This window comes from Syngnathus leptorhynchus, chromosome 2 (genome assembly GCF_054491065.1).
Source record: "Syngnathus leptorhynchus isolate UIUO chromosome 2, UIUO_Slep, whole genome shotgun sequence".
In the NCBI taxonomy this organism is placed as follows: Eukaryota; Metazoa; Chordata; class Actinopteri; order Syngnathiformes; family Syngnathidae; genus Syngnathus; species Syngnathus leptorhynchus.
The window spans coordinates 13306132-13450310 of NC_141196.1; the positions used below are offsets into that span (position 1 = coordinate 13306132).

The 144179-nt window shown below is 40.8% G+C and overlaps 1 protein-coding gene and 1 non-coding gene across 3 annotated transcripts; one reads left to right on the top strand and one right to left on the bottom strand.

The window, feature by feature from the left end:
- Positions 1 to 8322: 8322 nt before the first annotated feature.
- On the bottom strand, positions 8323 to 66846 carry pcdh19 (protocadherin 19). 2 transcript variants are annotated; one of them, XM_085936752.1, is made up of 5 exons: positions 63926 to 66846; positions 61298 to 61625; positions 38208 to 38266; positions 34260 to 34432; positions 8323 to 10863 (listed from the first exon to the last, which is right to left on the bottom strand). In XM_085936752.1, the coding sequence occupies exons 1-5, from the start codon at positions 66055 to 66057 to the stop codon at positions 10298 to 10300; spliced, it is 3258 nt and encodes a 1085-aa protein (XP_085792878.1). In that variant the 5' UTR covers positions 66058 to 66846; the 3' UTR covers positions 8323 to 10297. The 2 variants fall into 2 exon arrangements, with proteins under 2 accessions (XP_085792878.1, XP_085792869.1); XM_085936743.1 differs by having other exon boundaries at positions 61298 to 61643.
- A 23447-nt stretch (positions 66847 to 90293) lies between these two features.
- Positions 90294 to 90375, top strand: trnas-gcu (transfer RNA serine (anticodon GCU)). Its single transcript has one exon. It is a non-coding gene; the product is annotated as a tRNA-Ser (tRNA).
- Positions 90376 to 144179: the final 53804 nt, after the last annotated feature.

Genomic DNA, 144179 nt, shown 5'->3' on the forward strand with positions numbered 1-144179 from the left:
TGGTTACATCACTTCACTCAGGAAAATGCTAACTACATATAATCATTTAAACTCTTAGGTGCCCAATGGACCATTTTTTCTTTTTAATCAAGATTGAGAATACCTTATTGTCCCCTTAGGACAATTCGTTTGCAACCGCAGTTTAAAAAAAAAAAAAAAATCACACATTTACATTTATCAAAGAAATAGCATTTGGAACCATGGACTTTTCTAATCCGTTGGTTCTACACCGTGAGACAATGATTTTTTTATATTTTATTCTTATATTACAAGAGTGTATTTATAGTCAACAATTAAGATACATTTTAATGGGCAAAAAAATGGTTTTAGTATTTTCGTTGACAAATCTCGCACTAATCCTTGGTGGCGGCGCCAATCTGGAACTGCACGAAGCTACTCAGCCCTGATCAACGCCACCAGTGCCCTTGTTACTGGCTGATTAGGGCGTGTATATAAACCCAGCAATTCCATCAGTCCCCTGATTCCCATTTTTCTGATTCGCTGCATAGTGAAATGCCTGACTGTTTGGCCCGTGCCTGACCACGAGCTTGCTATGCCCTAGTCTGCTTCGACAACGCGTGTTCGCTGACCGGCTCGTCAACCAGCCTCGTCCACATGCCCTTCTGGCGTTCTAACCCTACTTTTCCCTTTTTCCCTTGCCGTAAATAGTCTGTGTTGAACATGGTTGTCCTACCCCGTTTGCGACAAATAACTACTGAGGGGATGCTATAATGTTACAGACGTGTACATATGACATTTGCTCTGGAAAAAAAACATCAAAGGTACAATAAAAAAAAAAGCGTCTGTCACAAATAATGCAGCGCTGTTATCCATGTTTTTTTTTGTTGTTGTTTACATTTTATTGAAATCTTGTAAGCTCCAAGTGAGGGATTCATGGCTTTTAAGTAGTCAGCATCAATATCATAAAAGAAACAATTTTTCACAGTTTTTAAATGTTGTCTTACTGTGATCAAATGTGAGGTCTGTGGTGGTTGAAATCCTATTGTGTCTACTTCAGCTGCTCAAATAATGAAGACTAGAAATTAAGGATGTGAAGCAGATATTGGTCTCTCTGAATAACACTTGTCAGGATAAGTCGTGATGCCTACCAAATACACATTGGATATTTTGTTCCCAAAAAGCTCTCATGTTGTGTAACAATGGAACATCACAGGCAAAGTAATAAGCCAACATTCACGACAGTGACATCGTTCTCCCCCCCCCCTTCTTTTTGTTTTACATCCACGCTGTCTTCCTTTCATCTCGCAACTGTCTATATCACTTTTGTTTTCTCTGTCAGACGGAAAATACAAGTTGTCATCTATTAACCACCACTATGTGTTTTTCTACCCGCTATGAGGCAAGCACAAATGGATAAATACGTGGAACAAAAAATGGTGTTTGTCAGTAGCATGACAACAATGATGGAAATAAAAATAAATTTAATAAATGGTATCTATAAAGTATATATTTCTTGTTGTTTTTTAACTTTGTCCTCATTTCTTTTTAAACATTTATCTTTTTTCATTTATGGGAGTTTTTTATTTTATTTTACATGTAAAATACATATTGAGTGCTCAACGTTTTTTTTATTATTTTTTTTACCCAACTCAAGGCATTTCAATGGCAAATATAAATGGATTGATATATTGATTTTGTTTTTCATATGCATTTTTGTTGTTTCTGCACTTTCCTTTTGAATCTTGTACAGTTTGATCAGCAAGGCCCCTGAACTATAAGGATACTCTTGTAAGATTGTGGAAGTGCACTGAATGTTCTGTTCGAGTGCATATCCACCAGTACTCTTTTTCTCTTTGACAAGCAGCAAAATAAGGGCGAAGTGGCTCTGAATGTGTATTCACTTATGTGCTTGGCTGAACAGGCCACTGCACGGCTCTCATTGACTCCCTCTGCGAATAATTCAATTGAACACATTGAATAGGCAAAACGACTGCTGATGATGGTCAGCTATAGCCAACCCTCTCGTCCAAAAAAAGAAAAAAAAAATTGCCTTGTGATGACCTTCAGCTCAGCATCTTTCACTGTATTTGCTGTGTGCCACTGTGTGAAGCTTTAGGTTTCTTTCTTTCTTTCTTTCTTTCTTTCTTTCTTTCTTTCTTTCTTTCTTTCTTTGAGTTACAATACTGAATTGAATAATTTGTACAAGGCTATTCCAATCCAAATTTTCATTCTGATCAAGAGGGTTGGTTTATGTCGATGAACAATCCGATCAGTGCGCATTTCAAATAGAAATGGACCCAGTCGCTGTGGCTTCTTCTACTACTATTTATGGTATATTTGTTCAATTTGCACATGCCAAAGTAACTATTTCAATCGTCTGTGTACTCACCATTATCTTTGAGAGGAAACAAAAGGCTTGCTTCTAGTCTGAGGACTGCTTTTAAGTGTGGTTGACATGCAGAATTTTCTTGTCTTCAAGTTTATGCATGTATTCAGAGGTGTATTATTGATTGACTGATTGTACGTTGAAATGCCAATGGAATTTGCTTTTGCTCTGCGCTAAATATTATTATTTGCGTTCCATTTATCTAATTGCGTAATGCTGATTCAAACCATCACGTGCTGGTTTTTTTACACCACACGCCCCCCACCCCCCACAAAAATTCCACCAGCCACCACTGATGAATACTGCTCCCTAACATACAACAATCTGCTATACTGTGATATTGACATTTTCCTAGTGCAGTGCTTCTGTTTTTCTAGAGTAAAGGGAGCAAGGAGCATGTACCTGCATCCGGATGAAATAAATCAATGGTGGGTCCAATCATCACCATAATATACACCCATGGAGCATTGTGGTAAGATACAGGTCTCCTGTTGACAAAAACAGAGCTTTTCAAAGGCCATACACCCTTATTTCTTATAGCTATCAGTCAAATTATCTTCCTTAGAGTGGAGTGGAGGGTGGGGTGTATGTGTGTGTGCGCGTGAGTGTGCTCATAAGTATATGACATCTGATGTCAGAGCAAGGTGGCTTAATGTCAGGCAGGTGGCCCGAGGGGTCGAAGTAGTCTCACCGGACCCGTTTCAAACAAAGCAGCTTTATGGTGCTGTATTATCAGGGCATCACTAATGGTTATGATATGATCTGTCCAGCATCACGTCTAATTAAAGACTGCTGGAAGAATGTGGCGATGGAGGCTGCTGCTGCTCTCCCATTCTAGCAAGGCCTTGGCGGCTCGGTATGAATGAAGACTATTGTCTGAGTAACTCATTTCACTGGTGATCAAAGATCCTTTGTGGTCGCCACAAAAGGAAGTGGTCAGTGACCGGGAGGGGCAGATATGTAGCTGTGGTTGGGAGATGGAGAGCGTAATCAGTCTTCTTACTGATAGCAATGAGCAGGCCACTTCTCATTGAGACAGAGACTAACCTTTTCAATACAAAACAAAGCTCAGACAAAAGGCAATTCTTCTTGTGTGGAAAGTCCTGCCTGCCGGACAGGAAGAATCCATCCCCAAGAGTCTTCATAATTTCTACCAACTTTCTCCTTCATCGCCTAATAAGTCATCCTTAGTTACCCTTTCCAAGCACACTGACTGGAGCGACGCTGTAGGAGTGACAAAGTGTTGTAATCACTTACTGGTCCAGACTCGACAGAATTTCAGTGTAGAAGCTGTGCAGTTGAAGTGTGAGGTCTCATGCAAGGCCAGGCCGTTTCTCAGGGGTCGCTTTGATTCCCATCCAGAAGGGATGATAATCGCTTTGCTCAAAAGTGTAAGGTAGAAAATAGGATGGCTGAAGAAACCTAAACTCGAGTGTCTCTTGGGCTACTGCTGATATTATTATCCCTAGTACAGCTTAGGTTGCTGGCTATAGTAGTAGATAGTTTGGTTCTCCACTTGAAAATCGGCTTAGGTTGCTGGATAACAAGCATTTAGATGTACAATCCATTGCTTTTTGTCTGAAACTAGATTGTTTACTGCTTCCGTGGTAATTAGACAGTTAAAATGGACAAATGGTAAATGTTCTCATTTAAAAAAAAAAAAAATGTAGCGAGTGGGACAAGAACATTCTTTTTCAGAAAGGCTCTTTAATTCTGAGCCTTTTCATATCGCGCTAAGATAGCAGCGGTATCTCTTTCAAGTCACTGGGCGGACTGTTCTTCGGAGGTGAGTTGGGTTGCCAGCTAATCGTTTAATGTGCAGGGCTGAAGGAGTCTTCAAAGAAATGGCTGATGTGCTTAAAAGTGGAGGAATCTCTCATCCGCTCAGGATTTAGTGCTTGCCAGTAAATCTCCACTAATTAATAGTCTTCGGTATTTTTCTTTGTGATATGGGCTGAAAGAATCAAGAATTGGATGGGTTTTGGGAGGAGAAAATGATTACATTCAAAACTGATTATGGTAAAATGCATAAATTAGTTGTCCTTGATGAACAGTACCAATGGCTTCCTTTGACCAAAAGCCGTGCACCCAGTGTCAAACATGCTGTCACTTAAATCTGCAATGAACGGCCACCGTCATTGAATAGAAGTTGCTGTTTTTGTGAGGAAGGAGCAGCTGCAAGTTCTTTTGAAAGAATGAGGTCACCAAAGAGGCAGAGATCAGTGATTTGAGTAAGAGTGGTTGGTCTCATACTTAGTTAGTTTGGGTTGTGAAAAATGGGGAGATTTTTCTTCATTGGCATGAAAAATAAGGATATTTTTATTTATTGTTTTCGGTGTATCAGCCAACGATTTCTTTGCCTGCGGGGGCGGAGGGGCGGGATGTTATTTATCAACCTGTTTCTTGTATTATATGATACATACTTGCCAACTTTGGGTAGTGAAATATAGAGAGTTTTTTTTATTGGGATTTTGGCTCCTACTACAGCGGGCTGCAACCACTGGACCGAGGCCCGATAACAGTCTGCGAACCAGTCAGTAACAGGCCATAGACACACACATTAAGAGTATAAATACCCCAATTGAATATTATCACCACTGCAAGAATTTAACAGATGGGTCCCGGACAACGAAATATCAGTCTGACCATGAACCATGAAAAAAAAAAGGTTGGCGACCACGGCCGTACTATATCAACTTCCTTACACACCGCTTCACTATTACTAAAATTACTACTTCAGATGATAGTGAATATATAGATGTAGATTTCTTATTATATGTTGAAACAAAATACGCATGAACACTTAGAACACTACAGCAAAAGCTGTTTTTGAGTCACATCAGCAGACCTCAATCGGAATTGTGCGCTCATACAAACTTTGTAGCACCTCGAAGAAAAGTGAAACGAGCATGCCAGATTTAGCCAGATTGATTCAATGTAATCGTAAGTACAATCAGGGCCAGAAATCTCCAAGGGATATACGTACTATATATTTGTTCTATCTCAAATTATGGACAGTTTGGACAGACCAAGCTGACAGAAAAATTGAGTTTGGTATCTACTTTAGTATTTGACAGCAAATGCATTATTCTGCTGAGAAGAGAAAGTGTCATCTTGCAGCATGGAAAATAACAGAACATAACTTATCTGTCTGTGTAAACAAACAGATGAGACGAAACTGTCTCTGCTGATACACAGTTTAATTTTAGGTAGCAATGTGCAGAAAACATGCGACGAACTAGCAGCAGAACCACTCACATCCATCTCCTGGTTCTTTTCCTCATCCTCTTGTTTGTTTTTTTAAAAAAAAAACACCTGCTTGCGCCGCTGGAAGCACACGGGCAGGGAAAGGGAGCAGGTCGCACGGACGGAAACGCAACGGGTGGCTGAGCAGGAAGGAGGAGCTTTGTTGCGTCACATTGCCCAGAACAATGTAAACTATTTACTTCATTGTAAAATCGGGATATTAGTGGGAGAAATGACAGATCAGGGGGTAATTTGGTCGTCTCCCGCCGAAATCGGTGAAGTTGGCACATGGTTGAATTTTTAGTATTTGGGATCTAATTCAAAAGAACCTCCTATCTATTCTGTATTGAAGAAATGCCAGGCTGCAGCAGGCTTCGCTTGTGCTTGTCCCGGTCATAAATAAATCACCCTAATTGTTCTCTGATTCCCCCTCTTAACACATGATAATTGAAACATTAATAGGACCTTAATAGGATGTGTGTCCTGGTAACCTTTGATATAAATCTCGCTGTAATGAGGGGGGGGGGGTATTCTCCATGACCATTGTGAATCAGAAATGATTAAATGTGCTTGAACAAGCACCATTTTGCGGGGTACTTCCATGGATGGTTCGATAAGTTCACCTCAGGCCTTAATCGTGGTGGAAAGGTTGAGAAAAGGTTAGAGAAATGTATACAAAATGAAAATAAATGTAACAAAATTTACAAAGTGTGAAACACTGACCAACTTCTGAACAAACTCAGTGGAAGCTTGTCCCATCAGAAACATAAAGGGGCAAATTCTGTGTGGGTAAAATAATTTTCCAGCCAGTGATGATGAGATTTTTCTTGAATGCACATGTTTCCCTTTAGGAGTCAGTGCTATATATCATTTTTTTCAGTCTACTTGGGAGTCCAACCCCTCCAGGGGTAATCCATCTGTGCGGTCCAACGGTGCCTGCAACTTAGCTGGAAGAAACAAGATCCTCTTTATGGATTTAATGGCCACGTTATGGCAAGAGGGCTTTCAGACCAGCTTTCATGTTGGCTCCACCAGAGGCTATATAGAGGCAATGGCAAATTAATTAGAGAAATAAAGACAGCCTCTTATCAGACAGGGTAGCTGCCTGTTTCCTGTTGCTCATTCTCCTTCCTCCCTCATCCATTTACTAGCCCTGGAATTCTTTTCTTCATATACGATATATCCTTATAAGCTTCCTCGCTCGCTTGCTCCGTGTGTGGGAGAGAGGTGAAACTTGGAGCGTTTATTGAGTGGGAGCATTATAGGAAAGGTAGCAGACTCTACCACCCTTCCACTCAAAGTCAACAAATAAATCAATAGTGTACACGAGTCATTAATGACATCATACTGCTGGCTGAGAAGGAGCATGAGACTCAACGCAACGCTGGCCTTTAAAGTTACTGTGTTGTTTTTGTCACAGAAATGGCACCTTGTGACCCACTCAGAGAAATAAAAAGAACACTTCCCACTAGAAATAGACACATGCAAGCACTCGCTTCACTTGTTGGAATTTTCCCCCAAAGGTCCGTGAAGGAAATAATGGGAAATGGCAAAAGCGAGTGCTGTGAATATTAATGGTGAGTTGTGGAGCCAGCACTGACTCAAGCTGTTAATTTCCATTTTATTATTAAAATAAAGAATGTCCCTATCTTGTTGCTGTTTTCAAAATGGCTCACGTTCACGCCATGTTATACCACATTGTCGATCAATTTTACCAGGATAATGATCAGTTTGAAAATAGGTGCAAGAGCAATATTGGAATTGTTTATATTTCAGAACTTGTTTAGCTGGAACCTTAACATGCAAAATATGAAAAAAATGATGAACAATTACTGCATTACATTCCTTTCTACAAGAATGAAGTGTATGGAGCCCATCACCATATTCTATGTCACTATTGTTTACGCCTTTTTTAATTGACTTTTAACAAAACTACCTACGGCAATTATGTTTTTGTGATTCATTGCCACATTTTTAAATCATTTTTCATAATTTTGGCCTTTCTCCAAATACTTTATTTAATTCTGACTGTTTGTTTCATTTGATCCTGAAGATTATTTCTATTAGCCCTTATGGGGACAGTCATGGATGTGTAAATACGTCTATCCATTAGTTTTCCGTACTCTTTGCACTCGTGTGAATGTGATCCCCTTGTCATGGGTGGAATAGAGCAGGATTTGTAAATGTTTTGCGTTTGTCCTTCGATTTGCCTCTGTATACCCACCTCAGGCATAAGTCTTTGAAAAAAAATCAAGACAGTTTTTCCTTTCACGTGAATTGTATGTAATTCCTTGAAAGAATCTGGGAAAGAAAGTAGATATGATCAAAGCCAACTCTTTTTCTGGTGCAGGGACTAAAAAGCTGTGTTGAAGTTGTCAGATAATTGTTGTTTGGAATATTTGAATGCATTTAGTTGTGAGTAAATTGTAGGTCCATTGTTGTTGAGATGCTTGAATCACGATGCAAAGATACCAGCAGTTTTCATTGTTGTCAAGTGAGCTTTTTGATCAGCCTTTGAGCTTTTACAGAACCCATGCATTGCTCGAGCACACCACCAAATTTGACTGTGAAAATTCTTCCACGATCAACTCGCTTAATGTAAATCAGTGTTGCCAAGCCAAAATACTCACTCAGTTGCTTGACGCTCACACATCATTTCCTAAAGTGGATTTTCTTTTTTTCTAGTTTTTGACTTGTGTGTGCAGGAAAGATTAGTCAACAAGGCAGAGCACATTTAATAGTTTAATTATAAGCTGCTGTATACATTCAGTGATTATTCTGATGTTCATTTTGCCAGAAGCCAAGGGTGAGACCAGCAAAACATTCAGTTACAAGATCTAGATTTTTTTTTTTGTATGCAGTCTGTCCACTTTCATTCACACGATCCACATTGTACAAGTTTACTGCAAAGCAACATAAAACCACATTGCTGACGTGCCTCCTATCTTTGTCATGTCAGACATAAGCCTGCTGCTTGTGGGGGCCAGGGGTCTTGTTTATACCACTCTTATAAAAACTTTGTGTCAGATCAACAGATGCGTGATGAGTCTTGGGTGAGCCCAAGCTCTCAGTGAAATATCTGAAAATATAGATCCCTTTTTTGGCCCAGCATTATGCCAGGTGGAACCCCAGTTTTCAGCCTGAGTGTAAGATTACAGGTCTTATGTTTGCATTGTTGGTTCATTTTATTTTATCTTATTTGGTTTCTTTTGCTATCTCACTCTAATGCTCATTGAACAGACACACTAATGTTGGTGCTGGAATAGCTTTTTTTTTTTTGTATTTTTTTTTTTTTTTTTTTTTACATTTTCTAGTTGTCCACACAGAAACTTGATGGCACAAGAACTGACCAATAAGAAACTCTTTACAACATGGTAGACTGCAAGTCAACAGTTTCCAGGGGCAACACAGTCAAAGAAAAATAATTCACGTTCATTTTGGAAATTAAAAACCAAATAAACAAAAAACATTTCAATATAAAAATCAAAAGACAAGAAAATAAAAAAACAAAAGCAAGTTAATTTTAAGTATAACTTACTCATAGAATAACTACACAGCATTAAATATTCTCATTATACATTTTTAAATTATCTATAAAATATATTTTGGCTTGTTTTTTTCCCCTTTTTTGTGTTTGTGTTACAAACGCTACCGTAGCTTCAGTTGAACACCAATGTTTATGTTTATCTGTCTTTTTTTTTAATCTGTTGAAACAAAACATTAAAGGGATTGTCACAGAACAACAGGTTAATAAAAATGATAATAATAAAACTCTATACAGAGTTCCACATAGCAAGACAAGAGTGACGATCCCTTCTATCCTAGCCCCATAGTCAAAAGTCAGAAAAAGGTACAAGACTCCACGGAGCACAAGATCCTAACTTGTGCTCCATTGGCTACAATCAAGGTTGGGCGTCACAGATGCGGCGTCGTACAACCGGGTGTGAACACTGTCTATTCTGCTTACATTGTTCTTCAGGGGGGGGTATAGCCACAGTTCACTTAGCGCCATCTGAGTATAAATACTGTGAAGAGCTCACAGTCTGGTGACGCCGGTGTGTCCTCGCAGATGGAGAGAAAGCTTCTCGTAGTAGACAGGGTGTGTGCAAACAGGACGGATAGGTCATCATTTTATATCTCCCCCGAATGCACAAATACCTTTTGAGATGAATCCTGTGTGTCTTGTTTATTACACTGACTGATCTCACTATACAAAGGAACCAAGAGCAGAGTTTGGCAGCTTGAAACAAGTTGCGAAAACCAAAGAAGGCAAATGTTGAATTGTGATACAAAAAATTGTCCAAAAGGCATAACTGTACTCGGGTGTCGGCACCTCGGGTGTCCAATGTGTCCCGCTTTGGCTGAGAGCTGGAGTGCTCCGCTGGCCATGTCTGTGCAGTAAACAGTAACCTGCCTGTCCACTCGCTGCTTATAGAAAAAAAAAAAAAAACTAAAAACATCAGAACGCAAATAAGGAGAAAGTACTGCGACTACAACGAAGCCACATCTACTACCTTGGCATGAGCACACAACTAGCTGCAGCACACTCTTGAATATTGCATACCGCAAACGGGTGTGTCTGGTCAAGTCCCACAGCCGAACTCTTCTCGTGTACACACAGCTATTGCAGGATATACTGTATATTTATATATGGTATGTGAATTTCACACCGCATGAGCTGTAAGCGTGTGGCAGAGAAGCTCACTAAAGCACAATGTCCTTCAAGCGCTTGCTGCTGGGGGACTCTTTGTCACGGCCGTCATGCAGAAGCGTGTTAAACTCCCGCACTGACGGCTCGCTGTCTTTGCCTTCCGGTTGCCGGAGCAGACTGTGGTTGGCAATGCGCTCCGCATCGCGGCATTTCAGTGTGTTGTAGGCGGATGAGGGCTTGGACAAAGGGCTCTTCAGGTGCACAGGGGAAGTGATGGGGCTGGCCGCCTCTCGCCCATTGCCTGCTTCGCGCACGGCGCCGCCGTTGGCCTTGGGACTGCACACCTGTGACTCATGAGTCCGTTTCCCCTTTACATCACCTCGCTCCACATCCTCTGGCCCATCCTTGCCGAAGGTGGCAAAAGTCCTCTTGGTGCTGCCGTCCTCATAGTGGGGTACGTCCACAGTGGTGGCCTCAATTGACAAAGCGATGACGTTACGAGCATGCTCAGGCGACTTGACACGTGCCGGCAGGGGGACGCGAGGCATCCAACAGCGGTCAGAGTGTCCAAGGATGCGGCATTCATCTTGGCAGTGGAAGCCTTCAGCTGGCTCGCCAGCTGAAAAAAACACAGGAGAATTGTTTGATTGGATTGTTAACATCTATTGTAAATCACAAAAAAATAAAAAATAAAAGCTGTCATTTAATAAGGAATTATAAAAAACAACAAAATGAGTATTTTGTAAACACGTCCACGTTTGTGATGATCTATACTCCTATTGGACAACAATGACAAGGGCGACACACAAAGCACAGACCCGAAAATGGAGGAAAACGTGCGGTGGCTTATTAAGTCAAAAAATGCGCATCTATCTTGAAGTTGGTTCGGATCTACGCTGTTTGTATTCACACCTGAAGTAAACAGCACCAGAGTCATTTTGGAAGCGAACCGAGACCACTTTAAAAAGTGGGTCTTGGTCCGATTCTTTAATCTGCACCAGGATTCATTTGCGTGTTGGTCCGGACCAGCGGTCAGGTCTGAATACACTCTTGTCAGAAAGAACCTATTCCTACTTTAGGGCTTACTGTCAGAATATGTTGAAGTGGTGCTGCAACTGTTGATTAATTTGATGAATTGTTTATCAAAAGTCTTTTACCACCAATTTTTTGGGGGTGGCAACATTAGATCATCAGAGTTCGTTTGAAGCAGTGCGATCAGATATCTCATCGAGACACCAGACACATTTCGGTGTTGTCACCCTGGTTCCTCCCTTTCTCCGCGCCTGTCATCTGGCACGATTCATAAATATGTAATGATGTTTTACTCTGTAGTGAATATGAGATTTGTCTGCAGTCTTTATAGACGCACTTTCTCATTCTGTTTATCTTAAAAAGGGGGAAGGACTTTTACAACAGCTCTTCAGCACGCAGGTGTCATGCTCTCCTGCCGTCTGCAGACTAAATTACCTCATAGGATTGATTACAAAATGTTGGCCGCAGCACGCCTTTTAAAGATGATTGAGCCCTATAATAGATGACAATTCTCTCTGGTGAGCCATCCTGCTGCACAGACATGCATTGACACAGTTTTGCGCTCCAATCTACTCATTGAGCACGAGCCAACCTCCATTTCAAGAGGCCCAAGGTGACAAGACAGGATCTCAGAGGGGGGGTTGTTTGCAATCGACCCAAATGCATACGCTTACATCTGGCAATCGCAGCCTGACAGATCACCTAATTAAAATCATTAATGATCTGTTTTTCTTGATTCAATCCTTGCACCTCAGCGCAGGCTCTGGGGATCGATAACTGAAGATTAGAGATGTGGCTGTGACGCTTTGCTAGAGGCCTCCTTCTTACATTACTGTCTAATCAAAATGATAACGTAAGAATGTGCATGCAAATCCCATATTAGTAGAAAGGTCCGTTACCTGTAAGACCAGCACCAAGAAAACAGATCACGAGTGACCGTTGTCCAAAGGATTGCATTCTGTACATTCATATTACATTTAGAAATGTAGCAGGGGTTTACCATTTTACTAAGGAGTATAAAATTATCAACATCACCTCAACCTAAAAAAGATTCCACAATGAGAATATTAAACCCATTTTCAAATCTTGCACTCTTGCATTTGCATAGATGCTGATTGGAGCTGCTGCAGTGGTGGCAATCAAGCAGACTAAGGGTACAAAGCTGGGGTTGTTGTTTCGAGCTGAGGGATCCAATCAGAACATAAAATTGTAATCACAGCCAAAAGTCTCTCCAGTCTTACTTGAGCTACAATAGCGGTTGATTCCTGAAACTTGATCACAGTGTCTTTAATTGGCTACCTGACTGAAAAATAGTGGCTGATTCCTTGAAGGGGGGTTTATTGCATGGTTAGGATCTTGTCTACGGGATAGACTAGTCACCCACAAGGGTGGTGTTAGACCAAACCTTGGCACTGTTGTTAGGATATTCAGGCGGCATGTGGAGATGCACTCAGTGAATTGAGACAGTGTCCTGGTTTCAGCATAACCTGAAATGCTGAGTAAAGCCATTTTTCTCCAATTTCTAAAGCCATTTTGGATGTTGCTGCTATGGGGAAAGGGCATCCTAACATTCACATTACTGGTGTCAGCCATTGTTTTTTGACCTTATACAAAACAGGACGGGGGTGTGTTGCATGAATAGGAAATTACATGCACATGACATCCAAATTAGAATGTCACCTGCAAAAGTTATGTGTTCCCACACATATTTGTTGAGTCTTTTTCCAACCCTGTGACATTAACATCACCTGGTTCATTCTTTTGTCCAGTTCAAGGTCTACATTTAATTATAAGAAATGGCTTTAGAAAAATCTCCAGTGACACGGTTGACATAGTAAATCTCTCAACTGATTAAAGATTTGCAAGCGTCTTGGTAATTTAATGCTGCTTCCGCCGACTACTTTGGCTTTTTTCTATCGCCTGAAGCTATTTCAAAAGCATGAAAAGCCTTTGGGGCACATAGAGAAACACACAAGTTGTATGATGCCTCCTTAGCAGCGCACGCATTTCCAGTGAATGTTTTTTTCAACTCTCGCTCTTTCGGTTCCTTTGGGGTCTATGGGAGAGCAACCAGGGTGTAAATGTCATTGTTGTAAAAGCCGAGTGCCATTAACATGCACACATCCTGCCTCTGCGTGGAGCTTTATAAAACGCAGATGTTCCTCTAAAGAGCCGTGACAAATTTTGAAGAGGCAGAGTTTACATCAAAAAAGTGACCTCCAACAAAGCACAATCTTCTCCTATTCTCAACCCAATAATAAGCTTGTCAGTGATTAATTTCAGGATTCATAGAGCAGCGCTCAACTTTCAAAGCCAATGCAGAAACAAAGATGGTGACGGCTCCTCCTGCTAAGAATTTTGTTTTTTAGAAATATGATGGTCAATCAGCTTGAAGGTCAGATTTGTTTGTTATCCGCAACAGAGCATTGGAAACTACAAAAACCTCACAAGGATCTCTGATAGGAGGAGAGAGATTGTTATCGAATTGCTAGTGTTGTTGTTCTCGAGATCGATCTTTGTTCCGAAACCATTTTTAAGAGTCTCGTCCCAAAATCGAAGGCATTTTTCACTCTGTCTTGTCTTGGGCTGGGACAGGATGGACTCGTGATTTTTCTTTATCAAGACCGGTTGAGACCAAGAAATGTGAACAATGTGAAACACAGATGGAGGGTGTTGCACATCCCTCTTGGTGTCACCTGGAGTGCCAATGCCCCTTGCGCACAGAGAGTGAAAGGGAAGACTACTCGAGACGCAGTGCCCGGGAAAAATAAGAAAACATGTTGACAAAGTCGCCAATAATTAGGTTTGGTTTAAAAAAATAATAATTCATTTGCCAAGCAAAACGTAAACGGAAACACTCTCCAACATGCAAATTCTGTGGAGCTGGCACAACGTCCGACTTTTATCTGCACAGTGAGAGGAAGCATAAAGACAGGTAAAGTAACCGTAAAATGGACCACACCGGAAATGTTATCGTAAGAAAAACCCATTCTAAGACAATGAGCAAAAATAAGATCTTTTCTACCTGCAATGCTTAGTCTCGACCTCCAAAAGTCTTGGTCTTGTCTCGGTTTCAAAACTCTGTAATGTCTTTGTCTCAGTATGAGCGGTCTTGACTTACTCAAGTACTCTCAATGCAAGTGTGGGTCGTAGGACAAAGAACTCGATTTAAAGTAAGGCATCAAACTTGGAAACGTAAAGAAAAGTACCCATCTTTCCTATCACATGAATTTCCTTTTGGATGAATGGTAGACTTCACACCGGACTGGTCATTTATCCAGTCAAAGGGCACATTAAGATAGAAGGCCACTCACATTTGCTGACACACTATCACTGACAGGGAACTAAACTTGCACTGTTTGCACCAAACTCAGGTGAATGAACATGAAACCATAATTGACACCATGAGAAATATCTCAATTCCAGTTGTAATTGTAGTTCTGGCCAACGGTTGACGAGTATAACCCAAACATTCTCTATTTCTTCCTCGCACTTTGTCACCGTGCTCATTAAATTCTGTGCCTCCCTCCATCTGATGAAGACATCTTAACTTGCTGGCACAGAGATTTGAGGAATTCCTCAGCCCCGACAAGCTCATCGCTAAATTTGCCATCGCCTTGTGCGCGCACATAATGATCCCCTCTTGTCATACAGCTGGAGGTGATGTTTGTGTGTGGCTAATGGAGGGAAAAGGCGAGAAAAAAGAATCAGCGAAAGACTAAAAATCCCCCCTGACAGGAGCAGGGAGGGTATGCGTTCACTGTCAGGAGGAGCTCGTCAAAGAAACTCCCAGAGCTTTTGCAAGTTAGTTTGTGTCAACGTCGGCAAACACACCGGAAGATCTTGAACAGTGACATCATCCTATGAAACACGTTAAAGAGACTGGTGGTCATTCTGAAGGTCGAGTTGAGATGCTAAAATTGTGTGAGATGCAGGATGACACACTTAAGTCAGGCTGCTATCACAGCTTGACAAACCCCAAAGGGAACCCGAAACAGCACTGCGGTGTGATAAATCACTTTACAGGGAGAATGGCTGCCACTTTGGGCTCTAAACTCCCTTTTTGTATCCTCCACTTTGCGCTGACACTTTTGCTGTCGTCGCGGCGAGCACCCGCATTGTGCTTGTCATATGAAAATACACGCTCTGCAACTGACAGGCAGACATGTTGATGCCACTGTGATGTTGGCGCTATGAAAGGGAATAATTAAGAGCAATTTACACCTTGATAAGTTTTACGTGCGGCTCAAATGAAGCGGCACTTTGCTTTGATGCACCACTTTCCTCTTCTGCCGTCACAGCCTTTGAAATTAAACCCTATCAAATCAAACTGCTTCGACATATCTATCGGAGTGTTTGAAAAGACAATTATTCGACAGGGAGAGCAAAAAGCTACTCTGTCAACAGGTAATGGCAATCGGCTGCATTTCAATGGCACTTTTTGACAACCTCATCGTGGACTGACAATGGTCCGGGCGGCTGGACAGGCTTTCTCGAATCAGGAAACAATGTTGTCATCTTGGATTTGGCTAAATTGATAGTGCTTTCCTGTCTGCAGTCTACTGACTGCAATTCCCAGCTTGCCGTCTTTAAACATTTCAACATTTGCTATGCTAAGCCAAGTTTGATTTGATTCCGTTTTGGTACATGTTCCTGCGCACTCTGCCGCATTCAGCTTTCAAGCCACCCCTCGTAAACTGTCGCCGATGATTGTGTCTATTAGATTTGAATGACAGCTGACACAAGTTGGCCAACACAAGTTAGTGCTCACTTAGATATGAGATAACATTACTGGTGTCAGTTTTCAACTCAGTCTAAAAATGATCTAATACTTCAACTCAAATTGCATCGAACACAAGAAGGCCAAAGCAGTTGAAGTCCAAGGACAAATCAGTCCATGTCCATGGAAGGGTTTATGTCTTAAAAAGTTTGAGTCAGACAGGTTTCAGAGCACCCATATGCTTGCATTCACTATTTGAACTTTTCATTCAATTCATTTCAAAATACATTTTTCTCCCCAATGCAGTGGGACTGACTTCATCCTGTTGATTTGTTATTTGAAACCGTGTAAAATCCCCAAATCTTTTCAAAGAGTGTGTCTTCTGGCGTCCGTGGTTGTGAAGACAACATGGCAGCCGACACTCGCTGCCATGAAAGGGCTCAAATTTGCTGCTCGACGGCATTCTCTCTCTGCTCTCATCACGGCGCTGCATTGTATCTTTGACAGTGAAATGGCTGTTTTGTAATTGCACTCGGTATTAATTTTCCATTCTGGCAGCCACACAGCAAAGATTGATTAAATCCAAATTGCTACTACAGGGCCTTGATGAAGCAGTTGCCACAGAAGGAGTTAGAAGAATCATATGGGAGAACAATTCAGGGGGAAAAATGGCACCAGCAGCGCAGAGGTAGACGAGAGTGCGAACCAGTTTTGCGAGTTCGATCCATGCTCACATGTAGACATCAAGTCAGTTCTAACCACCTCAGTGGAACGAGTGCGTTTGCCAGCTTAGTTTCGGACAAACAGCCTCATTCACCACTCACCCGGGAGAGTCCGAGCTTTGCTGTCATCCCAGCGAGCCAATTCAGCGCGTGCGCCATAAATCAGCCCGCAGGCTCTGCTCCAGCGGGAGCGGCAAGATGGAGTGTGATGGTCTTGTTTTTACAAACAGTAGAGGGGCACCCTTACTGCGCCGGGCAAGCCATCACTCTGCGCGCACCACCACCACCGCAAAAAAAAAAACTAGATTCATCCCTTAAAGCTCCCTTGCCATAGCCCATCATTTATACGTCTCCGCCTCCTGTCCTCCCCTTTCGTTTCATCAGAACTGCTGTCTGACATACATTGCTGTAATTAAATCTATCCCTCATCCAAAATTCTTCACATTTCTGTCTAGAATGACTTTAAGTCTAGCAGTCAAATATTAATTGTGAAAGAAATTGGAATCACTGGGCGGTCTTGTTAGCACCTCGATGCGTGCGGCGAAGTCATGGGTCTCCATTTGCACGTTAGCCCCAGTCAATTTATGAAGAACAGATTTGACGTCAAATCCATCACGCGGCGGAATATCTGACAGCTTGTTACTTGCCGCACGCGTAGCTGTACCCTCCTTGCGGCTATTAAAATATGTCACTTCAGCTTAATTCTCGTACATACTGTATATAAGTACATGCTATAGCTGCATTTGTCCGACTGTTCCAAAAGAAACAGGCCAAACTGCATTCCAGGTTTTGACCTTGGCCGCTGGCGATCCCGAGCCAGCAGGTTCTGATGTGAGGAATGAATTACCTGTGTTAACAAACAATGCACCCGCGTCTAAACTGGTACAAACAGCAGATGTTTAACAGCTGTGTAACAGAGACGGCCAGGTAGAACAAACACAACTATGCTGTTAATACACCATTATATCTTTGTTAGGTTCAAAGGCAGGACCGTTGGCTATTGTATGAAGTATAAATGAGATGGGGGTTTTTTCAATGTTACGTAGTTGAGCGCTTTCTAATGTCCGGGCAATGACAAGATTTTTCCACAATGCCGTATCTAGTGAGGGCCATCTGTAGCGCAGGCCGCTTTTTTTTTTTTTTATCCCTTTTTTTTTTTTTTTGCTCGCAGTGTGTAAGTACAGCTTCAAAATGCAACAGTGTTAAACCAACAAAGAAAATAAAAAGGAAGTCAATATGGGGGGGGGGGGGGGGGGTCAAAAGCACATCAAGAATCTGGACACTCCATACGAGATGACTCCTGATTTGAACTCAGAGCCTCAAAACTGTGAGGCAAACCACTAACCACTAGTTTAAATGTGCTGAAAAGAAATTCTAAATATTTTAGAAAGTTATTTCAAGTCCAAATTAAACTACAATATAATACAAAAATCACAATCTTGACAATAGAATTAAAAAAATAAAAAATGTGTTCTGTTATTATCGTCTCAGCTGCATTTTTTACCTTAATGCTACATTTAGACAAAACTCCATCTGGAAGTTGAACAAATAGATGTGAATGTTTTCTGTGATTCTCAAGAGCAAGTGCATAAAAGACAGAAATCCATCAAGGTTAATAACGGTAGCGACTTTTTATATACTTGAAATACTTTTCAGCTTTTGGATTGCAATATGCAGTGCGGTGTTTATTATAGCAACTATTCAAATGTTACCCTTGCAAATTGTCCGCTTTTTCAAATTGCCCTCCTAAAGGTAAGCCTCACAATTAACCTATGTTCTGGCCTTGCTGGTTCTCCACACAGCGGGTGCCTGGTATGCCAGCTGTGCACATGCCAATGCAGCCATGACAGCTGAGCGATCTTCCCGCCCCCGCATATGTGATTGACTCATTTTAACTCACCACAGCTTTTAGCAGAGGACAAAATGAAAGCTGCTATTCGGTGTTTAAGCCTGACCAACCTCACATAATAATTTGCTCCTAAACCTGAGTCTTAAATGGTCTTTTGAAAAACATTTTCTGCGAAAAGACTACTTGTGTGGTGCATCCACAGCACCACTCCATGGCCAATCGTCAACAAAGGGGCATTGTGCTGTGATCAATGGGCACTTAGTTCCATCCGGAATACCTCACTCCGTCAACAATATATTTTCAGGTCATGGTCGGCGACGACTGTATATTTACGGGCATGCTGAAGGGTCATCCATATGTGCCATCCATATCTCTCGACACCAAAGCAAACATTGTTGAACACATGGGTTCGTGCTATAATCATATGGTGTCATTCAAATCCATTACCCCATGATTCATCACGCATAAGACAACCAAAGAATGGAGTGGAATCAAAGAAACACAAAACCTTGGTGCCACTAAATACGTTTGGACGCTTGGACGGCAGAGCAAGAATCTAAACCATTCCTCTTTCTGTCTCTGTCGCTCTTTTTCTCTCTCTGCTTCCGACTTGCCTCAAAAAAGCAGCCTTACATAATTAATACAATGTGCCTTCTCATTCAGTCACATTCACTTTGTGTCAGGCAGGGCTATGTGTTTAATATTCCATTTTATCTTGTCACTGAGCCCCGGTGAGGTACCCGCTCTCTCATTTCCCTCTCTACCTTCCGCCTTTTCTTTCCTCCCCCTTCCCTTGAAAAGTCTCTTGGAGGTAATTTTAACAACCTCTGTAAGTAGGACATTGTAATACGGTGAGTGGCAGTATGAAGTATGAGGGGCAGCTTAAGCTATGTGAGCAGAAAGGCACACAATGAGGTGGAGTGGTTAGCCATCATGGTTTACTTTGTTGCCTCCAAGAACCTGTGGCAGTCAACTCGTGTTTGGACATTTAATGCCCAGTGTTGCATTGGACCAGATTCTGAAATAAATAACTAAATGCATCCATTACTAAGATATGTTAGACTCACAGATTTCAAGATTTACTTCTAAAATCTGAATGAATGATAGTGATGAGACAGCGAATAAAATCCTTGGGAAATACTGGGAATAGACGTATTATATTCACGGTTTAAACTGTGTAAGCCTTCTTTGTGTTTAGACATTAGTTATACATTTAGTGTCATGTTTTACAATGTCCCTTTTGCCCCTCATGCCGCATCAAAGTCAAAGTCTGCTTTATTGTCAACTTCTTCACAAAGAGATCGAAATTGTGTTTCCAACTTTCCCACGGTGACAAGACATATCACATAATATACACTGCTCAAAAAAATTCAAGGAACACTTTGAAAACACATCAGATTTCAATGGTGAAAAAAAAAGATGGATATCTATACTGATATGGACAGTTTAATGTCTCAGGAACAAAAGGATGCCACATTTTTTGATGGAAATAAAAGTTTTCAGCCTACAGAGGGCTCAGTGTATAGACACCCCAAAAATCAAAGTGAAAAAAATGATGTGGCAGGCTCGTCCATTTTGCCTAAATTCAATTTCTGCAATTCAAAACTCTTTTCAATATCTTGTGTAGCCTCAACATGCTTCTATGCATGCTTGACAACGTTGCGACATGCTCCTAATGAGACGACGGATGGTGTCTTGTGGGATGTCCTCCCAGATCTGTCTAAGGGCATCAGTGAGCTCCTGCAAAGTCAAACGAGCAACCTGGTGGCATCTGATGGACCGAAACATTATGTCCCAAAGGTGTTCTATTGGGTTTAGATCGGGTGATCGTGAGGGCCATTCAATTGTGTCAATTCCTTCATCCTCCAGATACTGTCTACATACTCTTGCCACATGAGGCCGGGTATTTTGTGGATCAGGAGGAACCCAGGACCTACTGCACCAGCGTAGGGTCTGACCATGGGTGCAAGGATTTCGTCCCGATACCTAATGGCAGTCAGACTGCCGTTCTTTAGCCTGTAGAGGTCTGTCCGTCCCTCCATGGAAATGCCTCCCCAGACCATCACTGACCCACCACCGAACCGGTCATGCTGAATGATGTTGCAGGCAGCATAGCGCTCTCCTTGGCTTCTCCAGAACCTTTCACGTCTATCACAGGTGCTCAGGGTAAACCTGCTCTCATCTGTGAAAAGCACAGGGCACCAGTGGCGGACTTGCCAATTCTGGTGTTCTATGGCAAATGCCAATCGAGCTGAGTAGTGAGCATAGGGCACACTACAGGACGTAGTGCCCTGGAGCCACCCTCGTAAAGTCACTTTCTGACTGTTTGGGCAAAAACATTCACACCAGTAGCCTGCTGAAGGTCATTCTGTAGGGCTCGGGCAGTGCTCAACCTGTTCCTCCTTGCACAAAGCAGCGGATATCGGTGCTAAGCTTTCTTCGCCAGTGACGCAGTGTTGCTGGTCCAGGAGAGGTCTTCACTGATGTGCACCCCCAGGAATCTGGTGCTGCTCACTCTCTCCACCACAGCACCGCCGATGGTCAGTGGCAGGTGTTGGGCGTGACTCTTCCGGAAGTCAACAAGTCATGCGTCAGCAGGGTGAAGAACAGCGGACTGAGCACGCAGCCTTGGGGGGCCCCCGTGCTAAGCGTGATGCTGCTTGAGATATTGTCGCCAACACGTACTACTTGAGGCCTCTGACAGAGGAAGTCCAGTCACCAGTTGCAGAGGTAGATACTGAGTCCCAGTTTGTCGAGTTTGCAGATGAGTCGCTGTGGTACAATGGTGTTGAATGCAGAATATAAGTCCACAAACAGCAATCTCAGATACGAGTCTCTTTTTTCCAGGTGGGTTAGGGCTTAGTGGAGGGCAGTGCAGATTGCATCCTCAGAGGACCGTTTAGCTCGGTACGCAAACTGGAAAGGGTCAAGGGTGGGGTGTGGGAGAATGGGTCTGATGTGTGTCATGACAAGCCGCTCAAAGCACTTCATAATGATGGGTGTCAGTGCCACGGGACGGTAGTCATTGAAGCAGGATGGAGCAGTCTTCTTCGGCACAGGTATGATGGTGGCAGCCTTGAAACATGAGGGGACGATGGGTTGCTGCAGGGAAATGTTAAAGATGTCTGTGAAGACACCCTTAAGCTCATCAATTCGTTAAATTTGCGTTTCTACCTGTTCTTGTCAACCTGTTTCTGCTGTCAACCAATCAGTCAACCTCTCTCCTGCCCCTTTTTTTCCCAGGTGTACCTTGTTGTCATGACAGTTTGCTTGTCTATAGCTTGGTTGTTAATGAAACAAGGCTATGCATTATACGCATCCAAGACCCCTGGTGCAGAAGCTCATTTTGGTTGCAACGTGCAATAGTTCCTCATCAAAAAGGCTATTCTTCTCCATTCTGCCTGTCAAACAGCAACAGCCACGCTGATTTCTTTCTGGCTCCACATTATTCACCACAGTGAGAGCCGCTCCACGATACCACTTAATATGAGTCAGAATCAATAGCCTTAGCATTACCACCTGCCATCCAGTGCAGCACTATGCAGTGTCCAAGTCGCAAAAAGATTTGCACATGTGCAGGGGAGGGAAAGACCGTGAGGATACGGGGGAACTAATGGGCACATCTTTTTTAATTTGAGTTACATGCATAAGGACGATGGCAGGGGTCTGACACAGTGGAAGTAATTGGATTTCCCTGCGTGCGCCCACTCATGATAACATGCTGAGCTGTGACACGCAAACATCCTTATGTGTAGCGATGGGTGATGGGTGGGCAAAGAGGAGGGGCGGGGTTGGGTGGAGGTGTGGGTGAAGCAAGGTGCAACAGAGTGGAAGTGGCAGGTGTCAAAGATCCAATTCCCGCCATCCGCTTCCCCGTTTCCTTCTCTCAACAGCGGGAAAGCCGCACAAGAGGCTTTGCGTGGACTTCCAAATGCAACGTGGCTGAACCTATGTTGAGGAATGAAGAGGTCAAGCCTGCTTTATTTATTTCCTGATGCTAATGTGAGCCGAGTAGGTGCACACAACACACAAATGCCCGCAGCTCCTAGACGAGTGTGAGTGTGTGTGTGGGGGGGGAAGGGGGGCAGCGCTGCGGGCCTGTCCTCTTCATGCATTTTGGCCTCGTCTTTAATGAGCGCGGCATGAGAAGAGGCACATCATTAAATAGAGCCCCTCTGAGACTTGCCTGTCTGCCATTAAACTTAACAGCCAACCTCTCCCATTACCTTTTATCCTTCCCTTTAAGAGGCAGGGGACAGAGGGCCTTTGAAAAGTCAAATTTGGCCACCATCGATTGAGTCCCCAGCTTAGTTATATGAAAGAAAGGACAATAAAGCCACTACAGTGCACTTTTTCCCCCTCACTAACACTAAGCCCAAGACTGTAAATAACCAGCAACAGATCTGCCTGATTTTGCATTAATACGATAATTATGCTAATGCCCGAAAGATTTGCCTGAAGGAAATATCCCTTTTTGTACAAAAGGCTCTTTGTGAATAATGTTGTTAATGTTGATTAATTCACTTAATTTGCTTATGCACCACCGCTGGCAACGATACAAACACATCCATGCGCCGCGCTCAGCCGTTGACCTTTTTTCACGCTCAAGTGGGCGAAAAACAAGCGTAAACTAGCATGTAGCACAACACACTTCAGATCGACTACTGGTAGTAATCATCCAGGCAGTATTACAAGCATGCACGCTGCACTTCAGATGTGTATCATTTGCATGCTGTAACACCAACAACAAAAACGCGATATAGGAAGGTCATGTTTCACCGAACTCAAGCAGAATCAAACAAAATGTCTGGTTTCGTCAAAACAGATTTGGTATTTTTGTCGGCCGAAACATTCTGTTTTCAAAATATTGGACGTTTTCTGTCGAAGGGTAACAGAAAAGATCAGGTGGCAGACTAGGCTCTCCACTCAGGCTATTATTTTCCCCTATATGTATTTCTTTAAGAATGTGTTAAAATTATGTAATTTGTAATATAAATATTCCTTTGTAAAATGTTAGCTATAATAGCTTTAGCTATTTTATAACACTGCGTGAGCATGTTCTGGAGTTTCAATGTTTAGTCATACACTTGAGCCAACTGCAATTTGTAGTTCACCTATGACAAGAGCCAAAACGGCCCACTTCTGAGTCTGTCTGTGACGAGTTAACTTTCAAGATTTCCTGAAGAGTCTTGACCAAGAAAAAAGGTCTAGCCTCATCAATAGTTGATATCGCGAGCCACGCGCTAAGCTGCTTGCTGCTGAGACCGAATGTCGAGTTAGAGCACGGCTCGCCGAGGTCACCTGGGGGACAGCGAGAGAGGACCGATGCTGATTGCTGAATGAAAGATAGTCATAGTAGACATGCGTCATATGGCTTGCCTTTAACCTTCCATTTATATCTGCAAGGTTCTGCTAGTAGTTAGGTGATGTATGTCAGTGTTGAAATCAGGTTGCTTAAATTTCAATAAAATAATTACTGAACAAACATGAAGGGAACAAATTACAGGGGTAGTCAGTATACATCTTTTGGAGATTCTGAATGGCAGCCAAAGAATTAGTCAGAATACTGTGTCTGGTATTGTGTCACACACATTTTTACCGTATATAAAATATCTTGTTTGTTTTGTATGTATGTATATTGAAAGTGATTGTCATACAAATATTTACTGTAATTTGTATTGCGTAAGCGTGTTTGAGTGGTGAACTTCAGCACATTCCGACGAGAAGAGCACACCCGCTGTTAAGGTACGACCAGGATCAGTGTTGCCACAGTTACCTACAAAAAGTAGTTCAGCTCCTTTACTAATTACTTGACCTGAAAAGTACGGGTTTTCAAACCTGGTCCTCGGGGTGCGGTGTCCTGCGTGTTTTATATATATTTCTCTGTTGCAACACACCCGATTCAAAAATAAGGGCTAGGATTCAAAACTGCTGCTCTATAGTAACAAAAACACATTCTGTGCATTTGGCGCTCCAAATTGAGGTGTGTAATGCACAGAGGAAAACCTGCTGCTCCTTTTTCCAGTGAAGCTATGCCCCATCATTGTGATGAACAGATGAGATGGAAAAAAGTCAAATGGATTAATGAGTGTCGAGGTGTAGCTTTTTTCCCACGGAAAAGGAAGGGAAGTGAGTGGGGTTAAAATGCCTTAAGTATCTCCCCACCCCCACCCCATCCCGTCACTCCCCTCCTCCACTCTATCCCAGCTGCAGTGAAAAGTGTCTCTTTGTATTCTGGACAGAAAAGCTACAATGTACTTGTCCACGCTTGATTATTCCCACTGATTTCAACAGAGCGTTTAATTTATATTCTTAGGAGATAAAACACATGCCTTTTACGTGCCCGTGAAGAATGCAAGTGTGCATGTGCATCGGCTTCTCGCATGTTAATACTGTCCGCTTCATCTCTACTCCACTAACTCACTATGAGAGCTCCTAAATGTGAGTCAGTGCTACAGGTAATGGAGCTGATTATAGCCAACTGGGCCGAGGGCCAGCTGCCTGGAGGGAACGTGGACCGCCCAGTCGGTGTCTCATATCCTGGGATCCCTGTAATACAAGCCTAGCTTGGCAGTCTCTCGGCGGGTATCCTTCCCACTCGCGGGTCTCCTCTGGACCATGTGTATATGTGTGTGCCTTCATATCAGCTTGTTTACTCTGCCAGTAACAATGATGCCACGAGTCCATTGTGACTCTCTTTACAGCTCAACGTTGGCTCCGGAGTGAACCTAACTGCTATTTTCTGTCGTTGGGGCAGGTGTTTGAGGGTGGGGGGGGGGGGCAGTCCCTTAACTTGTTTTTGCGCCATGGACCAGTTTCACGTGAAGCAAATGACAATAACAGCAGTAGTGTGTTACTTATGTCTTTCCTATTTTTGTTTTGGTTTAACATCATTGTAGAAAATCCAGGAAATTGAAGCAAGGCAAGTGCATTGTCATATTACATAGCATATCATAACATCTCATGCATGAGAACCACGTATAGTGACAAATTTGAATTTTAAGTACTGATATTGTCTCTGCTTTCTTTCTTAACCTATTTAGTATTTAAACCAGCAGTGCCTTTTAGAGGGTTCAAAAAGTGCAACTGGTTCGTGGAGCAAATTTGAAGCTTCAATTTACTCTATCTATTGGTGCACACAAATAGTATGGCTGAAATGACGACTGACCGCAGCTAATCAGTCGCAGAGATCTTTCCCTAACAGAAATAAACTCTCATGTCTCACCTACAAAATGTCAGATTTAAATGTGTGCAGCATTATTGGGATTGGAATTTTAATGTCGGTGTCTCAGCATTACGTCGGCTAAGCGCAGTATTATTCTAAACACTAAACAAGTCAGCTAAGTTGGTTTAACTGAATTGCATGTTTGTCGCATGGGCCCGCCACAATGTCCTAACGAGTAGAAGAGAGTAGTGTGCTCACAGCACCATGTGATAAGTGTGTAGGTGGGAAACCATCTTAATCTCGCTTTATGCTGAATGTGCAACACGCAGATCATGCAAATCGCCACCCAGAAGTGGTGAACATTGCTCTGCTCCTGCAATGACCCAGACTAATGTAATCATACCGTATGTGCACAAGATGCGTCACACAGAGATGGGAAGGTAACTATGAGTATCTCCAAGATGGGGAAATAATGAATGGCAAGGTTATTACTTTATAGCAGGGGTCCCCGGTGTCCTGCATGTTTTATACTATGTATTCGAATGATCGGATAATCAGCAAGGTCTGTAGAAACTGCATAAGGATCCTGAATCAGGTGTGCTGCAGCAAGGAGACATGTAAAACATGCAGGACACCCGATCCTGAGGCCCGGAATTTGGGACCCCGGCTTTGTAGGGTCCACTAAGTAACGATACAGGTTACACACTGTATGTACCAAATTAGTTAAATGAAACATGCAATTAATCAATTACAGGTTGCACAAATCTTATGAATCAATTACAGCTTTAGTTAGATTTTAGACTTGTTTTTTTAATTTAGGTAGACATCCCTCTTTTAAAAGGGCCCTTTTTGTCGCTAGCAAAAGGTTTTAGATGAATGAGGTGTGGAAGAACCAAACCTTACTCTGGTTGCAAAACTGGAAAGTCTCCATGGAAACTTCACAAACATCTTTGGAATGAACAAATATGTTCTAATCAACAATTCCTGTTTTTGTGCACGAACTTGATTTATGTTCATCTTTGCAGGTTAGTATCTCCTGTTTGTTCCTTGGAATACATTAAATAACAAAAATTACCAACTACAATGTTGGGCTTGGTCCTGGTGACATTTTCTCCTTATGATAGATGCACACTCAAGTTGGTGTCAGTTCTTCATATTGTTGAGACTCTTTTTTTCCTACTTTTCCAAATGGGGCTAATGAGAAAATAAAACACATTTTCACCATGACGTAGTACACAAATCAGTGAGTTTTCGAGTGTGTTCCGGCATACAAAAGGTGACTCATTTGCCGCATTGGAAATGCTCCGTCCCCCACTCCTTAACCATTCCTCTATCTCCTCATCTTTCTGTGATTAACCTTTAAAAATGGACTCTCCAACACTCTAGGCAGTGTTTGCCCATGAGCCATTTTAACATTCCGCTCCGGCTCCAAATCCAATCCACTCCTGCCCATCAAACTCCAAGCTGTTACCAGTTTTAATCTGCCTCCCATCCCCCTGATCAAGCCTCGTTTCCCCACCTGCCGTCCACCGGGGGCCGGCTTGAAGAGGTGTTCGACAAACAAGTGTGATTTACTCTCTTTCTGTGTGGATTATTAACACACCTAGCATGCCACAGCATCATGAATAAGCAATGGAGATCCGGTAGCCTATTTTCTCTCTCTCTCTCTCTCTCTCTCTCTCTCTCTCTCTCTCTCTCTCTCTCTCTCTCTCTCTCTCTCTCTCTCACCCCCCCCCTTCACACTCACTCAGCGAGCTGAATACTAGGATTGTGAGGAAAATTAGCTGTCAACGTAGGCCCCCCTATAAGATATATCAGACTCATTGTGAGCCCTAGAAAATAATGAACTATTCCCATTTCTCTCTCTGATATGTTCAATACGCTATCCATGACAAGTGCATGGAGATAAGCAGTTTCTTCTTGAGCTGATTAAAATACACCGGCTTTATTCATGGGAGCTTTGTTCGGATCAGGTGATGCTTCTACCGTGTTACGACGTTCCGTGACCCGAGAGATAATCTAAACTCTTGATTCGTCCCCGTGTGCAAAACCCAGCAGCAAAAGACACTTGGAAAACTTAATGCAGCATCAAAACACATTAAGTTTGTTTGATTCTATCCAAACATCCCTCCCTCGACTTATTCCCGCTTGGAAATAAGTAAAGAACGGAAAAAGGAGAGGTGGGGCAGGGATTTTTTAAGAATTTGTTGATTTACTTAAGCAAGTACAGCAAACAAACACCACTACCAAGAGACTTTGGCTATTTTTAAACATGAAAGCGGTGTACATGCTTGCTTAACATATTCAGATGTGTAAAAACAAAGAAAATGATGGCAGCCTCTTTTCCACAGGGTGCAATAAATGCCAGTCAGCTTTTCTTCTTACGAGTTGGAGAACACAATTTACATGTTGTTGAATCCACACCTCGTCGCAATCAGGCAGAAACCTCTTATGTCCAAATATGGTCAATTTTTTTTTTCACAAATCAATACTCCACCTTGTTTGTAATTTACATGCAATTGTAGCCAATTTAAACCTGTGAACATTGCTTAAACAAATGAACACAATTTATGTCTAAGATTTACAGGGTGGGGGCATTTTTTTCCACGTGATCGCAGACCTAGAAGTACTTATGGAATGTAATCTGTAATAATTAACCTAAGCTTGTCCTGTCTTAACAAAGTAGTAGAACAAAGTGCTAAGTTCCTTTGCACTGATTGACCAACTGTAGAAGATGCAATCAAAGTTGTTCTTTCTACTCAACATCGTAAAACAACCCCTGCTATGATGTGATCAGAGGCCAGGGGTTTCACCCCCATCCTGCCCACTCACACCTCCCACCCTGTTTCTCTCAATAAAAAGGCTCTTGCAAGAGGCCCGAGTCAGACCTCATTCGATCATCGCTGTATGCACAGCGACGAATGACTCTCCACTTGCAAGTGTTTAAAAAGGGCATACTGTCTCCCGTGTGGTTCTTGCAAAATAAGTTAGAGTCAGAACATCTTTAACATTTTCAAGTCACATAAGGCATTATTCGACAACTCCCCTATAATCAGTTAATTTGAAATCTGTTAGGTCAGTCACACAACTGTTCTATGAAACATTAGTGGAGCATGTTGCTTTGCAGTTCACGTTATTTTTAGCATTAGTGTCCAGGTTTCTTCTGATTTTAAGTTTGACTACAGATTTAGATGATCATTATTGCCAAACGCAGGGTCCTCCGATTTAAGCGGAACAGCATAGATACAGATTTACAGTGTGAGCATTTTTTGTCATCTTGACCATTAAATCACACCGTATGGATTCTTAAACATGGCTCTTCAAAAATAATTCCACTAATTATTTCTCCTCGTTTCCTACGACGGAGGAAAGTGGAACACAGGTGGACACAGCTTGAAATTCCAATTTATTCGCCTTCATCTTTTCTCATGTCGGACATGCGCTCTGCGATGCACTCCGTCTTCCTTAACCCGTATTACACCTCCCCACTGTTCTTTGTCACTGTCGGCCATTTTACCTCCATGGCTCCCACATTAGATTAAACAAATCAAAATGGATGGTCCCTGTATGGAGTTTGGATTGTGGATGTGATCATAAAAATATCATCATGCATGATTTGTTGTTGTTGGCACACTTGATTCGATGCTGTTGAAGTTTTATTCACCGAAAAAAAACAAAACAAAATCAGTCTTACCTGTCAGATAGATTGTTTCTTTGTTCGCCCCCCCCCCATTTTCCCTCACTAAGACTGCCTACTCTACTCTCCGCTCATCTCTCTCTGCCTGCCTCACGTTGCCTGCTCCTCCTCCTGCTCTTGCTCTTCCTCCCCCTGCTGTCAGCACAGCCCCGCCAACTCGCACACTCTGACACCTGTCAGCATTTTCCTTAGGAGATCACAGAACTGCAAACTAGAAATGTTCCTGTGTTGAATTTAGGGCAGGTTTTGCAGCAGAAACATATGAGGTGCTTTTACGTTTTTTCCCCCTTCAAATTCAACAGGGAAAGGGAAGTGCTTGAGCGGCACAAAGTTTAAGGGAAGACAGAAAAAAAAGGTTTGCGATCCGAGAGGAAGGGGAGGGATGCTAGATTCAATTAGGAACAGTGAGACCCAGTGGATCCCTCTGATGGAAAATGGGAATATGGAGGAATCTGTGGCCCACGGAGTGAACTTCCATTCCTGGGCTCCTGGCTTCAGGCACACCCCCTCAGGGAACTGGCACATAGATGAGGCAAAATCTCCAGAGATGAAGGGGGAGAGGAATATGTCAAAAATAAAGGAGGCCTGTTCCTTGCTCGAGCTAATTGAACAGTCTTGCTTTCCTCAGTGTGTAAAAGATCCACAAGGGCAGATTCTTTTTTTTTCCTTTTCTTTTTTTCCTTACTCTAATCAATTTGAAATAACCGAAAAACTATAAATCCCAAATACTGTCATACTCCCCACTTTCCTCCTACATGGAGAAATTTGTCAAAACATGGATGTTAATCCGTAAAAACACAGCGGCTCATCCACATCCGCCAGGAATTACTTGAGAGCGCTGACAATCAAAAGAAAGAAGACCACCAAAAAAAAAAGATTTAGCTGTCTGTTAGCTGGCTTCTATAATAACAGTAATGGCTTGGCATTGCTTAAGCTCCATTCAATGAAATCCCTCCAATTTCACTTGAAAAATAAAGAATATATTTAATACGTCACTCGTTCAGAGGTTACGGTTTAAGCCATATCATCCGTTCATGACAGTGTTAAAGATAGCCCTTCCATTATAGATTTGAAAGAGATTTAATGTGATTTATTCTGAAAATACTTCAATAATCTAATCGGCCAGAGTGAGCTTTTCAAAAAGAGCTCCTCTTAAGATTCTTGGCATGGATTCAGCAAACGCTTAAACACTAGAACGTTGATTCTCAGCTGGGGGTGGGATGCTGACAGCAAGTCAAAAATGAATTGAAATAATACAAACAGATTTAATCTGCATCTGACTTTATGTTTGAAAATTATTCAAGTATTTTGGGTTTGTGTTGGGGAAACGTAAATAATAAATACACAAATGAGTTGGTATATTTACAATAGAACGAGATTGAGGAGTATACTATGAGTGAAATGTTCTATTTTGTGACCGTATCTATTTTGATTGAAAACTAATCTTAACTTTAATGCTCAATTCTCAATCACGTGCCTTGAAATGTATTTTTATCAGTAATTATGTATTATTGTTTCAAAAGATGGCATGGCTCCATTAACTTCTAATGTTAATTTTAGTTTCTTTGACTATTTATTTTTATCCATCAGTTGCCATTGTGTCTCCAATACTGTACAACAACAATTGAATTAACATTTAGTGTGTCTCCACTTAGGAACGATTCCGCTTACAAACTGCCTCGTAACCTGTTGTGTTAATATCTTGGGGACCCCCTGTATAGGTATGAATTGTTTACATAGTCTTATCCCTTCCAGTCCAGTATGTTACTTCCCTTCACACTCTTTTGTCTGGTAGTTTGCCTAGATCAGTATCAAACTCATTTTTGTAGCCAGCCGCTTTGCGGTTACAGTTTTCCTCAGAGAGTCGCCATGACGGTAAAACCAAATAACACATCGTATTAACATTATACAAAACAAAATTGATAGATTTCTACTTCTAAAAGAAGAAATCAAGAATAGTAGTTTGTTAAATTATTGCACAAGTTACTTTAAAAAGGTGAAATTCAAAAAATAATTATTTATTGCATATGACAATTTAAAATTTTGGTACAGATTTTAGCAAGGGTCATGGAGGTTGACAGATGATTTGCTTTTGTAAGCCACATACAATGAATTGATGTGGCGAGCCGAATCTGGGTTTGACACCTGTGGCCTAGATCAAAACAGTTTTTGTCCTCAAAAACGGGTCAAAAATGTCCAATAGTAGTGACAAACATTAAATGTGTTGGAGGAAGAAGGATTGTTCATTGTGATTGAGAGCAGTGGGGTTTGACAGAGAACAAAGGGATTCCCTCATGAAAGAAAGCCGGCATGTTTATGATGCTTTGGAGGGTCTTTGTGTTAAGGCAACTCTTGTCTCCTGGGCAAACAGCACCTTTGCATGGCACTGGGAATGGTAAATATTTGCTCTGTTCAATCCTGGGAGTTTAACCTACGCTCCTTCCCACTTGCTTTGTTCATAGCCCATAACAACACAGGAAAACATGACAATAAAAGCATGCACAGAGGAAATGAATTCTCAACGTTGTCTGTCTTTGCGTATTGTGCTGCGGCTGTGTCTCCCAATAGGCGTGCAAGCGTGTTCAGTAAATTGTCTTCTGATAATCCCTCCCTTCATCCAACACAAAGTAAATGCTTCACATGGTCCAATTTCTGTCAATTAAATGGACTCAAAGTGAAGACAAACCTGTCCCCACTATTACAGTAGCTTTTCCAGACCCTTTTTTACCCTGGATGGATGGACAGACGGGGGGGGGCGGGCGGCCGGACTGATGGACGAATAGATGAATGAATGGTTAGGTGGGTACCTGGGATTGAATATGTGGAGTCTGAAAAGACATACAAGTCTTTGGGAGTGAATTTAACAAGCATTTTCATAAATCTCTTGTGGTTCCTACCATTTATTGACAAAGAGTGAAAACACTATCATTTTTGGGGGGAGCAGCTCTGTGGAAAAAAAATCCCTATCAAGATGATTTGATTGTAATTCAAAACAGCTCCTTCACTATCAATTCACTATCAATTTTCTGTTCTACTTAAAAGGATGAATACTATAATAATTAATAATTAATTAAATAATAATAATAATAATAATTAATATTTAACACTCGCGATGTGTATTATCTGTAATTTCGTCCAGTTATTACATGAAATCAGGCTCGATTGGTAGGTTGAGATGTAATGAACAGTCATTTATTTTTTCATTGTTGAATAGCATATGATGCGACTGACAGTAGCTTTGACGTCAGGCGCGTACCTCAGCCAAGTTGTTACAAATGACGGGCGAGCAGCCAGGCAGCGGCGACTGAGTCCATTTACATGGCTGTCATTAAGTGTGTCTCCTAATGTTATTATTCCCCACTTACACAACACATTCAGCTAAAATTGCTCCCAGCTATATCAACTTTAAGTAAGCCTTATTATTCCTTGACATAAAAGGGGATTTTTTTTCTGTCGCACTCATTAAAAATTGATTCTGTACGTGAGCAAGGGGGAGAAGAAAAGTAAGGTGCTTATTATGGTTGGAGTTAAAATAACACCACTGAGGGAAGAGACAGCTATTAATAAACCTTTTTTGCTGAGCTCAAAAAGGGAAACAGGGGTCACCCTAAAGTTTTACCCAAAGCGGACGCCTATGCAACTGTGGTGTTTTCCTGCGAGTCTTAAATGGCTACCAGGTGCACGGCAACATCTGGGCCGGCCACGGACATCTTCATCCTCCCTCTCCAGTGTGAGTGGCAGCAGTTAAGCACCAACACGACCCCTTACACTGACTTCTGCCAGACGACGGGATGTCTTTTTAAACGCTTCAGTCAGATATGAAACATCCGCATTAACTCGCCGGCTAAATGATCCCGCTGAATAATGGATCAGGGCTCGTGGAGATATGTAAAAGTCCACCTTTGTGAGCCTAATTGCTGCCACGCTAGCTCGTGGGGATTCGACGAGCCTTCAAACGCAAACATAGCTGCTGTCAATCAATGTGTGTTGCCTGAGGTTGCATCAGAAGGGTAGCATGTAGGGTTTCTTTTTTCCTTATCCAATTGTCAAAAGTTGGGAGAGTAGATTTGATGATACCAAAATAACTTATGTGAATAAATGAAGTCCTACTACAATATCCAAGACTGTGGACACATTCACAGTGATTTTATGTCCTGCATTATTTGAAGTGACAATTATAGAATTCATTAAGGACAACAACAGCAAACAAAGCAAAGCAAACCTTATACAACCATTTAAACAGTTTATCATTAACATAATTAGATAAAAGTGCTCTCAGAATCACCCCAGGATTACTTGAAGTCAGCCTGAGGAGTATAAAAAAGACAAACCTGCCTGTTCCGTTTTCGCAAACTGCCACACAACCAACGGATGACCATATTTATTTCATATGTTCCATTTTTTTAAATTGAACTATTGATATATTTTCATATTAATACAGTATATGTTCAAACGTATCCATCCCCATTGCCTTTGGCATGACACTCTTGTCATTTTATATAGATGGGAGGTATTTTTGTGCTTCCGCATTGACGCCAAAAAATCGGTTTGACAGTCCACAAAAAAAGCAATGACCAATCATTACTCAGCATGCAAATATCACATAACCAAACTCTCAAAACAGGAGAGCCCTGATTGGTCATTACCTGACTCGTCATTGCTGTTTACTGTTTTGTTCCTCACCTAGTTTAAAGTGATTAAACTGTTATGATATCACATTAGTTTACATCACACCCATTGGTGGAAACACAAACCAGATCCACAAGCCACCATTTTGCACCGGTGAAGATGCTTCGGCTGTTATGTTGTACAACACGGACGTGGTCTTACCTTGGTCTGGCAGCTGGCAAACATTGGGAGGCACGGTCATGTTGAGCATGTCATTGACAGCCGTATCAACATAGTGTCCTCGCTGGACGTCATGTTCGCTATCGGTCTGGTCGCTCTCCTCGTGGCCGCTGTCCTTCAGACTGTTCCCCTCCAGGTCCTTGAATGTCGACGTGCTGCACAAGGGAGGACCGAGAAAGATGTTGATTAACTGTCACATCAGCGTCACTCACATGTTCGCCTTGGAGGTGCCCATCTTTTTCACTCCCAGAGTGCTTTATGTGCCCTTTCCTTGTCTTTTCATGAGGTTATTTTCTACCTCTTCTGAACTTTAAAAAATCATTGCCTTTGAATTTTTTTTTCGCAAAACACTCAATTTGAAATAATCGCGATATAAAGAGCTTGTATTAATCTCCCTGGTGCAACAGGCAAAGAAATGTTGGATGGACACGCTGCCTTCAAGGGCATCTTGAACAAACAGGGAGGCACTCGCTCACTTCAATCAGACAACTACTGCAGTAATCAGGAATTCCGGGAAGGAAGATGGATGTCGGAAACGCTGGAGGCATGCAAACCGAGCATCTGCCTTGCACTGGGGGCTCGCAGTCAATAAAGCAGGATTGGTGGTGGGTGGTGGGGGGGGTTGTAGTAACAATCAACAGCTGCACAGTAACTGTGTGATTTCCCCTCGTTTGAGTACCATCCCACCGGAACAAATTCACATTTATAAACAACACTAAAGAGCAGGGGAATAAATCAACATGTGTTCTTGGAAGAAGTAGCAGGGAGAGAGTGGGAGGTAGGAGTGAAGGACATTCCAAGGTAGCTGTATCCTCAAACACTGGCCGAACGTTCCCCATTGCGAGGCTGAAGCGGCGGATAATGCTGACCTTCTGATGTTATCACTGTAATTGCACCTGTATCAGACCAGGGGGGTTCACTGGGCTCCTGAGGGGCTTGCTTTGTGGGAATCTGCACTTCCATGCTCTTTGTTTACATAAATGCAGGAAATCTTTGGAGGGGAAATTGTCATAATGGGCCTGTAGGGAGGGGGCAAAGCCGGGAGCAAACAAAAGAAAGCCTCCATTGTTGCAAGGCTGCAGGTAACAAAAGGACAATTGTGGAATCAAAAGTAGCCCATTTGCAAAACTATTCCACAGCCGGAGGGAATTATTTTGACCCCCGTGCCCATTTCCTAACCCTGCATTCCCACATAGGTATCCAATTTGGGGGCAGCGCAGTGGACTTGCCGGTAGCACATGTGCCTAACAGCTCAAAGAGGATCGGTGATCAAATCTCTGCTCAAGTCCTTCCTGCGTGGAGACCGCAAGTTGTGCTTGCGCTTGCGTGGGCTTTCTACAGATACTCCAGCTTCCTCCCACATTGATGCATGAAGACTATAGACCAGGGATTGCGAACTGAAATGCTGGAGGGGGCCCCAGTCTTTCATCAGTGTGACGGGGGGCACATACTTCATAACCAGATGTATAAAAAAATGCTGTTTTAAATATGGACAAATAAGCGCTCTATAATATTCACTTTTGATAATACGTATTTCAATGCATGTAAAACCCACTGCCTTAACCCAGCAACAAAAGATTTGAAGTAAACAACAGAAATAACCACATAGTGGTTTATTTGTTCAGTATAAAGAGCTCTCGCACAAAAATGGCCATTTCAGGACAGCACAAAAGTGCTGAACAAGAAACTGACATTAAGTGCAAAATCTTTTTTTTAATAAATTGGAGCTAGGAGTAAAATAAATAAATACATAGTCATCATCATCATCAAGGGCCCCCATCTCTGCAATGTATTATACTTTGGGTGTGAATATGAATAGTTGTTTGTCCCTAAGTGCGTTGCGATTGATTAGTGACATGGTGTACCCCTCCTCTAGCCCAAAGTGACCCCAAGGACAAGTGCTGGGAAAATTAAATGGATGAATCTGTTTTTTGAGTCCACACATGGATGATGGTTTTAAATTATCCACTCTACTTTCACATAAAAACAAACTGACCAGCTGTTATTTAGCCAACCATAAGCCTTGAAAAAAGCATCGTGCCTGGTTGGCATATTCTGACACCTACAAACCGTAGTATCGTGACAGATGATATTTATGTGCACATAAATATTCTAAAACATTTTCAAAGTGTGAATGAAGTCAGTGCCCCTACATTGTCGCCGAAATATGACTCATGTACAACACGGAGGTCGTTGAACATGTTCTGTTGTTAAATGTCTTAAAATAGTTAATAGAAACATGATGTTGAGATTTTGATTTAGATATCAAATGAGAAGCTGTTTTTTACAACATTTAAAATACTCTTCTCATTCTTATCTATCATATCTAATCTTAAAAGCAACTGTACACTTTTTTATGTAACATCTTAATTTTCATTCTGATGGGCCACTGACTTCTGAGAAGCTTCTCTGGGGGTCTTTAATAAATTGGACTCTTCTCATATTCGGTGCAACAGAAGGTCATGATTATGCATAGTGTTCTATGACTTGTGTTATTTTTCACAGCTATAAGGAGAGCAAACACATTAGTTGCTTTTGCTACAAAATAATATGATTTGTGTCACGTTATGTATGAAATTATCAGCTAAATGTAGACTCTAATATGTAGAGTACAATCCCTTTCATTGCCTTAGCAATACTGAATCTCATTTTCTCTGCGGTGTTTATTTTGGCTGACCTACTTGGACAATTCTCATGTTGTGTTAGCGCAAGCACGAGTACTACCTTGCTCAATCATCCTATGATGATGTTGATTTCAAGAAACTGCATTGTAGCTTGCTCTATGCCTTTAGATTTACAAAGCTGCTAGCAGAAGCCTAAGAAGGAAATACGCTGACATATGGCTAAAAAAAAATAGGATTTTCATTTATGATGCTTCAGTGGGATATTAAAGATGATTAATATAGCCTCAATTCAAACTGTAATAACGAGAACAGAGAATATTTAATTGCCACAGAAACAATATATTTCCTTTTCTGTAGGTCTTATGATGGACCTGCCTGGGTGCCTAACATGGACTTCACAATTACAGGATGAATGAAAATATGACTTAACTTCTATTTTAAAGAATTTGATTTATATCTCTCAAGGGTTATAGGACATATAATTGACGAAGATAAAAGTAGATTGTAAGGATAACAGGATGTCTTTCATTGCAATTGCAACCCCACTTCTACTTTAGTTGGTCTTTAGTTTAGTGGCCCTGCCTGGACACCTTCTATGTCACTTTAGCGCTTAAATTCATATAAACTGGCTTAAAAGATTGTGATATGATGATGTTCATAATTTTATGTTAAACTCCTGATGTCTTTTTTAGTCTGATTGTCTATAGGGAGAGCGCATGAAGAACATTTTACTTCACTTTTTTATAATAGTATAACTTAATAGTATTTAAGTATAACACAGTTTAATGACATACAGTAGATTAAAGTGAATACAACATTTGCATCGCCATGGCAACCCTGAATCGCCTACACGTTGGTTGCTGTTTGAAAGGGTGGAACAGCGACACCTCGCATGTTAAGTTAGCAGAAGCGTGACTTCTAGCTTGCTGAAAGGATTACTATTGGGTATTGTATTGTAAGAGGGAGAGCAAAAACTTTCATTTCTGTTGCTTTAAAAGAACTGGTTTGCATTTTGTGTTGCTTCCGTATGGTCTCGAGGTTGATTCCTGTCATATAAATGTAGATTCTGATGTATCTAATTTAGTCATCTCCATCCATCTTTCTTCATCATTTGAATGAATTATCCAGAGGATTTCTTTTTTTTTTTTCTTTCTTTTTTTTGTTGCATATTCTCTCCAATCCCTATTATCCCCACTCCAAAACAAACACATACAAATTGCTGCAAGGATTCCTGCGCTCTCATTAGATAAAACAATAAGAGATAACAATGCTAGGTGCACAAAACAAAAAATAATACTAAACGTACCTTTTAATGAGGTGGGCTCTGCTGTTCACATAACTGGAGTCAATTGAATAATTCTCCGTCTGGAACACAGAGGTGGGGTGGGGTGGGATGTGGATTGGTGAGTAGGGGATATGAGTGGGGAGGGTGGAAACAGGGCGATACATATTTTCAATAGGAGAAGAAACTATAACAATGTTAGCAGTAATTGGTTTTCATAAGGAATGTTATTTTCCACAAAGGAGTGCATCCTCTGCATCTTTTAAAGCACATACACACGCTTAAACACATTGAGGCTGATGAGGTGTTGAGTGGTGCGGTGAACACAAGTTTCATCAACCCCCGGTCCACATGCACTCCTTTGCTGGCCAGCCCACCAGCTTTGAAACAGAATCGTTAAGGCAAGAATTGGAAGAAGAAAAATTCCCCCTATCATCCGAAAATGTTTCCCTCCTCTCCCCGCGTGCGGAGGGCTCACTTCTAACACATTTGAGAACATTACACATTAATGTGGAGAAAATTAAATAAATAACAGCGAGAGAAGGAGATGAAATTAAGCGCGTACTGGGGGGAATCTTAACGCCGCAATTGGAGATGAAAAGACTTTTTCAGAATATGCATGCGATAGATCTCTGACCCACATTACAGCGTAAAGTTCAAAGGCATCCCACATTCATATTTCGCCCAGCGTTTATATTTGCTGAGGATCTATGAACCCCTGTTGCACCACTGTGTAGTATCAACTCCCACAAAAAACTGGAGTCTTCCAAAAAAAAAAGCATGGAGGTCCAGGGAAAAGGCAGGAAGTGACCCTTCCCCGCAAAGAGTGATCAGATGCAGGTGTTTTCCGGGGAGAGAAAGCAGAGGCTTCACTTCAAATTCCAAAGTGAAGATAGCAGGCGGTGATAAGACGCTGCGGGTCGACCCCTTGACTTCCGAGTGAGGGCAGCTGTGCAGATACTACAGCGATGTTAAAAGAATAACAGAACCCAACCACCCCAAAACAAACATAAAAAAATACAACAATGAAGCCAAATCAATGCAGACACTCGCACAACTTCAATACCTCCTTTCGTCTTTGTTATTTTAGCCCGGAAAAACTGTAATGACGGAAGCAAGGACATGCACTACATTATGAATCAGTGCGTTTGCCGTGAAGGTTATCATGATTCATAGTCCCTTTCTTTAACACAAACTTTAACAAGCCACTGTAAAGACGAGACAATTCCTTGAAGGAAAAAAGAAAGGGTTATTAATGTTTCATTGTTTGCTCCTGATTTGTTTTCCAGCATGCATACAAAACATAGACATAGTATAATAAAAGAAGCAATCATCATGTCATTTAACAGAGATATGGAAAAGGTCGCCCAATTGGGCAAACAACACAAATTTGGGAGAGAAATATTAAAATATAAAAAGTCACACAAAAACCCGGCAGGACCATAGTAATGCATGACATAATCTTCACTTGAGTTCAGTTCAGTAAGCATCAAATAATTAACTCAGATTTTGTTCAGACATTTGAAGATGGAACACAAAGCGACTTAAATTTTGGAATAATAAAGCTCAAAAGTCAGACAAAACCTATAAAAGGTTGATCATGTAAGGTGAGACTCCAGCAAATCTAGTGAGACATCAGCATTCTTCACTAAAGCTCACATCAAATAAATAATTGTGTTAGAAGTTATAAGTATGGTGAAACTCCAAATGATCTTAAAATGTGGCAACCATTTTTTTCCAGAAACGTATACCTAAAAAATCCCACCAAAAATGTGCAATAATACACAATACAGTGAGTGCAGCATTCCTCTGTGTAGCTCAGTTCAGCAAGCATCAAATAATGGATTGTGTTTTAAAACCCAAAAGCATCAAAATAAGCTCAAAACCCTGGAGGTCAATAATGTGCATGATAGCACAAGACTTGAAATCTCACAGTACATTCTTCACTCGAGCTCAGTTCAGCCAGCATCAAGGAATTAACTCGAATGAACTTGAACACTGAAATCTTTGATCCAACTCAGTCGCTCCCTATTTCCAAAAAGTTTATTTCACAGGTGGTTATTGTCCACCATAAACGCTGTTGTGCATTTGTCAGAAAACACCCTGCTTGTAACAAGCTTGTAACATGGCTTTTTGATTCAAAGAATTCAACAGGAAATGACCACTGGTTCCTTCTTTTCCAAACCAGAAGAAGCAACTTTGATGAGTCACTCACTTCGACGAAAACTCATTGCTATTGTCCGCCATAAACTCTGTTAATTTGGCAGACAGAAAACACCCTGCTTGTAACAAGCTTGCAACATAGCTTGTTGACTCGAAGAATTCAACAGGAAATGACCACTGCTCCCTTCTTCTCAAAACCAGAAGGAGCAACATTGATGAGTCACTCACTCCGACGAAGGCTCAGCACAGAAACGCAACGCCCACGTTCGGGACGATCTCAAATCAGAGGGCGTATCAATAGGTCTTGCTGCGAGGGGTCAAGTTGCAGCCGAGAGCAGCCGAGGAGAAGGGGGGAGGCCGCAAATGGCTCCTTAATCAGGTTGGACAATGTGTTGTTGTGATCTGAGCGGCCCCGCTTTGGCGGCCAGAGCCACTCTATTCCCATAATTATTGTTCCGTTTCATCTGGAGGACTGCGGGGAGGAATGTGACTGATCACTGTGTCACGACAAGTAAGGAGGGGAGTCGAGGGAGCGGATTCAAGATGGAAGGAATTGGGCGAGAGTTGACCTGCGGGACACATCTCGCCCCCGTAGTTGTTTTTTTTTTTTTTTTTTTTTTTTTAGCCTTTGCATCTTTCTCTTCAATAAAAGCGGGGTCACTGGGACAATGGACTCGTCTTTTGCCATCGAGAGAAAAAGCAATCTCCTCTAAGATTTTATTTGCCTTCCTCGCAGCGCCGGACGCACAGTCGGAAAAAGAGTAAGGGTGGGGTGGGCAGTGCCAATTCTTCTACTAGTAATCACTCGACAAGCTCAGCAGATTTTGTAAAAAGATAGCAAGGAGAAAGAAGATAAAGAAAGAATGTCACCGCTGCCTCACTCTATGAATTACCAAGTTGGTGGCAAAAAAACGCAACATTTAAGTTGGAGTAAACATAGGCAGATGGAGGAATAGGCACTAATAAGATGCTGAAAAAAAGGGATGCATAAAAAGTGTCACCGGCAATCTGTTCAATTTATAGGTAGAGAAATTTCTCCCGTTTTCTCTTTTGTCTGACCGTGACAATTTACAGTTTAAAAACAAAGTAGCGATAAAAGGAGACGTTGTGATGCTGATAAACAACCGTTTGGCAGACGGCATGTCTGCATGGATGGGATGCTCACATTGTGTCCAATAAAACTGAGCTGGGATGTGTATTTGTCCTAAGTCTGCTTTCATGAGGATGCAGACGCACACGTTTGCGTTCCCCCATGACTGCAGCTGAATTTAACTGCGTCTTAGTGCACGATTTTGCACACACAGACACTTCCCCTTGTTGAGCTTTTCTCGTCCCCAAATCCCCCGACTTGGTGGGAATGCACTTTTAAAGAGGCGACTGGCTCACCTGTAGGTCTGCCCCCTGCCGTGCCACTGAGCCCTATTGTGGTGACGTGAAAGACAAAGACCCCTCCATCTCAGTGAAGAGTTTACTATATTCTGTTTACCGCATACCACTGAGCTACCATAACCCCCTGCAACCCTTGCCCCGGACGCCCACAACTATTCCACCTTTTTCCCCGATAAGAGAAATTCTCATAGATCCTTGGCCATCTGCTGGATTATAGATTTCCCTCTTCCTTGAGACAGGCCAAGACCCCTCAGGGAGGATCAGTAGTGAAAAAGCGTGGAAGAGAGCTTAAGGCCATCGCCGTAGTTGCGGATGAGATTACATTTTCTATTTCTGCTTGCTGCAGGGAGTCAGCCCTGATGAATACGGAGAGTTATTCCCGTTTAATATCAACGGGCTCCCTCACATGCTCAAATTATATTCGATCAATTGTGACAGAGGGGTACACATATGACAAACAACCTGCCACGTTCCCCGCATCATTTCACTCCATCACCCGTCAATTTAGTCCAAAACCGGCTGCCGCGTCCGGGAATTAATCATGCTACCAAAGTGAATTATTGTGTCTGAGAGAATGTGTTAAAAGTCAGCTGTTTTTCTTTGACTTGAAAAAAATGGAAGGAAAAGCCAATGGCCATCACTTTGTCCTTGATGATGCGGTACATGTCAAGTATTCCCCCAGCAAACCAAATAATGGCCCCTCTAAAACACAATGACACAGGCGCGTAAACACAGCACCACTTCCTGGTTGCATTTCCGTCTCTGTCGTTTAGCCTTCCCGTGTGAAGGTGAACAAATACTTCACACTGCGGGTCTAAAAAGACAATCAATTGCGAAACTCGTAAAATGGACAAAAAAAGGCTAAAGAAGTCAACCTTAGTTTACTTTCGGACCAAGAGACGACATTTATTCGTCAGTGTCTTTCAGAAACAAATTTGCTGGGGAGGGATATTGAGGCGATTGTGAATGTTCTGAACTCTGTTTTCCTTGCCAGCTTCCACGTAGCTCAACTTACCAAAGTTGACGTTGTTCTTACTCGGACTAAAGATTGCTCCCCTATTATTTAGTCAAGTAGTGCACTCAATTTTGCTGTTTCACCACTGATCAAAATTCAGTTCTACACAATCGACATAATTTTTATGATCACTTAATCGATCTAATAAGTTGCTAAACCCCCACGTACCATCTATGTAAGGAAAGTGCCTATGATGCCTACTTGTCTTTTTACTGTGAGACTCAGACAATAGTCCAGACTTGTCTCCATGTCACTCAGGCCTAGAGGCTCCATAGACATCCAGTCGGAAGACATGTGATTAATTATACATACATTGATAGAAATTCCATTCATTATTCATGTGTTTTAGAGCCACCCCCCACCCCCCTTTCAGCATGATGAAAAGATCTTAAATAATAGGCTCCCCTCTGCAGACATCTGCATTCCAACGTAGTCCAGCGATGCTTAAGCAGCTTAAGTCTGTTGTCTTTCTGGTCGGGGAGGGGGTCGCCGCTCACCTCTGACATGTTTTTCTAAAACTTTGGTGTCCCTGTGACTTCCCGCGGTGGTTGTTTTGTGTTGCCTTTGTTCTGAGTGACAAGGCTGGTCAGCATCAGTTGAATAGCAATCTTGGCGCTGCATCTTCAAACTCCTGAGGCGGCATAAGGGTTTCATTGAACACCTGTTCGGCATTCATGGCAGCACGTGCCCACAGACTCAATCCATCGCGGTGCAAGAAAGAAGAGTATGAGATAAAGTTGGACGGTTTTACATAATAATAAAGCGGCAACATTGTGGGAGAAAAATGTATCTGCGCTGTTTCCTATGAGAAGTCAGCTTAAGAACTCCCCCTGTTGGGCAAGTCTTTGGGGATTTGATTTCATTTGGATCTCGAGCCAAAATGTTTTCAGTCATCTCATCCCGATCAAAAAATGTGTAAATTGGCATGAAGGAGGGAGGTTTGGATTAAGGAAAAGATGAGCTTTGCAACTTTTCGAGAACGGATTTGTGCTTGTGACCCCTTGGGAACAAGCACTACTCTCAAAATAATTAGCAGTCATTTATTTATTTTTTTGGTGTGAGAATTACTAGATAGCGTTGATTCCTCGCTGTTCTGCCCTACATTAGCCAGCATTGTAGGGAGAAGTCAGGCACACTAAATTAGAGCATGAGATATTCCCAAAGGTTTACACCTCCTCCCTTGGGCCGGGCTTTACAAATACACATTCAGAAAGTGTGTAGATTATGTAAAGAGCCAAGCTTTTGGTTACAGAAACGGTACAGAAATTAGCATCTGAAACCAGGAAGCAATACATTAGCCTACAACTATTCAGGTCATAAACAAGACAACTATTTGAATGATTGATGTGAATATTTAGCATGTATGTCACCGTAGCAACTACCAGAACACTACTGACATGCACACCTGCCTCCAGTACCACATACACAATGAATTCAAGCAATGAAAACATCAGCAAACATTCTCCTTATTTATTTTATTTTTTTACATTTTCCGTAAACGTCAGCCACAAGTGTAAATGATTTTAAAAGCAAGTTAAAAACTATGCTCCCCCCAACACATAAGATTATGGTCTTTTGAAAAATGTTCAAATTATTTTTCCCAAATCTTTTCCTTGCATTGCACATTTGTTTTACAAATTTTTCAAATTCATCTAAATTTCTGCATTTTAATTTTAAATGTCTTTAGTTTTTTTGGGTGTAAATGCTTTGAAGATGCCTTGACTATTGAACTGTACCATATTTACACTCTATGCTTTTACTGTTCTTTAGATTGATGAGTAGACTACATTATTTAAGTTGTTTGAGTCGTCGCGTCTGTGTACACATCACTGATTGCTGATGACATCGGGTTCACATTGACACGGTAGATCCTATCTGTTGATGCTGCGGTTGTATTGGCAGATATCCCATCCATATCTGATTTTATCCACATTTGGAAGAATCTTAATTACATGCCGAATGCCATGACACATACCCAAATTATGCCACTCGGGAGCAAAAAGAAAATGTTCAAAGCTTATAGATGAAGTATTAAAGGTGGGCAGCAGTCCCATCTTTCCCTGCAATGCCACTCCTGACATCGCCCCCTCCTCACCCACTGTGACAAGGCATCTTTCCAGACATTTCAGTCCGATGGAGATTTGCAGCAGCTCATTACAGACAGCAAAGACTCGGCCAACGGATGCAGTCGCCCAGAGACGGATTGAGTTGGTCTGTTTATTGACATGCCTTAATCTGACACTGGGTAAAGGGAATTAGTCACCGCCTGTAGACATACTCTGGCTTCACGAGCTACTCCGGCAAATAGGGAGGCAGTGCTTGGGGTGGAGTGGAACTTCATCAAAGTTCATTAATCCCACCACCCCGGGCCATTCTCGCAAAGAAATCATGTTTACATTATGGCACTCGAGTGAAGGGGTGACGTAGTTTTTACACATGGTGAAGAGGCATGTCATGCAGTATCCGTGTGCTCCAGAAGCTTCACCCAATGTAACACAAAAATTACATTAGCAAACAACCTTTGTATCGTAGCAGTTTTTTAACCAATGCTTTGAATCAAGGATTCACAAGCCTTTTGGGTCAAAAGGTCTGTTACAGTGGAGGATTTTACTGTTATTTATCATGGCTAGCCCATGAATGGCACATTTACCAACCACAAAACAGTCAGTGTTGATAACTAGGTGTTTTGGTCACTTTTTTAGCAATTCCTCTGATCATTCTCACAACTGTTTTTTTAAACGTCAACCCATGTTTCATTCTGGATAAGAAGCAGACTACATGAATGGAAATATTTCTAATCCGTTTTACGTAAAACAGGAAAAGAGCTGGCTGGGTAGTAATTGCAGTCAATTTCTCTGAGTATTGCCAAAGACCGTTTCCGTTTAAATGTTGCAAAAGCAGTCATTTATCGACATGTTTGACCCAAAGCTTTCTACATCTACATCCAAGGTGTGTGTTTTTTGCAAAAACATTTTCATGATCGGAGAGTGAGAGAGCTTGAAATAGTGTTCACGTGAAGTCATGTCAGGTTCACAATATATTACCTCATCATATCATAATTAATTTCAAAATACTTTACCCCCAGTTGAAACTCATGGACCCACAGTGTCCGAGCCCCCAGATTGAGGACCACTTTTTTAAATAATGCCAAAACAAGGCCACGCCTATCGGCGATCCAGATAAGCAGGCAGCACACGATGATTTTAATCTTGTTTGCTGGTAAATCAATGAGATGCACATCTGTTTGGTCATCTACAGCGATGGTTTTACTAAGCAGCTGTCAGAGTGACAGCAGAGTATTATCTGCTTGCTCATCATCGCTGCACCTATAAATCCGGCTTCTTAACAGGATCGGGGGCTCTCCAATGGGAATCCCATCTCGTGCTGCCTCTGTTTTTGATACACTATCGATTAAAAGAAAAAAACTTAGAACAAGTAAAAAGGGAAGGGATAAACAATGTGCATTCCTGGTGAGTCAGGAGGGGAATAACGCAACAGGAATCTGCAGTGAGACAAGTGTTGACCCAAACACACACACACGCACACTCACAGTGGGAAAGAAAACTGGAACAGTCATCTCCATCAGGGAACAGAAACCTAGCAGCATGCAAGCAGGGGGCCGCTGGAAGAGAAAGAGGGGCCAGATGCAGTGGGCTTGACCCACTCATTGGGGGAAGTGATTGTGTGCGTCTGTGTGTGTGTGTGTTGGGGGTTGGGGGGGATTAGCTGAACTGACTTCATTTAATTGAATTTGTATTTTGCCCGACTTTGGGGGGCAAACTGTTTTTCACCGTGGAGGGATCTACAGGGGTCGCGGAAAACAGCAACAGACGGTGAAACTGCACGTCCTTACTCCTGTGGTGCATCGACAGGATGACGCCGAGGTGCTGCTATATTACCGCACACACATACACGAACACTTATCTTGTTTCCCTGTAATTATGTCTCCATTATGAAGTATAATCTATCCCATTGAAATGCATCTTACGCACCAGCATCCACCTTTCCGCAGCTTTGATTTCTTAAAATGAAGTCCTTTTTAATCCTTTTGTTCCGCCACCCTAAACATGTAGTAATATTCGGTGCTTATCCGAAGCGCCGCTACGTGCGCGCTCGTGTTTGTATGTCAGCGTGTGTGCTAAGCCGTTATCTTGCAAGAACATATCTCTGGGCTGGATGTTTATCTGGGATGATTGGAAGAGTTCGCCTTGTCCCAGCGCCATAGCACACAATATTATCTTTTGTTTTTCATCATTTCATTTCTCCCAGGCCCCGATAGTTTGATGGTCGATGGGAGAGAAATCCCTTTAGTCACCCCCGGGCGTCTAATGTACTTTTATTTGTAATCTGTAAATTTAATAAATCAAATGGGGGAGGAAACAATCCGTACACAATCAAATACTTCGACTCCCTTTTGTACTGCGGTGAGGGGGAGGCATGGCTGTCACTATTAGGCGGAGGAGAAACAGCTGCAGCGTGCAAGTATACAACAAACACAACACGCCTTCCTCCTGATGGCTTCATAGAAAAATAGCGCAGGGCTCGGCTATCAAGTCTCTCGCGGACCATGCCTGCCATTCTTTCTAATGTTTGCAGTCAAAGCAGGACTGAACCATTTCAAAAATCATTCCAATTGTTTTTGATTGCACATATTATTGTGATCATAATATTGGTTTTGGACTAAAATATTTCTTTGATATTTAATACAGAAAGTGAATGTATCGAGGTTCCACAGGTAGGTTGATTACAATTGTGCACATGTGCATTTCATTACCACGAGATTTAGCTCTGAGCCTCTACTCAACTTTTTTCTCAGAGGTTCATATTCACTGCCTAACTATATTGTGCCAAAGCGCATTTGTTCAAAATTGGGCAAGGTCCAACTGGTTAGCAGAGTTGCACCATTGTATTTACATACATATTTTTTATGGTTCGATTCTTTAAAAAGGGTGATTGGTTTACTTAGTTCTTGTTTACTTGCTAAATACATTTTCTAAAATATTACTGTGTGAAGTTCCCCCTGGCTTGCAAAGTTTACACAATGATATGCCTACATTAGGAGTGTTTTTATGCTCTCATTTTGCAAAAAGTAACTGAACGTGGACTACAATGATTTGCTCTGAGTTTCAACGATACTGACTTTCATTGTTGCTATCTCGTGGGGAAAAAACACAGGTCCAGGCCCTGAGCGCCATCTCTAGGACCTTTTTGTTCCACTATTTACCCTTTTAAACAAAGCAATTACAGTACCCCATTAATCACCCCATTTGGAATTGACATTAAAGAATGAACATTGAATGCACGTGAGAGGTTTTGCCTTCAATGGCCCATCCCTGCAGGAAAGCACAAAAGAAAATGTGAGTCAGAAAATCTTATTTTGTCTTAATGCAGAGGACAAGACTGGTCAAGACTATCAGACACTCTCGAGTAATCATCTTTTTTCCGTTCCCTTCCCCAGCTCCTATCAAAAGATGTTACTGTGCAAAATGTCAGCGAGAGACAGAGCGAGGGGAAAAGGAGGCAAGAGAAGTAATCTCCATCTCCTTTTTGATCACAAGTGGAATAATTGGAACCCTCTTAGGCTCATTACACAAGTTGCCCGCCAGCCAAAAGATAGCTCCAGCTGCCCCTCTCCATTCATGTCGAAGCTTTGAAAAATACTGCTTTCTCCAGTAACAACTCTTTATGAGATGCAATGACAAGAGGTCCTATATTAAAGGGCAATGCCTTTGTTTTTAAACAGAGATATAGTAGCTCTCAACAAGCGCAGTCACACAGTCAAGAGTGGAAAGAAAAAAAAAAGAGACGATAAAGGTGCCTTGTTAACAATGATCCCTGTGACTGATCTGCTCTGCGCCGCTATCAAAACTATGTTTGTCATGATTATGATTCTAATTATTATTACTGTGTTACCCAGATTAACCTTAGCAGCGACTTTAAATCACCTGCGCTTGATGGCAGCCGAGTCATGACTATGAAGAACGGCGCCAATGTCCCCTCAGATAAATCCACTCTAATTAGTCGTGTGCCTTACAGGGCCTATGTGCTGTTCATAATTAGAGCTACTGTAGCAAAGGTCATGCAAAACTATTTAGAGAGGATGCGCGCTGCATGGATAATGGAAGAAAGTGATGGGAGGGAAGAGGATGGCGTTCTTCTCTTTTGCCACCGTTTAGGGCTCCTTTTCAAATTGATTCAATTGCACGATGCATTGCTGGACACCACTTGACACAAAAGCTACATGGATGTGTCTTTTTACCTGTGGAGGTGAGACCGCCACCCCATTCACCTCATTGCTGCGTCTGTTAATCAGCTGTCGCCTAATATGTTTCAGATAGCCCGATAAGTTCCGTTATTAATTGTGAAGCCGCAAGGAGGTTTGTTGCTCCAACCGTGAGCACGGCTTAACGAGTTGAGACAGAAATGTTGAGGCCGATGTAAACAAGTCCCTTCGCCGAGGTGCTTCTAGTATTTCGACGCAAGCCTCATCTCCCCCGTGTGGTTTTGGCACCATCTTAACTCCCAGGCTGCCTCCCGAGATAAGAGCTCTGGGTTTTACAGGCGGGATCCGCAAGGAATTCAGTCACCTTGTCATCATCACACCACCAACAAAATAAGCAACAGCTTCACACTTATACAAGTATCTCATTTCCTGCCCACCACCTGAACGTGCGCTCATATTTTTCTCCGACTTTTATTTACTGATTTTGAATTTGCCGGCAGATTTCTTCCATTTCAATAACATGCATGGAGGTTTCCCTTAAGACTTAGGTGTGAATGTGAATTTGACTGGCTGTCTATCTGTGCTTTCGATTTGCTAGTCAGCTATAATAGGCCCATCCACGCACTTTAATAAGAACAAGAGCTATAAAAAATGGATGGATTCTGTATTTACTGCTGGTAAATCCATGAACCTTTGAGTCATCTTGGTCAAAATTAGGAGCATGGGACCTTAATTATACAGTTAAGATCAAGCCAAAACAGACATGCAAAATGAAAGAAGCTGAGTAAGCTGGGTCAATTGCTGATGAATTTTGTATAAACTTTAGGTTGAATTTAAAATAATGTCACAAGAACTCTTGATTTCAAACAGCAAAGCTTACAAGGGGAACAGCAAATTATGTTTTTTGTAGCACTCCAAAGCAATTCGAGTGTGCCTTTGTTGTGTTCATTGCTAGATGGATTTGTTCTTTTGTTTTGTGAGAAAATGTGTACCAAATTAGCATTTATTTCTTCACTTACTATTGATATGAAAATATTTTTTTCCTCACCAAAGCAATTTTGTTTTCAACATCCATCCACTTTCTATACTACTTGTCCCCACTGGGGTTGCGAACGTGCTGGAGCCTATCCCAGCCGTCAACAGGCAGTAGGCGGTGGACACCCTGAACCTGTTGCCAGCCAATCGCAGGGCACACAGAAACAATCGTCCGCACTCGCACTCACACCTAGGGGCAATTTGGAGTGCTCAATCAGACTACCAAGCATGTTTTTGGAATGTGCGAGGAAACCGGCGTGCCCAGAGAAAACACACGCGGTCAAGGGGGCAGGATAGCCATAGAATAGGACATTGAGTTCATTCAGTACAATTTCGTATGATACTTGCTTTCAAGTTAAAACTGTTAAAGTATACCTGTACAATTAATAAGAGCATTCGTTTTGAGCATAAACGCGATTTCCATTAGTATTTTCTGCCCACGTCTGTGATCTCCTGACAGGGGCAGTATAGCAAAAACCATGTAACACAGATCCAGAGTTAGTTGTCTATATGTGTGTCAATCAATGTGTCGACAGTCTGATAATAAAGCATCTGTGAGCTCATGCTGTGCCCACTGCTGGGTGCAGTGCACTCGAGTTCAACTGAGATGAACTTTGAAATTTGTTTTTGGACTTTGGAGCTCCATATTTGCTTTAGCTACTGTGGTGTAATGTTTAATGAATGAACGCTACATTTAAGTAGCATACAACAAACAGCCAAGTAGATCTGATTAGCAACTTTAGTGGAAAATCTTCCATCCAATTCCTTTTGCGCTGGTTCCTGTAGCCTGTCCGATCTGACTTTGAGTGAGAACTGTTTACCAGCCAGTCACAGGACCGCACATATCGTCAAAACAGCAATTCACGCTCACGTTCATACCAAACTAGTGTCTTAAACTAACCAAAGAAACATGCTTTGAGTATGTGGGAGGACTCTGAGGGAGAATCTATGAAAATCCATATTTCTTGACTCTAACAAGCTAACCACTATTCAAATGTGCTTCCCATGACAAGAAAACAATTTGATTTAATTTTTATTTCATAAACAGGATGAATAATATTCAAAAATATGGTAATTTTTCTGAAGGGAAAGATATATTTATTGAGCGCAAAGTTAAATTAGCAAATTGGTTCATTTCGTTTCTTACAGCTCATCTCGTCACACATTCTGAACATTTCTGCTGTTTTTGCAGGAGACTCAACTGTGGCTTTAATAAACGAGTGAGAGGCATTCACCACAATGAACAAGACATCTCATTATAGCCTCTTTCAGTCTTTTAAACACACAATGATTTTACTTGGGTGGGTGAGAGTGGAAGCATATGCGTTTGTTTCTGTTGTGTTGTGGTGAGTGGGTGAGGTGGTTTGAAAACAGCCAATTGTGATTATCATTGATCTCATTTGTCAGATACCTAATCTCTGACTCATCTCCACCCCAGCCACATCGGGTGACGACGAAGCACCTTCCCCCGTTTCTTTAAATCCCAAACAAGTGTTGAGGGAAGCGGCGATAAGCGGGCCCTTATCCTTTTAAAGACACTCCCGTAATCCGACTGCGGTGGGAGAAGGGAGGGGGCTTCATCCTTGAGAGATTTAGTCTGGATTAGATCTAGTCCCCCAAATTAAACCAAAAAAAGCATGTTTTAAAAAAAAAAAAATCATGTTCATGCAAACTGGGTGAGTGGCTTCCAACCAGTACTATGAACAAGGTAACTGATGAATCGGTGAAATGCTCCTGTTCATCCACCATATTTTAATTCTGCTCCTTTAGCTGATCATCGGTAGAGATGCCCAAAACGTCTTGCATGCTGAATACCCGGTTTTCTTTGCCAACCAGCTTAGCATCACACAAACTCCTCAAGCCGAACTCTTCTGTCCCCATTGACACGAATTGCCATGGCAAAAACAAAGCCAAATCTGCAGCTTAGAGGCTCAAATAATAATCAGCAAGTAGCGTACAAATCAAAAGTCACAACACCATAACCATGTCATTCCTCCCCATCTTCATTTTGTGTGCTCTCAAAGTAGGTGACCACATATGAATGTGGAGAAACAGATTTATATATATATATATATATATATATATATATATATATATATATATATATATATATATATATATATATATATATATATATATATATATATATATATATATATATATATATATATATATTTCATGTTCACTTGTTCACTTAATTAGGCTTGAGTCCGGCTTTATAAATGCAGTTAAATGAATTACCATGTGAAATGAATTCGTATTGCAGTTGGTATCAAGATGAAAGCATACCAAAGATACCTTCCACCATTTTCAATGCAGAAAAAATATTTAAAACAACACAATGCTCACACTCAATAAGAGCTCCGTGGCAACCATTCTGGTCTGGTTGCCAAAGGAATCATCAACCTACATTATTCAAACCCAGAGATTATAAATGGAGGCTTTTTCTTTCAGGAGCACTGCTGCTCTACCTTTCTAACTGGAGCAAGGAGCAGCTCTCAGGTGGAACTAAAGAAGTTAGCATGGAGAAAAAAAAGACGACACTTAAAGCCACCTTAGTGAGGCCAAGTGCTTTTCGTTCATTAAGTTGGGTGTCTGGGCTGTGCTATGTCAAACGTCAGACGTGAGGGGAAAGTCAAAAAGCGGAGCCCATTGTGCGCCGCGGCCTGAATATTATTTCCTAATGCCACAAGCGAGCGGCGTCATTATCAATTTCAAAGCAAGGCAGTCATAACTATTATCATTAATGGTGTTTTCATCCTTTGCATGTCTTGAGTCCAACAAGACACAATGTCATCTATTCCTGGCACACATTCCTGTTTTAGCAACTTGACCTGGTATTACCAAGCAAAGAAATGGATTCCCATCCCTCTTCAAGCCGCCATTGGGTGTAAATAATACGCCTAGGCCCTTTTCTGGAAACCTATAATCCCAGGAACACTGGCTTGGGCAAAAACCCCGCATATCTGCGTGTGAATGCAAAAATGCAAAGCACTCCTTAATGGAAAGGTGAGACTTTCAAACAACAAATCCCCGACACCAAACATCAGCAAAATTCTCTCCCAGAGCCTTCATTGTGCTGCTTAATTCTTAATGTCATCTCACGGCTCCTCCACTTTATGTCAAGCTCAATCACACAGACTGCTCTGAGATTTGCACACATCATGAATGAGAATAGGAGCTAAACACACAGAGTGGGGGGCGACAACGGCTGAGGGAGAAGCGATAAAGGAAGGGCATTACAGGGGTGACGGCGTCGGAGGGGGATGAGCACGGGAGAAAAAATGGCAGGAACACAGAGCAGGGGGAACGTGAGGCCTCCACACTCGGTCATAGCCCATTAGATTGGCTGGCTGCAAGTGCTGCAGCTCATTACATGCTCTACCTCTGTTGTGTGGATGCACAATTACGCCACCCCGCTGCTTTGACGGCCACGTCGCCCTGTGCCTCTGAGGCAGCTGATTTCTGCCACTGCTACAGTTGAAACCTCCACATAACAGTCCCTGATGCAAATGCAGGTTTATGTCTTGAAACAAAAGCGCCATTTGAATGTTCTCAAATGAAATGAAGGGCCTCTGCACCACTGGGCCAAACAAAACAACAATGCAGTATTTGCCCGTCTGTTCACAACTTCAGTGCCACGTTATTAATACTTTCTTCTCACTTTTAAAAAAGCATTTGACTCTGACACAAGGAAAAATCAAGCTAATTCCAACCACAATAGGCTTATAGCAAACATCCAAACGTAGTGGCAGTGGCGTAGCAAAGCGCAACGGCATACAGCAACTGCTATGCAGTTGGGTTTCTTCCACCCGTGGCGGCAAATTGTTTGACAAGTCTTCCTACTTACTATTCTACAATAATGCATGCAGAAGTTGGCATTTAATCTGATGGGGGGAAATGCTAACTAACGTCCTCCCGCTACCTCCTTGTTTTAGGCCTCAGCGAAAAGGTCACTCTTCCCCAGTGTCAGAGCTGCCTGTTCAAGGAACTTTCTCCTCACATCTAGTATTATAAAAATGTCTGCGCCTCTGTGTTATGGGGGGGACAGAGCGATAAGAGCATTTCACAAAAAAAAAGAAATCTTGCAACAACAAAACATTAACTTGCCAGGTGCTATTTGCCATTGTAACCCCATTCCTCATTCTCTATGAATAAAGTACGAGAAACACAAACTGCTAATTTCCTAAAATGTTGACATACACAACGACAAATGTTAATGCCTTGGCATTATACTTGCATAGTGTATAGAGCTTTCCATTGCTCAATAATGATGAAATCTTTTTTTTTTTGCATTACTGTATTTACATTCTAGTAATTAGCGTGGGACAAATGAAATGCCTTTACTGCCTTCCATTTCAGTTTTTACCTCAATTTAGCAAGTTAGTTAAAAGAAAAATGCAAACATCTGTAACCAAAGGGTACATAAATGTAAGTATTCAAAGGGCTGTCTTGACTTTGTTAAAAATAAAATAGAGACCCACGATTTATTTGGCAATATTAAGGATTATATTGGTGTGCATAATTATAAACAAGTGAGAAAAAAATTGTGAAAAAAAGTCACTCTACAGATTACAAATATATTTCTCCCTGATTTTAAGCAAATCATTGGTTTTGTGTTTTTAAAAATGCAAGCTGACCTTTTCTCCCCTCAATAAATGCGGACCATTCTCTTGGGCTATCCCATGACCCATTAGTGGAAAACGAGCTATTTCTTTTTCCGTAATCTCTTCCTACAGTCATAAATTCTCTTGAAGGCTTAATAAACCTTTGCAGGAAACAATGCAGACAATTATGCGCTTGATGGTAAACATTTGCATATTTATGTGTACTGTTGGGACTTGAGACAGTTCAATGATTTCCATGAAAGGAAACACAATGTGGCATATTTATGTCTGAGAGTTTAATTTGAGAAATTAAAAGCGAGAGTAGGGCGGGTGAAAAAACGCCACTGGATACTCATTTAAATGGGTAATTACGTCCAGGCAGCATTGCTTGCGGGGTCTAACAAGGTGCGTAATGATGTCCTGTTCCCCAGTGATAAACATCATCACGATGTCCATTTCCTTCACTCCATTTAGCCTTCTCAAAATTACATGTGGACCCATCAACCTCGGTCCAAAGTTCTTGTCGCCTTACTGCGTTCACGTCCACTAAAGGTCTTTAGAGAGATTTATCCTGCTCTGTGACTGACTCTGCATTAAATCCTTATTTTATGATGCATAATAATACAAAGCGTGTCCACATTTCCTCATTTTCAGTGGTTTTGAACAAAGCTGGATGAAAAGTGGATGATTATGGTAACCACTTTGTATCTGCTGAATAAAATATATTGTCACACACAGTTTAGAATCCACTTAAACCACTATCTTCACTTAATGCTACCATCTGTGTTGTTGGATAGGCTACACTGAAGTAATATTTATCTCCAAAGTAGGACATAGTAATTTAACATTAGAAATTTGACATTTTCTGCTATTGTGGTAGTTGGAAATGGAAAGGAAATAAAAAAATGAATGTCCTCATCTAAAGACCAGGTTTTATAGAAAGAAAATAAATAGCACTCAGCAGGGTGCAGACCTTTGCTAAGGCCAAACTGTCATGAACTGAATCAGTAGAAAATGATGGATAAATGGATGGACAGATGAATGGGTGAACGGATGGCTGGCCAAACAGATAGAAGTTAACATAGGTACACGCCAAAAGTTCCAAAAGATTGTTCCCAAAAGCTAGTGATAAAAAAGAACAAAACTTGTAGCCAATGTTACTTAACCATAGTTTACTCCTCAAAAATAAATATTTGCAAAAGTTAATCAATAATGGTTACTAAGCAAAGGTTATTCAACAAAATACCAAAATATTGGACATGTTCATTGAGATCAAACCAAACTGTTAACAAAGTTTAGTTGCCAAAAGTGTGACACAAAGATATTTTCCACTATATTGCGCACAACAGCCACGTGAAGGCTGGCACCACTGGTGGGTTCCGACTGTGGAAACAGTTCAACGGCAAAATTAGCTGTGTGTGTGTGTGTGTGTGTGTGTGTGTGTGTGTGTGTGTGTGTGTGTGTCTGTGTGTGTGTGTGTGTGTGTGTGTGTGTGTGTGTGCGTGCATGTGCGTGTGTGCGTGTTCCCATTTGTGCATATGGAACCACGACCAAACTCATTTCGAGAGGGCACTAAGTGCATCGCTGTCACCCACAGTTCATTCATTTCTGACAACCGAGGCTTTGTTCGGCCTTATAAACACTGACACTTGAAAAATGGTGCAGCCTTTCCAAAGTCTCTACCTTACAATCAACTTAAATGATTAACAGAATCATCCGCCAATCAATCAGAAGGACAGTCAGAAGCTTTGGGGAGGGGGGAAATGCTTTTTGTACAAACTCTCATGAAGTGAGGAGAAAATAAATCACCAACTTTTGATCATGGTGTACTTGCAAGTCAGAGAAGTAGTCCGTTGCTTGGTCAATGAATCGAGTGAATCCAGTCATGTTAATCGGCTGACAAAAAAAGGATTTTGCTAATTACCTTCTCTAGCTAAAGGCGCCGTTACCTTTTTAAAACACCACGCAAATAGGCCTTATTTCGATTTACAGTAATATGACTGAAGCAATTTGAAGCACTGCTGAGATATTCTCAATAGCATAGCGCCAAACTACTGCACAACACAGCGATAACAGCAACATTTACGGCTAACCGTATATTAAACGCAAAATTACAACTACAAGAGCATTAAAAGGGCACTCTAAATGCAGGATCACTATGATGTCTGATTATTGACAATGCTTCTCATTCCTGAGTCAGCCTCTACGATCTAAATGATAATGTCAAAGCTCATGTTTCAAATAAATGAGACAATCCATAAGAGATGTTTTATGTGTGGCATTTGTGTGTGTGTTCATCACGAGTGTAGAAGGCCACCTGCTACGATGTGAATGACGGCAACACGGCTGCCTGGTGTGATGCTGAGAATCTGATATTGTTATGTAGGGATCAGCTTTGGTAACATAATGAATGCCACAATATACAGGATGGTGCAGGCAGACCTTGAGATTTATCACAGTCAGTCGGTATTGCATTCATTATGTTTATATTTGAACAATAGCCATCACATGTATGTGTATTCTATCCATGATAGATTTGACTTCAACATTAATTCTGAATTTGGCGAAGTGAGACTAAATTGTCCATAGGTGTGAATTTGAGTGTAAATGGGTGTTTGTCTATTTGTGCCCTGCCACTGAATGAAGATCAATCAAGGGCGTACCCTGCTTCTTGTCAAAAATTAGATGGAATAGGCTCCAGCTCAACTGCAACTCAAATGATGATAAATGGTATCGAAAATGGATGAATGTTGCATTTTCATTCATTAACCGATTAGCCCCCAAAAATGTTCCAAAATGCAAATGCCAAAAATGACTAAAAATTCACTTAAACTTTGTAACTAAAAAATGGTACCAAATGATTTTTACCAAAATTACCAGCGAGTGTGAGCCAACTTTAGCATTATTTAGAGAACGATCGGTAGAAAAAGTGCAGCAAATGTAATTTTTCATAGTTAAATGTTACCAAAGGTTCGTTCACAAAAAGCCAAATCGTTACCATAATTTACAGTATTTTTACCAAATGTTACCTAGGTATGGTCATTTGATTGCTTCTAACATTACCCCAAATGATACCAAAATATAGCTTACATAGTTAACTAAATTGTTACCAAAAGTCAGACATCAAAGGACCACTTTTTTTTTTAACCGATATTGACTTTTCTGTCAAGCAGCTGGGAGAAATCTCATGGTTCAGGTTGTTCTTATGTGAAACTGAAATTAACAAACGCAGTATATTAAGTACTAAAGTGTGTTCTCCATAATAACAGTATAATTCAATGCGATGGGTATCTGGAATTAAATCGCAAGGCTTGCAACTATAAAATGGTGCATAGCGACTGAAACCTGTATTGATTATCAGTCAGCTGAAGAAGTCCTACTTTCTGCTTTATTTGTCACCCTCTCTTATTAATTACCGCTCTAAAATATAGAAGAAAAAAAACACACCTGGCTGAGATGAATCAATAGAATTAGAATAACTTATCTTCCTACTATGAGCTCATTATCTGGTATCACAGGTGTAAGAATCCTTCTAACACATTCAAAAACACATTGTAGCCAAAGGCCAATCTTTTCCTATATAATTTTCTCTCCGAGCAAGTGATAAACTATAATTAAGTCAAAGAAGACATCTCTATGTTGCCGTGAGCATTCAGATCCAACATCGGCAGCTCGTACAAATATCTCACAGATGACATGCTTCGAAACAATGGGTGTTGAGAGATCTGCTTCACGTTCTCACAAGCGGGAATACAATTTACACGACTGCAGGTCTGAGTCCTTCGAGGAGACCTGTCACAGTCACCTTCCACTATCTTGGCCTGGTTTGGTGTTTAATTACAGGATGTATATTTGTGTGATGCAGCAAGCTTTTGTCTGAAGCAGGAAAAGCTTGAGTATAAGTGCATTGATCACAAACATAGATTGCAACGGATGATTGTAGCTGCCTAGCAAAAACAAATTGGACATTGAAGCCACATAGAAATTCATGAAAAGGATGGGATGGGAAAACAAGTGTGCTGATGAGTAAGAATTTAAAAAATGTGCAACTTTCTATCATAAATTAATTATGATGAATTAATAATCTAAAATTAATTAAAATAGGTTTATGGAAATCACTGTTTAATTGCCCATGTGCTGTACAATTTTATATATATATATATATATATATAATTATGACCAAGTACCTATTCAGGTTAATCCACCAAAGGTTTCTTAAATATTATCAAACGTCAGTTCACAAGTTATTAAAATGTAACAAGATTTCATTGAAAAAAAGTTGCCAAAATGATATAAATGTCAGTTACATTAAATGTAAAAAAAAATGCAAATGATGACTAAATGTACTAGTAGTTAGGAAAGTGACAAAAATATTGCTCAAAGTTAACAAAATGTATTATTATGTTATTAGTGAAAGAACAGTTGTCAAAAACAATAAAGCTCCTTTAAAACAAGGTAATTGCATCAACATTACAGAAAGCACCTATTCTCATCATGGTGGAATGTCCAAAGGTAGAGGGCCGACTCGTTTCCAATTTAAGATGTCCCCATTGATACATTTTAATGCCGTTTATTAATGTTACAAATTGCGCTGTAATTATACCTACAACATTTCTTATTTAAACGCGACATTTGTTCGTGCTGCGGGACTTCTGTCGACGGCAGATGTCACGGCGGGAAGCAGCGATAACAACAGCAACTGTGCTGTTGAGGTAAATGCGGTCGGAGGTGAAAGCGCGGTCTCGCTGGCATATCCAGACACGGGGGTCGACTGGCTCAAAGAGATGCTTGTCAACTTCAGGAGAAGTGGCCGGCGATGGAGGCTGCGTGCTAAGCAGGCCGAGGCTCCATCAAGCAAATCAAGTGGCTCCAAGACAACATTGGCCAGGACACCTGGCACTGGCACACATTCACCAGTCTTCACTTCATTCTCTCGTCTCTGTTTGCACTCTCATGCGGGGCTCCATCAAGGCGGCTCAGAGCTTTGCAGTTAAGATTATCGGAATCAATCGAACCTAATTTGTCTAACGCTTTACTTTTTCATTAGCCCAGGCAAATCAAGGCTGGGCTAATCTGGTAGCAAATGTGCTTTTATAGAATAATTAAGAGGAAGGACGCTTTAGGTGCTTGTGTGAATGTCTAACCAGACGTATGATTTTTGGATGAAGATTAGACTTGCTGTCAGATGAAAGCCATAAATAACAGAATTTCCCAACCTTTATTGAGCCAAGGCGCATAGTTTATTTTTGAAAACTCTTATGGCGCAAAATTTCGCCTGTCAATATTAGTCATCGGCATAGACAGAAAATCAAAGTAGATGCATTACTTGTGTTGAATACTTTTTGGGGACAAATTAGGTTAAATTGTGTTCTTTCCTGCAAGACCTCTGGTAATATGCCAGGCTCAGGACAACGTGTATGACCCAACTATGCCTCACCGCTGTGAAAGCACCCTGATCTCGTAGAAATGTGACTATAGATCCGCTAACCATCACGAAGCATCATTTCATATTCGTGCACTGAACCAGAACCAGCTCAGACAGGCCCAGTAAATCTGCTTGCCTGTAAGTAGGTCTCATTGAGCTCTCTGAATCCATCGGTGCCTGAATATCTCTGGATCATCTGCTCAATACATCAATATCTATCCTGTGTTTCTTGCTCTAAGACCCTCAGCACCCTACCTTCCTCTCCATGAATGTCAAAGACAGATTGGAGTCATCAATTACGAGCGTCTGGTAGGGCGTACGGATGCAGAACCTTTCCTGATTCTGCCTGTAGAAGTGAGCGTTTCACAACCTCCTCCGCAGACAAAGTAAAGACATGTATTTGCAATCACTCACAGAAGTGTTGCCTGCTCTCGCAGGATTGACGAGAAGTGGGTCATGACGACTGAGAGGTGTGTTGCACAAGAAATCCAATGAAGCAGTTGATACATTGGAAAATGTATGAAATAAAAATCAGCTGGTCTGCATACAGTGTCAGCTCAAATAGTTTTTCTCGTCAGACTTTCTCTGCTCTGCTGGAGCCGTGCATGGTATGTCAGGATAATTCAATGGCTGGCTGCACAAAGCAACCGTGCACTCACATCACACGCTCGCTCTGCCAAATGGACAGTAGGCAGCCAATTTAGCCAATGATTATTCTTTCCGCCAGCACCTGAAATTACATGTGATAGAGCTGATTAGCCGGATCGATAAATCATCGTTCGAGAGAGATTCTCTTTTTGCGCCAACTAAAGCACAAAAAGTAGAAAATATAAGAAGACGGGCAAAACATTTCTGTCATCCAGCCTCCTGGTTGCGCTGGTAAGATGCTTTCTTCTCAGGTCAACTTCAATATCTCTTGAAATGCCTTGAACATTTCACTCAGATGTACTGACATACGGTCACACATGACATTTCAAATAGCTTAACCTTCCATCAATGACGGGCAGCTATTTCACTGACAGCACCATCTTAGCTGTGATGGAGCGCTAAATATCACCAGAACTTGAGATGTGTTGAAATGTGTCAAACAGCTTCTTGCCGTCCCAGTCAAACTATCCACGGATAGCAGATGGATCGTTCAGACACGTTGAATGACGAAAGCTTTTCTTTTTCCGGTTTGTTCACCCAATATCGATCAGCGATGCTCTCCTACCTCATCGCCCGACATAGTCCAGAGCTCTGTGCACGGTTTCTCACCTCTGGCAGCGGCATGCCGTTGATGATGAGATCTGGCTGCTGGTGGCCTTGCCCGGTGAACGGGTGCTGATAGCCGTGGGTGGGTGCGGCATTGCGCGAGTTCTGGTTCTCCACGTTGAGGAAGGTGCTCTCGGAGCGCCTACAGCCCAGCGGCAGGCTCTGCTGGTGGTAGTCGAAGTAGTTGAGCGAGGAGGTGAGTGACGAGCAACTCACCACGTTCATCTTGTCTGTCTCCTCGACATCGCGTGGGACCAGGCGGATGTCGTTCTTGTTTAGCTTCTTCTTCTTGCTCGACTTCTTCTGATTGCCGTAGGAGTACTCGGCCACCCTGCGCAAGTAAAAGAAACTGAACAGACTCAATAAAGCAGTGCTCTGTCTTGCTTTTCATTTGCACACAGTCAAATACGTGCTCGCACTATCATGCCAGCTAGGATGATGTTGGGGTCAAACAAATGCTAAATGCCTGTGTCCAAGGGTGTCAAGACCCACTGAAGGGACTCCCCAGCCTGACACACAAAAGGAACTGACCTTTTTTCTGTATGTTTGGATTTGCATGCTCAACATTGGACATGTCACAAACAGGCAGACGGTATGCAAACATGCCAAACACCACAGGTACAAACGACACCGGTATACACAATCATATGCAAAGCACAGAAACCACACTTTTTTGACTATCAAGCAAACATACTAGCAATATGGAGTATGGCGCAATGGGGGGTGGGGGCTGCAGGTAAAATTAGTTTTGCCACTCTGTTTTCCACACGCTCTAAGAGGCAATTTTGACTGATATACTGTCAGAGAAAATGAGGAGCACTCTTTCATCAAAGGTTTCACCAGGATTGGGAAATGAAGAATTCTTCACACTGGTTTGTGGATTTCTACAGTAGAACAGATGCTCATTCCACATGTCAATTATTGGAGATAATTTGTGATTTTTTTCTTTCTTTGCGATACGTTTAAGCCATTTATATTATCAGTGTGCGGAGCATATGCTTTATACTGTTCAAGTGCGAGTTAGTCTCCGCCAGTCTGGTGTGGAATATCTGTGTGATTGTCGCCCCCACTGGCCTCCGTTTCTTCACTAAAACGCAGCTCTGATCCTCCCAACACTTCTACAATCACGAAGGCTAAGCAGCAGCATTGTTTTTCCCTCGCTTTCATTTTTCTCTCAGATTGCATCTTGAAAAGAGCTATCGCCCTCATTCTACCCCCCCCCCCCACGTCCCTAGATTTAGAAGAAAGAAAATGGTCAGCCGCAAACAAAAGGCAGAGCGTTTCCCACCTCGTTTTCATTTATCATTTAGCATGCTACCTTCCGCTCTACATTGCTTCCCAATGCAAATCGAGAAAGGGGGGGGGATCTGAGTCAAGCAGGCTGACTGAAAAACAAGCAATCAATTGGAGATAACTGCTCCCCCCTAGTCAAGGGGTACTCAGAAGGGCACACATCCCATCACTGCTGATTATAGCTCCCAGTACGGGTGGGGGTTGCTGTTCATTTTGAACTCTATAGTGGGTAGTACAGTATAATCTATACTTTGAGCAAGACTTTTAAATGAGCAGGAGAACGTTTCAACCTGCAAAACGCTTTCCATTAAGCTTCTGGCAGAGTTGCATCCATCTATAGTAAATCAGGCCTCAATTTAAAACACTTTGTCGAATGTTAACTCTCTCAAAGCTGTTAGGAAGAGGGTGACATTATACGCACTCAGCAGGCATAACATTAGATACTATCTGGTGATCCCCAATAAAACAGCATAGATAATGATGAACATCTATCGGGCAGTGTCAATCAAATTTGAGCATTTTGTAAAGAAACACACTTGTTTAAAAACTCCTAATATAATGTATGAATGAACCTAATGTTGTGTCCGGTATATTAAACCAGACAATGCACAGCAACAAATAAAATGAGTATGTACTATTTTAGAATGATGATGGGCCCACTATCGAAAAACATCCAAACTTGACTTCCAATAATATTTGAAGCAAAATATGATTATGGCTGCAGGTGAAGTCTCAAATCCAATCTATATGTAAATGTATAATGTTAATGTGGCACCGGGGCTGATTGCAGATTGATGAACAAAAAACTGAGCATTTGATGTGCAAAAAATATTGATGTGCCACTTCCCGGGAAATGCATTAATATTGCCTTTTGAGTGCTATATATTTGAGCTCATCCACACCACGTTTGGAATGATTTGTGATTTGTTTAGCCTGTCAAAAACGTAAGCCAAAATTAAAGGTGGCCTAAACCTGACCAACACCATTATCATAGATGATTGAAGTTAATAACCACAAATCAGCCACGGTTAAATAAGAAATGTCTGCGACTGTCACCGAACCAGCAGGACGTTAATTGTCCGGCAACATGCCCACAAATTGAACATGACACTTATACTTAAGAGACAATTGGTCACAAAGAAAATATTAAATCAGTCAATCACAAGCAACAATGATCTTCAGATGGACTAATTCTATTTCAAAAGCAGCCTCAAACGAAAGCAAAGAAATATCTGCAGGCCCCAGAAAGCTGCACAAGGGATCGCAATACATACACAGATACACACACGCGCACACACACACACACTCATACATACACACGCAAAATTGGGTCAGTACCTGCAGTTGTAGGTTCGGATTTCTTTGTTGTCCCTCTTGCACTTGACCGCCACAAAGATCATGGTGACAAAAAGGATAGCAGCGATGGAGCCGAGGGCAATGATGAAGATGAGGGACAGGTTGACGGGTCCGATGGATTCCTGGGCGTTCAAGTCCGGCGATAGGTACACCACGATGTAGGCCGAGGCAGACAGCGAGGGCTTGCCGTGATCCCGGGCCACAACCGTGATCTCGTAGGTGGACTTGGCGTTCTCGCTGAACATGCGGGTGGAGTGCACCTCTCCATTGACTTGGTCGATCTCAAAGAAGGCCCGGTCGCCCTCGGAGATTGTGTAGGTGAGGCGGCCGTTCTCGCCTTCATCGTAGTCGTCCGCCTTGACCTGGGTCACCATATAGCCGGCGCCTGCGTTCCTTGGGATTGACACCTCGGCGGTGCCGTTCACCAGAGGTGGGCTGGTCATGACGGGCGTGTTGTCGTTGACATCCAGCACCACGATTCGGACGGTGGCATTGCTCGACAAAGACGGATTGCCGTTGTCGCGGGCGAGGACTTTAAAGTCAAATGTCCTCGTGTACTCGTGGTCAAAAGACCTCATGGAGTAAATACGGCCAGCCGGATTTATACTCACATATGTGTTAACGTCCATGTGCTTAATCTCACCGGGGACTATGGAATACGACACCGTTCCGTTCATGCCTAGGTCAGGGTCTTCTGCCGAAACAGCCAGCAGACATGAGCCTGGCAGGTTGTTCTCCATCACCATCTCCTGGTAGTGCGGCTTGAGAAAGTGTGGTGGATTGTCATTCTCGTCCGCCACTTTGACCACCAGGGACTTGGTGGCACGCAGAGGAGGGACGCCGCTGTCCTCGGCCTGGATGGTCAGGTTGTACGTGTCCTTCTGCTCGCGGTCCAGCCGACCGTCCACCAGGATGGTGGAGAAGCTCTCGTACTCCTGCAGCCGAAAGGGGACGTTGCCCTGGAGCCGGCACTGCACCTTGCCGTTGGCCCCTGCATCCTTGTCGGAGACACGCACCAGGGCGATGACGTACCCGCGCTGAGCGTTCTCGCTCACCTCCACCATTTCTGTGTTGAGCGAGAGCAAGTTAATGACCGGCGGGTTGTCGTTGGTGTCCATCACATTCACGGTGACTTTACAGTGTGCCGGGATAGAGTTGGGACCCAAATCTTTGGCCTGCACGTCGATCTCGTATATCTGGGCGGTCTCATAATCCAGAACGCCATTGACGGTGATGATCCCGGTCTGGGGATCAATTCTGAAGGCATTCCTTGTTTTCTCTGTGACATAACTGTTGAAGGAGTACACTACCTCTCCGTTGGTGCCCTCATCGGGATCTGTTGCATTCAAATCTATGACGAGAGTGTTGATTGGGGAGTTCTCCATGACATTAACGGTGTACACAGGCTCGTCAAAAACAGGGTTGTTGTCATTTGAATCAATGACTTTGATGTTTAACTGAACCGCGCCTATTTTTGGCGGTTCCCCTCCGTCCTCCGCGCTGATCTCATAAGTATAGTGGGACTGGGTCTCTCTGTCTAATGATTTTTGTACAACAAGCTCTGCAATTTTGGAGCCGTCGCCTCGGGTTTTAATCTCCAGTCCAAAAAGCTCGTTGGGGGTTATGGAGTAGGACTGCACTCCGAAGACGCCCGAGTCTGGATCGCTTGCCCCCTCCAGGGGAAACCTGGTCCCGGGGGACGCGTTTTCTGAGATCTCGATGTCAATGTGGCTCGTGGGGAACCTGGGCGCGTTGTCATTCAAATCCTCAATTTCAACTTTGATGACGCAAATCTCCATAGAGTTGGACATCACTTCCAGAGAAATAATGCACTTGGGGTTCTGACGGCACACTACATCACGGTCGATCTTCATTTGCGTGGTAAGAATCCCGGCCGGGCTGAGTTCCACCCAGCGCGGCTCCGAATTGGAGATGACCCGCAAGTAGGGCGGCTGCGGTGCAATTTGGAATCCTTGTTTGAGCGCGTCCTTTGTCACGTTGCCAATCACGGAGCCGGGCTTCATCTCCTCGTTTATTCCATATTTGAGGTTAATGACAGCTTCGGCGCCGACCCAAAACAAGAGCAGCAGCACAATTACATGTATAAATTCCATTTCCTCCCCCCGAACTTGTTGAGTTCACCTTTATAAAAGATCTCGATTAGGCACCCACCTCCAAAATCATGTCACGTGTTATAAAAAGTGTCGAGACAAATGTTTTGTGTGCATACACATTTGACATCTATCGGAGTCGTCCTTCCTGCGGTGTTGAGCTGCGAAGGGTGACGGCCGGGCTGTGCACAGCGCACGGTGTCCGGGAGGGCTGCAGTGATTTGACCGTGCACGTCTTCATCCAAGTGCTGCTGTGCATGTCCTTTCCGAGCAATTGTCTCACAGGAGCAAAGTGCAACCGATCCAAAATAAAGGGGGAGGAATCCAGTGAGAGGCAAGTCCCATAAAATGAAAATGTATATATGTTAAAAATCCCCCAAGAGATGATGCTCAAAAGTCCTTCTTGATTCCTGTATATATTTGACTTCAATTCGAAATCCTTGCTCAAATATAAGAAAAGAAATCAACAGTTCAAGTCCGATTTTGTTCGCCCGCTCCAGGAATGTCTCATCATCAGCAAAGTCCAAGTCCTTTTTTAATTCCAGCACATCTTACATCCCCTCCTCAAGTCTTGCGGTTGCCACTTTCCCCCGCAGAGCACTTGGAGGGGTGAAAGCACCAAATATCCACGTCATTAAAGAAATCCGTTATAGATTAAAAAGGGAAAAAACGCACACAAACGTAGCGCCTATGATGTGAAGCGAGTGCACACTGGAGGACCCAGCAGCTTCTACCATCCAAAATAAAGGAACTCGGACTCAAACATGCGCTCCTCTCGCTCCACTGACGCACACTGGCAGACGCGCGGTAGCACTCGAGCCGATCGAGCGCTCAGTGCATGCGGACCTGCAGTACCCCCCCCCCCCCCCCTCACACACAAGCACACACACCGTTCTTTCGTCCCCTCCTCAGCCAATCAGGGGTTACACAGACGGGGCCGGAGTCGCTTGTGGGTGGGGCAAAAAAAATAAAAATAAAAAAGATACACAATGGCCAGCAGATATACCTGCTCTTCTCTCCTCTTTGCAATCACAAAATGTATGCTCCAGCACTGCTTTAGCTAACACAATTCATCTCAAGACTTGTTTGTCAAGTAAACACTCACTGGACACTTATGACAATATCTGCACAGTCCCTTGACAGCCATAGTTCCTTGACAGCCATAAATTGCAAAGGCCTTGTCGAAAAAAAACAGAAACTGCCATTAAAATGATAATAGTGCTCCGTTTTCGACAGGGAGTCGTTAATTTATAACAATTAATAATGAAGTACTTGTGATACATCACTATACGCTGCAACCAATGGCGTGAATTATTTTTTAACGGGTTATGTGAACATATATTGCCAATATATTGCATCCACTCCACATCTAAAAAAATACCTACAAAATCTTCCCAAGTTTCTGTATTCCATTGTGTGGCTTTATTTGTTGCATGAGAGAAACTGCATTTGAATTCTTGAATTTCTGCATGTTAGCAGTTAAAAGAAGTCCTCGAATCATTCACTTTCTCATTACGTACTTTCTATATCTGCACATCAACTAAACTAAGTGCCCCCCCCCCCCCCCCCTCCAAAAAAAGAATCAAACATTCGGGTTCTATTCATTAGGCTGGCGTACCAACCACTACAAACCAATGCTATAAATTATCTGTTCATGTGATTGATTATAGCACTAGGTGTGTAAATTGTAAAAAACAAAAACAAAAAAAGACAAATCCACATTAAGCGCAAGAATCACATGCATTAAAAACGAACGCTGTCTCGTTTTCAGTCTGACTTTGAGGAGGTTAATGTCGAGTTCCACTTCAGGCCACGCACGCACGCACGCACGCACGCACGTACGCACGCACGCACGCACGCACGCACGCTATACAGAGGCAGACCGTCTTCAAAGTCACAAGGGTGACACCTAGTGTCCGCAGCTGCATGCATTGCAATTTCACCCTCTGCAGAGGAAAGGGAGAGAAAAAGACAGCTTTGGAAGCCAGGAAAATAACAATGGAACAATCAATTTGCTCTTTATATTGAAATGGCTTTGGACAGTTGGCGCACAATTAATGTGCTGTCCAAGAGGTGATCGAGGACTAAGCCACAGCCAATCATTGTTCATCAATGGTGATGACAGAAATAGAAAATGGCTTTGAAATCTTGCATTGTAAAAAAATAATAATAAAATAACAAACAGATGCACCATCATTAACTTCAGCCTCAGTGTGGTGGATTTACAACCATATGAAAAGCCATATTATTCGACAACTCTGCATTCTCAATTTGAAATGATTTCATTTTTGTGGATAAAGAGAGATAGAAATTAAAACATGTTTCTTATCATATTCATTGATCAATTGGCAAAATGACAATAAAAAATAATTAGTTGCAGCCCTTTTCACAATATCATATATCACGGAGATATATATATATATAATATATAATATATATATATATAATATAACATTTGTCTCATTTCTTGCGCCACCTCAACAAACAAGCAGGTATCAAAAGCAATTTGTTTGCTTCTCTGTAACACTTTTCGAGATGTCGCCTTCACACAGGAGGTGAGGGAGCACGCCGCGGGAATCTTGAAGCTCATAAATTCTTAACGTCAGCAAGTTAAACTACCGTAGGCGGCGGCTGGGGACGTTCATTTTTCTTAAGGAGGGCGGCACAGTGACATGGTTAAGATGGCCGTCTATGGCTCTGACCCAGTGGCTTTTTGCTCTAAATATTGTCTTTGTCTGTGACTCTTGAGGCTGACTGATGGCAATCATTTTCAGGAAGGCTTAGATTATGACAGAGTTATGTTTCTATGAGGACATTAATTTACGTAAAGTCATCCATGCATTCATCCATTTTACATAATCCTTCCCATCATTAGTGTCAAGGGTGAGCTGGAGCTATCACAGCTGGCTTTTGGTAAGAGGCATAGTACACCTTGGACTGGACTCCAGCTAATTACAGCTCGCATAACCATTCACACTCACATTCACATGTACATGTGGACCATTTACAGCCTTGTTGCATGTTTTTAGAACGTGAGAGGAAGGCAGAGTAAACCCATGCAAGAATGGGGAGAACATGCAAACGCCACAGTGGAGGTTCTGAGCCAAGTATGGAATTCCATACCTCAAGTCAAGTCAAATTTATTATTTTAGCCCTTTATCACAGAATCATCTCAAAGGGCTCCACATGCCTATAACTGGCAGATATAATGTTGCCAGAAAATATTACAACCTTCCACATGCACAACCAATTGACCCAAATGTTGACATGAATGTTCATTATGACATTTCCTGTCTCAAGAGGTTCATCCAGTTGATAAAACATACAGAGTTTACACATTATCCTTCTTCTTATGGGCAAATAATTGAATCTCTTCCATATCCAGACAGGTTATGATACACAGATGGATGATGTTAGACTGTCAGGATATGTTTTGATTGCACGTGGAGGCTGTGACGTGGTGGCCAAGATTTTGGCTTTGCCCTGTAGTTATTTCAGACGATCACATCTCATCGCTGGTGGCAAAGTGATTTACTCGCCCGAATTGTATGCATCATGGATTCAGTTCCCACATTGATGGTGTGAATGTGAATTGATACAGTGTAGTAAGATTCTAAGACTGAATGCAGTAGTTGCAATGGTTTTGAGGTGTATAATTCAGCCTACCTAACTAAAAATAAACACATTTTCATTGATTGTCAATCATCTCTTTCCTTTGAATGATTGACAATAACGTTACCGCACTTCGGCATCAACACTCATTTCTGTCAAATATGGAAATAAAGGTTAGAACAGAAATCGGATTTCTTGTACTGCATTGCATTTACTCATGGATAAGTCTTTTTTATTCTTCGGTGTTTTGGCCAAACCTTATTCCTGGCAAAGGCTGGGTGAAAGGCTGAGTGCCCCCTAACCAATGTATCAGAGAGTTAATTGTCCACAGGGCCAAGCTGTGGTCTGTAGGTTTCTACCCAATTTGAGCTGCTTCGATGCATGAGGTGGATCAAAATGTTGCAGATATATTTACCCCCGCAGTGGAGTGCAGTCTGGAAAGAAAAAAAAAAAAAGAAGAAAAAAGGCAGCAGTCTTGCCCGGAGCGGCAGACTCAAACATAAACTAGCGCAATAATTTAGCCACAATGCGTTTCTCCTCTCGCAGAGAGAGCGGTGGCATATTTCATTTATGAGCTACAATCTAGCTCGGTATATACTTCCTTCTGTTGACGTGCCTTTTGTGGACATTATTGATTGGAGCACAGTCGAGGTTCTGAAATGGTATGCAGGGAGGGAGTAGTGTCACACTGACTCCAGCGCCACCATTTGATTTCCAGTCATCGTTGTTGAAAGCATTTGCTCATCTTTTAATTCGTTTCCATACTGTATTATTGATATTGATCATTTCGATTCCAAGCACACTGGTCGAGTACTTTGTAGTTAGCACGTCTGCTTTACAGTTCCGAGTTGTGTTCAATTGGCATGTAGTTGTGCTCGCGCTGATTTTCTCCTGGCACTCAGGTTTCCTCTGATATCCCGAAAATTGTATTATGTTACCACACCACAAGAGGGTGCCAGTGAAGGTGAGAATGAAAAATGTGTAAACGACCATAGAAGGAGTACTACGATGCCTTTCCTGGCGGCTCGGTGCAATATGGCCATGCCATGTAAACAATACATGTATGTACATCAGAAAGTAAGAGGAGGTTGATGGGTGGTATACAAGCTGAGGAAAAAGCAGGTAGCTGCATTTCGTCACTCAGTGAAGAAACTCATCTCCCAAGCACACACCATATCATCAAGGTTGCTGTTATACTGGATTTTGTTTTGCAGTTAGCTATTTATTATTTGGACAGTTAATACGTTCTTACGGTGGCCAAAGTTCAATGTTCATTATTTACTTTTTTAATGTTTTCTGACTTTGGGCGACAAAAATTAACTCAAAACGAAAGATGGAATCATGTCAAATGTCATTGTATTGCATTGATTTGTCAGTGATAACGAGACCATGTACAGCAACTAGTGAAAAATCCAAATCCACATTATTGTCCGACAGTAGACTGGGGAAAAGTAAAACACAGGCTGACATAACCGGAAGTGAATAAAATAATTGCATTTCTTGACACACATATTCCGCATGGTGCTGTGTGCACTTCAAGGTTTGTTCTTTAACTTGAAGGCAACAGGCAGCGTGAGGCTATTGAAGTCCATGGGAATTTCACAAGTTTGCATGGTGTTTGAAGCTATTTGAAGCACTTGTGGCAGAAAGCTTGAACTGTTGCAGCTGAAAGTACACACAGAATTTTATCTCATATCGCATATTTCTTTCTGCTCTCCTGCCGAGGAATGGCACACGTGGCTGCTGACTTGTCCCTGAAGCTTTCTCGGGATGGAATAGCTGAGCCTGTGTGACAGATGCTGGCGTTATCACCCCCGTGGCCCGTCTGGCAATGGAACTCGGCACCGGGGCAAGGGGCATCGGACACGCACAAGCATATCCTCCTCTCACACAAAGTCAGTTGTGATAAGTTTCAGCTCATCTGCCACCTTGAAGGGGAAGTCGAATCAAAAATGTTAATCACCATAAGATGTTACAGCAAAATTCAACCATTTTTATCTATCTGATGGAGTGGCTATTATGCCACTTGCTGTTGACAAAAAATGACATCACAGTGCCAAAGAGCTCAGGTAACGACCAGTCATGGCTCACCTGTTTTCAGAGTTTGGTCTTGTGATGCTCGCAAGGGACTGTGTTGACGTTTTCAGTCGACAGCATGTGGCAGTACAAGGCAAAATGGCTGCCACCCGAGATGGATAAAAATTATGCATTATGCTGCTTAATTTATATATCACACACACAATATTAAACAAAATACAGTGTTTGATGGGGCGTCAAACTCTTTTTTTTTTTTTACGGGCCGCATTGTAGTCATAGCTTCTTTTGGAGGGCCATTATGACTGTCAACCCAAATAAATGTATGAGCACCTCATATTATATACAGTAAAAGCTACTAAACAAACTGACAAACAACTCGTTTCCAAATCAGATTAGTAAAAACTGATCAAATATTTAAAAAAAGATACTATTAAAAGTGAACACAATTTGCAGTTCTAGTAATGACACGAATTTGATGCAGAATTTGTCTTCACGGGCCACATAAAATGATGTGGTGGGCCATATCCGGCCCCCGGGCCTTGTGTTTGACACCTGTGCACGAGTGGCATTAGAATATAATATTGTAAGGAAAATGTTTGACTTGGCTACCCCTTCCATGAGGAAATGTTAAAATTGAAAAGAGATCAGTCTGATATACAAATGACCCCTGGATGCTTCAAGTTATAGTCACATTCACCACGTTTTATTTAGTTTTTGTTTTTTTTAAACAGAAGATCTTTGCTCTGCATGATTGTCGCTTATCAGCATGTCAGATTCCAAATGATGTACATATTTATTCATGGCTTTTGCCGTTACCACAAAAGGAATGTTTTGAGATGGAATAGCCCAAACTAGCCCAAACTAGCCCAAACTCTCACTCAGTAATGTAGTTGCATTTCTAATGTACATTATCGCCTTGTACGAGACAGCTGTGGGACCATATTGACCAGCTCAATATTTAATTTGCTCAAGCAAGTTAGAGGAACAATTTTGGGAGATGCCGTGTCGGCTGAGGTCTTCGCTTCACCGAAGGCCAGTCTTGGTTGCGATGGAATATCTGAGCCTGTGTGACAGATGCCAGCCTTATCACCTCTGTGGCCCTCCTGAAAATGGAACTTGGCACCGATGCAAGAGGCGTCAGACACACCTCGTCTCGCCTAAACCCGAGATGACATTGGTGTTATTATAATCCTCATCAATACGACTTAGAAATTTAGATTTCCCATGCATCTTTTGCCAGAGGCGTATGGAAAAAAAAAAGTGGAACCAACCATCTTAATTGTAAATGACGATCTTGCCATTCACTCTATTCCACCTCCTTCCAGAATGCATCAATTAGTATCCACCTGGAATTTCTACTGTCAACCACGTCAGGGTTTAGTAACAAAATGGGCCTTTGCTTCTGCCTTTTTGTAGATTTTCTTTCTTTTTTATTATTATTTTTGGTCTGGTGGCTGTTGACGTGGCACTTTTAATCTGGATCTGTTTTTAATCCAAATTTCCCCAAAGCACAAGCCTGATGGGGTTGACTGCATTGGAAAGGAAATTGGGTACATTGGGTTCATCAGCTTTGTGTTGTTCACTCGATATCCTGAAAACTCACCACAACTTTGTGATAGTTTTGCTGCGCTTGGGTGGATACAAAAAGGATGTTTGTGTTTTTGGTGGATGCCATTGTGTGTGCTCTTCCAAGGCTGTTAGCCTAATTTCTCTCATAGTTTTTTTCCCTTTATACTGCAGTGCGGGATCCTGGTTAAAGTAAGCATTTTTAAACTTGAAACCTTTTGATGTTTTCAAGGTTGCAAATGAAAATAAGTAAATGTGAGCCTTTGTAAAACTCTGGCAGCCATCACATGGTGAAGATACTCATATATCCATCCATCCATTTTCTGTACCGCTTTGTCCCCACGGGGGTCGCAGGCGTGCTGAAGCCTATCCTAGCGATCATCGGGCAGTAGGCGGGGGACACCCCGAACCGGTTGCCAGCCAATCACAGGGTACACAGAGACAAACATCCATCCAAACTCACACCTTGGGGCAATTTGGAGTGCTCAATCGGCCTACCAAGCATGTTTTTGGGATGTTGGAGGAAACCTGAGTGCCTGGAGAAAACCGACGCGGTCACGGGGAGAACATGCAAACTCCATACAGGGAGGGTTGGAGGTGGAATCGAACATGCACCCTCCTAACTGTGAGGCGGGCGTGTAAACCAGTGCTCTACTGAGCTGCCCACTCTGATATATGTACATTTTAAATCAAATTGTTTTTCTCATTGTTGGATGATGCTGGACGGGAATCCAGGGACAATTATGTTATTAATAATGACAGAGGGACAAGGAAGGAAGGGTGCCCGGGTCGCAGACGAAGGACGGCCCGGCAAACTAAGGTTAAGCACCCATCTCTGGCAACACCATTGTTTATGGTATAACTCGCCTTTTGCCCAATGTCAGCTGAGGTAGACTCCAGCTTAGCTTCATAAGCACAAGCGCTATAAATGGTTGGATGGCAGCTACTGATAGCTTACCCTTTTGCTGCTCTCTTGAAGATAAAAACGTACACTCCATATTCGCCACTTTGATGCAGCAGTGTGGTTTCTCTTCACCATCAGTCCCTTCTCGAATGAAAGAGACACATGCTTTGAAACAAATACAGCAGAACTCCACCACACTTGTTGATTGTTTGAGTGCCTTAAATGACACATTAAACGGGTTTTATTTTTCACAGATTTAAACTGTGCTATTTTGAAGTGGGAAATGCTCCCTTCTGAAACTGATGCAAGTCGCATGTGAAGTTGAAAAGCAACATTTGTATTCATATGAATGATCATCATCTACTGGACTGGAGTGTAGCAAGAACGTCAGTTCGTGAGTTTGAACAAAAGTAGTTGGGTGGACATTTTTAGAGCTTTTCTGCCTTGGCGGTTCATTTCCCCATGAGTGAAATTCTAGTTGGATGCATTTTCATGAGAGGTCAAGGCTTTTACACAATAGCAACATTGCAGCAGTTTGCCTCTTTCTGCAACAATTTGATGCAGATGTCCTTGCATTGATTGTCTGTTCCATACAAATGTTAATAGAGCGACTGAAATGTCTGAATCGGTCGTTTGAAGTTGCATGGTTGGTGGAGCCCCTGAACATCAAAAAGCCACATCTCATTTAATATGCAGTTTGTTGACATTTAACCGATTAATAATTAGTAACCCAATGACCCATTTGCCTCTCCAATAAAAACATGTTCAGGAGCAGCATATTCCATTTGTGATGGTTGGCGCTTTTGATGCTTTTAAATGGCAATCAAAAGACACCGTGTGCTGTTGACGCATCTACCACTGTTGCTCTCTTTAAATGATATCATTTTCCACTTGAACTTAGTTCATTAGTACTTTATACTGCTTGTATAATTTCCTCATGAATGTGTGATTTGTTGCACAGGTGAAAAGAAAATGTAACATCTCAGAACATTTCTTGCCCTTGCATGTTGTCATTTTAAATATTCAAGCCAATGGACAGAGGGTTTTTGCTGGGTCAGCCTTGTTTTCACTAGTCGACCCTAAACCTTTCTTTAAAAAATACTACTACTAAAGAATATTTTTATTATACTATAACATATCTGCCATATTAGTACTTTAGTACTGCATATTTTTACTACCAAATGCACAGTATCTTGGCCAAATCTTGCACAATTGTGAGCATAATCAGCGCACATCAAATAGGGCTACCTATAAATCTGCAGCTGTGATCTGTGAGTGTTCATGCGGTTTCATTCAATATTATAAAATGCTTGTTTGGGAGAACACATCTTGAAAAATGTATATGCCTCATTTTCTGATCTGTATGTATCATGAATGTATTGTATCACTGGCAGAGTATTGCATATTACTTGTCCTTATTAGTGTCATGGCTGATCTGGAGCCTATCCCCAAAGGCAGTGTAGAAGTTACAATACTCACTGACGAATCGCACTGTACATATAGACAAACAACAATTCACACCTACAGTATATTACATTGTACGATTTTATCTCTTCAATTAATCTATCATGTATAGTCCATTGGAATAGTTTGATAATACCATCGGGTCGCTAAATTGGCCTTGACTGACTCAAGACAAAACTATGTCTCATTAATTTTCTCTCTCTTTATGAGAGTGCATTTCTCAAATTTTACATCTCTTGCAAAATCTATGCAACGCTTCCTTTGTCTTTTCCTTCTCTTCCTGAGAAAAACTGACCTTGTGACGGTGTTCTATCAAACATTCTCGAATTGTGGAAATGGAATATTTTACCAAGGCAATGATCGCTTAAGGCAAGCCAGTGAAAACTTGTGTATTTTTTTCTCTGTACAAAGTGAACATCATCCAAGCTGCATGTTTTCTCTGCAGCTTGATATACAGTCTGTTGAACTCCACCCCACCCCTCAACAGGTGGTCTGAAGCACAATAGGCCAAATCAAAGCTTTAAGGTCATGCCGGAGTTTTAACATCAAGCTGATTATCTTTTGGCCCCAATCAAATGTCTTTGTTATCAGGACAGACAGTCAATCAGATGACATACAAAAATATAACAGACAACCAATTGACAAACTGTTACTTTGTATGAATTCAAATACCGTGATGATAAAACAAGCCCAGTGCATGTGTGTGCCCTTCATTTTACTTGAGATGAAGTAAGATATTTGCACTTTTAAAATCTGCGAGAATGTGCCCCACAGAATGCCTGCAAATGAAGTGTGTGATCCCATTGTGGGACTTTGTTGCCATCTGATAGCATCCCAGCCACTCGGTACTTATCTCAACCCTTTTGGGAGGCCTTTTACAACCGTTGGCTAGTCAAGACAAATGAGTGCAAATGTGTAACTGTTTTACTTCATCAGAGTGGAGTGACCGAATAGAGACGTGAAATCTGTCCTGTCTGTCTATCTGTCTGAGTGGGCACAACCACCGCTGCAGGCACACATATGCTGTCTGTGTGATAAATGGAGTGACCTAGGAACGGGGTCATATGTACTGCCTTTCATAAGCGCTTTTTTGTACATGACAATGTCATGTAAAATGTTGAACTTCATCAGCTTATTAATTTCAGCAACATCTCTTTCTCCTACATCGGGCGTCAACACGTAATCTTCATTTTCACCGTCCCGCCTACAGCTAATAAACGCCGATTGCTTTGGCATATTGTGTCTCAGGGAAGCTAAGAGGTGACAGGTTTCTGGTGCGTATTTGTGTCTACAATACAGTGCCGTGTGAGTGTGCGTGCATGTCAGCAGCATGTGTCAAAATAGCCATTCTCCACATCGAGAAGAGTGAATCCAAAACACGAGCGGAAATACAGAAAGCGAGAGAATGAGAGTGAAAAAAAATAATCTCATGCTATGTTATCCCTGCAAAAACCTGACAAACCACCCGCGAGACTGATCTGGCTTAGCATTCAGTACGGTTAGGGGCTTGTTTGTGCTTCTATGATTGCAGCAGGCTGGCTAAGTTGGCATCATAATAGTCCAAGTGCAGTGGAGCCCCAGAGGAGTCCAAACGGCTGGGGATGGCGCTTCTGTCTAGCCGCAGCAAAGGCAGCAGTGCATCTCCTGGCTGGACACTCCAAATGTTTCCTCCCTCGGAACGAGGCTTAATAATTGCACCAATGCCGACATTGGGAATTCCAGGCGTGTATCCCAGAATGCAATTAGACCTCAGCCATTCGATTGAGCGACACGTGTCGCCCCGCCTCGTGCCTGGTCTGGAATTACCGTCATGGGAGGTAGAAAAGAAAGAAATTAGCATGGAAACTAGCTCTCTTCTAAGCCGTTGGCGTTAGAAGTGGCATGAGTGGATCGGTTTGTTGATGTTCTAAGTGAGAAAGTCTCACGATTGCTTAGTTTCATGGAGAGATTGTGGCATTTTGCAGTGTGGGATGTGCTGTTAACAATACTAGAACTGTGCTTACAGTTAAGCAAACTGTATTTCAAAATATGATTCCGACTTTTTATAATCAATCGTATTAGGAGTATCTTCTTTGTGTTTCAAACTGTATTGGTAAATAACAAATTCCAAATCTGAAAGAGGTATATACAGAGTGACAGGATACCAAAGTATCGCAGTAGTGCTGTATAAATCCTTGAAAAAGAAGCACAGAGTGAGTGAAATTAAAATACTGCATAACATGCACATTATAACTAGAAATATTAAATAATTCAGAATAAGGGAAATAATTAGGTCATGACTGTTGGTGGATATCTAAAGCAACAAAGAAAGAAAGTAAATCGGAAGAGTTAGAGCCCCTTTAAATTTGGCAACTTTTGCTCATATTTACACCACTGCTAAGCACACCGTTTATTTCCCCATGGTGTTTTCCTGGCCTGTGTGGATCAGGTGAGTTGTGTCTATTGTGTGCAGGCTCGGAGGTAGCTATGCAGCCCAATCAGTGCAGCCCAGACCTTTCCCTTGCCTGAACTCAAGAAAGCCCTGAGCCGCTGATGACTGAAGGGTAGCGTGCGCCTTCTTTTTGTCTTTCCCTCTTTACTATCTCCCACCTTCAAACTTCAGGCTGCCCCCGTTGAATGCAAGCCTTCCTGATGCATGTATGAAACATGAATGTGCCTCCCCATTATCCAGGCTTTGATGCCAAATACCAACATATTTAATATGATAATCCTTGGCTTCATTATTTCTCGTTGCTTAGCATGTAGTCAGTGCGTTGGTGCTGCTTATTTTGGCCGGAGGAGATCTGGCCTCGAGGCAGTGGGGATTCCTTTCCCCCGTGTGTCAGCTCATGTTTACCCAGGCCTGAAGACCGAGGGTGGATCACAGCATTTCATAATCCACAAGCCATACAGCGAAGCGAGGGCGGAAAAATAATTCTCTTGGTGTCAACAGTTATTTCATTCATGGTTTCTGCGGTCGAAATAGTGAGAGAAAGAGAGAGCTGACCATAGTGGGATAATATTGCCTCTTGATTGGCTGTCTGTCTGCTGTATGTTTCTCATTCATGATGTATATTGCAACTGTACACAATGCAAGCCACAGAATGCGTGACACCTGTCTGCGTGTGATGTGGTACTGGTAACTCCGTTGTCCGATGGCATATGGCTGACTCGGACCGACCGGGCGAGGCTAAAATAGGAACGGAAAACTCAGGCTTAGAGGATGATGCCCACCTCTGTTCAAAAGTAAGAGATTAAGATATTCATATCATTTCCTCTTGATTGTGGACCTTTTGCTTGCCCACCTACCCTCCAGCATCAACACAGTCGTTATCGTGCCCATTGATATGTATTCACACTGCTGTGAATGCTGCATACTGAGTCCACCTGTTCTGCATCCTTCAATACTCATCAGTGTGGAACAGTGTTGACGGGTGCCTCATCACGGCTCATTGCCTACATCAGGGCCCACGTTCGACGCACACTTTAGCACGCTCTGACTGATATCTGCAGGGCGCAGGGCTGCAAAGGCGGGATCATCTTTAGCTGGATAAAGAGCGACTTTGCCAATCGTAACCCTGTTGGATTAACCGCTGCCTTTTCTCCACTGATAAGGAGGTGAACTGCACATCCTGCGAGGTTCATTGTTGGCCAATGAGGATCAATGGGTGACATTGTGCAGTATTGTGTCAGTGTTGGGTTAGTCAGTTAACTGTTAAGATGTGTATTCATTCATTTGGTTTTTTTGGCGGAGGTACGTACTCTACTACGTATTACGTACAGTTCTCCGATTGGCTTATTGCCCTGGTGTACGTATTTTACGTATTTTATGTCCTCTGATTGGTTCATCGGGTCTAGGTAGCCAGCAACAACATTTACAGATTTTGGAATTTGATCCACACAAAAGGTGCACGTTTGCTTTTTGAGAAAATTAAAGGCTTTTAAGTGTGCCTTATGGTGTGGAAAATACGGGAAATGAGAACTGCCTTACCTTGCTCCTCTGCGAGTCGGCTACATCCTTAAACAGGCAATTTCATTCCTACAACTGAAAAAAATCTTTTGAAATCCTGACAATCAGTATTTGTTTCAGTTTTTCATTCATACACTCCAAATGCTAAGTTAAGGATGTGCAGTGGTGCTGGGGAACAAAAAGAAAAATGACTCAGCATGCGGGTCTTATTTTGCACTAATCATGACTGAATAGTTATTTTCATTAGACCCCCGGCCAGCTGGGCCTCCTTCTGTTCGAGAACATCGAATATTCCTTAGAGTGAATAAAAAGTTGCCGCCACTTGCTACATAAAACAGAGTAACAACTTTGCAGCCTGCACTTCATCTCCCTTTGAATGTTGAATTTTCCATCAACCTCGCCGTGAATCGCAATGGCCGCCGCTCTTGCTGTCGACGCAAGATACTTGTGAAATATAGACAATTTGTGTGATATGCCGACGCGGCGAGTTGTACTCTCATTGATTTAGCTCCTGTGTACTACGTTTCATTAACGTTTGGAACAAAATTACAGATTTTTTTCCACTTTGAGATCTGGTTTAGCTCATGATGGGGAGTAAATTTAATGGAGGCACTTTGCAGTATTTGCACTAGGTATGGCTTATTAAGTGGCTTTTGTTGCTGTATGTGGTGTTTGTCAGTCAACAGCTGTCATATCTCTTTGACTTGAATCAGCTTCATGCTGAATGCAGAAAGACCAGAGACAGATTCTCACAGAATATGTTTCTATTGTGTGTTTGTGTGCGTGTGTGTGCGTGCGTTTATACACTCAGACGAAAAATCACTAACACGATCATTTTGAGCTGCTCTGCGTTTCCACGGCCGGCATCGGCCTAACAAGCCCTCGGTGTTAGATGAGGTTGTAATGAGATCGAGTCGAGCATGAGCGACTAATCTGATATTTCACCTCGGCGAGAGATGGGAAAGATATAAAAACGTATTAGAGGTGGGCACTAAGAGGATTAAAGTATGCAAAGGGATGTGTGCCGTTATTTTTAATCCTCTCGTGCTTAACCCTATCAAGATGCACCCAAAATGCCACACAGACAACAATGAATATGTAGAGCTAATACATATGATGTAGCATTTGCACACAAATACTGTTAAAAGTTATCTAACAAGCAAAGGTGAGGTGTGAACAAAAATGGCGATACTCGATGCGATACTGGAGTCCATACAAGTGTCAATTCCCAAAACTATTTTTTTGTTTTCAACATATTAGGGGAATCTATTAGTAGGCATGAGATTTACTATTCACTTGCAAGGTGGGTTTTTCTGTTTTCTTATCTTTTGGGATATATTCATTTTTGCAATATAGACATTATTGATTTACCCCTGGTTGTTTTACGTTCAGCTTCCAAGCAGATGTTACAGTATTGTCTGTTTGTTTATTTGTTGTTGCTGTTTTATGTGGGCATTTGATGAATTCTCTGATGGATGAGGTGAGGCTTTAGGGCTGCTCATTGGCTCCTGTTAGCTGATGCCTTTTCAGATGGATGTTACTTTGTTGTATTTGAGGATAACCTTAGCAAGTGATCAATCTACAGTCTCATTTTTCAAATTTTGACCTAAGGGGGGTAGTTTGCTGTGAAAAGCCACCACTTGCAAGTCATCTGGGTCATTTCCAGGCAATTACCTGACCTCATGTAATAAGCGTTATTGTGGAGTATTAGATGATGAGTAATTTAGTGTCTTTGATACCAAGACACTTTAAACTCCATAAATCAAACACATTTATGCTCGTCTGGCCACTGATTTTCAAGTACATTGTAGATTAAATCTTCATCCATCATCATTCAAAATCAAAAATTATTCTGATTTTGACACAGATATTTTTCAAAATGTGAAACTGAGTTGCGAGAGCAATAACAGTCACAAATAAAACAATAAGAATGTCCATTTTTTCAGCCATCCATCCATTTTCCATTGCTCTCATTAGTATTTTTTCCCAGCTTATATTGACCAAGAGGCGGGTTACATCCAGGATTGGTCGCCAGACAGTTGCAGCCCCCATTTAAACAAACATCCATCCACATTGACAACTGTGGACAATTTAGAGTCTTCAGGGAACCTAACATGCACATTTTGTCAAGTAGACCGAAGATGGAAACTTGACACAAAAGGAACCATGATTGAAACTCTGAACCTCGGAACTGTGATGCAGACCTGCTAACCGTGAGTCCACTGTGCTGCTTAATAATGTCATCCACCCCTTATTATATTATATCATCAAAAATTCTCACCTGCACAGACTTAAATGTATGTGAATTTTTCTCTTGGTTAACGTAGCGAAGTGCACAGGAGGACTTCAAGGTGACATGAAGCTCGAATCAATCCCTCACAAAGTAGGAAGTAATTAATAAGGATGTCAAGTACCGAGCGCAACCGTGACTTCATTTTTCTTCTTAATTGGGGGATCATTTGGAATTTGGATTGGAAGCAGATAATATGTAATGATGATTGACATCTGTGATTCCTTCACGTGTCTCCATTACCCATTGTTGTTAATAGCACTGCCCTTCTCTAAGGTTACAGATGGCTTTTTTTTTGTATGAGCTTACAAAAAATACAATAAATATATTTATATATATATATAAAAGTAACATATATATATATATATATATATATATATATATATATATATATATATATATATATATATATATATAGAGAGAGAGAGAGAGAGAGAGAGAGAGAGAGAGAGAGAGAGAGAGAGAGAGAGAGAGAGAGAGAGAGATATGTACTTAGCTTCAAAGTTTGAAGGGCAAAACAAGAATATTATTGATCCGTAATTAATTTCAAGCCAATTTGTTTGAGGTAGCTGGGTTCCACGATAAAATTATCTTTTCACTTTCACCATCCTAAGTCACAAATCTTAATCTTTAACCATTCGATGAATACAAATTCTAACGGATGTTGTTGTCATTGTCGTCCCATGTTCCTAAGATTCCTAAGAATTTTAAGATTCGATCCAAAGTGCTTGAAGTGTTCCTAAGATTCCTAATAATTTTAAGATTTGATCCAAGGTGCTTGAGGTGCAGTATCTGGGGTCACTCACTGAGTCACCTTCCTCATATTTTCAGGATTTTTTTTTTTTTTTTAAAAACGAGATTACTATTGATTGAACAGCATTTGATCCAAAACACCCAAGGCAGCTGAGGTCAAAGGGCCAATCACTAGGTTATTGACACAGCACCCTGAGTTGTACAACTTTGTTTTAACTTACTTACCATACTGAACAGTTTGACTGGGGTTTTGTTGTATGTCCAAATAAAACTTTTCTTTTTAATTATAAGGTAAGGTACCTGAGGTCAATTTTAGTTTTAGTGGTTTACGGCTGCAACTTACTTTTTTTCAATCATCAATTACTCTGCTGATTATTTTGACAATTAATCAATGAATCCAATTGGTTTATTAAAAAAGAAAATGTTATTTTAAATTTACATTACAGAACGCGAAAAAATATTTTCATTCCGTCAATGCTCTGATCCATAACATCTCGGGAAAAAATGTGGATTGTGGTTTTCCATAGTAAAAGCCCATGTTTTATTTTGATTCATCACACAGATAATCAGTCTTTTTTTTACATATTAGATATTGGCATGTCTTTGGTCAAAGTTTCAACGAGAGAGGAATTAGTGATGTGAAATACAATCCAGCGTTAGTAATAATCTAACACCGCCACCCCCTTTAAACTCCCAAGTACGTTATGATTTCATTCTGGGACATAGTGCATGAATTACACATTAAACTTGTTAAAACACACAAAAAGTAAAGGGAAAACATCACAGACATTGTGCATTGGGAAGCTGGAACAGCTGCAGCAGGAGCAGCCGAGCTGGGTGACAACATACTGTAATTGGCTGCTCTGTGAAATGGAAATGGACTTTTATTATCAAATTAGTCGTGGTGAATTAAAGTACTGTTGTTCATCCTGTCCTCTCATCTGTTATTTAGTTCCCTGGCACCAACCACATTGCGGATTTTAACAGGCAGTTAGAGTTTCGCAATCTATCAGGGAGGCATGATGGTGTATGAAAATAGCACATCTTAAGACATATTCTCCATTATATTGTACAAATATTAAATACACTTTGCCTCTTTCAGTACATCTCACATTTAAATCTCAGACACAATTCTCTTTCCAACAAAGTAGCTTTTTGAATAAATTGGTCGTGTCAGTGGCATTTATCCCCTTGTGTCACAGTGATAGTTTGCACCTTTGCAGATGGCCTGTTCCTCCCAAGTGAGCCTCTGTCCCTCACAATTATGTCTGAAACTCGGTTAGCTTGCAAGCTTGATGTTCAGTCGGAGCGTCTTATGCCAGCGGAATGTACGATTTTCTCTCCTGGGTGCAGACTATTAGCCACATTCCCTTCCTTCCATGCATTTTCAACATTAATGCGAGTGATCCGACTAAATCTAAAAATGTAAGTATTTTAAGTGCACCATATGGTCCGAAGAATATGGTATTTAAAATGTATTCATCTTGCAAATCGCTCATCCTCATAAGGGTCGTGGGCATGCTGGAGCCTATCTTAGCAGTCTTTGGGTGGTAGGCAGAGGGGACACCGTGAATTGGTCGCCAATCACAGGAAACCGGAGTACCAGAAGGAAACCCACGGAAGTATGGGAAGAACATGTAAACTCCACACATGAAGGCCAGAGCCGGAATCAAACTCTGCACCTAAGAACTGTGACATGGATGTGCTATCCAGTGCTCCAGTGTGCCACCCACAAGATGTGACCAATTCAAAGAACCTTAACTTTGTGATCAGTTTTAAGAACCTCATGTTCATTGGTACTGCCGCACCTCCTCCTCGTCAGCATGCATCCTAGATTCAACAGCTCAGCAAATTGTCAGACAACCTGCAATGAGAAACATGAGCCCTGAAGGGGTCATGATGATTGTGCACCACCGGCAGTTTCATTGGGGGGGGCGGTACGCTGCAGGGCCTTGGTAATGCTTCACTTAAGTATGATAACAGACCAGCGGGGATATACCCAGGGCGCTTTTCCATAATTCACAAACACAACTTAACTAAAACCTCCTTGTCATTCCTTGCTGAATTTGTCGCAAAAGGCCAAAAAGTCTAGTGATGTACTGTATGTTTAGCTTATCAAGTCCCATAACAACATCCACCTGACATAGTAGGGGTGTGTTCTATCAGTGAGGGAAATCAGGAAAAGTCCAGTCTACAGATCCCCTGTAGTTGGAGCTGAATAGTAACCGTTGTTTCCATAGCAAAATTATTGTCAACTACATTACATGGGGATTGTATTGACTTCTATTTGATTTTATTGGTTTTATTTAATTCCAGTCAGGCACTTTGATGAGATATATAAAAACAAAACAAAAAAGAACAATGAGATGACCTCAATATCTGTCATAAAGTAGGAGCCCTCCTCTATGGTCAAGAAGGGCGTACCAGGTCTCCTCTGCCCATGCTTACAAATCTTTGACTTGTTCCTTGTTGTTTCATGTCCCATAGTCATTAAATTATCATGACCTGGTTTGTTTTAAATTTGGACTTTGACTTGTTTGTGATTTGGACTTTGGTTTGTTTTTTCTATCCATGTGGTCAATGTCTGTCTCGTCAAGTTATTTGTGTACACCTCTGCTTGTTTGCCTGTTCCCTTGTGTTACCCAATCAGCTTCCTCCTACCCTATGTGTCTTGTTCAGGTGTCCCTTGTTGTCTCATTTGTTGGTTTGCACATAGTTCCCTGCTTTCTTTCAGTCCTTGTTAGTTCATTGTCTTTGTCACGTCTTCTTGTTATCTCCTTCCCAAAAAATTCTACTGTATCATGAAGCAAATTTTAAGCTTAGTTTTCTCATCACTAGGTTTCACCTCACACAGTCAATAACAAGTTTGTTTATATTGAAAAATAAAATTATTTAGAATTCTTTTTTTAATTATTATTATTATTATTATTATTAAACTTTTAGATTACAAAATCAAAAACCCCAAGGTTTATATGTGCCATCATATTTAAAACTATTGTGTTTTTTGAGTGGAAAAAAAACCCTGAATTCTCCAACACTAGGTTTTAGTGATCAATACAAAATTGTTTCAGGTAAAATTCTGTGATGATTTTCTCAGAACATCTTAAAAACCCTGCTCGCTTTGATATGCTTATTAACACTCTTGAAATGATTGCAAGGATGAACATAATACATCACAAGTACAATGGACCGGAAGCTAATGTTTCTATCCTGCTCTCTGTGTTAATTCGATGTGCTCACCGCTTCTGTCAAACATTGCAGTTAGGGATGAAGAGTATTGAGGAGTGTTGGGCACATGCATCAGGGGTCACCAAGTCCGGTCCTCAAGGGTGCCAATCCAGCGTGGTTTAGGTGCAGCTCTTCTACAATACACCCGAACCCTAAAACAGGCTGAATTGGTTCCCTTGAGGACTGGTCTTTGTGACCCCTGATCTTCATCATGTGTTTTCTAAATGTAATGTTGACATTTGAAAATGTATGTTCATTTCTCCAATGTGAAGCAGCTACAATACGTGTTCCATGCGGCACATTTAATCATTCAACACAGCAAAGAAGCTGCAGGCCAGGTGTTTTATCTATTGCTGCACTGACACACGCTTGGTGCCAGAGATGGAGAACACTGGAGCAGCAATGTGGCAGATAAACACTTGAATGAGGCCGACTGTAGTCGCCGTGGAGCCTCTCGCCGCCTGACCCGTCTGTGGCGATGAATAATAAATGAGCAGGACAGAGGAAGTTACCATTTGGAGATGGTTTCCTGATGAATGATTACCAGCCCCATTTGGTCTATATTTGCATAGGAGATGTAAATGTCGGAAGGAAGACACATGGCTGTTGCTGTAGCAGCACCTCTAATACTTTTGTCTGCTGAGCGGGCAAGTCTTCTAATGTTATAATCAACGAGCTTGGCTGCTCATAAGAGACCACACATAAAACTGAATAATCAAAGATGGGTGTTGGCTGTGGCGCATGAGAATACACTTCAAATGGGATGTGTTTGGTTGTTATGCTAATAAATTACTTGTCTGTCGCAGCAGAAACTCTAATTTATGTTTGTAGCATTGTGCACTGCTGTTGATTTTTAATAACATTCATTATGAGGCATAAGTTATTAACAAAGGCTAAGAAAACAAGTTTGTGGACGTAATTCATACACGGTATATTTCAATGGAAATTTGCCCAACATGTAATTTATATGTGACTTTACACTTGGTGAAGCAGTACGTGTATAATAAACATAAACATGTTTTAGGATTATGTATAGTATAAGCAGGACAGCAATATTAAAGTAAACAAAGATATTTGTCACAGCAATATACAGTAGATACCCCACCAAAATGTATCGTAACTGAGGCTAATGTCTTTATTTTGGGGTTCGTCCAACCCAATTTCCTGTTATTTTACATATGGATTGGCTACACCAATTTAGAGGATTGCATCTTTTATGAGGCCATGTGAACCAACATATGTAATAGATTCCTTGACTGATGTGTGTTTTGTCGCCCAAATGTGTCCTATGAATAAAAATGTATAGCACTATGCTCACTCGGGGAGAACATGCAAACTTCCTACAGGGAGGGCCAGAGGTGGACTCGAACCCGCATTCTCTAAACTCTGAGGGGGACCTGCTAACTAGTGTGTCCCCGTGCCGCCAGGTTTGGCCTGTAAAGGCTACAAACTGAAAATGTGTCAGATAAGTGCCAGGGTCAGTCCAAATTCAAACTACAAGTTTTCCCTATTTGAAGTAATCCCCTTGGAGTCTAACGCACTTGTTCAAAATCTACTTGTTATTCCTGCCAACCGCCTCACTCAAGAGGAAGTCGTGATGGGCACGACACATTTTTTACCTGAATCATTCGAAACAGTTCATTGAAAACACCCTTTAAATAGATTTGTTCACCAAATTGTTCATCCCCACCATGGGAGTAAAAAGAAAACACTCGTGATGAAGACATGGCTTCATTCCTTGTCAATGTCACAAGTTAGTTTATTTATAACCTTTGCGCCCCCCCCCCTTTTTTTTTCTCTCGAGCCGGGTTGTTGTCAGGCCTTACTATGATTTCTAGTCTCCTATGTGATTCTGTGCATCCCACAGCTTGGTCTATTCAAGATTTCCCATGTTTTATTTTGTATTTTCTCGTTCAGTAAAGGATTGGATTCATCTCTCGAGATCATAAGCTCTACTAACTGAATACAAAACACACCTGCCAAATTCTGAAGGCCCTATCTTTAAAAGTCTCGAATAATCTTTTCTGCGGCGTTGAAAAGAGACAAGTGTTCCTTAGTGCTCATAGAGTTACTTAGCACTTAGAAATGAATAGACGAGGGAGGGGACACTATGAGCGCAGAGTCGGCAGGAGTTGTCATTACCGCAAGGCTACTTACCACCCCTCCACACAGGGCACTTGAAATGTTGTATACTTTCCTTTTGCTGTTCATACACATTTTGGCAAGGAAATGAGGTGGAGATGTCATAATGTTTGTCAACTCTTCAGATACTTTAATATTTCTTGATTACCCAGTATAATAGATGCCTTCTATATGTGTTCTATGTACTGTATACTGGAACACTTGTCAAGTCCAAACCAACATGCTAACCTCAGTTTTTTTTTTAAATGTTTATTTTCTTGAAGATAAGCAAATTTTCTAGTCTTCTTTCTAAAATGTTACATATCTAGAAATAGTAGATTATGACTATGATTAGGAAATACACATTTCAAAGAAAATTCACAAATCAAAAGACATATGCTTTATGAAACTGTACAACTTTCTACTGTATTATCAGGCAAAATCATCTTGGCCGTTTTTCTTCCACTGTTCAAGAAATAAGAAGGTTGCTAACATTGGGACCACTTTTGTCATTTTTGCTTGCTTCTTTTTTTGAAGAACAGTTGCCAGAGGGGTTGGAAAATACAGCAAAATTATTACAAAGTTTGGAACACTGCAGACAATAGTAGCAGGGGTTGTTTGCGTCCTCCTTTTACATAATATGCCAGGCATCAAGGGTCTTACCTAATCACTGACTTCGCTGCGACAGCACGTTCACTTCTGCTACAGTTTTACAGAAGGATTGAGGCACTCAATCTAACTGTTGATGACTTCACCTTTATGGTAGTAGAACTGAACACACGTACGCTACCTTGCAAAAAATGTCACAGAACTTGACGGCAGCGGTTGTGCTATGGAGCCAACCAGTCAATAAAGCCAAAACTACTCTTTTGACGTGCGTGGTGGTTTGCCTATTTTGTGTGAACTTAAGGGCCACAGGGAAGTTTATGTTGTATAAATAGCCGCTGAGCAGGTAGATGGCACTGCAACAAAAGCCATTTAGTTTAATGCTAATATCAGACATTTTGCAAACTGATTATTTTGCCGTCACAGAAAAAAATTGTTTACACCATTGTCTCTTGGGATTAAATCATTTTCACATCAGCAGGTCGCCTGTTTACTGGAAAAAAGCTGAGCATCAATTACACTGTATCATTTTTGCTCTGTAGCTGTCAATCGAACTAGTGGCCGAGGCCGGGTGCGTGGATGGAGCGGTGCTGCGCAGTCTGTGCTCTTCAGGTGCAGGTCAGTGGCGGCATTTCCAAATTGGCCGAGAGTTCAAAGAGAATGAGAGAGCAGTGAGTGGAGATGAACCCTCTTATTTATCTCGGCAATCATACCACACACTCTCTTATGCCTTTTTTCTTTTTTCCAAGTGAAGATACAATTTGCTGCTTACCCGAGCAGCACCCTTAGGCAATTGCAGCGTGGAGGTATCAGCGCGTAATGTACGCCTTCTATTTGAATATGAGTCCTCCTTTAGCTATTTAGCCTTGATTATGCACAAGTGGAATTATTTAAGGCTGTTCTGGATTCCCAAACTCCTGTCTGCCCCACTCTTCTCTGATTCATCAAACATGTTTTTCTTGCTCATTGGAAGCTGTCACATGGATACAGACAGAAATGTGAGACATCTGGAGAATAGCTGACGGCCTAAATCATCATCCTGATGACATGTAAGAAGACGTTGGCCAGAGGGCAAAAAGCAGCACGCCATTTTCTTTTTTAAAAAGGGCTAAGATGGGTCAAATTCCATAAAATGCACAAGTGGTGCTCTTTAATCATAGTCTTTTTGTTTGTTTCCCAAAATTTCAACAACCCCGCTTGTTGATGAAAAGCATCATAGTCTGTCAAGTTTATTTAAATTCACACTTGAAGTTTTAACAACTGTAAGATGTTTTTTACATATTAAAAGTATATTTGGGTATGTGATTATCTTGCATAAACAGTCTGGCTCACCATCTGTCTGGAAGAAAACTTCCATTCTTTTTAAATCATTAATATTGATTAATGAATGCTTCTGCATTCAACTGGTAATGTTGTGATAATCTGCATGTAGGTTAAGTAATCATAAACTATAAATAGGCTACTATATATTTACTTTATACTTAATTATTTATACTATATACTTAATTGATTATGAAGGAAATTCTGTTTCAGTTAAGTATTGCATTGGCCATGTTGTGCTTCTTTAAACAGTAAACTAGACTGACTCATCAAAATTGATTGAACACATAAATTACATTCAATCGACAGTCAATCACTGAAAGTACAAACTCTCTACCACACTAACACGCACACCGTATTTTCCGGACTTACAAGGTAAGTAGTAAGAAGATGAGGTGACCGAGTGGTTAAGGTGATGGACTGCTAATCCATTGTGCTCTGCACGCATGGGTTCGAATCCCATCCTCATCGAGTTGTTCCTGTTTTGTAACCAGCTCAGTGGCCTAGTAGTAGAGTGTCCACCCTGAGACTGGAAGGCCGGGTTATACCAAAGACTATAAAAATGGAACCCATTGCCTCCCTGCTTGGCACTCAGCATTAAGGGTTGGAATTGGGGGGTTAGATCACCAAAAGATTCCCGAGCGCGGCACCGCTGCTGCTGATTGCTCCCCTCTCCCCCAGGGGATGGATCAAAATCACATGGGGGTGGGTTAAATGCAGAGGACAAATTTCACCACACCCAGATGTGTGTGTGACGATGATCATTGGGACTTTTTATACATTTTGAACCCTGCAGCTTATAGTCCAGTGCGACCTATCTATCTTTCATAGTTTTTATGATTGTGTGATTTGTGCATATTCTCTTAAACATGAAAACATCTGCAGTCTATGGTCTTAGATATGAAGAAAACAGTATTTTCCTCGAATATATATACATACGTACACATACTATATGTATTAATGACTTATCAATGTGACTAGCACAGCAATTCTTTCAACTATAAGGGTCAATACAAGCAAAAAAAATCATATTATTTATTATTTGGGCAAAAAGCCAGCACATGTTCCAACTGTTCTGGGGTATACTAGCTCCTGTCTCGTAAAAGTTGAATCAGATTTATGAACCCCTCTTAATTGGCTGACACTCAGCTTGCTCATGATTTCACGATGGGTGCAACGGGAACATTAAAAAAAAGCATAGAACTTATTGGTTCTGAAAGATGCAAGGATGTTTTTTTCCGTTTTTTTAATCTTTGCTCGTCATTTCACCAAGGACTAATAAAGCCCATTACTAACTTTATTTGCAAAATGCTTGTGGGTCTGAATTTAAATGAAATCCAATTAAAATCACAGCTTGAAAACAAATACTAGTAGGGGCTGACTGGCTCGACTTTATCGAGTTGATGGTAAAGAAAACACTTTAGTTGCATCAAACAGTTTTTTTGGATGTACTGGTAAATCCTGCTTTCTCCCAGAATGACATTACTGCGACAGAATTTTCCGGAGGATGCACTCGTTTAAGGGCTTTCCTTTGACCAGTGAGCTATCACCTTGTAAAGCGTTCCTCCTCCCTGCTCACTCAAATATGCACGCGAAGCAATCACTCTCATTCACTAAGCAAATGTAGTTAAGTAAATAATACATAAAGAAACATTCACATACTCAACCTTACCGCTTATTGTTTTGATTTATTGTATTTCTTTCTGTGCAATCCATCCAATATTTGGATTTGGAATTTGGTATTTTTTATACAGGTGGTTGAAGGTTCTCTTATTTAGGTACTGTTTATTATTACTGTTATTTCATATGCATGCGCTAAGATTATCCTGCAAATTTTTTTTCTATAATCATGACTAAATTACTGTGTTAGCACAGATTAAAGATAGACTACATAGTGTGTTAGGTAAAAAGTTTATGTTTTCGGTCCAGAACATCGTTCTAAGGACATACATGTCAAAAGCTGAAAGCCACTCATGTTTTACAATAGTAAATTTGACCATGCAAAACTAGGGAAAATATGCAGCCTAGTTAGTAATAATAGTTTTATCATGCACCTATTGTAAGACATTACTAGCAAATTTACTAGCAAATGTTTTATGATGGCAAGAGTTTCTTTTATTTCCTATAAAAAATGGTTTCAAAAGCCGAACAAATTGGAGTCCAAAATGTGTAAAGGGTTGAATCCCAACAGAGCACAGAACTCAAAATGGAACATTAGCGATGCAGGAAAACAACACGTACATATTGTCCTTTCTACTCAGTAATGTAAGACAATGAAATAAAAATATTAACTTGATAATATTAATAAAAAAAAGAATGGTATACACAACAAAAAGGAAGCTGTGTTTAATCTCGTGAACAGCTTCACCTCCCAAGCACATGTTCTGTTTTTAGATTTTAAAATTAAAGACGTTTAACATATTTAGCATTATCCTTTTCAAAGGTTAAAAATCTTATCTATTGCCTTTTCCGTTATATAGGCTTTAATGGTAACTGTTTGGCCCTGGAGAAGGTTTTTACATGTACAGGATTTAAAAAATATAAATAATACATCAATAAATTAAAGAAACTTAAAGCAACAGAAATGGCAAATTTACATGAGCACTGAGCATTTTGGCAACAGAGCAACCCCTGCAGGCAATAAAGCGCTGTAGTATGTTTACGGTACACAAATAGTGTGTGAGTGTGTGTGTGTTATTGTCCGATGAAGCCAACCAGCGACTTATCTCACTTGAACAAGCGCCTGGGGAAACCGACTGTATTTCAAAGTCCACTAAAAGGTGCTTCCAGCGGCGTAGCAAGTGAGTAATGCTTTATGAACACCAGCTCGTTGCTTACCGCGCTGGCCGCCTCAGTCCGTGCGGAATCGCTCGGCCTCCCCAACATGACAACATCTTCGCTCGTGTAGCTCACATTCATAACTGTTGCTCAGCAGACAGCTTGCCAAGTTAGAGCACCACTCCCAGGTGCAGAAAACAGTACTGTATCCTACCAAAGCATCGTCTTTATAAGTGAAGATGGCTGCAATCCAAATGTGCTATCTTTTCTAGTATGGAAATGAAGCTAGGTGCTGAAGAGGCGAGAACGGACATGTAGCTTTCAAGCTGCTGTCATCCCAATCGACTGACGCTGCTTCCATCCCCTGCTCATCCATGTAGCTGTCACTCTAATGTGGACTAATGATAAGTGTCAGACGCTTAAACTAAGTTCATTACATGTGGCAGGCCACTCATATGATTCTGGTGAAGCTGCAAGCAAATTGTGGGAGTGGTGGGAGGCCAAGCCCACTTTCTCTTCCTCTCGTAAAAGTAAAGGGGTCACGACAAATGAATATGAGTACAACTAAGTTCTCTTGTTTACCTGTTACACACTACTACGTAGAGTGTTACAAGTTTGACAACAATGGATTCTTTGCACAAAATCCCCTGCGTTGCAAAAACAGCAGCTTGGTAGAGTAGACTTGTTCTGCAACGAAATTTGCTAGTTTTTACGCAGAGTGCACATGTGCCTGTCTACAAAAATTGGGCCTATGAAGTTACTTACTAATATTTTAATATTTAGTTAACCCACCTAATATGAATCCATTGAACGCAATGCAACAGTCTACAAACAGGTGTTGGTGTCGGCGCCTGTTTTTACGCATGCAAACATTTAGTAAATCAACAACAAAAAGAAGTACAAACCTCCCAAAGTAAAACCAGAAACAGCACTAAATATAACTTAAAAAATACTTCTGCTTTGTCATCCACAACTACCATGAAGCTGAAATACTTGTTAGTCCTTTCGTTTCGTTTATTTTCAAACATGTGGAAAGTATGTCCTTAACATAAGTACTTTGTACTTGGACTGAGTGTTTTCTAAAAAGTGACTTTACTGTACTCTCCACTTGCGTATTGTTAAAAACAAATCTCTGCAAGGGAAACATTTCACCTTGACATTCTGAGGACTGCTATGGCGAGTATTGAAGCTTGTGACCTTCTGGCCCCCGAACCGAATTTCTATAAAGTGATGTAGTGCCTGCCTTGATTGGACCTCTGACCCCAGCTACCACCTTGAGTCACATATCATTCAAAATAACAGCAGCAAGGAAGCGCAGACCTTTTCCAAGGCTTAAACGTTCGATAGCCACCAAAATCAAATGGGAAAGCCAATACAATCTTGCCGCTTTATGGCTAAAGTGACTTTTACGTTACATCCACGCATCACAAATTACAAGATGATATTCAACTTGACTGTAGAGTGATTGGAGAACTGAGAATGTCACCTGTGTTGTCATGCGGAGCAAGCTCACGGTGCTTAATAATTCAACTCCCCATGTGGAGGCTTTGCATTGAGGCGTCTTGTTAAACATTCATGCTCTTAGCTGTGCCTTCGCTCCCTGGAGGACATTTGACCACCAATGCTATAACGCCAAAGGAAAAGGCTTCTCACAGACATTAATATCAATTTGATATCTCTGCTGTCCAGCCATGACAGATCATGTTGCCTCTCAGTTTCATACACAATGTATGTGTTTGTAATTGCTTTATGTTGCCTGCATGGTGTCTTAAACTCGCATGAAATCCACTGAATTACTTTAACGGCTTGATATCATAGTCTTTCAATGTGTTGAGAATGAATCAATACCAATGTATACTAAATAATTCAAAACCCCTTTCAGGGTTATCTTATGTCTACTTTTTCCTCACCTGTAAGAAGATTAAACACGCAGACTCCATGTGCCAAATACTTTAACTAGGAAACCTGCAAAATTTCTCTACCAATTCTGCCAATTTGAACTTTAAGCTTAAACTTAATGAATCATTAATAAACCAATCACTTTTTGGCAAAGCTACTGTAAAATCATCATGCAAATGTTTTATCAATTATTTTACCTTTTGATTTGATAAAGCATTAATGAACTTTTGATACGATCTACAGCGCACACATTTGTCCACATTTGTTGTTTCTTGCAAGGCTGCAGAGGTTCAAAAAGAGTGATCCATGTGTAAGGTCTGACAGAGGAGAAAAGGATAACAAGGTGTGGCAATGCTCGCTATGTTAATGCAATCCATGCTCAGCATTTTAATAGTTTTAGCTGCCTGCTTTTTTGGCAAAGGATGCTTAAATGAATCTGCACTCTGTGAGGTAACCATAATGAGAAATAGACAACAAGTCAACAACAACAGCAGCCAAGCAGATGCTGCTCGCCTGGAAGAAATTCTATTGACTTTGAGGTGGTGAGTCGATGGTTTGTTGTGCTGTGCTGAATAGAAAAAAAGAAACAAAAGAAGTCATAATTCTCTCAATTCTTGCTTTTTTGACGGTTAAGTAGTTTTTAAAAGGTATTGTTGAACTCTTTCTCCTTTACTGGAGCACAGAGCACACTCATCAATCACGCACGCTGCGCGAACAACACAAATTAGTAGTTTTGAGCGCTGGTGATTTATAAGAATGACAGCTGGAAAATGCAAGATTACATTTATTTCCCTTCACTTTCATATTTCATTGAGAACAACATAATTCTGGAAGGTCAGTATGGTGCCAAGTTTCGAAGTAGAAAAGTTAAAGAAAAATGAAAAAGTTGATGGTGATCTGAGTTTTTATCTATTCAATTGATTTGCTTGGCTTTATTTTGGAGCTCAACTATGGTGCTCACAATGGCAGGCAGGATATCACTTTCACTTTATTTAATAGCTCATCCTGATTTATTTAGTCTTTGTATTGTGTTCCATTTTTTTTTTTTAATATTTAACAAGGATGTCTTTCTTTTAGAGTGCATGCATTCAGTCACGAAATTTAAATTCAAGGCAATCACTGATGGGAAACTTTTGAAAGAGTTTTTTAATAGAGCCATAATCATCATTAGACTGTATAATGACCCACAATGCGATGCTCACTTTGAGCTCCATCCTTTTGAGCAGAGTTTATTGGGAGGGACGTATTAAGACAGAATCGTCACCACTCTCAATTTAATTCCTTATTTGACCATGGCTGATCTAATCCATGAATTAAGAATTGTGATGGGGGCACGTATGTCAGACTGAAGTGTATTTCTAAGTAATAATTCTATGTTACCTTGAAGTTAAGACCTGAAGTGGCACAATTTAGAGTTTGACCAACATTTATCAGAAAAAGATGTTGTCACGCTTCACCTCCTCCAGCACCCTGATCAGCATCCCGTTTCTGGTTACACCAGTCATAGCCACACCCCCAGAGCAATCGGCGCTCATTGCCTGACAAATGTCCCTAGTTGATAGTCACCCCATCTGCTCCCAGCTCATTAACCCCCCCCCTATTTAAACTCCACACGCCAGTCAGTCGTTGTCAGTTCGTCCCCGTATGCCACCCACCAGCCCTGACCGATTGCCCGTCCCCGACCGACAGCCTGTCTCTGACTACATCTTTGTCTTGCTGCGTCCGATCTCCATGTCCTTTTTCCCCTAAAAACATCAAACAGAGTGTGACGTACTTGGTCGTTCCGTCTGATCCGTGACAGATGTCCTCGTGTGTCACAATTAATCAACAATTAATTATCATTTTAATCGATAACTATTATAATAATTGAATTTGACCCATTTTTTTACCTTAGGTTCAAATCTGTCAGTTTCTCACCAGCAATCATTCATTATTTTTTGTTTTTATTAATGAAATTTTTTTTTTATCGGTTGTGTTCAAATAAATCAAAGCAAGACAACATCTGCTTTTACTACAGAAAACAATAACAACATCAGTAAAGCCTCGTTTCCACCACCAAAACTACCCGGCTCTACTCTACTCAACGATCAGTGTCAAAATGTTGGTGAGTACAATGTTAATCCCTCTAGTGTGATGTTAATGATTTTTTTTTTGCTTGCTTTCATGAGTAAACACTAAACAACACCAAATAAATAAACAGTGAATGGGGAAGTTTATCCGATTATTCGATGAATTGATGGAAGAATCGATTGTTCTAAAAATAACCCTAACAGCCCTAGTCCTCATACAGTGTGTCAAACAGTATGATTTGGTTCTCTTAATCGCAATTGCTGGTTTTAGTTTATTTTTTCTTTCTTTCTTTCTTGTTTTTATTCCATTGTTGCTGGCATCGTCGGCCTTTCAGGCAGTACCATGCACCTTTTTAGGAACAAAACACTTGATTTTGATTTTTTTGTGTTCAGTGTGCATTTGAAAAAGTACACTGAAAGACATTTGAAAAAAAAAACACTGAAATAAACTGTAGACTGCTACATTAGATTTATCCAGCCCGGAGATGTTCACCATGGTAACAGTAAAATGGGTTTCTTATTTGTGTGGTACTTTAAAATATAGGCGGGTGGAGGTCACCGAGTAGACATGCAAACATATGACACGAGAGCCAGGTGACCGATCCATCTCATGGATGACAAGGAGGATTGTCTTTTAAGCTTTCCGGTTGTAGCACACATAAATTAGCCTCGGCCAAAGTGGCATCAGTCAATGATCGCTGGAGGTGGTGATTAGCAGCGGAGCACAAGCATTTTGGAGGGGAGGGGGAGATAATCCCCATCAGCTGAGACGAGACACCCACCTTCACCTCCTCAAGGTGACAATCTTGACTTTTTGCGAAAGGTTGAGTCTAAACTGTTTTGAGTCGTGATCTCAAGAATGTTAACACTAAGCCTTTAAGAAATGTATTTTGCTCGTGTTCAGTGAAATCTTTCATCAAGTACTCTCTAAATGAGCCCCGGGAAGTAAAACAAACGAACAATTCACAATGAAGACTGACTTTTTAGCACTGAAAGTCATCAAATTATTTCATGCCATAAAAGCTTCATGGAGAAGGGAATTGTAGACTGACCAATTTTTGTTGGAAGATGTTTGTCAATGAATTTGTCCATGTCAAAGGAAGAGTAGTATGGGCCTGATATACTAAAACAATCAAAATTGATTGTGTTCTCAGATGTGAAATGACTAATGTGTAATTACAGATGCGTCTGCTGAATGTGGTAGATTGACAATTTCATTTTCCATATTATGGGAGTGTATATGCAAAGAGGTGAGTTTAGCTAATGTAATTTGTCAAACCTGAGAAGAATTGTGCAGGCTGATTTTAATTCTTTATTTTTCAAACAGCAAATCCGAAAGGCAGGATTTAATAGTACATGTAGTGATGTCATCATAGCACAGCTAAAATGGAAAGTGCTGGGCAGAAAGTTGCTGTTCATGTAGAAAACATTTTTTAAATGCCAACATAAATTACATCAAAATATTGTATTATATTGTATCATATTTAGCACTGCAATTTTTGAGTTTCCGAATGACAAGGGCTGACTGAAAGGCAGTCACCGAATAACTCAGGTTTGTCTTTCTTCAACACTTCAAATCACATCACTTCAGATTCCATTTGCTGGTTATGGTGCTCTCCCAAATGTTCCATGGTGAAAACTGTCAAGGCCACTTGAAGTGCAATCCTGTGTACCCATACCTGAGATAGAAAGTCCATTTTACTGCATATCTTGGAGTGACTACGAAATGGATGGATATCTATCTACTGACCAACCGACCGACCTACCTATCTACCTACCTACCCAAGCTGGCAAAGTAGTCATACGGCAGTAGGTACTTGTGTAAAACCCTTGCAATTGCAGCGAACTCGGTGGATAAAAGTAAAGAAAGACGAGGAGGAAGAGCAGCTCCCTTGACCCCCCATTCACTGCAACTATGACTCCTGCGTGCAGGAAGGGTCTTCACTTAACACGGGTGTCTTCACTGAGACGATCATTCAGCATTTTCTGTCATAACAAGAAATAATAAATACAACAAAAATAGAAACAATATATAATTGAGAGCATAACTCAAGATTGATCGCTTGGCCGGTCTATCTGTCTGTCTTTGTCTATTCACGTCCTTTTTAGTGCTCTTATAGTCAGAATGTTTATTTGTTTTAAGCAGGTCTGTCTATTCTGCCCGTGGCGCTTTTGTGCTGTGGTCATTCGAGTCAACAAAAGACAAATTTTAAAACAGAGAGGTCAGACACTTATTATTTTCTGGTCATCCTCTGTGTTTGGTTATCAAACTAGGACGTTTTTTTTTTTTTTGAAAGCTTGTTCTTGAAGAACGCGAGGGAGGAGTAGTAGCTTTACACATTTGCTCAGTGTCATGTTTGACATTTGGTGAATGTGGGCAGTGTAAATTTCACACCTCCGCTCATTTCTTCGTTTTGCTTTATAGTACTGCTTGTTCAATGGAGACTTTCCATTTACCAGATGCTGATAGTTTTCTTTGTTTCATTCAAGCTCTGGAGCACGAGATCAACTGATATCCACAGCAGATGTTGCAATAGTGTTTTCAATGGCCCACTTTCATTTCTGCGCATGTTCTTGAGTTGATCCCCTGCTGCAGCACAACTTATCCAGCGCTGTTTATCTTTCCACGTCTTCCCTATCTGTTTTTTGATGGTGACTGACGCAAGGCACGGTAACCTAACTAGCAAATTCTTAGGTGCGCAGTACATGACTGTATGCTGCATGACGTCCTGCCTTGCAAAATATCCTTCCATTTTGTGGGCACCCAACATAATCCTGCAGAATGGAAGCTCGATGACTTCCCTTCTGCAAACTTCAGGGGATTAGTGGAATGATACAGGAGAGCTGGGAATAGTCTGGTGGTCTGCAAGGTATCCTATCCTCATTTATACCCCAATGAAAAGGGATTAAGATAGTTCTTCTTCCTCTAATGGAGACAGACATATGCTCACATGCATGTACTGTGCATCTGACCTAGCAATCAACACCTTTTCTTAAAACAGAAACATTTCACTTTCATATAAATGCAACACCCCCCGTGACCCTGAATAGGATAAATGGTGTTAAAGATGGACGGATGGGTGGATGGGTGGATGGATGGATGGATGGATGGATGGATGGATGGATGGATGGAGAGATGTATATGCATGTCTATATACAGTCAAGTAATTTTTTATGATTAAATCTTCATTGAGCGTAAAAACATGCACAGGTACAGTAAATGTCAGTTCTGTATCCCTAGCAACATGTGGGAAATGGGTTCAAGTGTGACATGCTATAGCCTCCACTTTACAAAAAAAAAACAATAGACAAGCTGCTTTTCGTCAAAGTACAGTAAGTGCACACAGCACTGGTGGCACAGTGGCAAAAGTCTTCTCTTGTCTGCATTAAGTTCAAGGCCGCACCAGTCGGGGAAGCGAGCAAAGGTAGCACAGCAAAGTCCTCACTTTTACTGCATTATTCTGCATGGAGCAGCCATTCAGTGTTTATGCTCATTCAAGGAGATTGGTGTGGGCACCTTCGACTCGTGTTTTCTTCCTCGTATCTAAGCCGGCACCATTCATCATTCTCCAATTGCGTCACTCTAATTGGACTGCGTCCGATCCTGCTGTCACTCACTGCAACTACCATCATGTTGAGATATACAAATGGAGTTAGTGTGGGGAAATCCTTGTCAGAGCATTTGAATTGCGTATCTGGGCTCCACTGATCTCGAGCAGCCTGACGCTCGGCTCACTTTTTGGGACACTCGTTAATGAAGCGGCCTGGCAGTTTAACTGGAGATGGTGCTAAAATGCTTCAGGGCTTGGAGCTCTATCAACACACACCTCTTACCACTAATGTTGCGAGGCACATTAGACATTCTGATTCTTTTTGTACCTTTTCAAAGTTTTGTCAGACTTACTTTCATAACAGTGCTTGTCTTATTTTACAAGAGCTTGCTACAAAAATGCAGATATTCTTTAGCTGGCGAGCAAAGCCAGAAGACATCTAATGAGCCTTTGAGATTCCCCTGCTAAACTTAGCATAAAATACCCTGCATGGGAATATGGAGACCCAGCTTCAATTTGTCCGGAACGAAGCTTTCGAGTGTCGGCGTAATAGACACGACAGCCAGCACGAGTCGCATTTGTTCAATTTGCTTTTATTAATAAATAAAGGATTACCTCGTTTGCTCAACGGAAGATTGGATTTCAAAAGGGCTTGCCGTTGCTCTGTCAAACGTTGCCAATATCCTTGTCCTTGCTTATTAGTGAAGCTGGCGAAGTTGAACAGAGAACATAAGGTACAACATTTACCGTCTTTGCGCCCCATGTACAAATGTATGCATATGCATTTACAAGGGGATTCTGATGAGTTTCATTCCAATAGCTGCGCTATAATCTGAAAATGTTGTTAAATTGGCATGTGCCATACCAACCGCTAACCTGAAATAATGCTGTGGTAAAGTCATAATTACAGTAAAACATTGTGATTTGAGGTCTTGAATATGAAACAAATAAAAAAAACATGAAGGGCTATCTTTATGTACCATGTGGCGACTATTTGTACCATTTGTACATTGTTCATGACCTCCAAATGTACGTAATTAAGGAGCTGTATAGTTGAAGTCCAAACAAGGAGCAATGCAAGATCACAAATACAAGCAAGCAAAATGACTTTCTGAAGCAGGTTGTCTGGGCTCACCTTTAGATTAGATTAGATTTAGATAGGTTAGCCATCTTGGAGAGTAGAGGAGCCACATGCAGTGCCTCATGCGTCACTGTGCTCCCTTCGCACCTCCCTGGTGAGGTTTTTCAGGCTTGTCCCACCACAAGGAGCCTCGAGAGATGACCCAAAGCATGCTGGTGAGACTGTCTCCAAGCTATCTTGGGTATCCTCCATAGAAAGAGATGCACAAAGTGGCTGGGTCGATAGAAATCTGGGCCCCCCTGCTTAAGTTGATGCCCCTTGTGACCCAATCCTGGATGGATACATGGAATAAGACGAAAAATGTCTCTTATTCGATTGAATCAATGCACTCAGAAACAACGTTCTGTAGTGATGATTAAGAGACCCATTCTGTTAAAGTGGAAGCACTTCTAAGTACAGGAAAACAGGAAATTTGATTTTTAACACAGACACTGTAGTCAGTGATGAAGAACTGCACTTAGATCATTTAGGATATTTTCAACACAGAGAATAAAACGTCTCTTATTTTCCATTCTATATGAACTCACCGTATTTATATTTGCAAATTTGCTCCTGACTTGCTTGGACTCAAACCATAATAATTCCCATATTTTCTGCCTGAACTAATTAGGAAAAAAACAGACAAAGTAGCTTGGCCCCATGTGATCTCCCTCCAGTTTTACTATTTTGTCTGCATTCATACCCATTATCTTAAAATGGCTATCGTGGTAATAATGCTAAAAGGGAAAATATCAAAGGAAGTAGAACAAACAGAAACTTATTGTAAGAGGCCATACTCACTAAATCAGAAGTTGTTGGTTTTTTTTTCTGGGAGTGGATATTTTCTATTTCCCTACATGCAAATAAACAAACTTGAAATCTCAGTAGCGTAATATTTTGAATCTTTGTAATCTTTGAAAGGCAGGGTCTGGTGATGAGCAAGCGAGGGTCAGGTTGGCAGGTTTTGGTTATTATTAGTTATTAGCAATCTGCGTGTGAGTGACTGCGTAAATTGTGGCTGACAACACTTCCCGAGTGAATGTGCTTGCTAGCATATGTTCAGTAAAGTAACCGAAAGTGCATCGGCGACTGTGTTTCTACTCGACCAGATATTATAATGCATTGAAGGTTAGGCAGTATCTTGAAATGGAAGGCCTCCTGAACATTTATTATGGTACACGGTTGTAAACTCTTGCAGCAATAAAAAGTAAATATCTTACTGCATTGTCAGTGATAAAACAATACATACAATAACTATTGGTTGTATGATGGTTGTATAGCAGACAGAATTCTGTGGAGCCTCACTACATTGTATATTCATCTTTTCCAGTAAATAACAAGCAACGTGACTCAGCTTTGAAAAGAATATCATTTAAGTGCACACGTGCGCGCCGCTGCCATATCCTGTCTGCTACCTTCACAGATCCCAAAGTTTGAAATGTCAATTTTTATGTTTCCAAGCCCCATAAACAAAAAGCTGCCTCCTCTTGCACAGACAACAGTCTTGCTGCAAGTGATCTAACCATAATGAGGCGTCAGCCCCGCAGACACAACGCAGGATGTTCACTTTGATAGTAAAAAAACTGCACTGCCGTTTCAAGTTACTCTTATATTGATGTGCAGGGCCTCCATGGGCGCTGAGGACACAGCCAATCGTACAGTGAAGTGAATGTGTGTGTGTACTCACTCACAGCACAAGTCAAGTGCCTACTTGCATGGATGGAATCGGTGTTAACAAATTAGCTCAATGTCAAAAGTTAAAAACCTTAGACTAAGTGTGGCACTGAAATAAGCCATTTTGGGCTCAAATTATTGAGGTAAAGATTAACAAAAGCACAAATCAAGATTGTTTGTAGAGGTTTCTAACTGTACTACTACATTACAATTATTACGAGTGCTACTACGACTCAAATGTGGGCATTTTACGAAAATGTTGCCGGTCTGTCCTCCGTACTTTGCTTCCTGGGTACTCATCATTGTCAGTCCATCCTTATTCATAATATAACAATTTGAAAACAGCTATAGAGGAGTCGGGAAAAGTCCTTTAAAGTGTGACAAGGTAGGTTGCTTGGTAGGAAACACAAAGGAGACTCGCTTCGTTGCATGCCCTGCTCATCATGGCAACAAAAGCCGCATCCTGCATTCGCATGAGACATAACTCCCAAAATCAGACTCAGCTTTATTGGCCAGGTTTGTGCATGCCAAACAAGGAATTTGACTCCGGTTGATCTCAGCTTTTGTACATTTAAGTGACTAACAACATTCAGGTGACTAACAACATGAAAGTGGCAAGAGCAAGATGGCGCACAGTGCTCTGTAAAGCCGTCCGGAGGGGAGTAGTTCAAACAGACTGTGACCTGGGTGAGAAGAGTCTGTAGAGATGTTACTTGCATGTTTCCTGGTCCTGGACAGGTAAAAGTCTTGGATCGATGGGAGGTTGGTTGATATGAACAAAAATGAATATTGAGTATGCTTGACATTAATACAAAACCTTTGTTTAAATTTGGAAGTCTTTTTGCACAAGCGTGTGTGCATCCGTATGTACGCGTATGCTTGTTATTATGAGGTAGTTCAAGTACGTATATTGCATTGAATGCATCTTCACTAGGCCAGTTGTCCTTTTTGTTACAATGGATGATTTAGAAAAATGGAACAATAACTACAAGCTAAACAAATACCTGATTGGGTGCAGTACAAAAACAGTTTAGCTGTATTGCGATGATGACCCTCATTTACCTCTTGTTTAAGAGAAGAATATCTTTCAGTGTGAGTTTAAAGACGCAAAGGGCTCAGGTGTTGGTTATTTTAAAAAAGCTTTAAGTGCTTTTTGGTGATCTGTATAAAGACATGCTAATGAGCAAACACTTTGATTGGGCCACTGACATCAGTGACTGGGGTTGACAAAGGTGCGCAAGGCTGCATCCGCCCGCCTCATTAAAGCCTCTCCAATTATACAAATTGTAATTGATCATCTGCTTGTGTGTGTTAATGTGCATGTGTGCGCACAAACACACACACACACACACACACACACACACACACACACACACACACACTTACCTTGTTTTTATCAGATTAAGTTAATGCATCAAAGTTGCAACAGTGCTTCTTTTGGATTTTTTTCCAATAATGCAAACGTCATCATTTCAAGGCAAGCAAGTTTTTATTATTTTTTTTTTTTTTGTGAAACACCAAATCATTTCGCGAGTATTAAATATAACTCGTGAAAAAAACAATTGTTCTGGGAGCGGGGGTCAATATACATCAAAACCCCTTCTATCGCAGTTTGCTGGTCCTCACGTTTGTATTGTGAATTTTGCAGCTTTGTTTTGAGTTTACATCCTGCGCATCATGAAAAAAACAGGCAATCAAGAAATAAAAACAACAATCGTCATAACGCTGAAACAACATGTCGCGCTTTTTCAGAACACAAGGTGTGTTAATACTTTGATGAGCTCACATATTGACAAGTTGAGTCAATCAGCAGGCGAGGCCTATTCATCTCTCACTTAGAGCTCTGCCTTCGCATCGCTTCGCTCGGCCGCCATTTGTACGGCGACCGACATGGCTCCTCCGGTGGCCCATTATGAATAGACACTCTAGCTTCGTGTGGGCTCATTATTAAATAAGTACAAGGATGCAGGAGGCAGACAAACCTTTTTAAGTCTTGTCAGGGTAGACGCCATGGCCATTACAGGCTGAGCATTAACCATCTCAAGAAACTGCTCTTAAGAGAAAGAGACAGTGAAAGGATGAATGGATAGATGAAGAGGAGTTGTGATTATGATTCTATCGTTACTTTGTTATAATAGCTTGTGTTGCATGACATATGGTTGCAACAGTTGCCTTATTGTTCTTGTGTAGCATCAAATAAAAAATGAAAGCTAAAAATAACCCAAAAGACATCCAATGGGATCATGACAGCATCATCAATATTGAGTGCAATTTCTTCCTTCATTAATGCTATTCATGACAATAATTAAAGCTGGGGCTAATCATTAATTTAGTTTTAAGCATGCGCGGGAACCCACCACTAATGGACTCCACCGGTGAAGACGGTTGCTCACATTTTGTGTCGGTGAGTCATTAAGTCGCCTTGGAGGAGGGAAGTCACCAATCTGATCCATCACGGCAATAATGAGACAACGATGAACTCATCAATTTCATGCCGCCGAGCGCCACGCAGCTTTTACGGATAACAGCCACCTGCAGCTCTGAAACGCCATCTTCACTGACTCCCCCCACCTTGCTCCAAACTCTCCCTCAGGCGATTTTATAACTCCTTCAAGGTGAAACTTTATCTGTGCGACAACTTTCTATCAGACCATATTTTTGTTTGTTTTCCCCTATACCGCTCCCCCCCACACACACACACAAAGAAAGACACAAAAACCAATAAATTGTTTTCATGCTCTCTTACAAAAGCAAACATATACATGTCCATAGCTGTTTTTGTATTCAGCTTTACAAAATGCATTTATCAAATAATAGTTCAGCGGGTCTTTGATTTTCCTGTTTCAGGGTCAAGAATGTCACAGAGAAAAACGGATTTTGCAGTGGCATACTAGTACACGGTCAACCAACACACAATTAACTAGTTTGTGCTGTGCTTTAAAAATATAGCCAATGTGCAGGCAATCAAGAAAAACATAAAACATAAAAAAACTAAACAAAACAGTAATACCAATAAATAATCATTTCAATCACGCAATCGTTAGTGTAGTGTTGGGGCATGGCTGGAGTTAGGGGCCTAATTTGAGCAAATAAAATATCGTAAGACTTTAACAAACTTATGCCTATATAAATTTTTAAAAATGATTTGTTTATGAAAAAATAATTTTAATACTAAGCATGTTCTGTATTTGTAACTGCCTTGCTAGTGGATGTACATAACTATTTTTCAACATGTCCATAAAATATGACGATCTGCAAGAAAACAATTTTAAAAATGGTTTAAAAAAAACAAAAAAAACAAACAACAACTTTACTTTCATCATTTCGTACATTACTCCAGCTACTCACCAATACATGCCTTCTATTGTTAGTCTTAATCAAGCAAAAATGTGAAAGACTTCAGATTTCAGTTGTCATCAAGTATTAAGACCAGCGTTATACGACAATGTTCGTTCGGCCTTTAGGCATTTTAGTGGCTTTGTGACCTCATCCAGCTCCTCGGCTTTCCATTTTCTCAATCCGCAGTTCATCACCAAGCTCGCCGACCATTGGCAGTACTTAATGATTCATGAACACAGAAACTAATGGAGTACTTTACACGTTGTAATCGAGTGAGGCCATTATAGCGAAACGAGCCGCTCGCTGGGCCTTTGATTAAGAGAGGAACATGGAGAGTAACATGATCATGTGACAAGTCATATGTGGGGAGATGTTTGCACTCTGCCGTAGTGCATCATTTCTAGGTGGAAACCAAATTGGCACAAATGCAAATGGCGTTAAACTGGCAGGGCTCCAGACCGCCCTTAAAATATGAGACACGGTGGAAATTGGGGTCCATGACCAAACTGTGTGAGACAGAAAATCGCCTAGGATCGTAAAATCAAGATTTAGGTGTAAAATGTCCCCCCCGCCCATAACATTATAATGTTCAAGTTTCTTGAATTGGGATGAGCACTCAGGCCCCCTCCTTAATTTCTGCCTTAGCCCAGTAAATTAAAATGCTGCTCCACTTCTTAGTTTTTCAAAGATTAGAGTGAGCACATGTCTGCTGTTTCATCCTCCCCGTTACATGTCGGCTGAGAGCTTAACTTCCTGAGGGTTTCCATTTTAGCTGGAATCAATAACCAAATTGTCGCCGGCCAAAGCGTCATCATCGTCGGTCCTGCACGAGATGAGAAGGCGGTTTTACAAGCGCCCCGCTGGCTACCTTAACTCCATTTCCTCATCGAGACTTTGCTTCGCTGTTCTGACAGGTCCATTTCATGGTTTAAGTAGGTGACCTGAGGGAGTTGATCCAAATGGCCCAAACAGCCCCTGGTTCATTATCAAGAGGCCTAGAATTTGAGATTATAGGTGATTACGCACTTCTAAAAAAAAAAATAGAAGAGATAAATCTGTTTAATCCTCCTCTCTGGTGAGGCTTCAGAGAGCGCCCAGGGACGGCTGGCATCCACGGTGGGCCGAGAGAAGTGTCGAGAATATGAAACGAGGAGGCGCACTGGCCCCAGCTCGGAAGGAGAAGGAGGCCAGTTGGCCGGGGAACAAGAGGATCTGGTTTGACCGGGCTGGTAGAGACGCTGCTTGGCCAAAGATCACAGCCGTCGCTTGAGACCTCGATGGCCCGCCAGCTTGCATTGGGAGTGCTCACGAGAAGAAAAGGGAGGGGAGGCAGGACTTCAAGATTGACCTTTGACTTGGCGCCACTTGACCACCCGCCAAACATTTCCTCACCACAGAGGATAGATTGACCAGTCGTGTTTGTCATATGATCAACATTTTCTGTTCTTGAAACTTTGGGTTTATTTTTTCAACTTGTTGACTTTTTACTTTCAATATTATGACTTTATAATATTGTAATAACTTAATACCCATTATATTGCAACATTTTCTGTTTCTCCTGGAACCTTTACAAGGTTTTACTTATGTGTCTTTTAATATGTCTTTTTTCCAATAAAATGTTATATTGACAATTGATTCTTGAACCTTTGTGTTTTCTTTTCTTAACATCGCCTCATTATCTAACCTGAGACCTCGGGTATCATATTTTGTGCCGTGTTTTGTAGAAATGCGTGTTGGTATGACAAAAACTCCTTGAATTGGTATTATTGGCGGACGTTTACTTTGTTTGTGGGAAATCAAGGGATTGATCTTGCTCATAGACGCATATGTGTCCTGCATGTGGGGGGGTAAGTCAATTGAATTTGAACCATTGAGCCATTGAATGAGAAACTGTCTAAAAAACTTTGGATTTCGATTTTTGTATAAAAACAGGATCCATCATAAATATTTCTGTAAAAGTGCAGACACGTTATTTCTTTGGTCGCATGGTACATTCTTGGTATTTGTGATGAAACACATTGGAGATGAGCTGAGGTGAAGTTAGTGTGTGTGACAGACACAAACATTTCTGCTTTTAAGCCAAAAGAAGAAAGGGAAAAAACACAAGTCGACAACAAAAGCTTAATCCTGCTTTAATACTGATGCTCCACCGAAGGATTTTCATGTCAAAATTTGACATGTTAAGTACCACCTGTTTCCGTCCTGGAAGTATGTCACCTACCATTTGCTAGTAATTGTATGTATGTATATATCAAACTTGTAATGTAGCATTCAAACATTGTTTTCTGAAAAAAAAGCAATTTTCTTTCCTCAATAATAAGTTTGTATCTTACAAATGTAGATGTTATACTCAACGCTCAATTTACACCATTTTTTTAATAATGTTTTTGTGATATAATGTCACTATTTATACTTTCTTATAACGTTTTTTTTATTCATACCGCTATAAATTTCCATCAATTTTCTTGAGAGGCTCTTTTTTTCCTCCTTCAGATTGTGGTCCTAATGTTCCTTTCTAACATGGATGGTTGGGTTTATTATCATAAAGTCCGTTGCTATGGTCCCCAAATGTACAGTATCTATGTTAGCAACATCGGGTACTTGTGAGGGAAAAAAATGGTAATGGACCCTTAAGATCAGTCTCATTTTTATTTCACTTGAGCGTGCATGTAAAAGTCCAATGGTGAAAGTGACATCAAGTTGAACCATGGCAGATTTATGAGGCCTTCGGAAATATTTCAAGGCGATTCAATGGCATTCGCCTGTCGGCATGAAGGATTAAAGCCGATTAACATGACGTTTATCCGGGCAGGACGACAACGCGCGATCAAGGCACATGGACGACCAGCAAAAATCCCTCTCTTTTCAACCCTGCCTGGAAAACAAATTCTATCCGTGGGCCCACCTGTCACTGCACAGGGCGACAAACGTGGCCTGCCACGCCGCCGAGTGGAGGAAGAGCCCTCTGACCAAAAAGAAATGCTCATGATCCATTCATGACATAGTTACCATTTTGCAGGGTGTCAACAGCTTGTCTTTGAAGTGATAATCATAACATTGAGGGTGTCCTTGAATTTCATCTCCCCATTAAAATGCTTAATGCGAGATGATTTCTGTAATTCAACGAGGAGGAGCTCTCCCAGCCTCCTGCTAGGCAAAACATGTCAAATAATTCTCTGGGGGGAGGGGGGAGCAAAAATAATGCAAGAAGCTGTCTATCAACTGGCAGAGGGACTCGAGGATTGCAAATAAATGCAAACAGTGGGTGGGAAACAAAAGTGTTAGTTTCACAATAGCGAAAGACGCAAATATGTATTTTTTTATTTTCAAGTGGTCTGCAAAGTAAATCTAATTTGCCACAATCTATTGGCCTCACCTTGTAGAATTTAATAGACGACAACATGAAGATGACACAATGGGAAGATGGACCGCATTGTATTACAAAATATAGTATATGTAGCTGCAAAATTTTCATTCACTGCAACCTCAACATTTCAACTTTAAATTGAAGGAAATCTTTCAATAGTAAAAGGAAAATAAACATGCAATAATGTGCAAACATACGCCCACCCTCAAAGTTTGTTGCAGTGACATTGGCTTATATTACACCAGTCAGTTTTTATGAGAAGGCGTATATCAGTGGGGCACACCTTGACATGGCAACACTTACGTACCTGCTACTCTTTGCGAAAATGCTCCAAATCCACAGTATGAGGGTACCCGCTGTGATTTCTCCACAGATGTTTGATGAAACTGATTTTAATTTTTTCATCTGGGCATTCCGTCCCAGGGATGGCAATAACACTAACATGGAAGCCTGCTAAAGATAGGGGTTTGCGTTTTTGCTTTGTCTCACATCGGAAATCCCTACATTCAGATCGAATGTGAATGTTAAAAAGAAAAAAAAAGTTTGTTTCTTCACAAGGTGGTGGCACAAGGAGATTCAAGTGATTTTTCACGAGAAATTGCATTGACAGAAATACGTTTCTCTTCAGTTACACTGTCAATCACATCTTGTGAAATATTACAACATATAATTTTGCGTCACTGCAGTGTCTTATTATGTCATCATCAAATAAAGTTTTCATTCCACATAAAAAAAAAAAAAAGGAAATGGATACCCATAAGTTAAATGGATTTGAAGCGTAAATAACACTAAGGCTAATAACATTTAAAAGTTTATTTGATTCTACACTTGGCTACAATGCAGAGAGGGATCTTGGTTTAAGTAAGTCATTTTAAACATGAAACCTTTTGACATTTTGAGGTTGCAAATGAAAATAAGTGAATGTGAGGCTTTGCAAAACTCTTTGGCAGCCACCGCATGGTGTAGATACTCTGATATGCCCTCCACCATTGTAATCAAAATAGCCTTCCGATCCGTTGGACTATGACCACTATGACTTTTTTTTTCCAGACTGACATTGGATGGAGAAAAAATAAAAATTCAACTGGGGAAACAACTTTTGCAAATGCAAAGTAATATGCTTGACATATTTTCGCAGGTTCGCCAAGGCTCATTCCTTAACAGTTGTATTGTATTTATCAAGTGAAAAATGTTCCCGAGGCCATGGAAGATCACCCCAAAAGGGGGAGACTTAAGCACTGCTAATGTTCATTGTGATTATCATCACTCAAAGACTGAATGAAAATAGTCATGTAGGCAAATATTTTTTGGCGCAGATAAAAAAAAAAAAAAGCTTTTCATCAAAAGACTTGAATTGTGTACGCATAATAGTAATGGGATGTTAAACTCCAGCTTAAAGCCCATCAAGGAAATCTGTTAACACCCGCTTTGCTTTATTTCAATTCTGATGTAATACACTGTTCTTCATTATATGATAAAAACACACTTGTGCAGTCCGGAGCTGTGATAACATTCCCCACTGTCACCATAATCCAAGCTCACGCTATACGGGGACTTTAAACACAGGCATATGGTGATGGCTTTATATCATACTTAGCACTCCCAATATGGGGCAATAAATGCAGGAAATGCTCTTACTGAATGAATGTTATGGTTTCACTCTCTTTCTTTCTCCATCTTTTTTGTGTTATATCGTTATGACAACAACTTGTCAATTAACGCATTAATACGTTTTAAGATGAGGCTACCCAAGTGCGAATCTCTTAAAAATTGTGCTCATGATGATGATTAAAGATCTTAATAAAGGGAAACAAGGGAGCATATTGAGCCTTGATTTTAGTCTGTAGTTTGTATCATATGTCTTGATCCTTTGGGTATTTTGACAAAACCATGTCACAGACATGTTATCAAAACACCTGGGAACTCTTAAACTGGGGGGAGAAATGCTCAATATGTCTCCTTTAAGTCATCACACATTTAAAAGGTATGGCATTCCACATGAGACAGAGCGCGTGGCAAAGAGTGTATTCTCAGCCAGCATGTATGGTCGCTCCCAACAGCTGTTTGCACGAGCCCTGGGGAGGTAGCATGTCAAGTCGGATGCCTTCTGCTGTCACCAGCTCCGCAAGGTGTTTATTAAAAAATGTTAATGGAGTCAACAAGACGCACACACAGCCAGGCTTGGCCCCCGTGACGAGCGCTTGGCAGCAGCCAACTGTTCCCACTTGCCGGGGAAAGTGCGAGCACGCTCTGTGTTTTCATGCCCAGCAGGATCTGTTAGTGGGGAAGACACCGTAACAATCATCAGGGTAATGTTTGCTTATTGGGTGTCGCCGAGACGTAACGTCATCAGGGAGCGCCATTGTACAGACTGCTGCCAGTTGAGGAGAACACCTGCTAATCACTAGATGCATTTGATATTCTGTATCTCCTTTTTGGTCAATCAAATCCTCCCATAAGACAAGGAAACCTCATTTTGGGTTTATGGATGAACTTTGCTGTACGACAGGATTGGTAGTTGTGGCTTGAATAGATTAATCGAATAGATTTTTAGAATCACAACATTTGTGTGGATGTGGTTTTTAGCTTCTTGTCTTTATCGCTCCATCACCTGAGCAACAAAAACTTGCAACAAGGGATTATTTCACTGCATATTAATCTTTTAGAACTATTCGTTCATATTGAATCTTAATAGAAGGGGGAAATCATGGTAAAAATCCCCTGTAGACAATTTCCTGTCAACCAGACCACCACAATCTGCTTCTGCTCCCTAAAAGTTTCAATGTTTTCGATATTTTATTCCTTCCTGCAAAATTTTCTCAGCCAAGCGAAAGGCCGTGTTAAAGGGAAGTTAAGTAATGTATTATTGACCTCTTGCCATCCAAGGGATTGCAATAACATCCATAGCACTGTTCTCGAGCAGAAGCTGCTCACGGAGGTTGAAAAAGTTGAATTTTCATTCAAGAGGTGGTCATAGCCACCATTTTATTGTACAATTTAATACAAAATATATATTATTTTGGGTCGCAGGTAACGTGGAGGCTTTATTCATCGCTGCCTATCAGCGCGAGAGCTGTATTCATCAGGCTGCCAATAATGAATGCCTACGCAGTGTCAGGAGGGACACAGGGGAGTGCTAATGTGCAGATACAACACAGCTTCCCCTCAAATGATGCATTAATTCATTATTTGCATCTGCTATAGAAATTAAAATCAGGCTTGAAGGGCAAAGTCATTTTGAGAGTAATCATATTGGATGTTTGCACGCATACGACAGGCCTTTATTGTCCTCCAGTGATTGGAGATGGACAAACATTTGTCCTGTGACACGAGGCTTTTATCATGGCAAATGGCAAGCAGGGCACCTATTTGGACCGGGCTCTCTGGAACAGAGGCTTTGAGGTTTCGGGTTAAATGGGATTTCTCCTTTTGAATCATTTTTGATGACCCGCCACAGCTGAGTCTGCAGGTTGTGCTGCCTGCTTTAAAGCGTATTATGGGCCCGAAATTGAGCACAAGTCGCGGCTTAGCGTGCACGTACGCATGAACACAAACACACACACACATGTTCACATGCCTGCCACACATACTAAGTGCACTTGGGAGGGGTTCAATTTGTGCTACTGTCTGGGGAAGGCAGGCAAGTAACTTAATGTGAAGTTAGCGGTAGGGTAGGTTTAGATTTAAGAGGGTTATGATTAAGGTTAGGGGTTAAGGTGCGAGGCTGTAATCCAGAAGTTGGGGAAAGGTTAGAGTTAGATTTAGCCTACAATGCGACACACTGCATCTTTATTTATACAGTGCATACAGCTGCAGCTGTAACATAGTCAGAGTTGGGTTAGGTTTAGAGCCTTTTATTTTGCTGAAGGCTCTGCACATTTGTCTATCTATTGCAGCCTTTCCACACTTAGTTTAAGACCAGTTAAGACCAGGTTTGGTTCCCATATTCTCTAGAGATTTGTTTAGATTGTCACCCATTGTGTGCACATTGACAGAATATAATCAGGAAGTCATTTTTGATGGGTTAGACTTTCTTCTACATCTGAGTGGTTGATAAGGCTTCATGGCTGTGTAGTTGATCTTTTTTTTAGATCATTATTGTATTATTATTCTCGTCACAGTCACTGTCTGGTTATTCAAAATAACTTATAATATATTGAGCATTAAACCCTAGTAACCCAATCCCTAACCCTAGTTTGAAACCCTAACCCTAGACTGAAACCGTAGTCTGAACCCCTAACCCTAGTTTGGAACCCTAACCCTACTTTGAAACCCTCACTCTAGTTTGAAACCCTCGTTTGAAACCCTGACCCTAGTTTGAAACCCTAGTTTGAAACTCAAGACCCCCCCCCCCACACACACACACACACACATGCATGTTGTGCACACTATGGATGTTCACAGTGTTCACATTTTACTGTGACTCTTCTAGGTAATTGTCTTTTTCAAAGAAGTTAAAAAGTTCAAAACAATATCAAAGAAGTAAATTACTATATATCAAAATGACAAATTTGGCATAAAAACATCTTGATTTCTAATATGGGTCGTTTTGACCCACTTATGGAAGAGTGTAGGAAATAGGCACTTGTGCATCTAGGGGTTAAAACAGAGGAGCCAGCAGAAGTTTATCTCAAACTTATCAACAGGGTTAAATTTCGGGTTCATGATTAAAGGGAATGTTTTAGCATTACACGGTTTAGCATTAACCTGCCATATCAATCAAAATGTATCATTATTATTGGTGTTTAAACAGTTAGGGTAGAAAAGGTTTTGCCGGTAGGTGTGAAGAAATAATGACAAACTGAGTCTTTAAATTTGCGTCATTAACCAGCTGTATTTTTTACTCTAGATATGCACTGTTGCTTTTAAAGGAGTTTAAATAATGGCGAGTTTGTGTGCTTTAACTCAATGGTGAACAGAAAGTTTCATCTAGAGGAGTCAAAAAATAAAACCAACGTTTCATGAAGCAAATTTTAGGCTTCATTTTCTCATTAAGTGTGAATGTAGGTTAATGATTCAGCACCAAACAGCATCAGGACTCTTTTGGATTTGGGGCGGGAGAGCATACAACACAATTTCCCCTAAAAATCATTTTTTTAAAAAAGATAACGATGAGGAATAGTTTTATAAAACTGTTTTCCTATTGAGACATCCTTTGTACCTATCACTGCTTGGTCTAATTATCATGACCATCAGAGCAGAGTAGGAAAAGACCAAAGGCCTCATCAGCCGCTACAATCAGTGGCAGAGCAATCAGAGTTTGCACTCTGCACATCTAAACTCACAGCGGTTACATTAATATGCAGCAGCCCCACTAACAACTGATTAGTGGTAGATAGGGATCTCTCCTATCTGCCCTTTTCCCTTCCTAGTTTGCCCCCTCACCTTTCTCATCTGACTTTTGACATATAGGTCATGAGAATTTTGGGATATTGTGGTTAAATAGGGTGCAGGATGCCACAGGTTCACCAAAAGCCCACAATAAGCTTGTCCATTTTTTGTACGGGTTGCCAAGCAATTAAACAGGAAGAAACTCAGTGCTTGTTCCTGCTGGTTTTATTGTAAAGTGATCTGCAGTTCAGTCTTATGGATTGTTCATGGTTACAAGGAAAGTCCTGGTGGTACTCGTAATTAATTACTCACAGACAGAAATGAATCGAAGCTTTGAAAAAAGGAATAAATCCATCCATTCTAATGGTGTGACAAGATCTGAAAAGATTTAGGCTCGGTCGTGAGCTCCATGTAGACCACTTCTTGGTGTGCTTCATGCAAACGAATCCTGGCATGGATTAAAGAAACGGACCGAGACCCACTTTTTCAAGTTTTTCTACCCAGTCCTTCCATCTTGCTGATCAATTAATTTACCACGTGACATCAATTAATTTACCATGTGACATCTGTTCATTTGATCATTCAATCCATCAGTCAGTCATATGACCCAATTCAAATCAACAGAAAGTCCAACACACCCAAAGCTATTATCAATTCCTCCTAACCATCTGGAGCACTTATTGCATTGCTTCACTAAATAAGTGAATCAGTCCATCAATGCAAGGCATCTGAGTCATCATTGTTTTTGTGTCCAATCTTTCAAAGTATTGAAGGTACCATCACACCAAATCATTTCTTTTTATCAATTTGTTCATCCATTGAAGACATCCACCCATCCCTTTCATCATTTCTATCATCCATCCGTCCGTCAATTTCAGGCATTCTTTTTATCCCATCGCATCCATCAATACATGCGACCACCAAGTAATCCCCTCATTCCATCTTTTAGCCGTTTAGCTGTGAAATGTTTCCCGTTCATTACTGCTCTGTAAAAAGCTTTGTGTCAAGGTCTTGCGCTGGTTCCAAAGCAGACATGCATTTTGTGTTCCGTCAGGGAGATGAACATCATCAAGTCACATGAAGTTGTAGTAGGAAACGAAAATTTGATCGCTTTGTGTGTCTTGACATGTGAAGAAATTGACAATAAAGCAGACTTTGACTTTGTGTCGCTTTCTCTTTCACTCTCAACGCGCACAGCTGATATGGTTGAGGTAAAATCTCTATGAAAATGCATTTGAGTTTATGCCTTTGACATTTAAAGCAACATCTTTTGACTCTGCCAGCATAATATTTGTTTACAAGAGATTTTGGTAATTTAGCAATTTCTGGTCTCTATCAGTGTGAACAACCTCCCACACAACCTTTTGAAATTTTTACTTTTAGCTTTTACACTCTTCTACCTATCCCTGACCTTTGGCCAATACTCAGAAAATCTCCTGCCTCCCTTTGCTTGTGGATTCCAAAACACACTCACACACCTGCACGCGCGCGCACACACACGCACATTCACACAAAGGAATGCATAGCTGACTGACACATTCTTCAATACACATTCGCATATAGGCCAAGAGACCTGCACCACCTTTATTTTCACTCACTTTCTTCTCCCCATGGATTGTCCATCAGCCTATTTTTGCCCTGGCCGCCTTCTATCTGAAGGACCTCAGAAAGGTGGTAATGGAGGGCTGACGGAGGCCTGTCACTTTATGCTCTTTCACCCCGGAGACTCTGAGTGGGAAAGTAATGGCCGAGCCTGCCAAATGTAGCAGTCACTTTTAATCAAGTGTACGGCTGTCACTCCACCTTTATTGATCCTGGCAAAATCCCCAGGGAGTGTGCAATCAGACCAGTTTCTACCTTACAACAACTTTCCCCTTGCCTTTCAAACACTCCACATGCTGCAGCATCGGGACGAAGAGAATCCAGCCATTGTCGTCACACACAACAAAACCAGACAGGGTCACAACATGGACCAACGACTACATGCACTGGTCATATTCACCCTCCTTGGGATTTTTATGGAAGCCCTGATATTTGCACACTACTTAATGAGTCTGTGCATCTTTGTGTCACTTCATCCATGTGTGACTTTGTAGTGACATTTTAGTTAGTTGTATGAACTCGACATCCGCGCCTTCTCTTTTTTTTACTATTTGAATGGACCACCCTTGCAAGGTAAACAAGATAGTCGATCAAAGGCAAGCATCCAAAACATTCAATATTAGCGTGAACTTCACATATGGTGACAAAATGCATTGTTTGATCAACTGCATGAAAAGCCAGTTGAAATGCGTGAGTGGATGACATATCAAATTTCTGTCACAAATTTGATTTCAGAAAGGCAAACTAAGCGTTGAGTAAGAAAATTATGTTGATTTAATTGCCACAAGTTAAAATTCAGATATACATGTCATTTTCATGCACAGCAATTTTCTGATTTGGTTTAGAAACGCTTTCAAGGGCATGCAAGAGTAACATGTGGTGCTGTAACTAATATCCCCTATAACGTCCTGAATATATAGCGGGGTGAAAATTAAGATCATTAGGATTATTAGTATCTTCAATGTCATGTCATTGAGTATAATAATAATAATAATCTTAATGCTATTAATGTCAATCATCAGCCTGAACAGCGAAGGACAAGGTGCTGTAAGAACAGTGGTGAACTCCGGTTTTATTGACACTGGTAAACGATAACTTATTGTGGTGAGGTACAACAGTCATCCTCAACTAATGGCCCGCAGCCCGAAATCGTACTGTACCATACAAATGGAAAGAGGGAAACAAAAGTGGGGGAGGGGATCATACAGGAATATATGATAGCCCCATGATCTACAAAACAACTGCCCGACCCAGGTATCAGTCTGCTTACTCACATCTACAGTAGTGACCACATCAACCCCGTCAAACAGCAAGTCCACTGACTCCTAATTACCAAACACATTGGGGTCAAATCCTTCCTTTCACTCACAGAGCCCTCCATAATTAGACCCCTTCCTACCACTCTGACCCCCTCAACCACTACAAACCCGCTTGCAGTCACTGCTTCTCAAACGCCAACTTTCTGTCTTCACTTCACAAGACCAAACATTGAACTTCGAGCCTTTGCCATCTCTGTCTCTCTTTCTTGAACTTACTTTTCTAAAGCCTATTCATTTCAGCTAACCTCCAAATCGCTTCACAATTAGAATAGTTGAGATTTTGCAGTGGTTGGTTGGTTGGTCGTCCGTCCGTCTATCCGTCTGTCTGTCCGTCTGTCACTGCACAGTAAAAGTATTTTCTTAATATGTGTTTTTGCCGGCCACGAGTGGAAGAGAAATTTAACAACCGGCATTTTCAAAATGTTCAGTCATGTTTGTTAGTCTTGACATTCATAGTCAAGTGTTTCTTTGTGTCTCCTTGCATTGTGCAACTCCCTAACATGAGAGCTGAAAACCGAGTTTGTCATTGGAGCAGAGAAGTGTGTTTTGATTCAGACTGATGTTTAAAAAGAAGCCAAGGCTAAGTAGGCAACGATAAGTGATAGTTGTCTTGTGATCTCTTTATTCAAACATAAGAATAGCTGAAGAGTGTTGCACCTCAGTTTTTCCTGGACATGCCACTCGTCTCGGCTTAGCTTCATGGTTTGCCGAGGCCATGGGAGCTGACTATTTCTAGCTCATAAGTCGGCAGAATGATTAGAGATGAATTATAATGTAGATCCAACTCGAAGAGTGGTTTTTGCTAAGCGCTCACTTTAGTATATAATGCTCATATTAGGCAAACACAGATATAGAAAAGGACAAAAGGGGACATGAGTCTGTCATTTGTGCAATAAAAGATGCTCAAATTGATATTTCTGTGTCGTTTACATGTTGCTGTTTACATTCTTGCTTTATTGCTGTCATTCTAAGTGAAAGCTGCCTCTCTTGAGGGAGATGCGACAATACAATGGTCACTTTTGATTCTCAGGCTGTTCTTCAATCATTCCCGAAACTCATTTTGTCCGTGTCAGGGTCGTATCTGCTTGCAGGTGAGAAAGGTGACGAATAATTTGCTCTGCCATTCAGAAAAGTGTCTGACACCATGATGTAAACGCCATTGACTGATGCATTAAGAGCATAAGGAAAGCTATCAGGTTATGACATCTGAAATAGAAAGCAGATCAATCACCTTCCCTTTACCACGCCTCATCCCTGCATTTCACGTGTACCCCACAGCTCCACAGTACAGTTTGTTTTCCAGGACAAACTTGTACAACACATACTTTCTAAATTTCCCAAAACAAACAAACAATCCGAGTGCTAAGCATACTGTGGACAGGAAAAATGATCCCAAAGGAGATGCATACGCCTAATAGAAAGCCGTTGTTACATTTGCATATCTTGTATTTACATGTACACGTTGTATTTAGATAGATGTTATTTACTTAGCCCTAAAACCGTTTTATAAACACACAGCGATGATGTATTGATGTCCATTAGTTCAAGACTTGAGCCATACAGATTTGATAGGCAAACATTAGTTGCTTGATGTATATTTTAGGTTTGTGAAGCTACTTTACCAAGATTTTTGGTTTGTGAAGGTTCATAGTATTTGCACCGAACCCTTTGAATTGAAGCTTACTCTTCCTCAACTCTGTCTCAATGGAGCACACAAAGGCAAATTCATGAAAAATGCCCAACTGCGCTAAATAATTAAGAATTTGACTTTGGCTTATTATATTGCGGATACATTGACAGGTTCAAATGAATGTGAGAGAATAAATTCACAAGGGTTGACTCGTACGTCATCCTCCTGCATGCAAGATAAGAATACAAAGAACAAGAGGAATAAAGCATTTTTGTTAGGCTATCCATAAAGATTTGAAACAAAACAAAACTTCAAAGCAATTTTCCTATGCTAGTGATACATTTTGTAATACAGATCAGTGTTTCCCGCCATTTATCAAGCCAAGGCACCCGTTTTACATGCGGAAATTCCCGCACAACACCAAACAAAAAATGTCACAAAAAGTATGAATACTAAAATAATAATGATCTTGTGTAACATCACATTTTCACGGACTCAGTGTGACATCTGGGCCTGTTTAATTTAAGCCAAACCTGATAAACCCGCAAGCAATTATTTATTCGGTTGTATAAATGGCGACAGGTAAATACACAGGTTTATTTTACCATCTACCATTTAATGGAAGCGTACGTAATTACTCTGCCTGTCACGATATAGTACATCAACGATGAACATAAATATCTGTTTGTAATAATCAGACAAAATTAAGTGCAAGTGGATAATTTACAGCTGCACCACCGATGATCTCTCATAAACATTAGCATGCCCCGACATCCTGGTTGGAGATCATTCAGTAAGCCACATTGATTTTTTGCCTTCATAATACCAGCATACTGAAGGCCATCACTGATTTCATACGCGGTGAGGAAGGGGTTATCTTTGGGCCATGTAAGAGGAACATGGATCCGTAAGCACTCTGACAACACAACTGCACAATCCTTCCTCCACCCACTTCATGGTGGAACACATGTTTGGCACACACCAGGAAAGAAAACAACAACAATGCAAAAAAATACTTCCACTGGCTTTGAGCTGTCTTTGCTGAATAAAGCTAACAAAAAAATACACATTATTAAAGCAGTGACAATTCACAAATTTGGTCTGAGATGGCTGTCAGATTTGTCACTTTCAAATGACATACCTATTAGAAGCTAATATAAGCCTCAAGCTCGGTTGAGCTGGTCGGCACTAATGAGACGTCTGAGCGTGGAATATCTCTACTTTTGTGCAAACTTTTTTTGCTTCTCTGCTCCTATCATGTTAGACAATGTGGCTCCCTGAGAGCCTAATCTATACTGCAAATGTCACATGTGGTGACCCCCTCCTAGCTTCAACGGGGATTTGCTTGAAAGTTTTGAAATTGAAAACAGTCAGACAAAAACATTTGCACCAAAAACTGTTAGCCACAAACCTAATGCATCTTGGATTTGTCTTGACCTTGGAAATCTGAAGGAGAAAGTTGTTACTGTCATTTCTGTACTGTAGGCCACACTTTTTTCATAGTTTGGGTGGTCCTGCTACTTAGTTGCAACTTTCATGTATTAAAATTAGAGCTCAAATTGGCACCCCAAATCCTCGTTCCCTATAACTTGGTAGGAGCCAGATTGATATGTGAATCACTCAAAGGAGTTCTCCAAGGTATCAACCTGGGACTGGCCCTTTGTGATTTGCTCAGTGAAGGCATGACTGGCAATACTTCAAACTGATTGGGTGAATCAACTTGTGGGCGCCTATCAAATTTCTGTTTTGACCAATCCTTGCAATGGAAATCCAAATCCATCCGACGTCTTTACCAGCTAAAAATGCACCTCTTGCTGTTTAACGTGTGATTCTTCATAACAGAATTGCAGCATCCATGCATTCGTCCACCGGTGTCACCATGTTTTGTTTGTTCGTTGCCCCCAGCCGGGTTGAACCTCTCTCTATCAGGTTGGCCTGACGCACCCTTCACACCATGTACCCAACTGAAGTACCTATGGTAGAGTACACTACATTTTTGACACACTCTGACTAACCAAACGGTACATGTCAACAACATTCTGAGTTTCGTAACGTTCACAGTGAATCGGAACATGCACTCCTAATTGTGTTGACAGCAGCGAATGAGTTCCAAAGGAATCTGATACTACCGCTTCAAACAACAGAAACATTTGCAAAATTTTGTTTAAAATGGCTTACCTTGACTTGGTAGAATCCTGGTCAGTTATTGTGTGTTTTACTACTATAAATAGTGAATCCTTGTTGTGGCAGAAGCAGTGGGAAAAGGTCAACAAGTGATCAGATATACAGTTTCTTGGGTTGTAATTACACCACGGAACATGATCCTTTCATGTCACTAGTAATTACAGTTTCTACTCGAAATATACGCATATGGATTTGTTTACATTGCACCCTTCATGGCATTGTAATACAGCTATCATCTCAAATGAAGATTGCGTTTTCACGTAAATTCGGCCCCACCCCAGTCCCATTTCCTCAGGGTGCTATTATTGTACAGATGTGCAGTAAGCTACTATCCATGGACAAGGCTGCCTTAATTGGCCTCACAAGGAGAGTGAATCTCTATAACATAACATGTGTGCACATTGACTCCTGAGCTGACATTGTTGTGACGTAGTCCTCAGTATATCACAGGAACTTTTATTTCCACAGTAAAATCCAATTGGCCACTAGACATCGAGCGAATACAACTGTAGTCGGCAACGACTTGTAATGACATGATATAAATTCAATCAGTCAATACATTGATTGGCAATTAAGAAGAGGTAACAAGCGCAAGCATAAAACATTTAACGACCTGAACTCACCATGAAACCAATAAGCCTGTGAATTGTAGTGTATCATATAAATTAATCGTTCATTGCTAAGTCATAAGGTTCAGTGATTTCGTTTTTCCAATTCACCACCACATCTGACCTCAATGCAAATGTGATTCCTTGAATTTCAATCTTTGTTTTCTTGATATCTATGCCACGTCAAAGCCAACAGTTAAGCAGACTAAAAGCCCAGACTAACTAAATCAGACTAGCTAAAATAATTATCATCATTAGGGTCTGATACATGGGACATGGTCAAATGTTTGGGGAGGTTGTTGACCAGCCAGTTCACAGAATTTGTGTTTAGCTTTGTGCACCCCATGCAACAATAGAGAAGTGCAATTCAGCAATGTCATTATGAAATGCTCCTTCTACATGATGGCACTCACTTTTACGGTAATGGCCTTTTGGTGGAAAGGTTTCAACCAGAGAAGGTGATCTAAATTGATTTCAATTGTTATTCCATAATGTTATTTCCTTATCTAGTATATCAGCTGTTATTCTTTATCATTGGTGTAATTTGACACAAGAATATGACACAACTTTTATTAGGACTCCTGGGAACTCTTTTATACTGTACCAAAATGTCTCTTTTGACATAATTTGTTCAGGCTAGTACTTTGTTTGGAATAGAAAAAAAAAAGAGCAATTAAAAGCCTCCACCCCAAAATGAAGTTAAAAACAACAAAACAACTTTAACTAACTACTTGTGTCACTGTTGAAGCATTTTTGGAGGCTGAATTTCAAAATGTGAAGCCTTGGGGGTCAATGAACTTGCATATATCCACCCCAAAAATCTTTTTTCCATGCATATGCTTTGAAACATAAACATCTGCCCGATGTCTCAATGGCTGTCTTGTCAAGAGACCTGTCTCTCACCCCCAACTGTGACTTAACCCCTGTACATAAACACACATGCAATATAGATGATGAATAATGTATCAAGTCCCAGCTGACAGTGAGCTAATGAGTTAGTTGCTTGCCGTGCCTAGAGAGACAGACACCGTGAATAGTGTAATGCTAACCCTGAGACGTCCTGCCTCACTCCACTCCGTACTCTGTGGCAGATGTCTGAGGTGCAAGGTGATGAATTATAGGTCAACCCTCTGGCCTTGCCCACTGCAGAACGACCACATTAGCAGGCGGGAGTGTCACGGTTTGGCCTCTGTGGTTGTGTGAATGTGACTTTGTACAAGGATCTAGCGCATTTAGTGTGGAGGTGGAGAAACTTTGATGCTTGAAATGTGTTCTTTCAGCTTTGGTTACATCACACACAAGAGATAGAATAAATAAATTAAAAAACAACCGTTTTGCTGGTAGTCTTAGCACAACCTGAAAAGCAAGTGGAGGATTGTTTATGCATGCATGTGCCAACAAATGCATGACTGTGAATATGTGATCATCTTATGTGATCATCTTAATGTTTTCCATGGTGCTTTTTCTCATCTTTTGCATGTCCTTGTGATGAATGTTTCATTTAATATTTCATGAAACAACAGTGGTTTTAAAACACTCAAGATGTGTGGGGTTGCATATATCTGATGCCTGATGCTTCTAATTCGGATCTGCTTACTGACACACATTCCGATGTGATGCATGTTACTATCTATGATCTCATGGTGTGCATGATAGAGGTCGGTAGTAACACTATGTACTTGGTTACATTTTATAAGGGGTGTGTTTTCTAAGTGAATGTTTCTAGTTTTAAAAAAAAACTCACATTTTGTCGTATGTTAAAACTATCAGTATGACCTGACAGTATAATATTATTACAAATATATTTTTTAAAAACGACTCAGTGCAAGGGGAACTAGCCTATTTATGAGTTGCAGAGATAGAAAGCCTGACTGAGAGGTGTCTCAATCATTTGCCGTCCAGATTGGCACACACTGTGTCCTCGTGGGGGGAAAACCCAGCAACTTTCTATTGCACGTTCCAAAAATTAACCCTAAAGTTATTATGAGATGTGCAGGAGGTTGGCAGAACTCAAATTGTTGTTGAGTAATGAAACAGTTGTCAACTCTGCTAATATCTGTGCGTTCCACAAATACTAAGGTCTCTATTTTTATGCCTAGTGCAAGTCTAAATATCCATATGGGTGGATTATTCTTTCTTTTGTCTTTTTCCTAGTGCAAGGTACAAGTGTGCATTTGTCCAATTGTGGGAGGGGAAGAAGCATTCCTGTTAAATCCAGTCCAGAGAGCTGCACGATCTACATGGCATGCAGAATCAGAATATTCGATATGTTTATCACGCTGTAAATAAATGAACTACATCTTGTATGCAATGCAGTGTCGCTTGCTTTTGTGTTTAAAGACAGCAAATATTTTATAAACACACAACAACAAAAACTACACCAACAAACTAAGAGGACACACAAGTGGGAGTATTTAGGCAAGGATTTCAACATCAAAGCGTTAGCGAAAGACATCCATATAGACATGAGACCAACTAGCAATGTGCCTCGAAGACTTAACGTAAATAAAAACTTCAGTAAAACTCTCCAAATCACCACACATCTTGAAAGTTCAAGACGCCACGCTGACTAAGATTTTGCCAAACAAAGTGGAATTGTTTTAAAATGACTACCAGAATAATCAAGAGGAGGTTTTGGTTATTCATGAGTGCAAATGACTGTTTCGTAGTCTCTTAGCATGCATTCTTCACAGAGTCAAAGACACACAAATTACAGAAAATGGCCAAATCCTTTGAACTGACTCATATCGTTGCTATCCGAAGAAGTAGTTTTTCGCCAACTGAACTGTGCAGCCACCCGTGATTTCATTATGCATGCAACAGGCACTCACACAATCAACACAGTCTTTTATCATTCTATTTACTGTCATTTTTTGGGGGGGTAAATGATGTTCCCGATGCTCTGCCATCCTTCCACTCAGAGCCCAATCAGTGCTACGATTCCTCTGATTCACAGCACAACTGTAGAACTTTATCACAGAGGTGCCTAATTACTCGGGACTTTACAGAGGCCAAGATTCATCTCTGGGATTTATTTTCTAATTAATTGCCAAATTCCTTGCACTGCAATTCACATGGAAGTAGCATCTAAGTGGAAGAGTTTCTTTTTATGAATATGCATCAACTTGTATCAAAGCAGTTGGGTCTTTTAAATTGTCATCTTCCCAAAAATTATATTTTTCCTCCCACTTTCAATTAGCCGGATATTTGAAGTTCTTATGGCCACAATTTAAAACAGTTCTCAATAATTAATTTAGTATTTAGTTATTGGTAACTTGTTATTAACATCTGTGTCATGTTGTCGTTAAAATAACACAAAGATAAGAAGCTATTACCCTTTCCTTTATTTTTGAGTGATGCGTCACATTGCTTACCCCACCACAGCACACAAGATGCAATAATCATTAAATTAGTTTAAATCAAGACTGGGAAGAGAATATACAGGCCATGAAATGTACAAAAGGTTAAAATCACCAAAGTATAATTTTTTGATATGCAATTATAGTAGTTCTTCATGTACTGGGGAAAAAAACACTTGCTTTAGTTGTGATTCTGGTGTATCAAACAATGAACTAACAACTAACTGATTAAGTGTAATCTAATGAGTTAAAAACAAATAAATCACCACTATCCATTAGTATTAATTCACATATTTAAATATCCTTTCCAATCTGTCTCAAGTGATTTCACATGACAATAATAAGCCCATTCATGGGCCACCTGGTAGACAACTAAATGACATCTAATATGTTTACACTGTGTATGTTGTTAACTTTTACTGATCAATGGCATCAGTCATCACACACGCTTTGTCATGGTTTCCTGTGTCCTTTTAAAGTGACACCGGCATGAATGCTGCCACGACGTTGATAGCAATCAACCAACCTGTGTCATTATGAATCAATAACCAGTGTAGAATTGAACCCGTGGCATTATAATCTCACTTCATATAAAATTACAAAATTAACACATTATTGTTTTTTTATTTTTTATTTCAACATACAGTACTTACAGCAGAATCCATCAATTGATTAAAAGTTTCACATCTATCACTGTCCTTGATTTAATTTGCTGATCTTATCTGAATGTTGAATCTGTTAAAGCACTTCACGAAATGCCGTTAAAGCATGTAGTACATAGCAATTACCTTGACATATGTAAATGCTGACAGGTGCTGTTGTCGAGCTGAAATGTCAAAGAAATAAATACATCTTGTGCTATATTGGTGGTTAATAAATCACAACATAATAAAGCAATCCTCAAATAGTGTCCTAATCTGCTGCTCAGGAACTGCGTGCAGGACAGAGATAGCAATCAGACCTGACTTAGACAACATTTTTAAGGCCTCACTGCAATTTGTGTCCATGTATGTCTTTCAGCCTTTCCATAAGAATGTCTAACTTGCAAGATATGATAAGAAAGAAAAAAGACCAGTTGATGACTATGCAATTGGCTAATTTTATTCCATAGTGTTGCACAACAGCTCACAACTGGATTTTGCTGTATTATTTTGTATTATTTCTCTCACTCTTCTTGTTATCTCTTCGGGCTTCAAATTTCTATCACATTGCACTTTTTCAGACACTTGCTTTATTCCGTAATTTAAGCAGGAATTTTACTTTGGACTGTTCTACACTATAAATACAGAGGGAACCACAACCATTTCTGGTTGGCAAATTAGGATTATAATTACTTTTATTGTGTTTTATTATTTTTGTATACATTATTATTTTGTTATATAAGTAATGAATCTCCTCCCAGGGATCAATAAAGATCGATCTATCGATCGATCTATCTCACTATGTTGCTTTAAAAATCAAATCGTAGCATATTCAGTAACTTGAATTACTTTCAAAGTCAAGTAATAAGTAACTAAGTAACATCTTCAAGGTAACTGTGGCAACATTGGTGCTGTTGTGCACTTATCACCATAATCAGAAGAGAAACGTTCTCATTACAACATTGAACGGGAAGAGCAGTATAGAAAATGACACTAAGAGCCTCAGCATACTATCCGCCCCTCGGCTGCAAAGTAACATTTGTTGGAGCTCTGTTAGGAACTAAACAAAGACTCGTCTTAAAGTGACAAAGCCAGGCCTTCCCTTGATACCCAGCTCACAATGTTGGCAAGGATCTTATGCCCGGTTGGCATAGCATGGGCAACAGTCTTTTGGACGGAGGAGTTCCTGCACATGCATACTTGGCACACTTCTATGCCGGGCTTGAAGAAAATCCCCCAGCATACAGCCATGCTGACTGAATATCCTTGGGTTCATCAGAGAGCAAAGAAAAGTGCTCAGAGCCCTCCCAACTTGGCGTCGTTTCAAATGTTACAGAGGCCTCTTACAGCGTCGCCTTCAGAACATTGACGAGACGTGTGAGACTCCACAGCTCACTCTCGCACTCGACCCTGCTGTCCATGATGGCGGTCGCCGAGTTCCAAGGTAGAGCCTGATTGCCACCCAGCATCGAAGGCAAGAAACTGCAACGTGATTGTCACTCTCCCAGGAGCAAGTCTTGCAATCTGGGGACCAAAGGCTGATGTAAGGTTTCCAGACCGGAAAGGAAGGCAAAGCAGCCACACACTGACTTCAAATGGTTCTCTATCTGAAATCAGACAGAGGAACCAAATGACAGATTAAAACCTCTAACCCCATTTTGACAATTAATTTAAGAAACAATGCATTTAGTTGGCTAACTACTATTTGCATTCAAAGGTATTTTGTTTACTAGCTGTGACATGAGCAAGAAGATGTTGACTTTGACTGTGATTTTATTGATGGGACCAGTATCAATTAGATAATCAATATTGGCCCTGGTTTGTAAGCACTTTTTTTGTGCCAGGTCGAGGCTTTTCAAATGTCACTGCTCAACCACGGAAGGGAATACTTTTTAGGTGACTTTTCATAAGATGCCAAATGTCACTGCTGAACCACGGAAGAGAATCATCTTTAGGTTTTGTCTACCACGTTTTTGTGTATTTTATGTGCATAAAATATAATATTTGTGTCCGTAAACTAATAAAATGCTCACTTACAAGAAGCCTTGAATAAGAAAGCCATCACGGTCACTGATGAAAAGCCCTTGCAGGTATTTGACCTGCTTTATTATTGCAAAAATAAACACTGTGATTAGGTGAACATAAAGAGTACCAACTTGGATTGTATACAGTAAATGTGCATTGAGGCAGGTGCTTTGGAAGTCAAAATGTTCTGTACTCAAATGTAAATGCTTAAGCTTCCAGGAAATGTGGTTGTACAAACCCTAAGAAATAATAAACGGAATAACTAAGACAAAACATGTCTTTATGCTATTCTTTCTATTCAAAAAGGATATTTCAATCTTTGCAGTCTTCATGCGGCAGTTTTCCCAACATTACTTTTCTCATTTCAGCGTATAGACGCTCGAATCCTCTCCACACACAAGCTGCAAGCAGATAAAGGCAGAAAGTGATTAAAAATAATAATAATAAAATAATACAAGGAAACCAGAGGCTGATTTAGCAAGTAGACGATGCTGTGCTACACCGACTGCATCAAGGACAAACTTCAATTCAGAAGAAAAATTAAATAGACCACAGAATAGTTTCAAAGAAAAATTGTCACAATGTGAAAACACAGCAGAAGTAAACCACAGCGGTTTTAAAAGAAAGAGAATGTTTCATTTCTGAAATAATTGCCAAAAATTGCAATAGTTACCATCATCTTCATGTTCTCCATGATGCTGGGATGTAGACTCCACTTCCAGAAATGCTTTATTATTTCTTGCAGTTTATTAATGTGTCACATCTCCGCTCCGCTCTCGCCCTGACGGCTAGCTACCGGACACTTTATGTTTGTAGCTATGTGCTTTTATCTTGACAAATATTACTGTTAGCTATATATGTTTTTGTTATCTTTCTTGCATATATTATGTGACCTGTTGAAAAATATTTCTTTTGGGGGGGAGGGTGCTTCCACAAATGTCCTAATTTATATGTCAGCATTTCAAATATGTATGATTAAAGCAAGGAGAAATCGGTGGCTGCTTTTCCATGTGTGCTGCTGTACTGAGTCATGGAGGATGGAGCGGCATGAGTTTCATATTACAACATGAAAAAAAAATGACTAAATAAAACGCGGTGCATGGAGAGAGATTGTCACGCAAGTTTAGTTCTCGCAGCTGACTCCTCCACTTCTCTTAACATCGCTCACGAAAGACTACTTTCCCTTGGCTCAGTCTAATTTATTACACAGGGCGCCTTTCCCCCCCCCATACAGAAGTATTCGCTGGGTTTGAGAAGGCCAGCGTTGATATGAGATGGCAGCACACTTGATGAAGCCGGCAGAAGTGACATGTTCTCACTGCAGATTTGCCCAAGTTGGCTGCGAGCGAATGGCATATTAGAACTCTTTAATATATGCTAAGCTCTTGCTTTATGAGGGCACTGTTAATGGGTGGGGTCGCTGTAACTGCCTTAAACAAGGGATTAGCCTGTCGCTGATGAGTCGCTGCTGTGTGATGGGATTATTTACATTGCTCTGGTGGCAGGGCGCAGGTGTCAGCGCATATACAAATCCCCTAATAAATTTATGAAACGGGTGGGGTGGGGGCATTGTCAAGTGCGAAGAGTATCGCCCGGAACAATGCTTGTGTCATTTGCAGCCTTGTGAAAAATGGTAATCTGGTTAAATGGCAAAGTGGAGAAAGTTTGGTCTTAACTTTGTCACCGCTGTGATTGGCTGAGCATGAACAATGCACTAACGGAAGCGAGGCTGAGGTAAGTGCATTACAAATTCCTAGGATAAATATACTAATCCAATCCCTGTTCCCATGTTTTTAACCGACCGCTCACTGGCTTAGCATCAACTCCCCTTGGTGGCTGCATACATTACCATTCTTTTCATATTATCTATTGCATAAGAGGAAGGCGGTTAAAAAAAAGCTTGAAACATGCAGGATCATTGCCCTGACTGTTTGAATCGATTAACATACACAAAACCGCTTTGTTGTTTTCCTAAGCCAGTCAAAATGTTAAGTCAATTTAATATAACATTGGTCATAAAATCAGTCTTGATTTTAGCCGCTATTAATCTGATAAGACTTTTTTGGTGGCTTTAGCTCATCAGAGTAGGTCATTTTCACTACTTTTTGGATTAAAATGTTGACCCAGCGCTGTATAAATAACCCGGTAATAACTGGGTTAGCTATTTTACCCGATTGTGGTTACTTTTCACTTTTAGGATTGTATCACCGATTTTATACATTCAACATTTTTGGTGGGATATTCACTGTTTTGATATTACTAACTTCTTTTGCAGTCATACAAGCCAAGGGAACAGCCACAAAATACTGAGAAAGCGATTATTATAGTTAAACATAAGATATTATATCCTTATTCAGCAAGACTGTTTCTCCATTATTCTAATTCAATGAAACAAGAGTGTCACTGTTAAATGGCCTAAATGGGCCTTTTAGAAAGCTCAGCTGAGCAATTTGGTTTTTTTTACAGGTAGCGAGTTCTGTGATTGCTCTCACAAGTAGGACAGGCGTGGTAAAATCTTGAATTGCTTTCTGCACACACAAAAAATGCATTAAAAATTGTAACAACTGCAATTTTGCAAATTATTCTAATTCAATAATGGGCACCTATGCATGACACGTATGTCAATGTCTTCAAGATGAAGTTTTTGCAACTATGCGTTCATTCGATTGCATCAGATCTGCACAATCATGAAAAGAATAAAACACAGGTGCTGCGTGTAATATGGCAGTTTGTTTGAAAACTTTTTTCCCCCATTGAATGTAGTCTTTTTTTTTTTCTAAATGTCCAAACATTCAGTTCAATTTACATAGAGCAGCAAAAGCAAATTTTGAATAGAAAAGATAAAAAAATAACATGAAGACTTCATTAACAAAAATATGTGACATGAATGCTTCAAAGATTGCATCAAAAGAAGAGCCCCAATTCATATTTTCAATTTGTGTTGTCTGTGGAAAAAGTTGCCCTTCTCCACACTGGTAAAAAGAAATATCAATACCTTCTTGAGGACATTGAGACGTATTATGCAGCATGTGAATGTGAGTGAATGTTTCTGACATTTAAAGACAGTTGACAAAAAGGGAAAATAAAAACTCATCATCTCGTCTCCGCCCGAGGTTACGTTGAATCTCTACAATATTGTAGGTGTGAATGAGCAACAAACTCACATACAGAGGTGAAAAGGACCCCATGTACGACAACAAATTAGAATAAACATTGGGCGGTTGGACAAAATAGGACAAAATTGTTCATACCTGCAAAGGCATATTATCACATCTCGAAATGTTAGCTATTTTATTCGTAGTAATTAATAGTTATCTATACATAAATTAGAAGCAACCTAATCAACATTTAAATTGAAACCGAATCACCACCCACCAGATGGTCTAATCTTGGGATGTTTACTTTCTGCTGTCCCCGATACAGACAAATGAATAGGGTTCAAGCTCCTCTCATGGCCAAAGGGTGCTGATTTTGGAATATTTCTTCTTTCATAAGTATTGGGACACATGGGACCAAAGGAAGTCGAAATGGGGGAAATATAGGGGTGATCATCGTAAAAAGAACTTTCTCAAAGTTCTTAAAGCATTGGAAGCACAAGTGTCTCAAATTATTTGTTCAGGGCCACAGGGAACACGAGTCTGTCCCACTTTAGGCCACAGGTGGAGTACACCCTGGACTGGTCTCGAATCAATCACAGACAAAAACCATTCACACTTGCATTCAGGCCATTGGAGAGTATTTAACATGTATATTGTGAGAATTTGGGAATAAAGACAAGGAAGCCAGAGTAAACCCAGGTAAGCACAGAGGGAACAAGAAAACTCCACAAGGAAGGATAAAGCCAAGACTAGAATTCAAACTCAGAACCTCTCCTCACCAAACCTTTAAAAGAGAGTACAGTGCTGAGTGATGGAACCTATTAGGACCCTCGTCGTGTATCTTCTGACTTGTATCTTTGCACTTTGTGACCCTTTGACTAATTAATAAATTTTGCCCACCACAAAATGTGCTTTACACATTGTCTCACACCAGGCTCACTTTGCCCTATTACACTTTGACAACCATTCACAATGATAAATGATGACCCGTGAATACGGCACTGAACTGGCTCTTAGCTAAGTCGTGAAACAATGGCCGCGTCGTCTGAAGTGTTGGCACGTGGAAGTCGTAGTAGGCAACTCTGCGGGACAAATAAATCCACTGCAGCCAAATTAAACAAAGGCTACGTTTACATTGGAGTTCAATTCTGATTTATTTGCCAATATGAAATCTGAATTTGTTTTATTTTTTATTTTTTTAAAGACAGAATGAACAGCTCAATCCCGATTAGTTTCAAATCCTACCTGGGGCACTTTTATATGTGGTCCTAGATCCGATACATATCGGAAGTTTTGCAATACTTTTTGCTTGGAAGGTATACTGACTGTTTTGATGTTGGATCACATTTACTTCTGCAAACACTACATTGCGAGCGATGTCATCTCTTTCTTCTGCACTAGAGCACATGGACTGCATACACACGCACGTGCACACACACACGCATGCCCACGCACACACACGTGCACACACACACACACACACACAAAACTAAAATTCTAAATTGAGCATGAAGACCTGTGAATATATCCTAAAAGTGCTTTCACACAGTCGATTGCATTTTAGTTAACACATTGTGTGAGTTGGACCAGGGAAAGTAACTACAGGTGTGAAAACAATCTTCTCCTTTTACTGTAACTGTGAACCACTGAATCAGGTATTGTAAGCTTAAGTGAATATTGTGATAAAAATGTTTAAGGGTTCAAATCAGCCCGTTTGCCACTCAGCGTGTTGCGATGGAAATATACCACAGAAGCCAATCAATCATGAGAATTGCTACACCAACTCTCCGAGGAATTGTGTTTTAATGAGACTTGTCTTGATTGCGTGAAATCCAGTTTTTCTTTAATTGTCTTAGTTTTTCCAGCTACACATATGTTTCTCATCACCTATTGAAACAATATTCAAAATGTACAATAAGACATTGTTAAAGTGGGTCAGTTCAAGTACCAGATCGATCATCGCCTTCCACAGGCAGCTATTCGTACGTATCTCTGGTCTCCGAGGACACATCGCAGTTGTGTTAAAACACAAACGACATAGTGGTGTAGGCAAAAGCATAAGCATGGAGGAGGGATGGACCTCCTTTGACCTCGCAGCAGCTTCAAGAATACTTATGCATTCTGACGTAAACAGTGAAAAGACTCCAAGACAGCACTGCAGTGATACAGACATTTTGTGAGGGCAGCCGAAGGCGACACTTTCAGGAAGTTTTAGAAGCCATCCATCGATCAACTCTGAAATCTTAAAAAACTCAACTTTGTATCGCCTCCCTCAACATAAAAGGAATCCACTAAATTGGAGAAGAAAACTGGGCTTAAGAACAACAACAAAAATGACATGAAATGAGGAATGTAATCATTTAAACACCATTATTGCCAAAAAGAACAGGAACTCTTTTTTTTAAACCTGTAAAACTAGTGAGCCTAGAATAACACTGAAGCCTTAAAATTGCAGATTTGCGGTATTTCTTCTTTAGTTAAATCTGAGTTTACCCAATATCAGTAATAAAGTCACAATGCCTTCTCAAGATTATTCAGGAAAAAAAAATGCTTTATGCTTGAACATGAAAACTGCCTGATAAGAAAAAACATATTGGAAAAAGAACAAGCCTATTTTTAAAATTTGAGATATTTAACCATATTTGCATAATTTATCTAAAAACGTATCGAGCAGCAGTTTTGTTCTTACAACACAATTGTTTTTTTTTTAGTATGTTTTTTGATTGTGACACAATTCCAGCATTTTTTGTCCATGTTAACCTTTCAGGGCATTTCCAGGCATATGCCTTGATGGTCCTGGTCCTGCCTTGACAGAGGTCCATGCTACACTAGAATACATCCAGTTTCCTTCTAAAGGGACACTCCAAGGAAAGAACCAATCAATAAAGAAGCAGACTTGATATAAGGTTGAATATAATAATAATAATAATAATAATAATAATAATAATAATAATAATAATAATAATAATAATAATAATAATACAAACAAGAGGATGTAAGGTAGATAAGTAAGATAGAGGACACAGGTGATGAAGAGAAGAGAGGCGAAGATGACGATACGGCAAAAAAAGAACAAGGCTAACATAAAAATGAAAGAGACTATCCATATTTGGATCAACCTTTACTAACTTAGTTATGATACAACTTTAAAAGTTGGGAGCAACATCATTCTGCAACAGCTAGGTGAAAAAAACATATTTCGACAGCAGTGGGATGAGTCCATTTGTAAAAGGCGACATGGTTGAATTTAGATTAAGAAAAAAGTGTGAATAAATAAAGACTGCGGATTCTACCATGCGGCAGACACCATGTGCCGTCTAAAATGTGTTTGTTTATTTATAGCTTCTCAGACAGTGTGACTTCCTGAGCAGTGGCACTCTGCGGTGAAGTTGTGATAGAACTGGACTGATTGGGGGCACTGAGAGTTTGACAGTGACAGGGTTAAATTTTACTTTCACAGTGAAAGCTGAAAACAATCTCTTGTTGATTTATATATTCAGGAGGGTGTGGTTTCAATTCCACCTCCAGCCCTCCCTGTGTGGAGTTTGCATGTTCTCCCCGCGCCCGCGTGGGTTTTCTCCGAGCACTCCGATTTCCTCCCACATCCCCAAAACATGCATGGTAAGCTGATTGAGCTCTCCAAAGCCATATCTCAAGCTCACTCGTGACTCAAAACTTGTCTCGCAACACAAAGTAAAAAAAACCAAAAAATCGAATTACTTTGAACATCAAAACATCAAATGACCCTAAGCTTTTGTGCAAAGTATTCAACTTCAACTTTTACGACTTGATATTGTGCATTTGTGTAGCATTTAAGTCAGAAGACCTCCAATACTCAAACAGAAGTGTGAGGGATAATAATTTATGCAAAGTGTAAAAACTGACCATATGCGCCACCATAAGAGCATTGGTGAATGTTGAACCTGCTCACTGAGGGAATTTGATTGGCCTTCTGTTGTTAATTTTCAGTTGTTTTTGAGGTGGTGTCAGATGGCACAGATTCTGGCTTCCTGCTGGATAAAATATGTGAGTGTGCATATAAAGATGGTGTTATCATCCAAATCTTGCTTGTAGATCAGAGGAAGCAGCTGGTTAAAGGGGTAGGGGGGGCTCCTTGCCTCTCCTGCTGATCTTAATATTGGCTAAGGTAATGCCAGCAATTCTTCAATTGCAGGATTCACCTGTCAAAGTTAGGTAGCCCTACACAGAGGAGTTCGAAAAGATGTAGTACTGCAGTCAGAGAAAATATAACCGGCAGGTAAAGCTCCAGGGATTTCCTTTATCTGCCCCTGCCAACGAGAAGCACCTGTGGCTAAAGCCAAACTGTGGCATTGCTTTTACTTTCTTGACCTGGATTTGACAGCTATGCTTCCATTTCCCATCCTCCACATAACATCACCATCAACATCCACGTCTTGAAAGCAAGTCGGACAAACATTGAAGTCAATTGTCATTAAGATGGTTAAATTCTTAATTTGGAGGAAATTATGTAGTTGCAATATACAGTTTAGGTAGTATCAATGCCTTTTCTTCATGTAAAGCACTATAAACATTTACTGCAGTTAAGATGTTTCAGCACTTCTTTAAGTTGCTGTTTTGACAGTATATGTACGTATTTGTATTCGTAGTTGTATATTTTCTCATATTGGCGGGTTTTTTTTGCCTTCTCATGTACTATGGTCATTTATTACGGTTAAAATGTCCTCAGGACAGTAATTGTATTATTTCTAACATTGGATTTAAAATTGTAGTGGGACTACTACGGTGTGGGGTCAATGGGTCAAAGTTGAGGGATTTCATTTGGGGTCTCAGGGAGGTCTGGGTCCTCCTCAGTTTTCATATAGAAAATATCAAGAGTAATGCCTTTAAAAATCTCTCGGCGAAACACACACACAGGTGGAAGAACTTAAACACAAAATAAAACTTAAACCACTTATTTTTTATCACACTCACTTAAGACTGATTGCGCTTTTTATCAGCAACATTGCAGACATTTGCCTTGTCAAAAAGCCGCAAAACCTCCATCTCTGACAAGCTGATTAAATTGTCTGTTTTCCTGGAAATGATCTGTCAAAAGGTGAAAGAAAGCATATATTCCTCACCGAGTTCCAAATTATGCTAGACCCATCTTTATAGGCTACTAATTGCGCTGAGAGTTCTGTGCCAATAGTGGCCTCCGGAATCCAGAGCTAGGTGCATGATTTGAAAGTTATTAGTTTTAACCACTGGCACTGCAGTACCTCCCAAGGCAGAAGGGAGCAAGCTGCGCCTCTACCGCCACTTGTCAAGAGTGCCCCTGAGCAAGGCAATTATAAAACAAATACTTTGTGCTTCAGCCAGAACCTGCCAACTACCAGGCATGCATTTTAAACATTGCAAAGTAATGAAGCAGATGAGGCGTAACAAGGTCATTGAAAGCTACATAGCTTGACATGAATAGGACATTTAAAACAACAACAACAACAAAAATATTTAAACACAAAATACACTTTCCTATGGTAGAAGAACCAAAGTCATTATCGCTTGACCTCAACTCTTCAGTGTGATCTCATCCGTTCCGCTGTCACTGTGAATAAGGCGTGATACTATTTCCGTTAATCGAGTAACGCTCATTCTAATCCAAAGCCTCAGTCTGGCTGCTTACACTAAAAATTACACTGTTGTGTTTGTCTTTTGCTGGGCACTAGAGAATATCAGCAGAGGCAGTAGCCAATGTAACCCCTAAACATGTCCTAATTGCTCTGATATTCCTCAAACCATTGGCCCTCATTTGTGTGTTAAGGATACATTTTTCCTAATGCATTGCACTCTACACCTCTTTCCTTGTTTCTAACTTTACTGGCACAGGAAGAGAGTGAGGGAGTAATAGAGCAAACCCATCTGTTCACCTGTCTGACCTTTATGCCTCACAATTCATGGCATATCTGTTTGTTGAAGTGGCTTTCCTTTAGCAGCAGACGCCCCCAAGACATGCTGCAGTAGTGGACAATTCTCATATAGCTGGCAAAAGATGAGCTGTTATGATAGTTTGCTTGGATACTGTTTGTGGTAGGGTGTGTGGCTGGGTCTCCTTGTAGGCACAATTAATTTGAAAATAAAACAAGCAAGCTGTGACTGACATATAGACTTCCAGTTTTCATTTAAAAGATTTCACAAAAAATATGGCATTTACCATTCATTAATTACAATACATAATTACCCCCCACTCATCTGACAATTTGGTAACAGAAAGTCTTCAGCGCTTGGCGGGAAAAGGGTGCATTATCATTTTCGTGCTAGGGCAATGTTTTAGTTCAATGTGTTTGTGAATTTGGGAGACACAATACACCTTACTGGGCATTTTGGCCTTGCCCAAGTGCATCTGCAAATTTGGTTACAAAAAGGAGACTACATTTTAGTATCAGGAGGTCTATTTTTCAGCCCAGATGGTCTAACATGATTTAGGTGTACTAGATCAAGGCGCAGGCAGATGAATTCAAAGCTCCGCAGAATGTGCATGCCCGACGTCATGGTCTTCTATCTGCAATAATGGTTTGATTTTTATTTAAGAAATCCGTTGAGATAGTGTTCAAAAATAAAAACTGTCACTGTCCACATATTTTTGCACTGAAAGCAATATGAAAGTATACTACAATAATTATTCTATTCTTCTATGATGTGGGGTGTGTTCAAAGTATTTTTTTCCGCTCGAATTTGTTAGGAAATTGTTGGCAATGTCAATCATAACGTTGGAATCTGGTCATTGTTTGTATTTTCAAGTCCATATGTAATTTATGGGCTGGGCCATAGACTCAGTGACCGTGGCGTAAAATGGAATGATGGAATGAAGCTTGTGCTGTTAGCAACTGGTTGATATGTAAAGTTTTCTTCATATTTATATATTCATTAGTGATGGGAACATGAAGAGGTTTCATGAAGCAGCTTTTTTTAGCCCCCTAGAATCTCAACATAGGGCTGACAGCACATTGCATTGCCATTTCTTAAACCCTTTGCTTTAAGCCAACAGTGACATCTGTAGAAGTGTAAAAATAAAAGTGGTTCATGAAGCAAATATAGAGATTCAGTTTCCCATCACAAATATGCATTTTGCTGCCACTCTATGGTCATTCTTGAAGCGGTCAGCTGCAATTCAACCCACCCCCATTGTTTATGGTGTGCAGGGTCTCGCGCTCCCATTTGTAAAAGATACTTTGTCATAGATACTCAAGCGGAAACACCATGACAGTCAATAAAAACAAAGCGAATAAAAGCAGTCTCTCACACCCTCGACCAATTGTGGATGTCACCAAAAATCCGTCTCTTCAACTTATGAAGCTGTACCTGTCAGCACTGTGAGAATGATGTATTGAAAATAAAACTGCAAGAGTAAATGTCACTTGTAAACAACACAGTAATGAAGATGGCCAAGAAGAATCCTCTACAGTCAGTGCTCTACAAGTCCTTATTTTAGTTCACGAGAGGCTCATCGGAGAGCACCGTGGAGAGCGTGGTGTTTTTCCACTCGATTGTCAGATGTCACAATTGTTCTTACCGCTTATCAGAGCAAAGTGACAGTGATTTAGTAGTTATTAGTAGAATGAAGCTCTCGGCGGAGGACGGAAGGATGTGTCAGCTGCATTTTGCACTTCCTCGCAAAGGTAATTTGCACAATGTCAAAGCATTATGATAGCAGGGCAATATTGATTAATAAGACAATGAAAAATCTTTGTAGCTGGATCGTAAGGCAACTCAGTGAAAATCTTCAGTACAGTATTGAATTTTTAATTTTAATAATACTGGGCCAAGGTTTATTGTGCCATAAGATTAGTGCAAATGCTCACACATGATCTGACTGAAGCCCTGATTATTTCTTTCTCATTAGCATATCAGATTGATAGTATATTGATAGAATCATACGCTCTGCTTGATACACAGTTTACTGCCATATATATCTGCATGTCAATAGATAATGTAAGGAAGAGTCCTTGGGATTCACTTAATTGAAACGATAACTCAATTTTGTAATGCAATAATGTCTCTGTGCTCTTGCACAACAGGGTGTCATAAAATCTCCTTTTTTTTCAACTTCAAAAGCACATGCTCCCGCGAGTCCATGCATAATGCACACATTATTAAATCGCTTGATATTTAATGACCGAACTAAGCAATCACGTATTGTCTCCTAATCTGCACGTGGCACCGATAATGGTAATTGTTCATTTGTAGCCATATTGCTGTCACTTAACTCAAGATTGCCATCACCAAAGATCATTTATCGGTATTTATTGGCGGATGTGTAATGTCAAAATGCGTGTACTATATTTAACTGCAGCATATGTGGGGATAATCGGGGAATGGATGTAGAATGGGACCGATGCTTTTGTTTGACATTTACTTAAATGCCACATATCTTTGCAGCCGCATTTATGACATAACGTAGCATGAAATTGTAGTTGTTAGAGCTGGGAATCGCAGAGTGACTCACAATACTATATTTTTTTTCACCAATGAACGTAATAACAATATCATTATTCTACACAATACTAATACTAATAATACAAATAATACTACCACAAATAATAATAATAACAATAATTATAATAATAATCTATATTGGGGGAAAACAGCATTGCTTCAATGTATCTATGCTTTGGAGACGAAAAAGGAAAAAAAGACACGAGAGACAGTCCTGCTGAACTGAAAGAATACATTACATTGTAAAGTTTTTTTGAGTGAGTAAAGCTACATTTTGCTTCACTTCTATAATAAAACAAGAAAACAAGTAAAGTTGAAAGACTATAATTGAATGCTTCCATATTTACTTAGTTCAAGAACAAAACTGTCACATTCATGACAATTCCAGCCAATTTTTTCCTGGTGTGGTCGTTTTTGGGTTGTTGTTTTTTTCCCTCCACACCAACCGCAAGCCCGCCGAATAATGAAATAAATGAAGTAATCATTTTTACTGCAGACATCAGTCAGAGAAAGATAGCAGCTAGGTATATCACTTCCCACCATATGGTCATGGCTGTCAAGCACCAGCCAATCAGGAGGCCACAATTGGACACAGTGGTCCTGTTATGATTAAATAGTTCCAAGGACAACTGTGGCACACAGAAAAGCTCTTTGACCAGACTGATACTCATCTCTGGGTACTGATTGGAAGTTACGTGTTTCTCTCTTACGGTGTCTGTCTGGATTTGTTATGTTTTTCATTCAAACCTTCCCCCTCAGGCTCACTTACTTTTTTTTTTAACAGAAAATATCAACTTGACTATCACTTGGTTCAAAATCATGAAAAGTAGAGAATGGGCCCGGCGTGGATATATTTGATACAGTATTCAGACAGAAAATCACAAATAAATGCGGATATGAATAAATCATCAAGACATGGACAAAATATAGTATTTTACGACAGAGCATCTTGAAGTTACAACTTTTTCTGCATACAATTACACTGTTGTTGAATTGTAAGCAAGTCATGAAGAAATCCACGTTTCATTGTTTCAAAAAGTAACCCAAACATGGAGATCAGTGGCAAAAGCTGCAAAAAAAATCCAGACACTGAAAAATACATTCCCAATGGCTTGTCTGAGAAATATAAGCGCATGTATTCATTTTTTTTAAAAAAACATGCGCACGTGCACACACACACACACACACACACACACACACACACACACACACACACACACACACACACACGGTGGCTTTGGATCGATCTAGTCCTAATGAAAACTAATATTCCAACTGTCAAGTTATTCAGCCAATCAAAAATCTAAAAAGGCTACAGCACCCAGCTTGATGGAGTAGAACATTTACTACTTTTTATTTTTGTTTTATTATCTCATCATCAGGACAATGCAGCAGTGTTACCCAACCAGGTCCACACGGATTTGAATAATTTTGGGCTTGACCTATCCCTGTTGCAAATAGACTAGATAGCCAGTTACGGGCTTTACTGTCAATATTCTATTTCAAAGATGATATGTAAATATTCATTACATAAGTGTATAAAGTAGGGCACTAGTGCATGCTTCCCAGGGGCCACAAGTGTTTTGTTCCTGATAATTAAAGTTTAAATGGGACTTATTCAAATGGGCTCCAGTTTTTTTTACGGGTAATGTTAGAAGAGCTGTATATAATAATATAATATTTATTTTCAATGTGATGTTATTTTTTGTGTTTAATTTACAGTAACTCAGTATTTAGTTAAGTTATTTACTGTAACTTTACAGTAAGTCTAAATAACTCCAATACCAATATTTACGGTATAGCTCCTATTGCATTTGCCAAAAGTCACCGTTTTAGTAAATGCTTATGTGAGGAAATGAAATGTTTCAATCCATCAGAAATACTTCACTGGCCAGTATTTAGCAATACAAGAAAATTCTTAGCATGTCTAGTTTTTGGTGAATTTCATGCAAACTTTATATCCTGATAGTTTTTGTGAGTGAGTTTTTCTGCAAACAAGCTAAAGCAATAGTTGTACAAGCATTTGACAATTATTATAAACAAGACACATCGCGCTGTGTAATAGGCGATTGGGTGCTATGTGTTTATTTGAAAAGGTTCTCTAATTTTAAATTGGAATATTTTTAATCTAACCGGTATTAACATTGGATGACCAACAACATTCAATCTTCTCCATCCAGAGTGACACCTTTGGCTTCGAACCATTTCTCAGGTTTGAATTGAAATGTCAGAGCATCACCCTCTTACACTAGTCACAAAAGGAAAATACATACATATTGCTCTCTAAAGTATGCGCAGCATTTATTTTGGTACAAAAAAAAACAAAGATGTTTTGATGAATTAACATAATGGTTTGTCGGTCTGTAATGCGAAAAGCAACCTAGACACAGAATTTTACATCAGAGTTCAGACACGTTTGCAGCAGATGCCATCACAATAACACACTGAGTACAGTAAATGGAGGGGAGGTCATTGGTGCGAGACTGCACAGATTAAATGATAGGTACATAAAACATCAGTGACTACACGGTATCACATGATTGGGAAGATGAATGTTTTTAAAAAATCACCTCTGTTGGCTCTTCAGTGATGTGATTGAGGCTTCCGTCAGTTGCGTTAACCTCCATAAGGACCCTGCTCACTGTTTTAGCTGTGATAAATAGCATTAGCCTTGGACAGCTTAAGAGGTCTGACTAATGTGTGTTATTGAAAATCAGTTTCAAGATGAGAGCCATGCGAGGGAATTAAAGCACACAATATTCATCTTATCTGTGAACCTGGTGTTTAATGGGCTGCCCATAGGATAGACTCAGCAGATGTTCATTTCCTAAACATATGTCAAGGCTTAAGGCCTGCTTGCTGTAAACACCAACCGTGGACAGAGTCGATCGGTGGCCTCACAAACTACTTACTTGTAGTATAGCTCTAAGCTACATTTATCAGGCCTATGCACTCATCTGACTCACTCATCACCTTGTTTGCTGTTTAGCAAGGAAACACTGCTCACACAGAACATCATCATCTAGGACAGTAAGTCCCAACCGCTGTGCCACTGGAATTAGTAACCAGTTTCACTGAATTAGTCCCAAAACGTTTTTTGTTTTTTTTTAGATAAAATATCCTTGGTCATCCACGAACATATAGACATGCAAAATAAGGAAAGACTTGGGTGGTCCCCAGGGCCACCTTCCAAGGGGTCATGTCCAGAACACCTTACCAGGGAGGCACATCCTAATGAGATGCCTGAGCCACCTTATCTGGCTCCTTTCAACGAGGAGGAGCAAAGACTCTACTCTGAATCCCAACCAGGCCAAGATTGTTATCCTTTCTCTAACGGAGAGCCCAGACACCCTGCATTTTGGTCACTTGTGTCCAGGACCTCTTTATTTCGCTTACGACCCCAAGCTCATGACCATAGGTAAGGGTAGGAACGTAGATCGACCAGTAAATCAAGAGCTTTGCCTTTTTTCGCAACGCGACTTTTGGCATGTCTAGTAAAATCATCAGTAATCTTTGCACGTCTTGATTTCTGTATGCAGAAATTCGATAGATCATCGACAGCTGGACTGCAAGATCAATAATTAATTTAGACATGGTATCAGTTTTTGGAGAGTGCCTCATTGGGTCATTTTAATTATGATGTTTTCGTGACGAAAGTGAATTGAAGGACTCATGGAAGGTTTGGGCATCAAAATAGATCATATATTATTTATATATTTTCTAAAAAAAACACGCACACTTTGTTGTAATGAACAGTGGACGTCTGCAGATTATCGCGCAACCTTCCGTCTTTTATTTACACATTTTTCAATAGGCATTGAATGCAAAGAAGTGCAATTATCAGAAATCTGAGGCTACATGGAAAGACTGTGAATGTGTACTTTTTCTTAGATTTGGGATTGTCTTTTAAATTCTTAAAAAAGCACAAGTACACTTTAAACACATTTTTACAGACTGGCAGAGAAATAAATAGAATAAATAATATAAATATAAAATTATATATAGAGAGAAATGGCTTGTCTATTAATGTTACCCAGGAGCATGATTGAAGCTCTTCACAGTTGTAGGTGAGCATCGTAAACAAACAATGAAAAAAATATTTGCTTGCTCCAATATTCTCCTCTAATAAATTTCACAACTAAACACTGTTATCTCAGACTCACAGCACCTCTCTGATCAACTCAATAAAGTATATTTTGTTCAGGCTCTCTGTGAGACCACACACTG

What these genes read in the sequence shown, in the direction of transcription:
- pcdh19 (XM_085936743.1), bottom strand. Translation starts at nt 66,057, where the DNA reads ATGGAATTTATACATGTAATTGTGCTGCTGCTCTTGTTTTGGGTCGGC. An exon ending in ATCCGAACCTACAACTGCAG is followed by an intron (nt 61,644 to 63,925) that starts GTACTGACCCAA and finishes GAGTCTGTTCAG; the next exon opens with TTTCTTTTACTTGCGCAGGG. An exon ending in ACGGCATGCCGCTGCCAGAG is followed by an intron (nt 38,267 to 61,297) that starts GTGAGAAACCGT and finishes TCTGTGTTCCAG; the next exon opens with ACGGAGAATTATTCAATTGA.